Below are 144,179 nucleotides of genomic sequence, written 5' to 3'. Positions count from 1 at the left end.
CCGGCAGTACCAGAAAGAGCACTTCCATGGCAGCTCCACTGGGAAATAGAAGTATCACATCCATTGTCATTGCTGTTAATGCTGGGGTTGGTTAATGATTCTGCTGGGGTTTCTTCAAGCTAATGCACACCCACACACACAGGCAATGCCTAACATTTAAGTGTCCTTTCTTTTCTGGAAGACAGAGTGATTGACGTATGTACTCCTATAGCGGTGGATGTAATTAAATCTTGTCAGCCTCCTCGAAATTTATTAGCTGTTTCCAGCTGGGATACATGTGGAGGGTCAGGGAGACTGCCGCCTGCCTGCCTGCCTGCCTGCCCAGGTTTAGCTACTCTTAACACAGGCAGAATCAATTATTCCTCTCGCACGCCCATACTATTAAGAGAGTGCATAAAAGGAGCATAGAGGAGACAGATGATGACTGAATATCTACTGGCGATCACCCACACAGATTCACTGTCTTAACAGAATAATAAAATCCAGGAATTATCTTGTTTTATTTATTCTGTGTTTAGTATTTGTCTTTTTCTTTCTTGAATTTTTCATTCAGCACAGATGAAAGCTGAGGGACAATGGCCCTCTCTGTCTGCCATTGAGTCCTGGGCCTCGTTCAAACAGAGATATTGTGTGGAATTGTGCCACATTGCAGGGTGGTTTCATGAGCTGAGTTGAGACCATCAAACTCATTTAATTTGTGTTCCGATCCAGAAGCTAGTGAATAGGCCCACAACGTCACCGAAGGCCTCAGTTCTCCTTTGTCAAAAAGCTTACATTTGCAAGGCTTCAAAATAGTTTTGGTATTGAAGTAAGATCCCCATTACTTAGCAGTTTGAGCCATTACAGGCTTTTCTATGAGTCTGATTCATTCAGTACCTAAGCTCATAGAACGGTCTATTTAAGCTAAAACCCAGAATGGCTTAAACTTCCATGTATGTTATTACATTCCCACCAAATGTCCCTTTAATGTGTGCACAATACATAGCTTTCTGTAACAGCATATCAGCTAAATGACCATGGTGTCTGGTAACAGCCCAGGTATAGGTTACCCCCCTAAAGTCATGTTATGTTTTGACTTTTGATTTCACCTTTAATGCAGTAAACGGTAGTCTAGTACAACAGACTTTTGCTAAACTAAACCCCAGTAATCAAAACTGACCTATAACCAGAAGCAAGATATCATAATGGTCCGGACCGCACTGCACCTGTAAAGTCTCCTGAATAAGTGTGGCATCCAACAGCAGAGGCGAATTTCGCTATTTAAAAATAGCTATGGGGAAAAAATGTCAATATTGGACAACAGGATGATCAGACACATCATAAAAAAGGAGGACAGGGTCGTCAAAATGACATTTGAAGCTACTTATCTCTATAGCATCACCCGAGTTTCTTTGCCGAGGTATCTCAGGAGAAATAATGATTGCAATCTCTGCAGTTAAGCCATGTCAACACGAGGGATATGTGTCTCCGGTTTCTGACACATTTTAAATTTAGATAGAGGTGACCTGCTCCTTTGCAACTTTCAGGAGAATCACAAATCCCATCAAAGCCAGTGCCGGCAGCAGCAGCAGCAGAACGCTTATCATTCTGCTCGGGACCTGTGTATGATGTGGGAGACTCAAACTATCAAACCATCAAACATGCCCTTCTGTCTTGTGATTAGAACATGCCACACTAGGGACAAACAGCAGCAGCAGCTTCTGCCCCTTCAGTGTGAGGATCCTCCCAGGAAAGGCTGCAGAACCAGCTGGCGAGCGACAGAGTGCCTGCAAAAGATATAGCTTGGAAATGATCACAGTATGAAGATAAAGCACCGAATTCCACTGTGCAATAGGAAGCACTTTAATTACGTCTGTAAGAAACTAGTGCAATTCGTTCACAAACTACGACTAGAAGTCTTTATCATACTGTCTTCCTGGGAGCTTATTTATACCTTAAAAGGAAAATCAGGTAAAACTATTACCAATACCATCAATTAGTTCAAAATCACTCAATCAAAAATTATAAGAAGCTAAGGGGTTGATTTGATCAACCAAAACCTGCTGGGGTTTTGTAGAGTGCTTTACAGTATCAGAGAATCCAGAGTGATTCTCTAGTGCTGTGAAATGCTAAAAAAAATTGAGCTGTGGTTTATCATGGCAGGGAATAGGTTGATCAAATCAGCTCTTAGTCAAGAAGACATTTCTGATAAATCTTACCTGACACATTCCTAAAACCTTTCCAAACATGACTTAGCTCACATATACAGTTGTAGTGGAGGGGGTTACAAATCTAGGAAGTCAAATTCAAAGCTTCATTGTGACATCACAATCCAAAGCCAGGCTCTGTCAGTGGAGCGCTCACACAGTTGTTTACACTGGAAAGCTGGTTATATGAGGCAGGAGAAAAAAATTGAAAAATAAAAAGATCTGTTTTTGCAAAGTTCACTATCCTTGTAAACCAGAAACCTGTAGGCGCTATGTTCAAACAGAGATAAGCTTTCTTATTTTAAAAGTCTGAAGGTCCTATGGTCTTTACCTTTATATATCTGCACCTGTATTGGTGGTTGTGGTTGTAATAATTCTGAAAAAGTTCAAAACATGTCTAAACAGCAGACTCAGTGGCTCATCAGATTCTGTTAGGTCAGCTGGAGTTGGCTCACTGGCACAGCCTTGGTGTTCTGATCTATTTTTCAAACAGTGTCATGAATGCTCATGCCATGACCGAGTCTCAGCTGACACTAAATGTCAGGCCAGTGTTTTTATTTCAAGTAAAAGAAGGTCACATTTGCTAATTGTGGACAACGGAAGAGATCTGAGTGATTTAAAGTGGCTGGGAGAGTCGGAAGCGCTCTGGGATTTATCAACAGTCTGAATTAATCAGGAGAATTCCCTTTGCACCCTTCGACAAATGTCCTCTTTATTTTCTCTGGAGCGAGAATGACTGACACCAGGCCTGCAAACATCTTCATAATGACTTTCCTTCCCTCGCAGAGATGAAGAGATAAATCAATGAACTATTGGGAGTTTAGAACCCAACCTTTTGCACGAATGTTTAGCCTTTCTGAAGTTCAAGAGGCTCTCTAGTTTTGTCTTGGACAGTGAGAGAAGGGGTACCACAGTTAAACATTATAAAAATGTAGGGAGGCCATATACTGGCCTCCCTAGTGGAACAAGTGTGTGTGTGTGTGTGTGTGGGGGGGGGGCATGGCCCCCCTAGCCCCCATTGTAGCAGTGCCCATCATGCCTGCACTAACATTCAACAAAAAGGGGTGATTAAAAGAAGAACAAAATACACTTTATGATTAAAATAAATAAATACGTAAATGCAGGATTTCTGCCAATGTATGTTTTTTTAGGGAGAAGTTCGTTATCTTCTACCTACATAAATAAAATAAGCCATACCACTACTTCTTATCTTTACAGACAGTTTTATGTTGTGTTTGCAGTGAGACAGTGCACACCTGAGTACAGTAATGTGGAGAGCTTTCACAAATGCCAGAGAAAAGAAATTAATAACATAATGAAAGCAGTACCAGTACAAATGAACATCTTCTTACTTAAGGGATCAAAATCTAAATTTTAGGTGGGGTCCTGATTCAGGATGCCCCATGTCACTGGGAGGGCCTTAAGCCAAGACAGTTTGGGAACCCCTGTATTAGAGCATTTTACAGCTCAGGGGTTCTCCCTGAAAATAAGAGGTTGATGCAACCCAGGGGATTTCCTAGTCCTGTAAGATGTTCTGATCCTCTGTGTCTGGAGCTCTCGTGGTCTTTGTTGCCTCTGATGCCTATGAAACCTGCAGGACCCTGGACCACAATATTTGGCATCCCTGCTCTGTAAAAACCCAAGTGTGGATGATCCTTGACTTAGTTGTTGAGTTCAGAAATCACAGTGCCATCCATAGGTTTGCACCAGTTCAGCTTTTTCCAATCTGGTAAGAAAAGTAAGTAATTACATCTGACTAGCTTAAAGAAAATAGATGGGATCTCTGTGCAAAGTGTTCGGTGTGTGAAGCTAGCGAGGGAGTAGGAGACAGCACTCTATTAACTGAAAGCTGATGAGAGCTGCCATTTGAGACGGGCATTAGATGAATCAATGTAAATCAAGGTGGTTATGTTTAATAGTTTTGACCCGGAGCATGTCAATACAACCTCATAAACACACTTTCTGACATCCGACCCATGAAATGTTGATCATGATAACTTTCACGCCTTTTGGGATGTTGATCAGGATAAAATATATAGGTGTGACATACAAACAGACTGGTTAACAGATAGAGAGACACCTACCTATGTCCCCACAATCTGATAGTCTAAATAACTAAAAAATGTTAAGATATTTGCAAAAATGTAAATGTAATACACAGATGAACAAATGTACTGATAGGCAGACATCTCAAACCATATACCCCATTAACTAATCCTGTCAATAACTTATCATGCAATTACAACATCACGTTTCATCCCAATGTAACACGCAGTTTAAAATCTAAACTGTGTGGCATACAAACGGACAAATGTACAGACAGAGGTCTCTCTGAAGTGGATGATATCCCCAGAATCTATCGCTCAGAAATGTATGTTAAATAATGTTAATACTAAACTTTATAAACTGGATAAGCAGGTTTCCAGATATAAGGACCCATGTAGAGAGTTGCAGATGTGCTGTACGGTCCAGAACTCCTCCCCTATATCCTGTCACCGGGGGTTGTATCCGCTGCAGAACGGATAAATTAAACAACACCGACACGCAATTTAAAAAAAAAAAGTTCAATTATTAATAACTCCATGAAGTGCTCAGTTGTGTGGTTTAGTTCTGGCACTCCTCCATCTCAAAATTGAGTCTCATTATATTGTGTATTGGGTTAAATCAATACTGTTTAATATTGTATTGCAATGTGAGGCAGTGCTCAAAATTTGTTTTTCATAGAAGGTGCTTATTAATAAGAATTGAAACTACAAGCAAATGTAAACACACAGCTAGGAATCGGAACACAATCCATTGTGTTAAAACTGTTGATAAATGTTTATAATCCTCAAGATGTTTACTTTCCGTGCTCAGCTCAAGATCATTCATGGGAAACAAGTTATATAAACATTTCTTTGACATGCGTTACCCTCCTAGTATTAAAGTAGTGATGCGCTTTCATGTAGATGATAAAAGGCACACTTGCTCCCTGTAAACTAGGTAAATCTTGGAATGGAAATAAAACTTAGCAATACGTCCACTCAGCGGCTTCTATACTTCATTAATAAGCACAGATGTCTCCTCTTGTGACTTTTCCATAAAGTCATGTACAGGACCAGTATCTACTTTCTTTTGAAAGTAACAACACACTGAAAGCATTAAGCTACTTTAGAAAACATGAGTTATACCCCCATCTTGTGGCTGAACCTGGAATCTGTAATATTACAATTGCGTTTTATTTTTATTTTTTTAATTAGAGACTGCCTATACATATACAGTAAACCAGGCAAGATCAGAAATTAGAGTAATTAATAAATTAATAACATAATAATGCTTGGAATGGAGGCGAGGTTAATGCAAGGATATCATAACAAAATTACTTTTAATATCTTACAGCAATTATTATTATAGGTTTATTATTGGCTGGTTAAGATGAAGCATTACCAACAGTTTATATAAATAATCAAAGTGCTAACCGGTACAGTGCTCTCTCTCTCTCTCTCTCTCTCTCTCTCTCTCTCTCTCTCTCTCTCTCTCTCTCTCTCTCTCTCTCTCTCTCTCTCTCTCTCTTTCATAGCCAATATTATATGCTGTAGAAATGCATCTCTGTCATTATATAAAACTAACAGAGGATGTAATGTGCTTATATTCACAATGATTGAGGGGCATGGTTGCTGCACATTTATGCATATTATAAGTACTGGTGTACCGTCAAAATCTGCCACCTTGTCAGAAAATGCCATCCTTTTTTATACTATGGAGAAAAGCAGGTAGTAAATTCTGGCAAGCCAGAAAATGTCACCCTTGTATATACTATACGAAAATGCAGGAAATAAATTCTAGATTGTATTGTGAAATATATACCTAATTGCACAATAACCCAAATTTCCCAACGAAAGACACGAGACCAGTTTCTTCCCTGTACTCCACAGAGCCTGCTTACATATTTATTAGACACCTCAATAAGAGCTGTGATCATCCTGGCAATATTTATGTTATGTGAATCAATCAAAGGCTACAGTGACCCACATATAGGACAATCTGGCTCACACATGTCATACCCAGTAAGTCCAGGCTCTGGTGGATGCAAGAGAGGGTGTTATCCCAACTTGGACTTTATGCTTCATGTTTTTAATTCCACATTCAACAGACTTCCTTCTGAATAAGACATATCCCCTGAAATAGCTCTGCCTAATTTATTCTACAGGGATCTGTATAAACCTGCCCAGGCCCTAACAATGCCTGTCACTATGCTGTTATTAAGTATTCGGTAAACTCTGCAAACCGAAATAATCAGACTTAAACAAGGATGAAATATGCAAAATGCATCCAAGATAGAAACGAATGCAGCAATGGAATAATAAAGCATGATTTGCACATACTTGTTCTAATGCTGTGTGGAAGTGCACGGTACCGATAATTTACTTATTTATTGTTTTGAATCAGATTAAAGGTCCGGGCAGATTGCTTTACCCAGAGGCACCGTGCAAATTAGGCAGGTCATCCAGAGTACGACCTGGAACCGCACAACTATTGATCCAGCAAGAAGCCGGGCGTCATCCCAGGACGTTATTTTCCTTATATCAGTTTAAGGTGTAAATCCTTACAGCAAGTCTAGGGATAAGATCTAGAGGGGGCAGGCAGGCTTACTGTGGTGTTGGGCTAGACATTAATGCTATTAGACTAATACAATGACAGATATATTCTGAAAACTGCAAGAAACAGTATACCAGTGTGTGTGTGTGTGTGTGTGTGTGTGTGTGTGTGTGTGTGTGTGTGTGTGTGTGTGTGTGTGTATATATATATATATTATATATATATATATATATATATATATTGTGAGCAGAGAGAGGGTTAAATTCCTCTCTGCCTAAAAAAACATGTGTTAATTGTTTTTGTTAATTATTGTTTAGGGTTATTATCACCTGCACCTGGCTAGCATTGTAAATCAGAGCCAGGTGCAAGGTATTTTAGGAGAGCAGTCAGTCTGCTCAGGGCTGTTATGTGGAGGGCCTGGTTGATGGCCTGTGTACCTTTTTGTGCTCAACTTTTTAAAAAAAAAACTTTTAAACAGCTCAGTTGTCCGGTTGAACACTTTAAATCCTGTGTCTGGGTCAATTTTAAAGGGCTACGAACACACACACACACACACACGTATAATATATATATATATATATATATATATATATATATATATATATATATATATATATATATATATATATATATATATATATATATACATACACACATTAGGATCCACAAGAACACTATGTTTTATTGCAAATTCAAATGAAAATGAGGCCGTGCATTATGGGAGTCAGTGATAAGGAGATATGCTCAGGTACAGATGAGGCGGAGAAACGTGTATTCCTCCACGGTCGCTGTATAATAATACAATTACAATGGTGAGCGATAAATAAGAGTGCAGTTAAGAGACTTCGCCACAAGATGGTGCTGTAACAAAAAGTACAGGGCACATTTTACAAAAGGTACTGCAATGAGTGTTATGGCAAGCCAGGTTATGTTTTAAGATGTCTCAAATTAATTTCGATATATTTTAAAATATATATCTTTATATCATTTACAGAGATACCTAAATTATAATTTGGCTTGCCATATTTGAAGATATCATAATATAACATGAAGATTTCGCAAAATAATGTAAAGATCAATTTAAATGCAATTGAGATACAGGAAGTATCTCTAAATGAACAGAACGTTATTTTTGTCGTCAAATATTAAACTGAATTAGAGATGCCTTGAAACGAACAGAAAGTTATTTCGAGATATCTTAAAGCTAATTAATGATACAGTATCTCCAAATTAAGTTGAGAACATACATTTTAGAGCTCCAAAAATTGATCTAGGTAATGTAGAAGTAGCCAAAGACATATAGAATTCATTCAACTACGTCTATAAACGATTAAGAAATATCTTGAAACATTAAAACAAATATATTGAACTGTGATTTGGTTATAACTCAATGATAATATCGCTTCCCACAGGAGTGCAATACTGTCCAATAGGTGGTGCTCTAACCCTGCTTTTGGCAGACGGACTCAGTTTTCAGCTCCAAAACTAGGAGGAGCCGGAGCAACAGCCTCGGGAAAGCGGAGCAAAGCATGTTACTGCCACAGAAGCTATACACAACTCCCGCCAAACCAGCTTTCCTCCCAGTCAAGGCAAGTTGTATGTTTGTTTGTGGGCAGAGTGGGTTTATGCGTTTTCGGACACCACTGTAAGTTCAAGCTGTTTGATGCTGGCGATTCTTTGCACAAAATGACATGTGATTCCACAGGGGCCGCTGTTACAAACTCGTGGTCATCAAATATATGTTTTATATTTCTGTTGAGCTTTCATGGGGAAAGCGTGTTCATTATTCGCTTTCAGCGTACCTGCCCATAGAGTTTGTCGCGAATGTTAGGGTTTGAATGAAACACGTGACAAAGACTATGAAACCATTCCATAAATGTTACCCGTTGTGCACGTGTGATGGAAAATATATATTATAATTTCAGAAATATCTAGTTATACTGAACAGTTGATAACTAAATAAATACATCATTCCTTTAAGCACAGTTGTGCTCAGAATACAAAACGTTTATTTAAAGATGAGTCTTTATCTAGGCCCCATTCTGAACTGCATATACAGGTATATTAAAAAAGGGGCCTTGACAATACGATAATGAATATAAGTCGGAGTGCCCTCTGGTGGTTCCAACTGGTATTGTACAGCACCCTGAATTATAGTGTCACAGTTTATGTATGACAGTAACACCAGCGAATAAACATTTTTAATACATTGATCTCTTTCGGGCACAGTGCCTATTCGATTGTGAGCTGATTTGTATATGATCAGGGGTAGCCTATTGTTTAGTGACTGTGAGGGTCTGACTTGAATCTGTCTCTTATTAAAACGTTACAGGATGAAGCTCATTGAGATTATCGTCCTGTTTCCAAAGAGTCCTCCTAACAGGTAGTCATTTAAACCCTGTGAGAGTTAGAAGAGCAAACAATTCAGTACCACTGTGCAATAATGCCTGTCTATCCCAAGTACAACTGTGCTCCTTTGTGAAGAAGCAAGGCTCCACGAAAGAGCGTCCCTCACTTTCCCTGCTCTGGCCCAAGAGGTGCCGAACAATTACATCGAATTAGAGGAGAGAAAGAGAGAGAGAGAGCTGTTTTCTAGGGGTGCCTCTGACAGAACAAAGCTCCTGTCTGTCAATATCCCAGCTTCCTTTTCTCTGCAAATCACACTTAATGGGGGCTTCAAGTGCCCACATCACCGCTTGCAAGTTTATGACTGTGACACATCCTTCGGAACAGAGGCCTTCGAATTCACTCTGTCACCATGACAACCGTCTCAGAGGCCTACCCCTGCTGGGTGTTTCAGTGAAGCCTGTCTGGTATTAGTTCTGACACCAGAAACCTCAAACCCCAAGCACAGACACTTAAAGTGTGAAGACACCTTGAAACAGTCATGGCGTGTAATCGCACTACCCGGCCGAGCAAATGAGAATGACCTATTGGGTTGAAATTTCTGCTCCTCCTGCAGCCTCAGGCTCCGGCCTAGCCCTCCCACTGGGAATCCAAATTATATTGCAGTGCTTGTGTGATAGGGAACGAAAGGTTGCGTTTTCCACAAAAGAGGGCAGGTGTACAACCGTGCTAATTTTTAATTAAAGCTGGATTACTTGTTCTGTATTTGCAAGCCCACCTCTACGGACAAAATTAAATCCAAGTTAAATTATAGCTCGCCCAAATAATAATAATAATTTTTGAAGCAGTTAAACAGCGTTTAACTCACCTCCTCCATTATGAAAATTAAAAATGTTTCCCAAATGCTCTCCAATACATGCTATCTGAGAGTATAGCATTTCCATTCAGGTATAGTGTAATGCACGATGTTTTATTAAAATTGTCAACACAGTTTCATCCATTCTGTAAGGCCATGCATGCTATAAAGACAGTGTCCGCTGCCAGCGATGTTCATTTTGGTACTAGGCAGCTGAGGGACGTGGAGCAGAGGTGGGTGGTAAAAATAGTATTATCGCTGCTGCAATTATTGTACAACAGACGGTTACAGGGGGATATTCGGATACAGTTATTAGGGTTTTACTGTAATGTCATTTCTTGCAGTTGTTAGCGAAGGTAAATGACTATCTGAACAACTAAACCACCTGACCCCACGTGTTATTATGGGCTGCCATTCTCTAGGTGAGATGATAGCCCCACTTCTTCTCTCTGGTTTACCCCAGTCGTTTAAAAGCTTGGAATCACCTCCATCCTCCTGTCTTGAAGTTTCTTTCTCCTCCTCCTCCTCCCCTCCTGTTCCTTTGCAGCTGCATCTCCATGAGAGGTCTCACCTCATAGGAGGGCAGCTGTTAGCCTGAAAGTTGAGACTCTGAGTCGCACCTATACTGTGAAGAGAAAGGCCCAGGTGTGATTCTATTAACTATTACAGGTAGTTAAAGCAGGATGGTTGGAAAAATTGGGTTCTCATAATACTACAAATCCATCCACATATTAAGGTGTGTACAGAATGGAATGGATTTAACAAATCTGTGTACTTTTAGAGATTCTTATAGAAAAGTGGTGCCAGTGTACTTCTGTGAACCTTAAATATGAATCTTTGGTACAGTACTATACCATTCTACAGATGGAACCCTTAGACCATTGCATGGAGTACGTTACACATGCAGATGGTATGGTGTATGTGGCAAATACTGCAAGCATATTTTAGCTATGCAAATATATACAAAGAACAATGTCACCCTTTAGAGCTAAGCTAGAAATGTGTACAATGATGTGTTTAAAATTTTAATCATCTCATTTGCATTGCTGTGGGCAAATCTTTTGTTCCTAATACTGCATGTTGAACGCTTACATAAAAAGTATTGTAAACAGTTAACTGCATGTGACAACAAAGAAAAAAGGCACAACAGTTTTTACTGTTATCTCATTTAATGTCGGAGATTTTGAAATATCAAATACACCATGAATTAGTTTAAAATATAGTGAACCCTTACTGTTAAGGACAATCACGAGTAGCTTTAGACACACTGTATTACAATACTTCATTTAGGTGTAGCCATAATACGAGGGCGGTCTTACATATAAATGCAACATGCCACAATTTCAAAGATTTTACTGAGTTGCAGTTCATATAAGGCAATCAATCAATTGAAATAAATTCACTAGTCCCTAATATATGGATTTCACATGACTGGGAATACAGATATGCATCTGTTGGTCACAAATACCTTAAAAAAAAAAAAAAGGTAGGGGCGTGGATCAGAAAGCCAGTCAGTATCTGGTGTCACCACCATTTGCCTCATGCAGCGTGACAGCTCCTTCACGTAGAGTTCATCAGGCTGTTGATTATGGCCTGTGGAATGTTTTCCCACTCCTCTTCAATGGCTGGGCGAAGTTGCTGGATATTGGTGGGAACTGGAACACAATGTTGTAGACGTCGATCCAGAGCATCCCAAACATGCTCAATGGGTGACATGTCTGGTGAGTATGCAGGCCATGGAAGAACTGGGACATTTTCAGCTTCCAGGAATTGTGTACAGATCCTTGCAAAATGGTGTTGTGCATTATCATGCTGAAACATGAGGTGATGGTGGTGGATGAATGGCACGACAATGGGCCTCAGGATCTCATCACGGTATCTCTGTGCATTCAAATTGCCATCGATAAAATGCAATTGTTCGTTGTCCGTAGCTTATGCCTGCCCATACCATAACCCCATCGCCATCATGGGGCACTCTGTTCACAACATTGACATCAGCAAACCGTTCGCCCACAGTCTGCCGTCTGCCCGGTACAGTTGAAACCAGGATTCATCCGTGAAGAGCACACTTCTCCAGCGTGCCAGTGGCCATCGAAGGTGAGCATTTGCCCGTTAGCCCATTAGCCCGGATGTGGAGGTCCTGGGCTGGCGTGGTTACACGTGATCTGCGGTTGTGAAGCCGGTTGGACGTACTACCAAATTCTCTAAAATGACATTGGAGGCGGCTTATGGTAGAGAAATGAACATTCAATCTCTGGCAACAGCTCTGGTGGACATTCCAGCAGTCAGCATGCCAATTGCATGCTCCCTCAAAACTTGAGACATCTGTGGCATTGTGTTGTGTGACAAAACTGCACATTTTAGAGTGGCCTTTTATTGTCTCCAGCACAGGGTGCACCTGTGTAGTGATCATGCTGTTTAATCAGCTTCTTGATATGCCACACCTGTCAGGTGGATGGATTATCTTGGCAAAGGAGAAATGCTCACTAACAGGGATGTAAACAAATTTGTGCACAAATATTGAGAGAAATAAGCTTTTTGTGCGTAAGTAAAAATTCTGGGATCTTTTATTTCAGCTCATAAAACATGGGACCAACACTACGTGTTGCGTTTGTGTTTTTGTTCAGTATAGTAACACTTCCACTAGTTGATTGGACTGACCATGGAAAATCCTGTGTGTGTCTCTTACCAGATGCATTCACCAGGGGGCAGTGAGCTTGTTGCTCATTGTCAATAGTCATGCTCGAAAGGGATGGCAGTTTACAGGCAGGTTTTTTGATTTGATCCTCAGGCAGAATCATTGAATATTTCTTCTGGAATAAAACAAATTGGAAAGCGTGAATGCTTAAGGAGATGGCATGCATTGACAAACGTGATCATTAAGTTGGACAGTGTAATTAAGACTTGCCCGTGTTGACAGAGTGCTGTTCGGAGACCGTGCTTGGTTAATTAATTAATCTGTCTCATTAGCATCATCCCAGAAGAGTAGCTGCAGTACTGTGTCTGCAAAGCAAATCACACAGGCTTCCTTGTAAAGATATGTTGCCTCTTGTGTAGTTAGTTGCTTTCAATTTTATTTCACATTTAAAGATGTGATTGCTAATTTGAATCAACAAATTAGTACAAGTCTTAATTTCTTTGCAAATCAGAGACATCCATAAGTGACTGAACAAATACATAATTATTATGAGTAAATCTGGCTTTTATCTATTTTTTTTCTTTCTAGAACTTCCTCAATCAAATCATATTGCAATATGATCTCTACCAACCCCAACCACTGTTTACCTCGTTTCCAGTGGACAGCTGAGCCGTTCTGGGGCCGAGCCAGCCCAACGTGGTTCAGGAGGAGCCTGGTTGTGTTTCCACTCAACCTGAGCCGTGCAACTGAAGCCACAATGAACATGTGGAGCCGCATGTAGATGACGCTGTATTAAGAGGCTCTATATTTGAGTTGAGAATGGCAGAATACAGTTGAAATGCAACAACGGGCTGATTACGCAGAGCGGAAGAATGCTTCACGGAGAGAGCATTCATTTGGATCTGACAAGCAAGATACTTGCTGAATGGTTCATCTTCCTCGAGTGTACTGACTGAAGGAATGTAAATCATTAACAGCACCCCTGGCCCTGCGATTCAGATGTGTTGGGAGGCCAGAGTTTCATGGTTTGGTTCTGGTTCGGCTCGACAAACAGCCAGTGGAAAAGGGGTAATCTGTCATTAATAATATAGAGTAGGTGGAGCTAGCAGAGCTGACATTCTCACATTACTTGAATGGAATGAGGAAGGTGTCACAAGGAATGTTAATCCATTCATATAAAAATTTCATGCAATTGATGCAGATCCTGATGATTAATCTGTTTGAAACCACTTGTGCACAACTCTGGAAGGGTGCATTATTGTCTTAAAAGCAGCCAAGGTACTGTATCGGTATGATGCTGTCAAGTATTACAGATCTAAGAAGGGAGGGGCTGTTGCAATTTAATCGAATTGTGCTTCTAATCATTTCTGTGTGAACTCTTGGTTGCCACGTATGGATCTTAAGCCAGGGAGGGAGGATCTCTAGGGACATCTCATCCAGTTAAACTAACTGTAGAAAGCAGTAAAAGGAGACAAACAGCAGTGTGTCAGGCTCCCATTAGCAACACAAACATGTGGGCTGAAAGCAGACACAATTGATTGGCGTTATAATTGGTGACAGCGTCTGTGATGTTTGCTGAACACACATGCACTAAGGACTATGCTGTGGAGTATCATGTCAATAAATCGATGTCGATTAGGAGGCAGGGAAGAAAAGCAGTATCTTCTCAGCTCGACAGCGTGCAAGCTATATAGCACTGCTCCACCACCCCCCCCCCCCCCCCCCCCAGTGCATACCCAATACTGAACATAGCAACAGCAAGGTGGAGTGGGGCTTTAAAATCCAGTTTCCTCACTTTTATTAGCTTACCACTGTACTTTCAAATGCGTTTACTGAAGACTCACCTCTACAGTGTGGACCCAACATTTATTTGGTCTAAGAAACAGAGCAATTAAATTCATTTACAAAAACGACACTATTCATATATTTCAGAGCAGTTCCATTGCTCAGATGCAACGTGGAGACGTGACGGGCATGAGGCACTGGACACATCTGTCTTTTGGTCCTTCGATGATGGACAAATGGAGCACCTTTTCTTGGTAATATCACCTGCAGAGTTTGAGAGGCGCTTTGGCGTTGGCCATTGTGCGCTCCATAAAGGGATGAAATAGGGCTTTGAGGAATTCAGATCATGTTACATGAAACTGCTAGAGGGTACAGTGAGCGGCTGGGCGTATCAGAAGAGCAATGGGCATTTTAAAAGGGATCTGAGTCCATAGGACCCCTGGATAGTAGTTACAGGGTAAAAGACTGGCCACAGATTCATAATGAATTCGGGTTTTCAACTAATATTTGAATGTATAGTCCAACCCTTTTAATTTCACATCAAAGGGACTGAAGAAAAACGACGACAGTAACCAAAGTTGACCATCAGGAGTTCACCAATAACTGAGTCAACTAAATGTAAAAATACAGAACAAAGTGTTGCTGCAATACTGTACATATGCCTTTTTTGAGGTCCAAGACAGCACTATAAAGTGTACTTCAGTGTACAGTCTATTATACTGTACGTGCACAACATATTTTTAATAAATAATATAAGAAAGCCGTGAACATAGAGATTGCAGTGTCCAGTATGCTATACTTTGCTACCATGCTTTATATTTAAAACATTGAAATACTGACGCATCTTACTTAAAATACATATCTTAGGCTTCTATTTCCAAAAGTAGGGCAGAACTCAGTTGTATGACTGTTAACTGTGAGTGATCTTGAGCACAGTGTGATAATAACAGGCATTCTCAGGCGCTTGTCCTCACTGATGCTAATTTTTTTTTTGTTCGAGACACTGGGTGACATTAACAGGAGTGCTATGAAGCAGTTTTAACTAACACAACAAAAAAGTTTATCATTTTGAAAATGGCCTAACAATTTTAGAGGCTTTTTGTGGGGTCAGTCATCCTATCCTAAAATATTTTAACATTTGGTACAAAAGATGATACCTCCAGCCGGGCAGCCCCACACCCTCAACCGCCACAGACAGGATCTGAGACCTCGAGTCCTCAGGTTCCCACTGAGCTAACGTGCACTTCCATTAGAATCTTAAGAGAGGTCTGAATTGAGAGAGGGAGGGGGCCCGGCCTTTCTGAGCACCTCATGTTGAACTTGTGACCTCTCCCTTAAGTAAGATACGAACAGCACGCTAGGGTCACGACTCCTTCACACATCTGCTTGTCTCGGGCACGGGGGTCTTATTGGGGTGTCTTGAGTGGAAAACTGAGTGTCATGAGCACTCAAAGAATCAAAGCTAGCAGGAAGCTACATGGAACAATAACTGAACCACTGTTCTAACAAGGAGTGGGTCAACTCTCTCTGACTGACAGATAGACTTCTAGCCTTTCATATCCGACAGGAGAGCTTTCTGTGTTGTTCAAAAACTCTTGATCAAGCTCTTAGCGTGCGGAGAACCAGTACAAGAGGTGGATTATCAAAGGGCAGACAAAATGGTAGTAGACAGGCTGCAGTCCTGTTCATTCTTCAGTATCTCATAATAGTTTTTTTTAATTACATTTTTAATTTTAGTTTTCGTTTCTCTATTAATGTTGGATTCAGTTTTAGTTACACAATGGTTTGTATTTCAGTTTCATTAATAGCAGTTCCATAGATTTCACTTGGTCGTCACCTGTCCTTGTTTCTGTTGTGTTTTTTGCTAAGAGTTTTGCTCAGGCTGTAATGAAGTAATAAGCTCTCAAACATGTCATTTGGTGACTTCCATTTTACTCAGAATGAGAAAAGGCGATACCATATCTTATTCTCTTTCGTGCTAGCATCCAAAAACACATGTGATGGTTTTATCGTTTCTTTTCAGATTAGTTACATATTATATTTAAAGAGTAAATAGCAGGGTTTCTGAAAAAATATAGTGTCCCATGTCCCCACGTGTTGCTACAACTGTTTAAATAACATACCTGTCATTTTTTTTTCATTGTTTACACCCATTGATTTATTGGTTAGAAATGTTAGCTAAATGTTATAAATAAATAAATTGAAGTCACTGATTTAATTGTTAGAAACCCAGAATTCACGTGTCAACTAAATGTTGACTCACAAAGTTTAAAAAAAAAAAAAAAAAGATTTGTAGAATGATTTTAAATGTTGAATTTCCGATACACATTTTCAACATTTATATATTATATCTGAAAGTACAGTTTTCAAAACTTGTATTTAGCAAAAGCTGGACCTTTTGTGGCTAAACCCTGAAAACAACACCTTTTATATATATAAGGGTAAGTTCTAACACATGTTATATATATATATATATATATATATATATATATATATATATATATATATATATATATATATACTGTTACAGTTAAAACATATCCACTATTGCATCTTCCATGCACGATTTAGCAGCCATATTACCTTCTTTATAAAACCTTTGACTGTTTCACCCTGGTATATTTGCTCTAGCCTTTATGGCTACTTTATTCTAACAAATGTTACTTGTTACTTGATTTGATTTCAAAACAATTACTCTAGGGAAACAATACTGAAATAAAAATCCATTCAGTTCATTACTTTGTATATTACCAACTTGCTTTGGTACAAAAATCTAAGGAAAACAAAGTTTACCAGATAGATAGATAGATAGATAGATAGATAGATAGATAGATAGATAGATAGATAGATAGATATGACTTAGAATGTACAAACAAAGTTGACAGATCTCATTTTTTTAATTGAGGACAGTCAAGCTAGGCTGTCCATTTTTAGAAAATAAACTGATAACAATATTACAAATAATTAAATTGTTACATCATTCACAGGGCTACAATCAATGTACATTTATACAGAGTACAGGACATCCCGTTTCAGTCACAGTGGGCTGGGCCGGCAGTGCTGTGTGGGAATTGGGTGTGGGGATGGGGGCTGTAGAGTCCAATTGTTGAGATTCAGGAAGCAAGTTTACCAGCAGACCAGCAGTCCAGAATAATCCATGATATTTGAAAAGTGTAGGTGGACACAATGGAAATGTAGAATTAAATAAGAAATGTGTTCCAATGCTATGTAGAGGTTTAAAACGTGCCCAATATTAACCGAAAATAAAGAGCCTCGAGAGCCACACCCTAAAATGTCTTTCAAGAACACCATACAGTATATACTCTATACATTTTACATGATATATGTAAAGTCCTCTTTTGGAAGTCCTGACCAGGTTCATTTGCAATTTCATGGAGTTCTAAATGTCAGACTGGAGTACAGTAGAACCCCAGAGTTATGAACACCATAGTTATGAACTGACCGGTCTACCGAACACACCCCACTTTCAACCAGAAGTACGCAATCACTGAACTGTGAGGCAGCAAAATTACTGAACCAACAAATGTCCCCAAAAAGGTGAGGCAGAGCTCAAAGCAAGTACAGGCAATTTTACTAGGAACACTTTGGTTTAAAACAGCACAAGTTTTTTTTTTTTTTTTTTCCACGCTGAAGGAGGCAAGCTGCACCAATGCATTTTGTTTTAAAACAAGCATAATGTTAACACAGGTTTTCATTGACTTTAATCTGTGGTTTTGCTACCGTTATGATTTCAACAGTAACTCAAATGTAGCCTTTTTTTCATTTATAGTACTGCTTTGAAGACTATAGAACCATAACAGTATGAGTATTGTGTTCCTGTGCTGTATCCTTGTATTATTTTTCAGATTGAGAGTGTAGATAGCAGGTTGTCCACATTTTAATAAAACGACTGAAAATTCAGTTTACTGACATTTCAGACTTACGAACAGCCTCCCTTCCCAAGGTGTTGGTAACTCTGAGGTTCTATTGTACTTTCTTTACTTTGTACCCAAGCAGGTGGATGTTGGGAAGATGGACAGCTTCAAATTCTTTTTTAATAGCCTCTGTTGAGTGTTTGCCAATGCGCAGTATTGAGCAACAGCAGCAGCAGCAATGAGGCTCAAGCACAGTCACAGCTATGGCATGTCCCTCATTGTACTTGTACTGTTCTTGTCCGCAGGTATTAAAAGTCCTCCAGTGCTGGCTGTGTTCAGCTGAAACGTGTCCCTCCGCTTACTGGAGTTCTAATTGCAATGGGGCTTTCCACGGCTGCCAAATTAAAAGTGTGGAGAAGAGGGTTGCATCTTCAGAATATTTTAAAAGGTAGTTGAACTTGAACTACACAATTACAGGAGCACTGGAGGAGTTAGTGAAGTTAAATAAAGGGTATAAAACTTGAACTTTAACAAGCAAATGTGCGGTACTGGCTATACCGAGAGACCCTAGACTGCACAGTACTACACCAGTCAGCATTTGAATTAAAGCCGCTGGCTTGTTCAAAGAAGTTGCCTCAATTATATGGCTCAAAGGCAGACACTTATGTAAACTTGGGTTCAATTTTGTGTCTGTGTACATACTGCTGGAATAATGCAATGCAAAAGTGATGCTGTATTTTTAATATGCTCTCTGTAGTTCGCAAGGATCTAAAATACATCTTTGTAAGCCTTTAGTGCATACGATATCCAGGTAAACCAGAAATTATGTGTTTGTTTTGTTATTTCTATATACTCTGTTACTCCTAAAAATAAGGTAAAACTATAAGAGACTAATACTGCCTTCATCAGTTTAATTTAAAACTTTTAATGGTTTCTTTACACTAACAAATATGTACATCATAAACCCTGTTACAGTTATTTGAAGGAAATACTCAACAAAACTCACAACACATATGAAGGCATTCACTGAAATGTTTATCCACTTGAATTATTGTTTAAACTTGATTCTTCATAGACAGTAGCTGCAAAATTTGGATTTTTGCATATTTTCTTAACCATGGAAAAATCTACATTTTTTTTTATAATACCGAAATCACAAACACAGTTACAATTTGATGTATTTACAGAAATTAAAATAATACAAATCTGTTTATTCTTACCATGTATATAACCAGCTTGGCTGGGTACAAAATTAAATAACAAAGCAACTGAAGTATAAAATGACACCCCTTCTTGGGGTTGAGAATTTGAACTCGGGTTTTCTAGTTTCCTACCAGATACCCAGTTGGTAAGTAAAACTTTTGCACAGGTTTGCAGTAATTGTATTCATTTAAGAGTTTAAAAAACACTTTTTAAAGGTAATTTAAATTGTTCTATTCTTAACCAACTTGTGAACCAGGATTACAATCTGTTGAACCATCATGACTGGTTGAAAACCAGCAAACTAGCCAAATTACCAGCAACCCTGATCAGGATAAACCAGTAGCAGTCATGGTCAACAAGGAAGCAAACCCCGTTCCCAACTGCACCATGAAACCATCCTGTCAAACTCAATCTTAACTGATTCCAGTATCACACTGGGGCTGCCTGCTGCCAGTTCCCTCTGCATTACATAACCGAACGTACACAAAGGTCAAAAATCGCTTTTATGTTTGTGTTTAATTCTTTTTGTTTTATTTATTTTTTTAAAGATTTCCATTCAATTGAAGGATTAAAAGCATCCTTAGCAGTGAACTTTTTCCTGATGGAAATTAACGGGGCAGATTTCAAATCACTTTCAACTCCCAGTGGCAGAGGGAAAGGTGGCATAATAGATTTCATGAGTTTAATATTTATTTCATGAGTAGAAAAATGACCGGCTTTTCTCTGGGTCTTTATTAGGCTGCGGTCTTGAGGCCAGCTCAGGTAGGTGAGATGGTGCTCAGTTTGATGAACAGCATTATACCTTATAGAGGCATTCTGTTGGAGTTGACTGAGGGGAATCATGAGGTTAAAACTGAGTAAGGGATGGACTTTTTGGGGTTACAAGATCCTTTGATTTTCACTAAAAAGATTTAAGAATTTAATGATTTTGTTTTTACAGCACAAAAAATAACTAGGCTGCAAACCCTAAGTGCAAACTAGACTCATTCTCCCTTAGACCTAGAGAGCTGGACGGACAGGCGGACAGACAGGAATGGGGAAGGACATGGTTGGTGGTGAAGATCTAGAAGATCCTTGTGCCGTGCATGGCTGTTTGATGGCTTTTAAGCTGCCTATAAATAAACTGACAAGAGACCTTGATTTTAGAATGGGAAGCATAAGGGATAGATTTCCCAAAATCTAGGCTGGGCCTTGGAAGTGCAGACAGATCCCTACCATTGGAAGCACAAGTAGATTCCTTAAGACTTGATTTTGCTTCTGAAGCCCTATGCCAGCTCATTCACTCTTGCTTGTAACTACTGATGACCATGGGTCATGCTTTGTGATCTCCTTTAAACTGGTTATCATCCTTCCTCTTTCATACAGATGATAGCTTCCCAACTCTAGGAAGTGCAAGGAAATGGGACTTCCAGATATGCCATACAAATTTAGTTAAAACCATAAACTGGCTTGAGGCTGCAGCTGCTCCAGTTCCATCACGGGGGGGGGGGGGGGGGGGGGGGGGGGGGGGGGGGGGGGGGGGGGGGCGTTATTGAGCAATTGAGTTTGAGAAAACCTTTATTCAGAAGATCAAACTATGAAGTAAACTAGTTATAACAACAGACCACCCCCAATTAAAGTCAAAACTACCATATTGGACCACATTATCACATAATTTATAATATAAAACACAAATTTTTCCATGTTATGCATCTATTTAGTTACAGTAACATTTGCAACAATGTTGTTCCCAGTCGGTTTGTGCCACCATGAAGCCAAGTGTCAGAATGTGTCTCCATTTCACAAATTATCAGTAATGTGTTCCTCTTACCTACGCCCACTGGAAAGCGTCTGCTTACGAACAGCCCATAGGAAAAATACACATGAACATACATAAGAATTTGTAAGAACATATGCATGTATCCTTCCATCTGTTTAATAAATTATATTCAACATTAATGATTGAATTTCTTTTTTAACTGCATCTCATTTTGGAATCTTGAATTCCTTCAAATCCAACAACAGAATGACACCCCTGAGCAGATTCAGAGCTTGATCTAGGAATGTAAATGTCAGAATTCAGCTCTTATCGTTTAACTTACTTTCTTTTCACACTTGTTATATAAACATAATTATCATACAAAATGATCATACATAAGTATTCCTAGAGTGTTTCTTTATTTTCCACATGAAAGAAATTGTATTATTTCCTCAATAAACCTATTTGAACGTAACATGCATGGATAGTATGACTCTTATGAAATGATAAGAATTCATTTCAGCCCAACACTGAGGGTCTGAGTTTATGAATTGACAGACACTATGATTATATATGTTCCTACATAATGTCTTAAAGTTTTCATGTTTTTTCTTTTTTTCTATGGGACTGCATTCCAGTGCTGGAGATGACAAAAATCTCAAACCTCCCCCTGCATAGCTCTCTACATTGAAGCACCCCGACTATCTTAAATTAATACACCCCGCTACCCTCCTGTAAGGAAAGGTGCATAAAACTTCTGTGCTCCCTAGAACTTATTCTTATAATAATAATAATAATTACAGCATATAAAATGATTCTACCATCAATTCTGCAAAGTCTGCCCAACCTGAAAAAAAAATTCTCTAGTCCAGTCAAAATTACATTACTGTCATTATAGGTGGTATTAAAAATCCTAAGTACTTCAATATAAAAACATCTCTTTTTCAAAAAAAAACCAAAAAACAGGTTAACGTTACCTCAAAAACAAATAATAATCAGAAAAAAAACACATGAACACAGTGTTCTGTAAAGTGTCTTGAAGCTCCCAGTGAAATCACTTCTAACTCATGCTCACAACCTCTGGCTTCTTGGCTGAAGGGGCGGCCATTTTGTGTAGGTCACATTAGGCCAAGCACCAGAACAGCAAGGTACAAAATAAGGGAATCATTTCGATATAGATTGAAGACCAAAAATGTGCACTCGGGGTCCTTCTATGTAAACAATATAGCAAAAGTACACCCAAAACATTTTTTTATATAAGTTTTTGTGGAGAAAAAAAGGTCTGATGGAAGTATTACTGAATCTGTATGAAAAAAATAATAATGAAGAGCAATCTACTCCTGCTTGCCCCCCTCCCCCAAAGAATAAGCAAACAAAACACTTTTATCTCTTTCAAATTAGTTCATCCATTTTAGAATCTGACAAAACTGGGGTCTGACAATGTTGCCGGGACCAAGCGATGGCACCACAGCATGCTGAGTGCATTTGATATGTACAGAAGGATGACATCATCGGAGGTGCCTAGGGAAGTTCCATTTGGCAGGCTGGGATGTACTTAAGAAAAAAAAAAAAAAAAAAAAAAAACACAGTTCCAATTGAAAAAGATTAAATGATGCAAATACAAACAAAAAAAAAAAAAAAAAAACATCACAGTATCCACACAGGCAGAGAGACTATTTTAATACGAGGAAAATAAAAAAAGTCCTTGTTTCTTTTTTTTTTTCTTTTTTTTAAAAGTATCTCAACACTTTTTTTGTGTTTCGGCTGGCAGTTTCTTCCAACAAGAAATGCGAGAGATCCATTAGATGGATTGAAGCCTATACAGAGCGTTTTCCATTGATACCAGGAATACTCGAACAGTTCCAAAAAAACAGTTCCAAACTGGCTGTGCAGCGGGCTCAGTCTCTCTCAGTTGCCATTTTCCGAAGTAGGAAATGCTGTCTTCATCCTTTCGGAGCGTTGCTTTTAAGACTAAACAATGTTTGGGGAAACAGGATGTGGGGGCATCTCAACTTTCCCGTTTTCATCTTCAAAGCCCTTTTAAAGGGAAGCATTTTCTTGTGTTATATATATATATATATATATATATATATATATATATATATATTATATTATATATATATACAAAGAGTAATCATAATAATAAAAATTACAATAAAAAAGTTTAAATTCCAAAACAAAACAACAACAACAAAAAAAAAAACTGCGGAAGTTCATAGTAAAAGACTCAGCTTTTGTCTTCCTGGAGCTCTGTGCTGGTATTCAAGGAAAATTGGGCTCTGGTGTGTTTCAGATGAGAGGGATGGGGGGGGTAGGGGAAGGAGAGAGAAAGAGAGAGACAGGTCTCCTAGGAAGTCCGAGCTCGGGGTTCGGTTCTCCTTTCCAGCGTCAAACCTCAACCGACTGGATTTGGTTAATCTGAGCTCGCATCATCTGCACGCTGTTTAAGATCTTCTTCTGATGGCCCGCGAGCGTCACTCCCACTCGCATAATATCGCTGTGGAAAAACACAGATGAGCGACCTCTGAAGTTCAGTGTACTCCAAAAAGTCCTTAGGTATAACTTAGGTATTTATAGAGGATATACCTTGAACGTACATAGAGTATTGGCCACAGGCTAACGACTATATTTCAAAAAGTCTAGTCATAGTGATGGATTTTAAGTTTAAGTAATTATGAAATGGAAACTATAAAGTTGTAAAATGTTTTTGTTTTGTTTAAATACCTTCAAACACTCAAACATTAAATTCATTTAAGTAGACAAATGGTTCAGCTAATGCCTACACTAGATACAGGTATTAAAAAGACTGGCTCTTACTCCATGGTCATCTGTGACACCATGTCGAAGCTGGTGAACTCAGCGCTGGCAAAGTTCTGTTTGTACTGGCCCATCTTGATGGCGTCCAGCCACTCATCCACGGTGTTGAAGCTGGAGAAGTCTGGGACGCTGCGGTCCAGCAGAGGGAGATGGACCCTGCACAGCAAACAACACAGATGTCAGCCCAGCGAGGCTCAGAACAATAACCATGCACATCCCTATGTGCCAAAGTGAACCAACCTCAGGGTTGCCAGCTGGCTCCAGAATTTACAGCCACTTTAAACCAGGTCAGGTTTTTTAACTCGCCACTAAACCACAAATGAATTGATGTTAAATGAAAATAAAGTGGATGGAAATTGCATACAAACTTTAAATTTGACGTACTTTTAAAATAAACTAAAAAGACTCGTACAGGCTGTTCTAGACCTTGGTTTTTATAAAGTCCACTTTTAGAAATGTCAGTGATGGTGGTACTATACTAAGATCAGCATTCGTAAACCCCATCATCTGCTAATGAGGCAAGATTTTGGGTAGATTTTTTCTTGTTTGATATTCACCCTATTTCTAACATTTACTTGCAGAGCATAATAGTAAAATATACCTTATTTTGGTGCCGTATAGCAAAGTACTTCCTACCTATTCAGTTCCTATATTGAATTAGTAATCTACTGTATTCTCTATAATTCTCTGTACTGAATTTTCTCAGGTCAGGATCGAGTTCTCCGTACTGCACTGTACTGAATGTGCTGGCTCTCGATACACAACAGAATTGGCTGGCTCTCAGACCCCCAGTAAAATAAATAGTTATCTATACAGTAGTGTATAGAATAAGCTGGCTATCAGATCCCCAGTATAAAGTTCACTGTACTGTACTCAATTTTCTGGCTCGCAGTTCTCCAATACAGCACTTGGTTTCCTTTACAGTAGTGTATTGAACTGATCCACGCTCTTACCCTGAAGAGAGAGGGGTCATGGCCTTCAGGCTGTTGGGGTTGCGGATCATCTTGTCCAGTGTGTTGACGATCTGGCCGAACTTGGGCCGGTTGTTTCGATCCTTCTGCCAGCAGTCCAGCATGAGCTGGTGCAGGGCGCTGGGGCAGTCCATGGGCGGGGGCAGCCTGTAGTCCTGCTCGATTGCATTGATCACCTGCAGGGCAGACAGAGAGGCAGCGTTACTGCAGAGCACGCTCTACACGCATGGTTACGAAATAACTGGTCATGACTTTTTCAATATTGATATGCTGAACTGAATTTAACATTGAGACTATTACAAACAAAGATTGGTAATTCACCCATAACTCTTTCAGCACTGAGTACTAAAGCAGAACATCAAAGTTACACTTAGGAACTGTGTAACAACACACCACTATAAACCAGAAACAGGGCTCCTGGCTGCTGTAAAAGTCAGGCTGTGAATTTTACCAGTTAAAGCTTTAAAGGTGTAGAGCTTTTACCATATATTGTATAAACACTCAATAAGAATATACACTTCTAAAAAAAAAACACCTTGATAATAAGATACAATTAGGATCTGCTATGGTGTCATGCATGGCTCTCTGATCCCAGATAAAGAGAACTCTTATGCTGACAGGTTATTCAATATTTATAGTGCCCCTTGCCTGATTTAAATGATTATTTTAATTGGATGGGAGGTACATGTTCGACAGGGTAATGCAAAGGTTAACTTTTAATTGAGAGTCCAGAGACTTTGAATACTTGGAGATGAGGCGTTTGAGAGCAGACCCCTTCTTCCATACCCCCATAGAGATTGAGTCATAGTTAGCATGGCAAGACCCCTGGCTGCATATTCTTAACCTTTCCACTGTGCAGGTACCTTTATGAATAAAAAAAGGGGTTTTAAGACTCATTATAGGTGGATTCCAATGGTAAGGAAACTCAAATAAACTGGTTCTGATTTTTAAAATTCCAGTGCTTACATGTTCTTTGGACCTTGAAGGAGACTTAGTCAAGGCTTACAGAAAATGTGTTGCTTGTTAATTTAAATTCAATTCCAGATTTTGTATTCACTGACAATTCACACAAGTATACACACAGCGACACACACAAACAAGCACAAAGAGCCATGCCTCCAGGCAGAAATACATACATCCTGATTGGTCATATCCCAGTACGGCCTCTCTCCATAGGACATCACTTCCCACATGACAATGCCGTAGCTCCAGACGTCACTGGCTGAGGTGAACTTCCTGTACTGTATGGCTTCAGGGGCGGTCCATCGGATGGGGATCTTACCGCCCTACACGCAAGAGAGAAAGAGTGTTTCATATATTCAGTTAAACTGCCTTCTGCTTTATAGCACAGAGCAGATGGGGCAAAGAGGGTTGAAAGGTTACAATGTCACATGATTTTTTTGGGTTGGGAAATCAAGGTGCATACGATAGGCTTAATCAGCAGGTGAGGATTGATCTAAAAGCAACAGAAAAAGTATTTACAAGTCATATTCCACATCATGTAGGACTCGTATTAAAGATATGCTTATGATATTATTGATCAATCAACTGATTGTTGATTGTAAATATTTTTTTTATACATATTTCAATGTAAGGTTTAGGGGTTAGGCTCTTACCAAAGCGCTAGTGTAGGTGGGGTCAGAGGTATCATCTTCCAGGAAACGTGACAGTCCGAAGTCGGACACCTTGCACACCAGATTGCTGTTGACCAGGATGTTGCGGGCAGCCAGGTCACGGTGCACGTAGTTCATGTCCGAGAGGTACTTCATCCCAGCCGCGATGCCGCGCAGCATTCCCACCAGCTGAATCACTGTGAATTGACCATCATTTTGCTGCAACACATCAAGAACAATCCTGGTGAGACTTAAGTCTGGATCGCACTGGAGTAAGCATTAATGCTGCAGTGTCGAACAATCATTTTTAATTGTACAGTACAATAAAACCTCTTGGAGACAACTTATTAGGCAGTAATGCCTTCATCTGTGTTACAGCACACTTAATCAGTACATTACACAGGGGAAGCTGAAACGCTGGTATTATCAACACTAATCAGCTATATGGTATATTTGGTATTAATCAGCTAATTTCTGTTCATTCAGCTCCAAAGAAAAATTGTTGAGCTGTCCAAATATTTTCTTGACCAACTGTTCCTTTGAGAGTGTGGATATGCTGTGTGTTCACATTAGTCAAGAAAATGGCAAAAGAAACTACAACAAAACTAATCCATAGCAGTCCATTTTCCAATCTTAAAGACAATTATTGAACAATAACAGGCATGTGAAATGTCACGGTACCAGGAACCCATGCTTTCTTACTCTTCTCTCCATCGTCCCCTCCCTGTTTTCTTGCTCACTCTTGTCTATTTGGTCAGGCTTATACCAATCTTTCTTTCACTGCATGTCTTCTTTCCTCAGCTTATGAGCACAGCAGGTTCTTGAATGGTTTTTGTTTTTGAAAATGAAACAACTTGCATGGAAAATTGCAATTGCTGGGAGCTTAGCTGCCTCCTGTCGTTTCTGTGGAAGACGGACCTCCTAAGGATTTTAGCCAATCTATATAGTGGCACAGTAGTTAAAAGTCAGGGGTTTGTGACAAACAGAGAGGTATAAACTGCCATAACAATCTGAAGACCTGCAATCTGCATCCCATTCATAATAGAAACAGCATATCTAACTTCATGAGTTGTTGTTCATTAAGTCTCCAGCAAGTGGCACTGGTGTATATACCGTTTATGTGCATACTTTCAGTACTTTAATTTGGTTTAGAAAAACAAGTTTGAAATTACAGCCCAATGTGAGTTCAAAATAAAATTAAAACAAGGTTACAGTAGGCCACTACAATCACTTTGTAGGTATTTTTAAAAGGATTAGACATAATCAACAAGACTTTAATGCAAATCTGAAATATAAGACAATAAGCTGACATACTAAGGTAATATTAGGTTGTCCAAAATTTGTGCTAATCAGGGTCTGTGAAACCAGCTCTGGGTGTGTGTGTGTGTGTGTGTGTGTGTGTGTGTGTGTGTGTGTGTGTGTGTGTGTGTGTGTGTGTGTGTGTGTGTGTGTGTGTGTGGTGTGTGTGTGTGTGTGTGTGTGTGTGTGTGGTGTGTGTGTGTGTGTGGGGGGGGGGGGGTTATTGAGCAAGTGTCTCTCTCTTACCCTCAGAAATGAGTCCAGGGAGCCATTCTCCATGAACTCTGTGATAATCATGACTGGACTGCTCTTGGTGACCACCCCCTCCAGGTGGATGACGTTGGGATGATCAAACTGGCCCATGATGCTGGCCTCGCTCAGGAAGTCCCGCCTCTGTTTCTCTGTGTAGCCCGACTTGAGGGTCTTGATGGCTGCGAAGATCTCCCGCTTCCCTGGCAGCTTGAGGTGGCCACTGCATACCTCTCCAAACTCACCTGGAGGGGGATACAGACAGGTAAGTGCCTTAAAGGAGCTGCAAAATCCCTTTCTTTTTCTCCTATTAGCACCAGACCTTGAACATCTTTTGGTTCTTTCTTGTTTTTATAATAATTCGGTATATGCAGATGTTTCTATGCTGTGGGGTATTTGTTTATTTGGCAGGTGCCTTTATCCAAGGTGACAAAGTAGTAATCTTTATAAATCCTATTTATTTATTTAATGTTTTTATTTATCTGGTTTAGCACTATGCAAAAACAAATGCATAAAACACATGACTTGGAAAAAGGCATCAAGTATGTAAGTAGACATGGAAACAGCGTAGCGGCCTCAGTTACCTGCTCCGATGACCTGCTCGATCTTCACGCTGGAGATGTCGATTTCCTTGGCAAACTCCCTCACCGCTTCGTTGGGATCCTCATATGTAAACGGATCAATATAGATCTTCATTCCTGGAGTCACTTGGAAAGAAAGGAAAACATAAAGGGGTGTATTAAATTATTCTAAAACTGCGCTGGATCTAAATCCTGCCATTGTTTAATTTATTAAAATGCGACTTTCCCATACAACCTTCTGGTGGTTAGAGCAGTGTGGCCTAGTGGATAGAGCTGAGGGACGAGGAAGAGGGCTGGCATAGTGGATAGAGCTGAGGGACTAGGAAGAGGGCTGGCATAGTGGATAGAGCTGAGGGACTAGGAAGAGGGCTGGCATAGTGGATAGAGCTGAGGGACGAGGAAGAGGGCTGGCATAGTGGATAGAGCTGAGGGACTAGGAAGAGGGCTGGCATAGTGGATAGAGCTGAGGGACTAGGAAGTGGGCTGGCATAGTGGATAGAGCTGAGGGACTAGGAAGTGGGCTGGCATAGTGGATAGAGCTGAGGGACTAGGAAGAGGGCTGGCATAGTGGATAGAGCTGAGGGACTAGGAAGAGGGCTGGCATAGTGGATAGAGCTGAGGGACTAGGAAGTGGGCTGGCATAGTGGATAGAGCTGAGGGACTAGGAAGAGGGCTGGCATAGTGGATAGAGCTGAGGGACTAGGAAGTGGGCTGGCATAGTGGATAGAGCTGAGGGACTAGGAAGAGGGCTGGCATAGTGGATAGAGCTGAGGGACTAGGAAGAGGGCTGGCATAGTGGATAGAGCTGAGGGACGAGGAAGTGGGCTGGCATAGTGGATAGAGCTGAGGGACTAGGAAGTGGGCTGGCATAGTGGATAGAGCTGAGGGACTAGGAAGTGGGCTGGCATAGTGGATAGAGCTGAGGGACTAGGAAGAGGGCTGGCATAGTGGATAGAGCTGAGGGACTAGGAAGAGGGCTGGCATAGTGGATAGAGCTGAGGGACTAGGAAGAGGGCTGGCATAGTGGTTAGAGCTGAGGGACTAGGAAGAGGGCTGGCATAGTGGATAGAGCTGAGGGACTAGGAAGAGGGCTGGCATAGTGGTTAGAGCTGAGGGACTAGGAAGAGGGCTGGCATAGTGGATAGAGCTGAGAGACTGAAATGCATTGCGACCTAGTGGGGTTTAAGAGTATCATAGTAATTGAAGTAAGACAGATTGAATTGACACTCAGCTAGCCAGGCATCTCTAAAGCTTACTCCTCAGTTCCAGAGCACTAACTCGTTTGACTACAGGCTCACTCAGAATGTCTACCAGATAAGAGTGTGGGAGGCAACTGAGATTATATCAGTAGCTGTTAATGGCCACCGTCCAGCTGGGTTCACCTTCGCTGCCCTCCCGCAGAGTTTCATAAACACAGCATTTGTAGCAACCTGTTACTATTGATTAAACCATGTCAAAACTGTCTAAATTGATAAGCCGAGGGAACAAAAATAAGTCTCTGTAGAAATGTGTCAAAGCATTCAATTTCTCTAGGCGAGAAGGAAGAAACGTGCTGTCTTCATGCTAAGTGAATAGGAAAAGAGGGGCTCTTGGCCTTCAGCTGCAGTATATTACTGCCAGGTTCAGCTTTAGACTTAAAGACAGATCGCCAGGCGGACAGACAGCCAGAGAAAGATGGAGACAGACAGGCAGACGTACAGACAGACAGATCTCTGCCCCTCTGCCAAAGACAGGCAGAGAGGCAGGTAGACAAACAAAGGCTGATAGACAGTCATGTAGGCAGGCAGAATGAGATAGACAGGCAGACAGGGAAGCAGGCAGGCACATAGAGCTAGACAGGTAGGTAGACAGGCAAACAGAGACATCAGGCATGCAGGCAAATGGACAGAAAGGCACACAGGCAAACAGAGACAGACATGTAGGCACAGAGGTAAACAGAGACAGACAGACAGGCAGGTAGGCAGACAGAGACAGACAGACATGCAGGCAAACAGACAGAATAACAAGCAGGCAGACAGATAGTAGAGACAGGCAGGCAGGTAGGCAGGCAGACACAGCCAGACAGACATGCAGGCAAACAGACAGAATGACAAGCAGGCAGACATGCAAAGGCAAGCAGGCAGACAGAGGAATTTACGGTACTCACTGTGGCCGCTGGTGTAGTGCTGGAGCTTGTCAGTGTACTCCGAGTCTGTTCTCTCAAAGCCCCTCCTCCTGGGCACAAACACAAAGAGCTATAAAACTCCTCCAGATTGCTAAACAAGCAAACCCTGACAGAGGAACACATTCCCACACACACTATCACAGTATATTACTACCAACGTGCTGCCATCTTAACAGGTTGGCACATGGAGACTGATTGCTACTCAGAAATGTGGCTTAACTGGCTGTGGAGGCCTAGGATACTAACACCAGGCCTGGGACCACAGTGTGCTCTCCCACCAATTATACTGAGCTAAAAACCAGGCAGGCTGGTCAAAAAAATTAAGGTAAAGGCTGTACTAAGGCCAAAAAACTTCCTTTACATCAGAACTAGTTATATTCTGTGTGAATGAAAGAATATAAAAAGATTTTTCTAAATATTTTCAATCAAATTGAATGTGATTTGTGTTTGCCTGAGCAAACCAATTATGGCTGACCCTCACGGTATTTGTCTAACCTATCGTCACTAAACGGTATGTATTAACAAGAACAGCCAGAGTTTTCACAGCTGGCTTGACGCAGAGGGCTTGCTGTGGAGGGTGTTACAGAATGACTCACCGGTTGCAGACAATGACGATGACCACCACTGCGATGAGAAAGACAACGCCGGCTGCCGCAGAGCCGATGATGAGAGGAAGCTTCTCCTGCAGGCTGGTCTTATACTCCTCTGAAAATAAGCAGATAGCGCCACGTTATACCCAGGTCCATTGCAGCACCTCTCAACTCAATCAAAGTATGATTTCTGTGATTATTATTTATGTTTACCGGAGCATTTATACTTAAAACTGCAGAAAGATTGTGCTTCACTGATTAGTATTAAATTACACGAGTTGAAAACTTCAAGTTCAGGAGCAGTACAGAGTGCTCTGGGCACTAGCGTAGGTCTGTTCATGTAAGTGCTAAGGAGGGCAGTGGTAGCAGCCTGTGATTATCAGGTCATTGATAATCAGGAGCAGGCAGGGATCTCTCAGGGCTGATGGAAGGTTCTGCCTGCCTTTTCAAGCCCAAAGACGCAGAGCATATGGGCCGCGCGTGAGCTTGCTCATTTTTGGCAGGCAGAAGGAAAAGATTTTTCTCCTTGCCTGGGCAGCAGGCAGTGGAATAGCAATACAGAGCAAGCAGCTATTGCCCTGGAGGACAAGGTTAGTGCTCACCATTTGAAGGATATATTTAATGCCTTTGAAGGCCACAGCTCCGGAGAGTACAGGTCAGATTTGTAAATGAGCCTTGGCCGACTTGGGTGTTTGATAGCTGAGCAACACAATAGAAACAGATGCTGGATTTATGTAAGAAACTCAGTTACAGAGTGGGAGTACCCTCTGATCAGAGACCAAGTGGTATATTTAGAACATTTTAAATCAGTTCATCCTTGATATAAATTTTTCTACTTATCTCTTAGCTTGTTATAATCACTGAATAATCAATGATCAGGCAAGTTGTGAACCTGAGCTGTATAGTGATCAGTTGTTTCGATCGTATTCTACTAATTGAATCCATCTCTAGCTGCCCCGGTCTCTCCTCACCTTCAGTCATGGTCTGAAAGTACATCTTCCCGCTGTAGCGCCCGAAACCTGCCACTGTGCGCGCTCGGACCTGGAACACATAGATAGTGCCAGGCTTGAGCCCTCGGATGACCACAGTGTTGGTCTGACTCTTGATTGCCGACGAGTTGTACTCACTCTGCTCCTGTAGGACACAGAGAGGACCGTTACTGATAGGTGAAGAGACAGCCCAGAAAGAGAAGAACAAACTAAATATAAGCATACATAAATTCACCAGCAATTGAAGGTGCACAGTAAGCTATTATATTCCCTCACCACAGCAATTTCCCACTACAGCTGAGCAGCACTGCAGGGCAATGGGCTTACCTTCTCATAGTACTGAAGCTCGTAATCCAGGATGACTCCATTTGGCTGGTCGGGCTGAGACCATGAGAGCGTGATGCTGTCCACTGAGCGACTGACCTGGTGCATGATGGACACTGCTGAGGGGGCTGGGGAGAGAAGGGGGTATAGAGACAGAAAGAGTTAAGGAAGGGGAAGGGGGAGATGATAACATATACATGAAACGGGGTGAAGAAAATATACAGTCATAGTAAATAAAAGGAGTAGGGAGGAGGGTAGACAAAGAGGGGGAAGGATGGAAGGCAGGTAGGAGGAGAGAGAGAGAAAGAGGAAAGTAGACAAGCTAATTTGTAATTTATGTTCAAAACAGCAATGTTGCGGTAATTGGTTAATTAATCTTTCTGTACACTTGTACATTGCAAACATCAAAAATGTTGGTTGCGCTTAAACCACCATAGTGTGACGACTATGAGAAGCCAACAGTTCTGGGCTATGGAGCAATGGTAGCACCTGGGTAGCTACTGTAGGATAGAACGCTGTTTCATATTTTGACCTACCAACACTATCCATAAAGCCTGCTGGAAATCTATTGATACCATGGTCCATAGGAGTACCAGACAGAAAGTGTGCTGCTATATCAGGAACACTAGAATAAGTGTTCCAGATCCATTGTGCTGTCATTGCTGGGTCAAGGTAATACACAAGTATTACATTGCCATTCTATAAACATTTTGAGAGTATAATTCCTGCTAGTTAGAGGAATATAATACAATGACCAGGCAAATGTGACTAGTTTGAAAACAAGAAACTAATTAGCAGTCAGTGTGACACCTCACTTTTCTTGGTTATTTTTGAGGGCATTAAAGACATACTGCATAAGTCTATTTTTAATGACTACAGCAATTTAAAGAATTTAATTTAAATTCTGTTTGTTTTTAATAAAACACAGATTTATATTCATTAAACTGTTCTAGACTGGTGTTGGCATCTTCAACAAATGAACAGTTTCATGAATATTTTATTACCATTCACAGACAGACTGCATTTGCCACTGAGACTATACAGTATTGAGGAGAACAAAAACACAGGGAAAGTGACATGGAAGACAGCTAACACTGAATTGAGAGGCAGTGACTGTTCTGGTCTCATTTATTCTTCAGCATGCACAATGTATGTGGGGTTAAACTATAAGGAATGCTTTTTTACACATGATTTATTTTTATTAAACCCTTATTAACCATAGTACAGTTAAACCTGTTTGCACTGCTACTGGAACCACATGGTCAACTGCTACTATCAGCAAGAAAATTCCATAAAAGCGTCTTTCATCAATACCAGTGAGGTGCACTTTGAATATGCAGTCTTAAAGAGCAATGTGTCTGAAATAGCAATTATCTTTACTAATGTCTTCTTGTGAGAATTCATTTTGTATAATTTAAATTTATCACACCCTTGTGACTTTTTTCAAGTACCCCCCATGTCTTCTCTCTCAGTTCAGTAGGTACATCAGATTCCACCATCTCCACCTCTCTTAGAAGACTTCTGAATTTTAAAGTAATTGTTGCTAACAAAACAGTCCCGTAACATTTCTCAACAAATTAATTTATTTTATATGTCTCAAATCTGCAGTTTTGAAAGAAGCCAATGCTGATGCAAACATGTATTTTCAGACTGTCTTGTACTTCCTGGGACACTCCTGGGTCAAGCTGACATGCTTTCAGCCAGGAACATGCTTTTACCCAGAAGAGGTGAAGTGACCTAGGAAACACAAGTACAGTACAAACAGATAATCCAAGAATAAGGCAAGGCATAGAAACAGTGAGCTTCCTTTAACCTAAAATCAGATTTGAAAATTCAAATTCAAATACATGTGTAGTAGAAATTTCTTTTAAACTGCACATTTGAGACATATGTAGCCGTGCAAAGTGACTGAGATTTATGGAATTATTTTGTTATCTACAATTACTTTAACCACGCAGTGATGACTGAAAAAAAAAGGATAAGCAAAGCGATTAAGAAGAAGAACATCTTAGTTAACTGAGATATTTCAGAGCTTACAAGCTTGCTCTTCAAACTGCCACCTTGTTCAGTTTCTTTGGTGTCTGTTTAGTTCAGGATTCACTGCACTACCCTTTTGGTGTAAAACTCACACGATAATTTGTTAAGATTCCCCTCAGAGTATTTTTCCATGTCTCTAACGCCAGTTGTCATGCCTGTAGAAATTCCAGAAATACTATTAATGATGTCACGACTTACAGACAGTTAGACCGGGGTGTGCTACTGTCTAAAGTTCCAATTCATTTCAGAGCTGCAAGTCAAGGGTTTAATAAAAATAGATCTGTCCGCTATACAGTATAATTATACACCACCCTCCAGATTTTTTACAAAAGAGATTTCCTCTCTTCTAAAGACTTCCCACTAGTGCCAGGGCACCCAAAATGTATCCGTCTACCAATTGTTTTTTTCTGCAATGGTGGCTGGTGTACGACACCATTAACAAAAAAGAGAAGGAAAGGGAGCAAGGAAAATAATCCTGATTGTTTTGATATTTTCATTTACATATCCTAATCAGCATATTGTTTTTGTAGGAAAGGGCCCCCAGTGGCTGGGATGTGTGGTTCGAATCTTGCACATGATGAATCCTGGGTTCCTAAAGGGTGCACTGTATGGCCTTTGCGCTCCCACTGGGTTAGGGTAGAAAAAGTAATGGTGGTTCTCTTCATTGCGCTCTAGGATTCCAGGGTTCAGTAGCTTGGTAACATCCGCTTAGGTTAGGCGGGTAACCACAGGTGATTTGCTTGACAGCAGCAACAGAGTTCATTCATTGATCTTTAGTGGGTTGGAACTATGAAGCGACTTTCAAATTGGGCATTTCAAATTTGGTTGACAAACAGGGTCAAATATTAGAAAAAAACCCAAACAAATCAAATAATTTGCAAGAGCTCAGAGTTGCAGATATTTTATGTTACTGCAATTATCTTGCAATTAAAGCATTTGCTATTGTTGCAGGAGGATGTTTTTTTTTTGGGGGGGGGATACACTTTCCTGTGGAAATAAGTTAGAAAATATCAAAACAATCTGTGAAAAAAACAATAATATATTGATATGTACAGCACAAGAGACAGGAACAGTATGCAATGCAACACTTACCCTTAACAAAAACAAATGGTTTTCAAACCAACAGACCGCCATAGAAAAAAATGAGTTAATTATAAAAATTGTGTTCTCCCATAACTTCACTCAATCATAAATTCTGAGGGTAATCAATAAGTCAAGTAGACAAATGTTGCATCTAATATGTTGTTATGCATAACACCAATGAAGACATTACTCAAAACTTGAAAGGGAAGATGTAGCGATTAAGGTATATCAGCTCAGGATAAAATATCTACATTTATAGTTAGACCCTAACCCCTATGCATGCTTTTAACTGACCTCTTTCAGTCCGCATTTCATTGGAGTGTTCCTTGCGCTCTGATTGGATGATGGAGGCGAGAGGGGGAGGGATGGGTCACAGGAAGGACAAGCGGAGGGATTTGGTTGGTGACGGCGAGAAAACAAGGCAACAAAACAAAAACAAAGAAAGAGAATGAACAGCAGCCACTAGGAATCAACATGAAAAAGCACAGGGGCACAAACATGACATGCCACAGGTCTGTGAACCAACATACAGAGACTCACTTTAACCATCAACAGTTTGGCGCCATTTTTGTTGAAGTAAAATAAAACTAAAAAATGTTACAAAACTAGTTGGTTCATTTACAGCGTTACTGTTAACAGTTTGACATGAAGATTCAGAATTTGAATTTAGTGCTCACAAGGCGCAATGACATTGCTGTCAGGCCAGATCTCAATCAGGCCCGAACAGCCCCAGACTGCTGAGTCCTGAGCCTCCCTCAAGCAAAGATGAAAGCCAAATTGTGGTGGTATTGTGATGTGGAATAAACCCTAGACACCTCTTAAGGTGCTCCTTATTTTGTTAACAGTTCTGTAACATTACTGGTGTATTTTCTTTATCCAATAAATTGGTTATACATGTCAAAGAAGTGCTAGGTTATCAATAAGCTATGGTTCCTACTTCAACAGTAACCGGAAACTATGGCATTCATTATTGGAACTAGTTTCTTATGATAGAAGAAGAATACTGTGGGAAGCTGTGCTAAGAGGTTATGCGGCACAAGGAGGGAATATGTTTCTATGACAACACAAAGTAAAAAGGATTCATGTGGAGAATGTGCTGCGCAGCAGGGTGGCAGGTAAAGGGTTTGAGTAGCTCAGTGGTTAGTACTGGGCTGCAGCGTGGAAGGAAGTGGGTTTGAGCAGCTGAAGGAAAGCAGGTACTTCAACCTTAAATACAGCAAATATGCAGACAATCTGCTGTATATAAGTTTCCAGCAGGAGAAATATTATGAGTAAAGGTTGGGGGTATGGGGCATCAGGAACATTTCACGAGCAACAAAACATAGAAACAAAACAGATCGAACAATCTGAGCTAGCACATTTATATCTCCATCCAAGCTCCTCTAGCCTGCTGTCGAGCTCAGCCCAGGAGTCTATTGATTTTTCCTGAGGATCTCTCGGGCACAATAGGCAACTTCATTAAACGAGCTTATCAAGAGAGACACAACAGGTCTTTAAGAGCTGGAAGTGAAGAGAGCTCTGAGTGCTAGGCACAAGCCTTGATCTGTGGGCTCGGCTTACCCACAGAGCCCAGGGAGAGGAAGGTGAGACGGGGAAAAAAAAAGAGGGGTAAGGAAGAGAGGGTAGGGAGAGGACATGGTGAGGAAGGAAAGGATGAGAGGGAAACATGGAGAGGGGGTGAGCGAAAGGGGTAGGGTAAAGGAAAATGGGTGAGAGGAAGAGAGGGTGAAGGGTGAGAGGGAAAGGGGGTAAGATACAGAGGTGGAAGGAGGGAGAGGAGGGGGGAGAAGGCAGTGAGTGGAAAGGAAGAGAAGGGGTGTTGGGGTTTTCAGGTTGATATCACATTATCCATGGTGGTATGTATGGTTAATGAGTAAAATTCACTATTGAAAGCAACAATTATCAAAGAAGTAATACAAAGTGAGAGGTAAATGTCCTTTCTGTCTAGACAACTTTGTTAACTGTGCAAAACAGAATAGTTAGCTGCTCTTTGCTGTTTACAGTCAAAGAATAAAAAAACAACAGTTCTAGTCACTTCCTAATCACAGATAATGTACAGACCAAAGTCGTCAATGTTGTTATTCAATCATTTTGAAGCGGAAAGCTAAAAATACTCAAATAAACTTTTCAAAATTCAACTTTTTCAATGTGAAAGACTTCTAGTCAAAATATTTGCTATTGAAATGTACAAAGTTTCTTTTTGGTATTTCTAAGTGTACCACTAGTGGGTGTTTTTATAGTTATGAGTGTTAACTGAAAGCACTGCTGAGCTGAGCAGTTACAGCATTGCACTTCAAACTGACCACAGTTCCAGATCCTCTGCTATTCTCAACACACCCTGTAGTACATAGTTCCCCAGTTATGTTGCAGGATTCCTCCACATTGTGATTGGATACTGAAACTTGCCCTGCTTTTCTTGTTTGGGAAGCTACTGACCACTTTGTACAGCTGACGAGTCATATAAAAGAGTCTGGGACAATCCCCCTAAGCACCAAGCGACAAGATCTTCCATAAATCCTTTAAATCTGAACTGAAATGGAACGAAAACCAATGGGAGATTGTTTGCTTGGGTAAGATAACAGGAAAGAAGCTTGTCCTATCAGGAAGGCAGACTTTCATAAGGGCAGATACTGAGTCTTTATTTGGCTTTACTCTCTGTAATTATTAGAGCTCTATAATCTGCTTTTCAGTTCAGCAGAATCAACACTTTTCAACAAGTGGGAAGATAAAGATGGGGGGGGGGGATTTTCAAACATTGGATTTTAATTTTTAGGCTGGAATCATAAAAACTATATGTGACAGAAAATGCATAGCTGTGCAATACCTTCATTGATGTGCTTTAAGAATACAAAACAACCAATGCAATAAGAATCAATTTCTTACAGATCAGCTCAATTAAGACCCTTATTGGTTTGCTGTCGTGCTTTTCTAGGATTTATTTTCACTATCAGGTGAAGCCCATTTGTCTTCCCACAAGACTATGGGCACTGAGGCAAGTGCAATTATACATAGAGTAGAATACAATTATGTAAAGGTAGAAAACAGAAAGAACAATTTGCATTGATTTTTCACACCGCTGTTATATGCTTCAGTAGTTTTATGCTAGTAAACAGTTGTACTCCTGTCTGAAAATTGTCCTTCCAAAGAAAACCCAATATATTCGATGGAGTTTGATTTCCTCAACCTATTCACTTCCTGTGTTACAGTTAACAGAGACCCAGCTTTCATATGTGCAGCACAGAATGCTAACTTTGTGGGCCCTATTTTGAAGCACATTTTCTAACAGTAGAAAACTACAGTTCAAAATACACAACAGCTCAGTTGTAGGAAGGGGCAGTTTAATGGTTTGGTACTAGTTATTGTTTAATCTTGTCTTTGGGGTGAAGTGATTCCAGGTTAATGTGGTAGCCTATCTTTTAATATGGCTCCACACGCTTCACTTGCTGTCTAATGGCAGCAGTGCCATTTGTGTGTCACAGCAGACAGAAAACTCAGCGCAGCACCAACAACCCTCCATTATTTATAAGAACTTTTTCCGAAGGGTGTGACGAGGAGAAAGAGAGACGCACCTACCAAATTTACAGCAGTACCAAAAATTATTCAGACAATCACAGTAGATTTTTGGGTCCCGATTTCCCACAAAGGTTTATGACATAGATCGCTGACTCTTCCCAAACAAGAAAAGCAACGCACTGGGCTTCTAATCGTCCTAGACATAGCTCTGGTGGGCACTTCTATCAAAAACCTCTGTGCAGACTGCGTTACACTTACTGTGGAGAACAGGGTTCGATACCAGTCAGTGGGTGCAACAAAACGTTATGTGGTGGCCTTACTACTGAAGGTACTGAGGGTCCCATTCTGAAGCAACTCCGTATTTAATGCCTCTCCAGAGATGGTGCTTAATTATATATAAATCACCTTCCCCACAGCTCTGTCATAAAGCCGACCTGCTCTTAGCACCGCTAATGGTTTGAAACCCTCCCACCATCTGGAATGGCGCACTGTACATAGTCGAAACATTTGACTCATTTTACCAAGATATAATTTATTTTAGATCTCTGTAAACTGTTGTAATTTGCTGCTTTAGTCACAAATATTTTTTAAAGTCAAACGTGCTAATGAGTTGTATCACGTGTGTTTTATTTACAGAGGTTTCATAACTTTGTGACTGCTCACGGTAGTGCTAAAATAAATAAAATAGCTAACATTAATGAAAATGAATATAGGAATATTTTAATACAGTTTACTCATGGCTTAGAGAAACTTCAAATCATTTTAAATGAAAATAATGCTGCCATACCTAAGCAGTGTTCATTTGAATAACCTGTCTCTATAACAATTTGCATACTGTTCTGAATTAAGGGATATTCTGAATTAAGGGATATTCCAAGATGCATGAGGTTCTCGTGTGCATAGGCAATGCCAGATCTGTATTAGTGTCTGTGGCGTCTGCACAGAGGATGGGATACAGGGGAGGCTCTGTAGAGAGGATGGACAATCAGAATCCGGCACAGACTGTGCAGTTGGATATTTGCATATTATCATTCACCTAACACATGCTTTGAATTAAAACGGCAAGTGAGGGGTGCTAGATTTAATTTCAATACAGATTTACAAATACTGAGTGTTAACATGTAAATCTCTGAATAACCCTTTCCAATGTCTGGAGTAGTATATGTGTTATATTAAAGCCCATATTAAAACTTAAGTTTTTTTTTTTTTTTTTTTTACTGTAAATGTAATCCAGGAAATAAAATCTAGAATTAAAAAAAAAAAAAAAAAAACTTTATCCAAAAGAACACAGGACTACACTTCCCAGAAGGACATGGGCTGAAAAGCCCTAATTTAATTGTTTTATTGTTTAATAATCACCTGCACCTGGCTATTGTAAATTAGAGCCAGGCACATGGTATTTAAAGAAAGCAGTCAGCCAGCTCAGGACTGCTGCTGTGTGGAAGGCCCAGTTGATGGTGTTTCAACCGTAAAATACAAAAGGTACTGTGTGAAACCTTTTTGTTGTGTTTGTGTTCAACTTTTAAAAAATAAAACTGTGTTTTTGTTTCAGCCGGTAAACAGCTTAGCTGTCGGGCTTCGTTAGAGTAGGTTCCTGACAGAATGTTTAATCAGTGCTCCAAAGGAGCTAGGTGTTTGTTTTTTTTAATTTATTTTGTATAATTTAAAGTGCGTGTCAACGCTTAAAATTCAAATTTTGTGTGTTGGGTCATGATTTGGAAGGGAAAAGAACCCGAGCGGGCCTCTGTGGCGAGTCTCGGGGTCACACTAGAATGATAAGTGTTTCCATAAAAAGTATAGGATTACAAATATGCATTACACACTGACAGAGGAAATGTCTGAGTACAAGTACACAATGAATACACCTCCCTGCCCTCCAACGCTCACTGAGACACTGCTGTAACATCGTGCTGTAGCAATTTATTAGAAAATTAAACCATAAATTACCCTACTCACCTGATATGGAAGCATATGAGATAATTCCATTCCTAAGAACTGGAATTCACTAGCAATGAGTAATTAATAACACTCACACACACAATCATGCAGAAACACTCCTGCAGTAACATCTCACTAGCCTGCTTGGACCTACACACAGATATTACCTATTAACTATTCTACGATCCCTAAAACATATCCAATACATTTCTTCTTGTCTGTTTAATACATTTTTACAGATTATGGACTGCAGAGGATATATCAGCCAAACCGAGTGTCAGTTTAGTCTGCGGTAAGTCACATCACAAAGAAACCATATAAAAAAGGGTATTAAAAGTATTTTTATTACAAATCAATGAAATAAGAAAACATCTGATTAAACAAAGACAATTCCCCTTTAACAAAGCATGTTTAAACACATGCGCTTTCCCTAGCCGACTGGGAGCAAGCATGCTTTGACTCACCTCTCCACCTTCCTGCAGGCGTGCAGTGTAATTAATCATCAAATCTAGCTCTCACACAAGCAGAGTAAATTAGGCTTTAGAGGATGCCTGGAAGCCTTATTAATAGAGCCTAAACGGCTGTTTAGTTGGAATATCATGGGACCAGAAAAGCTTTTGTTTAAAGGGGCACTATTACCCCTTTATAAGGTTAATATGGGCTACCCTCAGTCTACATGCAGCTTTTAAAAAATGTATTCAAGGGTTTACTCATAACTCAGGACACTTTATAAAAAAATTACAGTGTTGACAAACTTTAAAATACATGGTGCAGCGTCAGGGGATCCCCTAGGACAAGACTCAACTACATAATTAATTTAAAAAATAATTTGATTTACAGTCATTCCAAGAATTCTTATTGCAATTATATATATATATATATATATATATATATATATATATATATATAACATCCAAAGTAGCACTATAGCATTGAAAATGTTCAACACAAAAACATGCTTGAGTTATAAGCTCTTGCAGTGTACTAAAAAATAGCATCTAATTCTCGGCACTACTTCTAGTAATTCTTCCAGGGATTTACTTCCTGTGAGCCGCCATATTTTCCCTCAGGCATTATTTGCTCATGAATATTAAAAAATGGAAATTAATTGTGAATTTTACTTTCACCTAAAAATTGTGAATCTGATATATCTATCTACCTATCTGTCTATAATTATTTTTGATAATTCGCGTTCAGTTCTACTTGTCTGTCATTTAATAAGGACCAATCAGAATGGTTCAAACACCCTGGCCTAATGCAGAAAAAATAGCAGTAATTTGCAGCCATTTATAAAACAACTGCCTGGTTATTTTACTCGCCATTAATGGGTTTAGATGTGATTTTCTGCCACGGATTGTTACCAAGAGATTGTATCTAAACAACTGTTGGAGGTATGCAAATGAGTTGTGTTCTCTACTTAAGATACAATGGCATACACTGTCTGTTTACACCATCACGTTGGAGGCAGATGTCCAAAATATCGAGATGTCAGGTTTTTTTTTTTTTTTTTTTTTTTAAAGAATACATTGCACACCCAGGTCCTGGACGTGAGTGAGAGGTTAGGGGCAGTGTACACTTTTTGATTTTAAAAAATTCTGATATTTTTATATAGCTTATATATACACATGCCTTCCTGAAAAAAAACTCTGACCACCAGAAAGGTAATTTTTATCACAGTTCAGATATTTTATTTTTGGCTGAGAAAAAGAAAAGAATCCTCCAATGTTAGCACACGTTTCCTTTCCAGCACACAAGAACGTAGAAGGCACTGGAGCGTCAGCAAGTAAACCCACGTACTTGTTGCAGGACTTATATAACATATAATTTACTGAAAAATATGTAGAGTGCAGTACTAGCTTTCTGCGCACAGACAGTGATCCATATAGGCACAAAAAATAGTGTGTGTGGTTTTGTTTTTAATTCTTGTTCTCCCTAAAGATGAGTAATTGTGCTCCTGCTAAACTGATTCCTGCTCACATCGTCAGAGTAATTCAGAGGGTCAAGTCGCAGCTCAAATCTGTTGGGTCTTTCTGGGAGGATTATCTTACAATATATCTTGATGTACAGCCCACACAAGCACACAGAAGCCTGACTTTTTCCCCACTTACACAATGAATAGGCTACAAACCTGATTTGTGTTTTCCAACCGGTAATTAGCCTATTCTGTTCAGACGTGTTAACAATGCAATTTAATGTATGCTTTACAAATAACAAAATACTGAAATTACATAATTATTGGATTATTAAACAAAAGCATAAATTTTTTTATCATTGCTATAAGCTTAAATACATATTCCTGAGCACAGAAATTATGCTAAGAAATTATACCTTTAAGACGTATCTCATTCTCCGTCTGGTCTATGGCACATGTTAATTATGATGCTGGTAAGGGTGAAATAATGGCACAATACAGATTAATGAATCAGGTGAATAATATGTTAATGGGAAAATTGGTCTCTAAGGGCATGTCATTCTAACGTGGCGATGAGAGATGTTTTTTTACGGTAAATGGAGTTTATGCATCACCCGATGAAATGCTGTCATGCTAAATACTATTACTGGCACGATAAAGGAGACGGTAAGTTTTATACATATGGGCCCATGAGTGATCAGCAGACCACTAAAGTTGAACGTACTTGCTCTCTAATAAATACATCTTATTCATCACCAGAAGTGAATACAATCACATGCAGAAGATTTTCACTGATCTGACCCACAGTAGTCTGAACTGACATATCATTTGAACCATGCTATCATAATGTGATTATGTGTACGATCATGCTATCATGCTATCATAATGTGATTATGTGTGCGATCATGCTATCATAATGTGATTATGTGTGTGATCATGCTATCATGCTATCATAATGTGATTATGTGTGTGATCATGCTATCATGCTATCGTCGCAGCTGTAGATACAAATGTTTGTAAAATCTACTTTATTTCAATTTTATCAGTCAAATACGAAATTCTTTATGGGTTGTTTCACCTTTAGTTCAACTACCATTGGGTGTAATCAACTATTGCCAAATTCTTATTTCTTCCATGTGTATCATATCCTCTACACGCCCACATTTTAAGAACGTGGCAGTTAATTTCTGGTAATATACCCAATGGTAGTTCCATTACAGCTGAAACAACTTCTGTAAGCAAAATTCCATCTTATAGACCCTTGTCCATTTACCAGTTTGAACTGTAAAAGCCCACTCTGGGATCTGTTTAATTCCATTATAGCATATCTTAAAACAGACATGGTTTTATTGCCAAAAATGGGAATAAATAGTGGGATAGGGCTGTACAAATAAATATGCAAAAGGACTGCTCACTTGAGAGCCTCTAGTGTGAGAGTCTTTTTTGCAGGAACAGAAGGAAAACAGCTGGCTGATAAATAAAGACACAATAAAAACAACAACAATGCAACAGTTTGGATTTGTTTTGTGGTATTTTTTCTGTTCTAATAGCACATTCCAATAAAGAATATAATGCAAATACATTTCTGAAAAAGAGTACCAACTAATTCAGTGTAACAGTGTGTTTATATAACCTTCCGCTTTCACACAAAACACAATGGAGCCTCCATCCCCTTTCCTTCTCCGCAGACCTTATTTACAGCCCTGTGTTTGGGGTCAAGCCCAGAGATGAAGGCAGGTGTGAGGGGAATACTGCCCTTTGAGCCCCCACTCTGGCAGTTTTGTGCCAGAGGCTGTGATTCTGTAATCCAAACTGACAGGCAAATAGCTGAGGCAAAGCAGGGCCTTACATTTTCCCAGTCTTAGGCTGTTTGGTGCTGTTCCGGGGCTGACTGAGGGAACTGGGGCCTCAGTCTGGCTTAATAGGCCCAAATAAACAAAGTGGGAGCTATTTTAGGAACAAAGGGGGGGGGGGAATTGGGGGTAAGAGGGATCAAGAAAGCAGGAAACTGTCAACGACCTGCTTGTGAGACAGCGCCCTTCAGCCCTGACCTGTACCCCCTGCCTGCCATTCAGTCCTGTGCATCTTGCAAGAAGAGGCTGCCAATTGTACGAAACACATTTCACTTGTGACCTGAGCTGAAATGCATAACCATCTCCCTGTGCAATACATCTTAAACACAGAGGTTTGGTATGTACTGTATCTAGTATTTGAACTTCGTTAATCCCGATACTATATAAATACATTCAGAAAAACAGAAGCAGTTCTAAATCCTCAATTACCTGTCAAGTATTTTTTTGTTTTTTTACGCCCCCCCCCCCCCCCCCCCCCCCCCCCCCGGTATTCCCAGAGAATCCGATTTTCACAGCTGCCAGGGATAATGAGGAGAGCCAGGGACTACCGGGGAAGAGGGGGAGAGTGGAAGAAAAGAATGAAAGACTGTCCACACTGTAATCGGGCACCAATTAAGCATTAACCCCCCCCCCCCCCCCCCCCACCCCCCCTCCTGCGGTTCTTGTGAATGGACTCATCAGAAAGGGCTTTATGAGCCTTCAGTGCGTGCAGGGGCTGTTCAAAACTCGGGTGCACAAATGCAGGGGAAACAGATGCGTGAAAGAAAGACCATGCTGAAAGGACAAGGAGGTCTGCTGGTGCTGCCTCCCACAATAGAGGACAACATGCTCCTGATCCCCCTGCACACTGGCAGAGTGTTTGGATGGAGGGGGCAAGCTCTCCCGTGCTTTATTCGTCTAGTTCATCACCAACACGGGTACAAATGAAGTGAATCAAAATGCTTATCAAAATGATCTGCACATCTCTTCTTTTGCATGACCCCTACTCTGGAACCCTGCTCTCCGTTCTGTATTGTAAACCACAGCTATAAATTACATTTTAGAGTAGAAAGCTTGGATCCGTTGTGTTATAATTATGTCATGGTAAAGTTCAAATTTACATTTTAAAATTCTACAACATTGTCCCCTTTTTCTAACATTTCTGTTAGTACTAAATATTACAATGGACTTTAACATAACTGATTTTCTGAATGAAAACGTCAACCTAGAATCAGAAAAGAAGTACTGGATCTAGTGAAAAAGCTACACAACTCTATTGGGAGGGCCTGTATTAGTGACAAGGCCCATATTAGGCTTTTACCATAGATTAAATATCTATATTTTGAAAATTCACACAAAAAGGTTGCAACTGAAAACACAGTTGACAGTGAACCTTCGCTTTTAAAAAGACCCTAATGTATTTATTTACGGACACTTTGAAGACTGAGCACCCTTGTCCTTCGCTCCTGCCTAAGACCTGCCCTTTTGGTGACTCACCGGCCTGGTTGGTGGTGATGTTGACTGCGGAGAACTGCGGTGAGTAGGGGCTCTGGTCAGACACCCCGTTGACTGCCTGGATCTCAAAGGTGTACTGGGTATGGGACAGCAGGTCGCTGATGTAGACCCGAGGCTCTGTGAGGCCCAGTTGCCGAGGTACGAACTGCACGTTGTCCCCACAGCGAGTGCAGGATCCCCGGCCCGCCCCGCAGCTCTTACAGATGATGTTGAAGACCACGTCCTCGCGGCCTCCTGCCTCCCGTGGGGGGTTCCACTCCAGCATCAGGGAGGTCTCGTTCACGCTGGAGATGACATTCTGTGGCGCTGAAGGGATTGCTGCGAAATGTGAGGAGGAAACACACACAGGGGCAAATTAGAACTGGACTGGCTCACTACAGTGTTAACCTGTACAAAATATATTGCAAAACACTTTGTACTGTGAAATATATTAGAATATGTTTCAAAATATATCTCCATACATTTTTTTTTTAAATAGATTTGGAATATTTTAGAATATGTGTCTGAATTATATTGAATATTCTTTGAATTATTTCAGTATATTTCTCTAAAGACATTTCTAAATATATTTTCCAAATATACAAATTAAAACTAGACTGGCTCACTACAGTGTTAACCTGTACAAAATATATTGCAAAACACTTTGTATTGTGAAATATATTAGAATATGTTTCAAAATATATCTCTGTACGTTTTGTTTTTTAAATAGATTTGGAATATTTTAGAATATGTGTCTGAATTATATTGAATATTCTTTGAATTATTTCAGTATATTTCTCTAAAGACATTTCTAAATATATTTTCCAAATATATATTCAGTATATGTTTTTGATCTGTTTATTTTCCAAGTGGGTAACAGGGAGCCACAGTTGTGGTGCTGAAAGAGTATCAATTTATCAAACTAGCTGGATGTTGGACTGATTTCAAAAATCTTTTAATCCAGTGGCGGATGGAAGAAAAGCATTCTGCAGCAGTTTGCATCCTTAGAAAAAGTGAGTGTGTTATGCAATGCGGATTGCCTCTTTCCAACATCGCCTCACTCTGCTTGATGACAGGGTGCTTCAAAGATGCATTGATCACAAGTTTAGCGTTCCCAATCCCTCTTTTTCTTCATTGATTTAGCTGATGGCAAATGAAGCACCAATTACTCTTCAAGTAAGCCAGAAATTCGTGTACATGCACCAGCGTTTACAGACATGACGATTCCCTAAGAACCAGCTAGCCTGTTACCATGCTTCACATTACCAAAAAAATCTAACTTGTATGGTCTCCTATTATTATTATTTTAAATACAGTAGAACCCCAGAGTTACGAACACCAAACTTACGAACTGACCGATCTACAGAACCCCCACTTTCAACCGCAAGTATGCAATCACTCACTGAATGCAACGAGATAGGTGCTCCTACATGACCGCAGAGCTGGTCATGGAGAAGGCAAAATTATTGTACCAGCACATGTATTCAGAAAGGTGAGGCAGATTTTGAAGCAGGTATGGGCAGTTTTTTTTTTTTTTTTTTCCACGCTAAAGCTGGCTGAATAACTGAACATTTTGTTTAAAAACAAGCACAACGTTAACCCAGGTTTTCCTGGATGTTTAAATCTGTGTTTTTGCTAGCTACGATTTCAAAGGTAACTTCAATTTAGCTTTTTTCCATTTTATTACTCTGTTTTAAAGACTTCTGAACCATGCCAATATGAGTATTGCACTACTGTGCTGTATCCTTCTACTGTTCTTCAGCTTGAGAGTGTAGATAGCAGGTGTCCACGTTTATTAAAACCATTGAAAACTAATTTTCAGAGTTACGGGTATTTCAGACTTACAAACAACCTCCATTCCCAAGTAACTCTGAGGTTGTACTGTAAATGCATAATTTTTGGTTGTAATCATTGACTATAACCCAAATATAATTCGATAGCAAATGGTAATATACATTCTCCAGCTAAAATTATAGGGAAATTATATTTTGTCAAAACGTTTTTTCTAATTACAGTAGAACCTGTCATATCTGATTTAATTGGTTCTAGGGGTTCATCAGATATGTAAAAATATTGTATCTCGTAGCTGATTTATTAACGTCGGGGCATCATAAATTAATAATGTCAGGTACATCTTTGTGTCTAAAACGCCAAAACACGGTACTTCATGAATACCACAGAAAGAAAATGATAGCAATAATAGTATTTGGGAAATTACAAAATAGTGTTTCTCAGTCTATGCCAAAGTAATCTGCCAGACATAATACAAATTGGCTTTGAAGAAAAAAATCCCTTTCTTTCTTGTTTTCTTTTTTTTTTTTATCATGGTTAAACTGGGCAGCTGCGTAAAGTGAAAAGTGAAATTTAATTCTCAAAACGCATGTTTTGATCTGCAACTGAATCCATTCTGCCCTGCTAAGAGCTGAATTTAAATGACACGTGCCAAAGGTCCACTGGTTGACGGCTTTGTATCTTTGCTCATTTTTCTTCACACCCTCTAGGGACAGGTGAATGATTACACGCTGGTGTACATCTGGAGATTAGACATGATTCTGGGAGCGCTACTGTGATCACAAGGGTGCTTTACATGGACGAAAGAGGCAAGATGACGTGTTGACTGAAAATGATACAAAGCAAATCTACACAACAAGAAAAATGCTTTGGTTAAGACGGCAGTGATATGTCACACCCACAAGGAGTTACTTTAAGTTATGATACATTCCACACGTATTTACATTATGGGAAAAAACAGAGCCATGCGTTCAAGTACATTACATCTTAAGTTAGTCTTGCAAGAATGTACTTAACGGCCAGCACAGAACAAACACAGCCATAGATTATATAAACATTCGCTAAGCTTCTACATTTCAAAACACCTCACTGTAGAGCTTTGTTAGCTGCAGTGGGACAGATAATAACTCGGGTGGTTCGTTGACTGTGCACTTGGAGCAAGGGATACGTACTGGTGCAGGGCATGTCCACGGGGTCCGAGTCTGTGCGGTAGTATCCGTTGCGGCAGACGCAGGTGGTCGCCCCCTCGGAGGTGGTGCGGCTGTTGATGGGGCATTGCAGGCAGGAGTCATCCCCCTGGGTGGGCTTGAAGGACCCAGACGGACAGGCTAAAGAAGAACACAAGCAGAGGAATTACGAATGACCAAAGAACGTCTGACTTAATGGCTTCTACAGTTGTTTTATTTACATGTTTTCTTTTATCAACTTGTGCCAATAGTGTCAATTGAAATGTTTGTGTGAAATGAAACTCAATTTGTTACTGGTACACCAGGAAAACAATGTATGCAATGATATGGTTAAATACAATTTTATGCAACTGAAGTATTTATGGATTATAAAGTTTTTCCACTACAGCCTACCTCATTGGATATCGTTTAAGTGTATTAAGTTCCAAATTCCAAAACCGTTACCAATGCTGCATCATTAAATTGACCCCCATTTGAGTGTAATATTGTAAGTGTATATTCTGTTTTACTGTACAGCAGATACTTGTCATACAGTTAGCTGAGCATGTGCATTGTACACTGAAGTAAACAGGGACAGGCCCCGGTGTCAGAAATGTGAACTCTTTCAATACATTCCTGCTTTAAAGAGGCTGCAAAAAATGAAAGACTTTTCATTAAGAGGCTGTGAAGGACTATGATGTGTTAAAATGAGCACAGTGTTTGTTAAAGGTATGTCTATAATGATTTCTGTTGAGTTTTCAGGTCAGGTAAAATGACATGCAGATGTGTGAAGAGACTGACTGAATACACTTAAGCAGGTTAGACTACATCTTTTTAAATTCTCCAAAAAAATATAAAAATGTTTTTGATGGTAATACAGGGATATCAATTTTTTTCCAGGACACACCGTAATGTTATACAACTAACAAGAAGCAATCGATTTTAGGCTGAGTTCAGTGGTCTCAGTTTAACACCTAATGGATATCAGTCCACATCACAAAACCAACTGTTGGTAGTTTCTGCTTGAGTGAGCCAGAGCATTATTACTGTATTACTTCTTACCCCTTGGCTGGTCCTGTATTTTTCCACTTGAATCCCCTTCATTCTCCCCCCTCACTACCACACCTGAAAACTGACTTTCACAAACTGCATTCCTGAACGGCTTTACCCACAGCCTCACCCCGGCTACACAAACAGAACCTGCTCCTTTCACATCCATACAACTACAATTGCACGCTTGCTGACAGCGCAGTTACAGATGAATATGCAGCTTAGCCCACTGATTGGACACTAATGCTGGATCGGAGCTGGTGGGGGAATCTGTGGGACAAAAATGCGGCCAGCTTGCCAAGACCCTTCGGCTATATATATATGTGTGTGTGTGCGTGTGTGTGTGTGTGTGTGTGTGTATTCTGTAACTACTACCCACCCATATAAACACACACACTGTAAGCCACTGCTGGAAAGGTATGCCAGTGTCCTAATACATAACAGAGACCCAGGTGTCCAGGTTTGAGACCAACCGCTATAGACTCCATTTGCGGAGCAGACAGATGCTTCTGGACTACAGTATTGAGACACTGCTGTGAAAGGGAATTAAAACTACTTCAGTCAAATCTGCATTAAAGACAACCAGCGTAAAAGGGGCACTTGTATTTGAATCCCAGTTCAGGAGCCCTGCCAAGCGTGAGGCATTATGGGCAACCTGGAAAAGGTGTATGTTACACAATGCCCAGGTGAAACTTAGAGAGTGACAAATGTTTCGAAACGTGCCGTCATTGGTATACTGTAGCTTCAGGATTTAAAAACCACCACAGACCACTTTAAGCTTCCTTGAATGACTGATTGTACAACAACAAACAACTCAGAGAAGGTTGATTTCAAGGACGCAAGAGTTGTTTACTACTAATTTTGCAACAGAAATTTCCTTTAACAAAAATGTTATAAAAGTGATATGTTATCACATTCTGGGGTGTGGAGGAAGGGCTGTGAGACTAATTTTGTTTTAATTAAGTTTTCACTTCAAAGGGACAAAAGAATCGCTAAGGGCTAAAGAATCGCTAAGTGCGTTTACCAAACAAACATGCAGCGCATTCATCATTCGAGCCCAGTCTTAAACACAAAGGAAAACAAATGTTTGGAGTCAGGTAAGGATGGGCAAGCAAGTGTGTGTGTCTGTATCAGAGGCCAGGGTCAAAGTTCATGTCAGAGAAGGGGGATTACTTAGTTGTCTAGTATTAATGGTTGCTTATGACCTTGTCTGTCTGGCAGGCCTCCTTATCTGAAACTTCCTGATCCTTTCCAGATGGAAAATATACTGGTTAACCATTCCTGCATTCCTGAATTTAAATACATTTTCTTTGTAAACAATTTTAATCACATTACTGTCACTTATACAAAATTAATTTAAAAACAAATACAAGATTGAAGTGATTAAAACACACACCACCTTAAACAGCACATAAAAATCCATCTTTTTTCACAGTTGCAAATCAAAATAAAATGAATTCCTTTCGAAATAGTCTTTTAGGACTTCAGTTCGTCTGGTCGTTTATTATAGCCATGTGATAGGCAAAAAGCCTGCTTGTGACTGTCAGATATTGCTCTTGGTTGCAAAAAATAAAAAGACTTTTAATTATAATTGCTTGTGCCTGCTTTTAGACAAATTTGTAAGGCACAACTTTTTGTTCACACTTTTATATGGTAGCAATGCAGAACACACAGCATTCCCACCCCCTCAGTTTTTTGAGATGCTACTGTATCTTCTGCTAGCCTGTTGCTAACTGGAGGCACGGCAGCTTTGCTTCATATCTAGATAATCCCCTTAACCCAAAGTGGGCAGCAGACACACCGCAGCAAAACTCTTTCACACCCTCGCACTCTTACACAGACCCCTCCAGGTTACACCAGCGCTGTCTTGTAAAGGATTGGGAACATCTCAAGCTGGCTTACAACACAATACAACAGAGGAAGAGCAGAACAGAAGCCCGGAGGAGGCAGCCTGAGCAGCATCGTGCAGGAGCCAGACTGCGACAAACAAGGAGATCTAGTCAACAGAGCCAAGGGAGAAGGATTTAGGAGGCAGCTGTGGTCAGTGTCAGCGAAGGGTGAAGAATCACTGAAACAGACCTTTGCCTTCTGTACACCTTTACCAAGGAGAGACACTGCTGCCTCCCTTAAAGTTCACCAAACTAGCTCCCATCAATCTAACCTGAAGAGCACTGCCATTTCCCATGTGGGAAATGTTGTTGTGCATGAGCGATATGTCCAGCTATGACCAAAAGTGTTGCATCACCCTATAGAATTAACTCATATTTCTTCATAAAGACAAATGCAACCTGCAGAATAATGTTACATGAACATATTGAATTACATAGCGCTTTGTAGTTTTCCATATACTTAACGGAAAATTTGACATTTCGAAATCTAACATGAAATACTGTACTACTATTATGGCTTCTAGTAGACTTCTGCAATATCAATTTTAGTTTATTTAATTACATGATGTTAAATAAAAGATCAAAATTATGTTAATATCATTTTTTTTTTTTTTTTAATGAATGTCTCAATCCTAAAATTGTAGGTGATGGAAAACTTTTGGCCATAGCTGTAGTCTCCACAGTGGAAGCTTGTTTGTAACAATCTTTCAGCACAAAAATGGGAGCCAAAATGAAAAGCCAGGAAATGTAGTGTATTTATTTTAGGGCTTGTAATTTGTAATACTCATGAAATAGCGCTGGATACAGGCTCAAGCACATAGGTGGTGGAACCGCGGGGGCTGGGGGGGGGGGAGCTGGCCCCCCTCAATGAAAACTTTGGGTGGGTGGAGGTTAGGGCAGGAGGGAATATTCCCCCCCCCCACCCCCCACCAACTTTGACTCTCTTTAAGGAATGTATTTGTCAGATATTTAAAAACTGTTATGTCTTCTAATATGAAACTTGTTTCAGACATTTAGAAATACAAGAAATTAACAAATTTAAAATAAAGTCAATGACAAGCATTTCGACTGGAAGTCTTTTCAGAAAAAGACTTCATGTTTAAATGTTTGCCATTGGCAAGTTTTTTTTTTTTTTTTCTAAAAAACATTTCTGTTCAAAACTTTTGTCATTGGATTTAAAAATGCATCACCGTTGAGTGTTTTGAGTGTTTACCTAAATGAATTTTTTTAGTTTTACGTATTATATATATAATATATATATATATATAATATATATATATTATATATTATAATCATATATATATATCTATATATCACACATACATATTATATATATATATATATATATATATATATATATATATATATATTTATATATTTTTTAAAATACATGTTTTTTCAAAGTGAGAGATATAGAAATATACACATTATTTAATGTCATTTTTATAGATATTATAATATAGAATTACACACATATTCAGACATCAGTTGTTCACTCACATATATGTAATAAATGATATAGCCTACATTAGATAAAGTGTTTCCAACTGAGAATGCCACCCTTTATTTAAATACCTGTATGTATTTAATATTTATTTATAACTTCATCTAAATAATAATAAAAAAAGTTCACCAGCATTTAGATCAATTGATAAGAAGTAAAAAAAATGTTCCCTCCTTTTAATAGTATTTCTGAAAGAAATACTGCAAAAAAAAAAAAAGGTACAACATTTTGACATTTTAATCAAACCAGCTGCACCAAATCTATTCGACCCTGTAAATCACAAGGGTCCAGAATTCAATCCCAGTCCTCCTAAAAAAAAAAGTAATCCAGCTAAAGCCAGGTCTATTGAATGAAATCCCTGACCAGTTTCCCACCCCCCTCCTCTTCCAACATCCCAAAGCAACAAAAACATTCTTTTGTCCACTAGCTCGAGCGACAACAACAGCAAAAGAGGGCCACCCCTGGCAGTCTGCCCATTCAGCACGACTAAATCCAGCCCAATTCTGCTGAATTTAATGAAAGCCAATTTTAAAAGAGTGAGAGAGAATAAGAGGGAAGGGTAAGAGAGAAAGCTGGAAAAAAAAGATACAGAGATGCAAGTTATTGTGAGGGTTGCAAAAAAAAGCTCTGAAAGCTGGAAAATGAGAACAATAGGAGGCATTCCTGTTTGTGTGTGTGTGTGTGTGTGTGTGTGTGTGTGAGTGTGTGTGCATGTGTGAGGTTCTTTTTAACAGTAGTGTCGAATGAATGCTTTGTGGCTAAGGATAGCTTGTTTGTTATTGGCAGTACCAAGAAATACAAAGGATTTCTCCTCTGGTGTATTGTTTTACAAGTAAGGTTACCACAGTAACTCCTTATGATTTACTATAGTACTCATTTTGCAGTTGACCATACTTTACCTTGTTTTAGATTATAAATGACTTGTATTGGTAATATCAGAGTATTATCCTGAAGAAACTATGAACAGACCACATTACCAGAAATGCCAAACAGGGGTGTCATTTGCTATAGGGCAGGGTGGGCAATTGCCTCCCTCAAACTTTTTTTTTTTTTTTTTTTTTTAATTTAGTAGTCGCCAGTTTGTTTTTGTATTTTCTCCCAATTTCGAATATCCAATTATTTTTAGGCTCAGCTCACCGCTACCATCCCCGCACTGACTCGGGAGTGGTGAACATGAACACACGCTGTCCTCTGAAGCGTCTGCCGTCAGCCGACCTCTTCTTTTCACACTGCAGACTCACCATGAAGCCACCTCAGAGCTACACTTTCGGAGGACAATGCAGCTCTGGGCAGCTTACAGGCAAGCCTGCAGGCACCCGGTCAGACTACAGGGGTTGCTGGTGCCCAGTGAGCTGAGGACGACCTAAGCCCCCCCAAGTTGCGCTCAGCCAATTATGTAGAATAAGAGTCAGTAGTTGAGAGATCATAGAGAGATCATTTATGTTCTTGCCCTGCCACTCTACCTCCCAGTCCATCAGCTCTTTACACTTGGTCACACTGCTTCCCAGTTCTTCAGCTCTAGCCACTTGGCCACACTGCATCATAGTCCCTCAATTCTAACCACTAGCCACACTGCATACTACTAAGCCCCTTTTACTTATGCAGAGAGAGTGGGACTTTGGTGTCAGTGCTGTGCCTGTCTTCTCCTTAATCCCAGCATCCCCAAGAGGAATCCGTTCATTTTGGCAAAGCGGAACTAAAACTGGGAAGCATTCTGAAATTAAATTAGAGCCCCGACATTGGCAGCTAATTCAATAAAGGCAGTGTGAAAGCAATTAGAGACAACTGGCATTCCCATTACCCTGGATGCAGGCAGAAATTAGATATTCATTCCCTCGCAGTGTCTTTCCTCCAATGTAATTAGTTACCCACGATATATAATAGCTTCTGTTAGTGAAAAAAGGTCCTGTCTTTTAAAAGGGAGTAAATGTCTTGGGGTCAACAGTTTATTGTTTGCACTTGCACACCATGTCACAAACACTGGGGTCAATGAAATGGGGTCTATCCATTTTGTTCCATTTGATTAAAGAGGCCATTGTAGAACAACTGCATGGGGCATGGGTTAAATATTATACTGTAAATAAGGGTTAGTGCAATGTTAACTGTCAAATCAGCATTGAATGTTGTAGAAAATATGTTTAAAATGAATTAGGTGCTGCTGATGAGCTGACAGTACCCCCTCTAAAGCCACATCCTGGGCTGCTAGATGAAAGACTGTGTCAGGTGAATGCATGATCAGGAGATTAATCTGAGATGCATGTGGCATCTGCAAAATTGGTCGGTTGGTCTGCTGGGACAGGCACAGGATATTGAAACCTTGTGGAGATAAAGACGACGGGCTTCATCCAGCACCGCACTGCTTTTCTGGCAAAAGGCTCAAGTTAATTTATTTTCATTAGGGGCAATAGAAAAGCTTGTGCCAGCCAAGTTAGACTTGCTGCTACAACTGTGGCCAAAAGTTTTGCATCACCTAGAATTTAAGTCTTGAGCCATATTTAAAAAAAACTTTTTAAAATTTGTGTCAGTTTTTCGTTAAGTATGTGGAAAACTAAAAAGTTGTATGCAATTCAACATGTTAACGTAACATTATTCAGCAGGTTTCATTTGACTTTATGAAGCAAAATTAGTTAATTCTATAGGGCGATGAAAAACAGCTGCAGACATGCAGGACTTTTAAAAGACTGCTGGTCCTTTAGCTTTCACTGGGACTTAATTCATCTCTGTACTGACCCTAGTAGTAGACAGTAGACAGCAGGTAGTTTTGACTGTGGTTATTTTTGCTGTTTTTCACACACACGTGTTCTATATAAACACGTGTGTGTGTGTGTGTGTGTGTGTGTGTATATATATATATATATATATTACATACACACACATGTAACTATTTTCATATTGACAGGTTTGGATTTTTCATTTTCTTTAAAATGTAATTTATCACGCTAATAAAATGATTATGACAAAGCTATGAACATTTAACTTCAGAAAGATATCAACCACGTAAAATCTGGTCATTATCCATTTACATTTGCACTGCACTTTGACACTCAAAAATGAACAGCACCCACTCTCTTCATAGGGTCACCCACTGGGGTTTGAGGCCAGCTTGACCATCGTCATTAAATAATTGCTGCTTTACCTCTCTTTCAATCTTTATTCCAGCAAGTCTGAAACGGTTCTTCATTTATTTTATTGCAAACATGTAAGTAGTTTAACAGAGAAGCAACCAGAGCCACAACCTCCAATATAATATTCTTTATTAAGTGTTTTGAGATATTTTAATCTCATGATATTTTCCAATATTCAGTACTGTGCACATTTATGAGAACCCCCCATTGCTTCTGTAAAATTGTCAAAATAGGCAAATTAGTGATTGTCTAATTTAACTGATGACTTTAACAGGCCACACATGCAATTCATGTAAAATAGTAAGAGAAAAGGAACACATAGCCACACATGGTAAAATGCATGAGACTTTTTAGAACGTGTTTAATAGGCCTAATTAAAGCACAAAGTGGTTTAACATTTTCATACACGAGTGGCTATTGTTTTTATATCACGGACCAAACACTGAAATTCTCACACCCAGAGATTTTCATGCAGGTAGTATATAAAGGACATAAATGACAAACCTTGAGGTGTTCTAATAAATTTGCACAAAATGTAATTCCTCACCAAAATGACCCTTTATGCGTTATATTACAAAGGCATTATATCTGTCATTGTTTCTGCGTTGATGCACATGCAGCAGGACTAAACAGAGGGTTTCAGTCTCCAGTCTTGTCATTGCCTCACCTTTTCACAGGCACTTCAGTCACCTCCACACTGTGTGTTAAAATATACTCAGCCCTGAATTCACAGGGTCCCTTTATAGGAGTGAAATACCCATCACAGATCAGACTTCTCTTATTTTTATTACAACTATGCTATCTGTGCAAAAAGACCTTAATAATTCATAAAATTTAGCAGGCACTTCTTTGGACAGCCTGCTGGAGAGTTCAAGGGCCAATCAGGTTGGAAGCTGATCTGTACTCGAGGACCCCCAGGAGAATCCTGCAGCAGATGGCTGGGGGTGACTCCGTTCACCGTGGCAACACAAAAACAAATATTAATCTCTATTTAAAACAAGCCTGTCAACTTGCAATTGCTGCCGCATATTGATAAGCATGGTAATGAGTTTAAAACTGGGATCAGTGACTAAATGGCAGTGAATAGGTTTCACTGAGAACAAAATATGTTTCAAAAGCCACACGTAGCCAGTGATGACAGTCGTTTTGATTGTTCATAAGCAAATACTAGGTCAATGAGCTGGGGGAGCTAACACATTCATCCACTGTAACCTTAGCATTGCCCCCTCCCCTTTTATTTAGATCTTTTTTTTTTTAAAGAAAGTAACAGTGAGTGATATTTTTCCAACTCTACAGATAAAAGAATATAGCTATGGCCAAAAGTTTTTCCTAACCCTATAGAATAAACTAATCTTCCTTCATAAAGTCGAAATGAAACCTGTTGAATAATGTCACGTTAACATACTGAATTACATACCGCCTTGTAGTACTGACAAAAAATGAAAAAATGTGACACTTCCACATCAAATACAGTACTATAGACTTTTGCAATATCATTGTGTGGTTTATTTTATTACATGATATTAAATACAATGTCTAAATTGTGTTCAATCCTAATATTCTAGGTGATGCAAAAGTTTTGGGCCACAGCTGTACAATTGCTTTCTGGTACATCATCACTTCCTGTGTTATGCATCACATGATCTGACTGTAGTGCAACAATTGGAGCGAAACTGAAATACTACAGTTATTTGATACCAGGAAGAGTCTTCAAATCCCATACTCAAAGTTTCAAAAACAAGCAAAAGATCTCCACCACAAAAAGGAGTCCAGTGATAATGTTGCTAATGCTAAGATGAGAAATTGATTTTAAAATCATGGGCATAACCTTTAAGTTATTGCCATAAAATACAAAAATCTTGCATGGATTGCATCCACAACACTCAATGGTAAATGTCGTAATACGAAAAGTATTGACAAAAACCTCTACTCGAAACTTCGGTCATAATGGGGTTGTTTTGTTTTTTTATGGGCTGCAATGTGAATCAGGCAGCAGTGCAGTTAAAAAGAGATACAGTATTATCTGTAGCATATGTATGGAATCACAGTGAGAACATTTTAATATTCTGACATATCAATGGTATCTAAATGGCACGAACACACTATACACCCAGCTAATCCATTTCAGGACGGCCGTCTCATGACCACTGTGCAATATTCTCACTGAAGGCTCATACAGGATTTTCAGTGTTTTTGTCTAGGAGTTGGGCAGATGGCCAGTTATTCATTACATTGCACTCAAACAAAGCGGGCCAGTTGCAATAATGCAATAACATACATGTAATTGCATATTATAGAGCTCATTTCATTCTGTATGCGTAAGGGCGCCCCTTTCCCTCCCTACAGACAGAACACACCTGTCAATCACTCTTCCCCAAGAGACGTGGTTGACAGGAGATCACCAGTGGATTTTATCAATCAAATACAGAGGAGTTGGACATTTTTTATAAGGGGTGTTTTTGTTTTCTTCACACACCACCAACCAAAGTTCACAATAACATTTTGGTGAGTCAAAATCTCTTCTTTTTCATTTTGCTGTCGTAATTCTTTGCTATGAGAACTGTCACAACACTATAAGCCACTGTTCCATGTCTCGGTTCACTTCCTGTGCGGCAGGTATTAGAATTCCACATTAGCGGTAAGGGAACAGGAAGTGTTGGTTATAGTATTGTTATTAGTAATGATAATCTTTATTTTTATATAGCGCCTTTTATAGTGGACCACCATCACAAAGCGCTTTACAAGATATGAGACTAGGGTGTGTGAACTATGCATCAGCTTCACTTACAACTATGTCTCACCCAAAAGACAGAGCACAAGGAGGTTAAGTGACTTGCTCAGGGTCGCACAATGAGTCAGTGGCTGAGCTGGGATTTGAACTGGGTACCTCCTGGTTACAAGGCTGTATCTTTAACCACTGGACCACACAGCCTCCATGTAAAGCTTCGCCTAATTTGAAAATTAAGTTTGGAAAATTAAACCAAGCCTTATGCAGGATAGAGTGGAGAGCTTTACATTTAATTTCATCCAAACAAGAATCCAGACAAGAGCGATGGTGAGCTCAAAACTATGACCTTTTGGGTCAAGCCCCCAAGCTCCCCAGGGTTTAAGGGACAGGTCGACTGGCAGTCGCATCCACAGCAGCTGCTTAGAGTGGCGTTTAATTGATGGATTGATAATTTCAAAAGAAATTAAACTCAAAAGGCAGGGGAGGGATGGGGGTTGCCGGTAGCAAACAACAACATTTTAAACACAGTTGGTGAGCATGTTAGGGTCCCTATCCCGTACTACCCCCCTCCCTCTCCTACGCCCCCCAGGGAAATGCCAAATGAGAGTTGGAATATCACATTCACAAGCTCTGCCACAGATCCGTGCCCTTCTTTGGCGTAAACTTATTAAAGATTAAATCAATTCTAGGATTTAATGGGACTGCTGGGAATGAAAGCTTAACCCCGGCCTTTCCCCACTTTGTAACTCCTGCATGAAAAGTAAAAATCTGTTGCCACCGCATAACAAAAACAGCTACGTTTAAACTGCGGTGAAAACTCAAAATTGATGGCGTTTACAGATTGCTGTTTAGCAGTGCAGCAAAGCCATTTTAGTTAAACAAGAACTTTAAGGTACTTTTCTATGTAAACGCCGTTTTGATCAAAGACTCTTCTGTAGCATATGTATGGAATCACAGTGAGAACATTTTAATATTCTGACATATCAATGGTATCTAAATGGCACGAACACACTATAAACCCAGCTAATCCATTTCAGGACGGCCGTCTCATGACCACTGTGCAATATTCTCAATGGGCTGCTGGAATCCAACCTGTTCAATCAGAAACATTTAACTGGTTCCCGATTCTTCTCACAATGTTCAGCATTTTGATTGGTTCAGCTGTCCTACCTGCTCGCTCCGGCAGTTTCAGAAGGATGGGACAGGTTTATGAATATGCATGACAATGCCCGTATAATTACAACATCCGCTTTACAGACCCCCTCCCACCCCCACCCAGAACAAAGACGTAATGGGCTGTGTTAAACCCTACACCCTGTTCAGTTACATTTTAAGACTTTAATAAAAGAAAATGGTTGGCTATTCATTAAACATGTGGTCATGAGGATAGCAACACTTGTAGTAGGAAGGTGATAGATAAATTAATTCAATATTTTTTACTTTGGTTTCCCTTGGAATGGTGTATGGTGGGGCTGTCTAATGGATTGAGCTCCACAATGTGGTTCTTTTGAAGTATCACATTCAAGGTTTCTAATGGGTTTGGAAAGCCTACAAGGACCATCTGTATTCCTAGGTTATGAATAAGCAGATACTGTCAAAATACATGATGTTTAAACATGCAAGGGTTAATGAGCACAAATCTACTGAAGCAGAGCTGAGTGTAATTGCAGCAGTTTTTTAATAAACTTACTCCTTGGTAAATCGACATGGCTTTTTTTAATTTATTTTTTTTAGCTCAGCATTAAAAATATCTATAAAACCCCCCACCTTACTCCATGCTCCTAACCCAGCTAAAGTCATGCAATACTGCTTGTGTTGGGCTTAATTTGCCCTAATCGATGCAAATTGAATTGTGCAGCCTCTTAAAAACAGGCCCTAGGGGTCAGCGAAATGAAGCACTCTGCTTGTATTAGCAAGGTTTAGGCCAAAAAAAAAGGGCATGGGGGATGACGAGCTAGGCTGTGTTGTCATGGAAACCTAGTGGGGGAGCTGCAGGCTTCCCCCTCTCATGGTCTGGGTTTATTAAGGATGTCAATAACATACATACACAGAGTACTGACACAAATCACAGTACGGAAACAACAATGATTTACAGAAACCGGGGGTGGCAATTGTATTGTGGACGAGTATCTATTCTGAGGTATTTGGTAAGTGAAGGGTCTGGGGAAAAATTATACAATGCCAACCCCTAGTCTTGCTGTAAAGCAGATGTTGTTTCCATAATTTGCATAGTAATTGTATATCCATATCTCCCACCACAGCCTACTGTAAATAAACAGATCAGTATCATAAAAGGTACAGAGGATAGGCATGTAAATACAGTAGTGTGCACATGTATTAGAACACCCCACTGCTTATGTAGTTTTGATTTGTTGTGCAAATTTGTTGTGGAATTGAAAAACTTGGACAATTGTCCAAGGTAAATTGGTGATTGTCTAATTTAATTGATTACTTTTATCCCCGATTACTGACTGAAAATTTTAATTCACACAGAGAGGTTTTCATGCAGGTAGTCATATATAAAGGGTATACATGACAAATCTTGAGGTTTTCTAATCCACTGCACAAGACTGTATCTATAAATGTAAATGTGGTAACTTCCATGCCTCTGCATATTCCTAGAGTCTAACACTCTCACTGATGTGGGCATTTTTCTGTAGGTTTCATCACAGTTGGATTTCTCCAGATACAGGTAATGTAAGTGTGCATAGGAAGAGTCAAAACTGTTGATAAAGGCTGCTTTGTAGAAAACTTTCTTAAGCCCTTAAGTATAGTGTAGTTAACTATGGTAAAAGCATATCTCAGTGAGCAGTATCAAGAAAGAACTGTAAAACGCAGTTAAGCATAGCAACCATGCATGGTGTAAGCGGAAAGCGCTATCAAAATACTGCAAAATCTACCTTGTTAAACTTCTGTGCAATTGCAGTATTTCATAAAGTATGCCTGCAGTAGTTACGTCCAGATTTTAACATTAGAAGGATAGACTTTCTGTAATTGGACACAGATAAATAAGACAAGATGCATTCTTAGTGAGTGATGCTAGCATATGATTACAGGATTTTAAGATTTCCATTACATAAAGTAGGCCTATCTTTGTTATTCTGAAAGATTGGCAAAAAAGATTGTAGGGATGCAGTCATCTGCCATAACACTGTCAACAGGTGTACACTAAACAATACCAGGTCATCTTTCAGTTTCATTCATGAAACTGAATTTATATATGGAAGCTCTCGCCAAATACCCACTTTCAGGCATCTGAGATAAACTGACTTGCAACAGGGAGATGCTGTTTTATATATAACAGTGTGTGTGTGTGTGTATATATATATATATATATATATATATATATATATATATATATATATATATATATATATATATATATATATATATATATATATATATCAGGGATGCCATTTACAGCACACATGAATCAATTACTTTGATGGACAAGACAACCCATTCACGTAAAGAGAAAATGTGGTCTGTTTTAAAGGTCTAAACATTGTCTGATCTTAATTCCGCCACCCTTCAAATTTCTAAACCTGATTGCACAATATTAAATATCAAGTTAGCGAGTGCTGTTATTTAGATCCACCACTGGCTAGATCATTAAAATAGACTAGGATGGGAAAAACATTGCAGGGGTGCAAAGAAGATGGGAGCCAGTTAGGTTGAATCATAGAAAAAAAAAATTAATCCCTTAGAATCATTCTGTATGACCACAATCAAAAATAATTAATAGCTATAGTTTGAATAACAAGTAAGACTGTCCCATGAAAACTAGACCACCACATTTCTAAAAAAAAGTGTCACACAGAGGTCCCTGAGTGGCCCACCTGGTAGAAGCACAGCCATGTGGTGCGCAAGGTGAGTCATACAGCGCAGGTTCACGTCCTAGCTGAGCAAAGTAAGCTGCTCTTCGCTGGAGACTTTGAAGGGAGCTTCGCATTTGGCCCTGGCGCTCCCGTAGTTTAGGGAGGCAAAACTGACAGGGACTGTTTCTCCTTATCGTGCTACAGCAAACCCTGTTAGCCAGGCACCCGTCAGCTAAAAAGGCAGACATCTTCAGCGTTGGCTTTTGTGTTCCAGTGGTCGGCAGCTCACTGACATCCACTCTTGAGTTCCTGGGTGAAAGCTGTCTTGGTTGTGGGATCGGAGGACATTCGAAGAAACTTTGGGTCTCCAGAGCCATGTGGGGAATTGATGCGGTGAGAGGAAGAGTGACTTGGCATTCCAAACTGGGAGAAAATTGAGGATAATCGGACATACTAAATACGCCTTTTTGTAATTTAAGACAACTGCTAAGTACAATCTGCAACTCTGATGTACTGCATCAGTTTACCCAATTCACCAAACCGGAGACCCGCGTGGTCTTGTTTTAGATGTAATTAATCTGATCCGTAACGTATCGCTCCCCGTTTCAGCTCAGGTGAGTGAAGGTGACAAGCTATCAGCAGAAGTTAAACCACAGCGCTTTTTATTTGTTTTACCTGTAATATGAGAGATAGATACATGAAATTATAGACAAAATACAACACCTAAAAAAAATAACACTTGGTTGCTTGACAAGCAAGACCAGATTAAACCTGAACAGCACAGTACTGAGTTAGAATATCCCAATATATTTAGAAATATAGTGCTCAAACTTTTAAGGGATGTTTTTATAAGTGTTATTTTATTAAACATTGTTTAGGTCAAACACACAAGTACGCATTTGTTTTGCCTTGAGTGGTGTAATGTTTTGTTTTTACAGAGTTTGAGGTAAGTTTTGTTTTGTTTTTTTCAACAGGGCAAATGCTAATACCAGGTTTTGGCAATTCTGAGAATGCATTGGCATGTTTTAAGCCCACACTCCTATACCTGGAAATACGAATTCAGATACAGAAAAGGGATATGATGCGAGTCTGAGTGTCAGAAGATTGAGTCAGAGCATTGTTGTGTGTTTGGATAGATTCTACTTCTTAGTTTCAGTTGTTACTTGTATGAGCTATCTTACATACATAGTCAAGTTGACTGTCTGGTTTTCGAAAGGTCTCAAACTTGACGTACAAGGCCTAGTTCAAAGCCTGGCATACTTTTTCTTTCTCTCTCTCTCTCTCTCTCTCTCTCTCTCTCTCTCTCTCTCTCTCTCTCTCTCTCTCTCTCTCTCTCTCTCTCTCTCTCTCTCTCTCTCTCTCTCTCGCAGCTGGCGAGCCTTGCCAAAGAGATCTGGACCTCTGCCCAGTCATGCTGTTGCCACGGCGATGGGCTGAAGAGGTCCCGATGAGATGATCTTGAGTCACTTGCTAGGAATGAGAGTGTCAGTCAACAAGTGGATGAGAGCTCATGAGGAAAACAAACAAACAGACTGGGAGTCCATTCATTACTGCGGGTCGGGAAGCTGCCATTGCACAGCAGTGGGGAATAACACTGGGAGGAAAGTGTGAGAAAGCCAGACAGGGCAAAGCGTTTGCCAGAATAGCCCCACCAATGACATGAAACAAAGTGGAAAAGACTGAAGCTATCATAAAAACTTCACACATGTAGTCGAATGGTCTTCAACCTTCTAAAAGAAAATAAAAAAATAAAAAAAACAGATTTGAATACAATTCTAATACTACTGTATTACCGCGACGAATGTTTGAAATACTATTTTGTCCAGACTTTATTTTCACTTTTTTTATGAGTTTAATGAGTTGTGGCATTATAAACGGGCATCAACTTAATCAAACATGTGGATATACAGCTTCAAACTATATTTTACAACTTCTTTAAATGTCCCCTTGACTTTTGATGTTCACTGTCATTCCAAGCGTTTCTGCAGCAGCTGTTCTAGTTGGTTAACAGCTAGGTTGATATAACTTTGAACATGCCATTATATTCTATACATACTTGACGGAACCATATCATTATGACAGATCATTTTCTCTGCTTGGTATTTGTTTTAATTGTTGTGTATTTGGAATATTAAGAAATATAAGGGAAACCCAAATGAAGAAGATGGTGCATCTCATTAGGGCCGAGAATATTTTAAAATAAATGTTCCCAGATGGAATTGGAATTGCAATGTTAATGTGGTGCTGTTGTCTTACAGACATGCTAAAGTGTTGTAGGGAGATAAACCTAAGAATTGTGTGCTGCCAACTGTTAGCAATGTTCTAATTAGGGTAATTAACTATAAATTAAACTGTGAATTCAACACCCAACACACCAGTGAAGGTGAGGGAATTTCTCATTTAGGTGTCTTTGATAGGTGTTTAATTATCCTTCACAGTCAGTGTGTGTGTGTGTCTGGTGGGGGGGGGGGTGCACATGTGTAGTTGCAAGCAGTTAAAAAGGGAATCTCTAGCATATCCCTTAAGGAAGCAAAAAATAAAACAAAGATGCTGTCATATAATTTATCCTCATTTTGTATCTTACTATTAAAACGTTTTTTACAATGAAATATATGGTAAAGAACCCTATTCACAACTGTTTAAGGAATGTTCTCTTAAAACCCATTTTTGATTAATTTAATCGATCTTAGTGTTATGAAAGCTTTACTAGTGTTTTACAGTGGGGTTATTAGTCTATTCTCATTTTTCAAAGCACCGTTTAACCTAAGAGAACATTTTTAACACTATTCAAGAAACAGTCCTGAAAATAGTCTTAACATTTTGGAATTAGCACGTACAGCTATAACATAAATATTCATGTGGGTTCACTGTCTTCTACATAAGACTGAAAACCCAGTATGATGCCAATCAGAAACCAAGTATAGTTTCACTAAAATATTTTAGAAAAGGAAAATGACCTTATATAATAAATAACATTCAGAAATGGTCTGATTAAAGTCTATAATGTCTTTGCCTGTGCCACCTCTTTTGTAAGCAACACAGAATGGTCTCAAATAAATGTAAAGGGAATTATTACCTTTAGATGAGTTTAGTGAAGTCAATTAACACATGTTTCAGCTAATGCCGTATTCTGTGTCATATGACAATACAAAGTCTACTGTTAGTCTGTCTTGTCAGTTTGTAATTATCAATAAACATCCACATGTAATCTATACAGTATAGGTTACAGTACTGTGAAACTGATGATGCACAAACAATTGAAACGGGGCAGCCTTTTTCAAGATTTAGTACCCCAAAAAATCAAACACAAAAGTTGAACGGTTTCAGAATCTGTCAATACGACTAACGATTTCCCAAGAATGAGTCATTCCAACATCAGTTCTAACAGAAATAGATCAAAGGAACAAGCAAATTCAGCACAGTACTACAAAGCGATAGTTGTATTATTTCTGTTGTGCCGGGGGGGGAACGTAGGTAACCACAGTACAAAGTACATGTAATTGATCCCTTAACAAAAAACTGCACAAAAGCTTCTGTGAGATGATACCCAGGGCTATCTGTGCTCTGACTAGAGATGGTCATGCTTCTGTATAACTGGTTACCTCACAAGAGTGCAATCACTCAACAAGATCAAAATGGGATTCCTTGTGACGTTGATTATGGGAATCTTAAGTTATGTTTAAATGATTTATTCCCTCATAATATGTGTTCTCAGTCATCATTTATTACTGTTTCTGCACTCTGAGCAAGTCTGAGGAAGGTGGACTTTCTGTAGCAAGGCCTGTATAGATATGACCACTAGGTATATATACGGACAACCTTTTTTCCTGCTGTCAAGGAATCGTCTCTTTACACCTGCTGAACCTTTGTTGCCAAGCTACTGAACCTGGGAGGCAAGGTCCAGTCAGAATAGTATCTGTCTGGCCTTGTTCCAAAGGAACAGATGTTATGAACTCAGAATTGGGCAGTTGCTGGTATTTAGGTGGCAGGTGGCTGACGTTCTTTGTAGTAAACAAATGGTTGGCAAGTAGTACATTAACTTTAGTAACAAAACTGAGATGTGTTTGAACTGTGGGACAGCTATATGTCTAATGCAATTGTCATGCAAGGTCATCTCAATGACTATCTGTACGCTGGTTGGCTGAAAAGTCCTTGAACATTGCATATGATTATATAAATGGTAGAATGGTGCCACAGTGGTAAAATGTTTATATTTTGTTCACCCAATGGTATGACGTTAATATGAACAAACAGTACAATCTACTGGTTTGTTGTAGTAACATTGTATAATATCAGAAACAGACAATGTTCTACAGTATCAGGAGCACTGTGTAGTTTCAAATCTATTGCGTTGAAATTGCTGGTAATTCTGTAAATGGTTCGGCTAGGGTTTCACTTGCATTATAATGGCACCCCAATGTTATTTTAGTTCAAGAAAATACATATTACAAATTTGGAGAAATGATGGCATACAATTAGCAGCAGAACTGCCTGAGAGCATTTCATTTTCTTTGGCTTTTGAAAGACTTTCTATGACTGAATGGTAGTTCATTTAGAGCAGAGTTGGTGACCCTGGCATGCTAAAATGTTGCCACACAATGTCAGCTGGCATGGAGATGAAATAAAATAGTTCTGCTTCACAGCCAGCCAACCCCCTTCCTCGCTCACAGCTTCCAAAAGCATTTCCTAACGACTTCAATAGAGACGGCTGGCCTGGGTGGGCCGCTTTGCACTGTACCAGTCACAACACGTCAGCTGCACAAAGGCATTAATATGCTGTTCATCCCGTCTTTATTGCAAACAGTGGTAGGTGGTAAATGGCTTTGGTAGTGGTAGTCTGGTGCCTGCAAAATCTTATTCATTCCGTCTGAGCAGAACTCTGTAAGCTGTCTTTAAGGCTGCCTCCTTCCCTCTCCAACGAGTATAATTAAAAAAAGCAGAGCCATGTACTATAATTCACTGCCACATAGAAGAAGGGGACTAAGATGCTTTAAAATGGAGGCTCTTTTCAATTCAAGCATACAGCTCACGCACAAATGCAAGTGTGAACTGCATTATTTAGAGAATACCACAAGAGCAAACTGAGGCTAAAATGAGACACGAGAACCCCATGTATGGTGTGTTATATTTCTACCTATTTCTATTTTAATGTTTGATATAACCCTTTGCAACTTATGTTTGTTGATGGGTTGGGTTTGGCCTTCTCTATTCAGGTTCAGATGCTGACCTGAAGTCTGGTGCGTCTATAGACTGTGCCAACAAGACAGTGCCAGCTTGTTATTCCTGGCAAATGCTACAGCTCCCAACTGCACACACTGGACATGAGCGCCGGGCATCTGCAAGCCTGTCTTCCAGTCTGAGGACTACCAGTGTGTGGGGTCAGCTGTGCCAAGCAATGGCAGCCAATGCCAAAGCAATCTGGCACCATTGCAGGAGGCTGGACGTGGAGGTATGGAAGAGACACCATGCGGCAAGCATCTGCCTCGCACCGAGGTGCCCTGACCTGTGAGTTATGAGTGTGCTGAACTGGTGCTAGTGCTGGCCGAGTCTGTAGAAATGCCTGTCATGAGTCTGTTTGTCTGGTTTGTGGAATTTGGTTTTAAAATTCCCTGCCTGTTTATTCCTGCTGAAATTTCTGTTGGAATCCATCGGTGTCACCCTTTTCCCTACTTCCACTACACAAGGCCATTGCACAACAGATTATTTTCTGATTTTATCTTGCACACCAAGTCCAGAATTGCCTGACGAGACAAGAGTAATGCATTGATTTTGAAATCAAAATCATTTCTCTTCAATCTGATTTTCCTTGTTCTAAAAACGACAGTGACCAACAATATTCACTGTAAGAGACACCTGACATTCATACAATATAACAATGGAGTTGTTATCCAAGATGCAAAGAGTTTGGAAAAATATTGGATAACGCTGAATATGATACTTTATGACTATATTTGCCAAGCCATTACTGTGGAGTTGGGCATTAAATCATGAAGCAATATGAACCTATCGAAATATATATTGTGTGCAGTATAGATGATAGTAAGTATTATATACATAACATGTATTATATACATATTATTTCAATTATAGTAGACACAACATTTGTCATCTTTCTTCTGCATGCTTGTGTATGTTAACCAATCTGGTGTGTAATGAACTTGAAGCACGTCATTAGGGATAATGGATGATAAATGACGTGCAATGGCCTTAACAGTACTGTAGTTAAATGGGAAGTTCCAAAAACACTAAAATAAATAAAATACTCAAATTTTATTGGTGGTCAAAAACTTCACAAACTCCGCACTGCTAATCAGGCTGTTGAGCCCTGCTGTTTCACGTTGCAGTGGTTTTTCTGTTCGGTTCTATGTTATGACAATGGAACCATTTATCTATATATCCCTGAACCTGGATACCAGTAACCCAATGTAAGAACTATGATAGCTGCTGGAAAGGCTGTGTGCGAGCCGCTTCGAGAGAATGCATCGAGCCTGCTGTGTGGACACTACATGTCGCGTGCCAAGCAGCCAAGTGGAAAGGAAACGTTGGAGGACTTAGACAATAAATAATTTAGGACATCTGTGTAAAATGAATGGGATTGAAGTAGAGCTGGAATACTTCAACAAGAGCCTTAGGCTTGTAGCAGGCTCCACTGTTGGGACAAATGTGCAATACGTGTTCCAAATCCATTTCCATTGCTGGTTATGCTAATGGTTCTGCTAGCATTTTCTTCAGGCTAGGATTATAATGCTAACCAATGGTAATTCCTGTAATGATTTGCTCAAATCTTTACTTTCTCTCTAGATGTTCACTTGGATTGGTAATATCCTGCACAGCAGGCCAGCTAGAGTCTTTAGACTAACCCCTGCCATTTAAGCAGAGAAAGTGTAGTGTAAAATATACCCAAAATAAACTTTGTAAAATTCAATGACAAATATTTAGACAGTAAGTCTTTCTCAATGTCTTCAACGAAGGATGTAAAAAAAACCACACCACATGTATTGATTTTACCAGTTCCTGAGGAAAGGCTTAAGCATCATGAAACATCTCATCACTTCATCTTCGCTGTCTCTCCCCCTGCACACCCCTCTTTCTCACTCAGTCTCTAGTCTCCCCTCTGTCTCACTGCTTCTGGTACAAACAGTATAATCTGATCTCTCACCTCAGTCTCACACCTCCTCTCTGTCTCCACCCAGCCTCCTGGGGACCATCGCTATCCTATGAATGAGTGAGGTATATACAATCCTACACTCCGGTTCAGGGGTGGGGTGGAATGCCCTGTGAATAACTTACAGGTTCCCCAGACCGCCTGGAGATATCAGGCTACTGCAGGCCTCAGAGACCCTTGCTCCTCATGGGCTGTCTGAGTAATGCTCCATCGCGCAGGGGCAGTACAGCAGGACAGCAACTCTGTCACAGTGCATATGAGAGCATGTTTCTCCATGATAGAAGGCTATTGTCTACAAGTATGAATAGGAAACAGAGAAAGAGTATGGCTTACATTTTCACCTATGGGAAAACCTTCCCCGTCAAAGTAAATAGGGCTGTGTGGAAAACTGTGTTTTTGACCTAACATTTATTCAGCAAAGCAGCAGAATTGAACATACATCCTAGGTTTTTTGTGCCCAGTTAGCCAACACGTTCACTCCCCCAAGAAACCGCCAATCAATTATGTCAGAACTCAGACATCTCAAGCTGGCCGCTGTTTGTAAATTGAATGAGTGAGCGAGACACCTGGCTCCCATCAAGGAGATTTTCCTGTAGCATATTCCTGGATGTACAGGGATTTATGGGCAGGGATTACATTTTAATCCTGGCTTCTCAGGGTTAGAAAAGGACATGTATGATGGAATAATTGGTAAGCCTTGTAAATAATGCTCTAAGTAAAAACAACAATAGAGAGAGATAGATCATTATTTAAAAAGCTTACTGTCTGTTCCAATATAAATGTCCTTCAGTAATATGATATTAAAGAGGCATGAAATGAAATATTACGAAACTGATATGTGTTCTCTCTCTTGCAGCGCTAAGAGGGGAAGCTCTCATGATGCCAGCACATTTTCGCCATGTAGCCATTTCCTATTTCCCTCACTTTCTAACAGCACTAAATTCCCATGCACCACAGTTAAACAAACCTCTCACAGTTTACCGTAATGAAATGGTTAAATCTCTCTCTCTCTCTCTCTCTCTCTCTCTCTCTCTCTCTCTCTTTTTTTTTTCTTGCCATTTTTTTGGGGGTTTTTTGTTGAACACACAGGGACAAGTCAGAAGTAATTAAAGACCCTGAACATTGGGGGAAATGCATGTTTATCCCGCCTGAAATAGAGTCAACATCACTGGTATCAATTAATACCTTGAGGAATGTCCTTCTTAAACATTGACACGATCGGGCATCCCTGAAATGAGAGCTGCAATCTTCTCCTGGAATCTGTTGTTAATTCGAGGAGGGCACCCTTCAGGGCTAAAACACTGCTGGGTAAGGGTAAAGGTTTCCAAAGGTTTACATCCATCAAGTACCAGACATGTTGGATCAGATTCATATCCAGCAACTGACTTGGCCAGGGTAACACTGAGATTCCTCCACTCTCTTTCCACTGGGTGACTGGACATGCTCTGGATGATGGTGCACCATCATTCAGAAACATAGTATTCTCCAGAGGTCCTGTAGTCAACACCTGGGTGTATCAGGTTGCTAACCACACACCACCACCTATTTAGCAGGTACAACAGATGAAATGCACAAATAATATATTAGGGGTGGGGCTTTTCTGCCACATTTATGTCCCATTGTCGAGATAATATGTGTTAGGGAAGCCAACTATTACTATATATTTTATACACAAGCCTATGTATATAATATTAGGTATTTAATTCTGTGTTTAATAGATTTATGTCACCAGTGCTGTCTGATTCCCAGGCGTCCACCCCTTACTAACTCAACCTGTTTTGTTTTCAGTCTCTTCCTTGATGAGTAGTCTGAATTAAAAAAAAAAGAAAAAAAAACATTAATTTTTCAAACAAAGCCTTTTTTAAAAAAAGAGAAACTGAATCCATTTGAAGGCAAACTTGGATAATCAGCCTCCTTGTAGCCTCCCCCACCAACCTTGCACGCGCTCTGATATCATTTTCAGAGGTTTCTTAATAAAAAATGAATGACAAACAAGGCGTACATACATCAACTCAGACATGAAGGGAAAGCCCATGTTCCCTAGTGGATCACAGGCAGACGCAGGTTTAATAAATTGCCCTCTTCCTGACGTGACGAAGCTGGCAAGTCTCATCTGCTTTAGACACTTCAAAGAGATCAGCGCACAAGGCTTAGTTCTCATTAACTATTTTACCTTGGCTTTCGCCAGCTTTCATGGGGTTAAGCAAGGTGGGGCTTAATCAGTTCTCGGATGGGAGATTTCCAATGGGAATCAGGCGGTGCAGTGCATTAACTGTTGCTGATGTCACAATAGTAGGGGGGTATCGATGAATCCTGATACTTTCTTTACATGGTATAACGTATCGTAATAGAGGAATGGATCTTTGTTATCGTGATACAAGACCAAAAGCACAACATAGTTTATTGTACAGCTATGACCAAAAGTTTTGCATCACCTAAAATTTTAGGATTAAGACATACTGTATTCCTTCAAATTTACGACACACTTTTTAAAACAATTTTTTGATTCTCAAAAATAGCCGCCGTCTTAAATTCGAGTACAGTATAGTGATGCGTGTATTATAATCGGCAACAAAAGACGTGACTACCCAAATACACAAGCAGCAACGTGACTGACTGACTGCCGAGAAAAGGCCTAAATGTTACTGCCCAATCTCGAATCATCCATGACATTCAGGCAGCCATTTTCAAAGAAGCGTCATTAGCTTCGGGAGGAGCTTTTACAATTTCAGCATTCCAGCTTGGACAGATCGGAAATGCTTATCAGACCCCCATATGCCAAACGATAGCAAAGTTCACAAATTGGGAGAAAAACAGCTGTGAGTAATCATGATTGGAAAAGAGAAGCAGCACATAACTGTAATGCTCTGTGTGATAGTAGATGGCCGCAAACTGCCTCCATATGCGTAATTGAGGTTGTATTTTCGTGAATGCATATTTATTTGAGGTTTTATTTTTTCCTCAAATTGAGGGTGGGAAATGTGGGCTGCCTCTTAAATTTGAGTCTAGCAAAGCCATATTTCATGTTTGTGAAATGTCACACTTTAAAAGTGTTGTCAGTTTTTTGTTAAGTATATGGAAAACTACAAAGCTGTATGTAATTCAACATGTTAACGTAGCATTATTCAGCAGGTTTCGTTCAACTTTTTGAAGCAAAATGTGTTAATTCTATAGGGCGATGCAAAACTTTTGGCCATAGCTGTAGACTGAGAATGGCCCAAGGGAGAAAGTAGAACTGATGGGCTTGTAAGAGCAAAGACCAGTTAGTGAACAGAGCTGCTTTAATGAAAGGAGGTAATGTGCCCACTTATGTGCCTTCCTAAATATGTGTTAGACAATCTACAGCTGGATAGGATAGTGTGGTATTACTGCATGGTGAAATTTTGCAGGGGAGCTACAACATGCTGTGCAATATTTGCAGAGAAGAGACAGGGTCTCCCATCTCCCTCATTAATTAAACACAATGCAAATATTTAAATTTTAGCTGGCACTTCTTCACCAACCGAATGGCGCGCTGCGTCACAAGTGCTTACGGCAAAGCACATCCCTACTGTCTTGGCATTCCTGCACTTGAGATGAGAAGTACAGTGTGAGTTTGTTTTATGCCACTGCTCAATCTGTCACTGGAGAGCTCTCTGTTTCCAGGGGCTACATATTTCTTCATTTGTTTGACTATATGAAGCACAGAACCATTTGCAAGACAATAAGCCGTCACCTTCTGTAGCAATTGAATCACCTGCCATAATGCTGTCAATAGAGGTGCTCAATACTGCAGTACGGGTGCATGTTACGTATGCTTCCTTTGTACAAATATTGGGACTGATGTAGAAATGCATATGTTATGAAAGTATGCAAATAGCATCCCGATATGTATCATGTAATATACAGTATAAAAGCTGCATCTCTTCTGTTGTCTCTATTTCTGTTTCAATGGCCAAAATAGCACATTTGGCAGACTTTGATAATGGGCTGGGCAGACACTCTGCAGCAACTTTTAAGATTGCAAACCATCTATAGACCCAAACAAAGACATCTATATAATAATCAATGATTAAGAAATGTGATGACCATTTTACAATACAATCTGTTCAGTTATTCAAACCATTAGGTCTACTGGAATTGATTTATTACGTAATCTAGGTTCTGGATCTAGAGCAATGAATGGCAGAAGCAGGATTCCTTGTGACAGATGGAATGCTTAATGCAATCTGCAATACTAAGATCAGCTGTTGTACATCAATTCCTTTGCTATCCCTCAAGCATGCCAGTCCATGTATAATAGTGACTCAATAGGCTAGCAAGGGGCTGTTGTTGTTTATGTTTATTTAACCAATTACACACACACACACACACACACATATATATATAGTGAACAGGCTGGCCGTAATTTGGGTTCTTGCCCCTTTAAGAACGTGACCCAGAGAAGAAAACTTTGTTTTTAGCGCTTACGCGCACTTTAATTCAAAACACAAATCAAACAAACAAAAACAAACAAACACCTAGCTCCCTCGGAGCACTCACTAAACATATTCAGGTCCCTGACTAACGCACAGGACAGCTAAGCTGTTTACTTGACATATAACACCAAAGCAAAACACTTTAATACACTTGTTTAGAAAACCAAACGTAGGTTTCAAACAGACCTTGATGCCTTTCAGTCGGGCTCTACACTCCACAGCAGCTTTGAGCAGACTGGCGCTTCCCTTTTATATCATGCTCCTGGCTCTAATTTTTAATAATTGCCAGGTGCAGGTGATAATTAACCATTTAACAATTAAATTAAACAATTAGCTTGGCAGGGAGGCTTTTTAACCCCATCCCTGCCATAAAACAAACATCCTTATGATTTGCAGGCCCTGTGTCCTGCTACATCTGTTACTATATATATATATATATATATATATATATATATATATATATATATATATATATATATATATATATATATATATTACAGTAATAACAGCAGTAAAATAAAAAATACTCTCTCCCAACCACGGCCAAAGTTATGCTCTAGCCCATGATGTTAAAGCACACAGCTATAGCTGAAAGTTTTACATCACCCTATAGAATTAACTAATTTTGCTTCATAAACTTGAAAGAAACGTGAACATATTGAATTACACACCACTTAGTAGTTTTCCATATATTTAACGGAAAACTGACAAAAACTGAAATATGTGACATTTCGGAATCTACTATGACATACTGTATTGTTTTTATGGTTTTTATGGCTTGCAGTTTCTTTGATTACATGATGTTAAATAAAATATATAAATTATGTTCATGTCATTTTTTTAATTATGTCTCAATTCTAAAATTCTAGGTGATGCAAAACTTTTGGCCATAGCTGTACGGTATTATACCTCTAGAGGGCCCGGTTAAGTCCACTCAACCCGTTTGTTATCTGGACAGGTTTTTTACTTCCAGAAGTAAAGGACATGTGGCTGACTGTGCCACATATCCCTCCAAGGAATGCAAGCTTTCTATAAAACACACTGCAGCTGAACCCATTTTGCTTCGGTCACCTGTCACTTGCCTATTTAAAAAAAAAATACTATAACACACAGCTGCAGGCAGAAGAGATAGCTTTCATGATGAATGAAGAAATTATGCAATGAAGAAGGTCAGCCAGACAGCCAGCCTTTCAACCTTACCTTTGCATATCGTCCCGTTCTCCACCGACTCATGCCCAGCTTTGCACATGCAGCGCCCAATCGGCACCATCCACTCCCCGTCCCCGTTGCAGTAGAGCTTGATGGGCACGTCCACTTCCTCGCCATTGGGCACGCAGACTCCCCGCGCCGCCACCAATGAGGTACTCTCAGCCCCTGAGAGGGTCTCCTGGAAGATGGCACCATTGGTGATGATCCGCGGGCACTTGCGGTAAAAAACCCGGACGGCAATCAAGGACATGCAGCTCCCGTAGTCCTGAAAGGCCAGGTAGAATCCGTTCCGGGAGACCGGGCCAAAGCTGCGGACCTCAGTGTTGATCTTCATGACCCGACCGCCCAGGTCTACCTGAGAGAAGCTCTCGTCGGCCGCTATGGTGTCCACCTTGATCCAAGGGTTCTCCATCCAGGCTGGCGAGACCTTGTTGGCTGAGTCCGAGTCTGACTCGTAGTAGTACAGGTTGAAGGTCTCCTTGCAGGAGCCTGGGACATTTGGTATGCTGCTGCAGTCCCGCACCGAGAACTTCATCTCCACGTGGATGCGCTGAGCGCCCCGTCTCTTGATGTACTTGGTGCGCACCCAGTTGTTCTGGTTGGACTCAAAGACGTTGCACACTTGGTAGGTGCGGATTGTGTTCATGTTCTCATCGTAGCCGCTCACCTCTTCCCACTGTTGGAGAAAGAAAAAGAGAAACTGGGTATTAGCAGGGTGATAGCATTACCAAAAGGATAGCTGCTTGTGGTCAGAACTAAATGGTTCTTGAATACTATTGAAGAACCATACGCTCATGCATACTGTAGTAGTATTAGGAATATCACATATTGTACTATGATCTGCATATTGTATGTAATGATAGGTAACGTGATTTTAGGCTATTACAACCCTAGTTCTTAAGCTTTTTTAAACACCTATATTAACATTACACTAAAGTGGCACTGCTTGCCTTTGATGTTCATCCATAACTTCAAACATTCAGACACAGATTCTAATGTAAAACTAAAAGACACTAAGGCAATTAGACAAACTTTTCATATTAGGCCTTTGCTGCAGTACAGTAAAGATGTGCATGGTAAAAAAAGTTTATCAAAGCCAGATAGATACACAGCAAACTGAAAAATTGCTGTGGAAATGTATTTACAAAACAAAAAAAAATAAATAATGGTTAAGCGTTTTATTTTTCCAACCAAAAGTGATCTTGTAACTTTAAATACTCATGACTGGTTTCACAGACCCTGCTTAGCATTAATCCTGGACTTGTAATGTTTCCTGTGAAACCATATTATATTATATTGTATTAGTACTGTTCTAAAAGGAACACTTTGGATGAGTTTGCCATTTAAAATTAAATATTTTGACAGAAACACTTCCCAGTGAATAGTTTGTCAAAACTAACTTTCAACTTTAAAAGACACTGAAAAAGACGTCTTGTTGAGTCATTTGTCATTGAATTTAAGAATTTATTTTTTATTTTCTTTCCGTATTTTGAAATGTAGCACTATTCAGTGTATAACACTGTAGTTAACTATTTGTTTATTTTTAAAGTTTGGATTTAACAAAGCTGTAGACCACCCAGTGTTGGCTTAACAGGGACTTGAAGTTCATGCCATTGTGTCAACCAGTCCCTTTAAAACTCTTGTGGTGAAACCTGCTGACCTGGAACTCACTGGAGTCCTCTAGAGCTGAAAGACAGAGGCTATTGACCACAGGATAAGCGACAACCTTGACCTCTGCGCTACCCTCTACCCCCTCCTCACTAAAGAAAGGCTATACAGCAGACTACATGTGGGTCTCACCTCCACTTCCCTCCTCCTTTGCTTCACTCCTCATTTCACAGCTGACAATCCTTCAAATTAGTCCTCACTTAACAAGGGTTTTGACAGGAAAGCTGGGAAGTCAACCCCTAATTAAAAAACATTACATATATTTGTGTAACAACTTTCCTGGATTAATTAGTACAGCCTTTATTTCCACGGAAAAACAAAGCTCACAAAAGCAATTCGGTCATGCAAAGGCTCATTCATAGAGTTTGGTTTTGTTTTGCACGCCATAACAGCCAATTCTTCTTCTTTTTTTTTTTTTTTTTAAAGTGTAAGCAAATTAACGACATTCCTTTATATGGGATTTTTGGATTCCAGGTTAATTATTTATTTGTTTCGGTCTGATCAAAGGGTTTGTTGAGTGTGAGTACAGGGGTAGTGGTTTGGTTTGACCTCTCGGGGAAAAAAAACGCACTTTGCTACAAACTAAACAAGTTCAGGAGCTTGCTTTTCCAAAAGCTAGAGCTTTTGACAGATTAAATTAAATGCAAAAAAAACCACGAATTAATGAAAGGAAAGAAAAACCCCAAACAGAGTTCTCGAGCCCATGGGCCCCCTTTTGTCACGCAAAGGCTTTCCCAACGTGCTTTCATCTGAGGCAGTGGAGGGAACCAAATGAAGGATAATAAGGGGCCAGCAATCAAGCGCTAAGTGTGAAATTAAAAGAAACGTCTTCATTTTCACAGTTTCTTTTTTTTTCCCGCTCGGTCATGTGTTTTAAATGTACTGGGATTGGGGGGGGGGGTTAAGCCTTCCTTGATGAAGTAGCAGTGAATTCCTGGGAAATAAGGCTTTAACACAGAGATGCGCAATGACCTTGAATTTTCTTTTAATTGGGGAATGTGGGTTTAGATTCGGTGGGGCAGTTGGACTCAGGCTCTTGTGTTTGCAGGATTCATATTCTGTATTAACGAAATATATAAGGTCCTACTGTATGTGTAACAGACAAATACATACAGTGTATATTACATCTAATATTATAGTTCGGGGGGGGGGTTACCTGTTTTACCCCACTCAGATGTGTCCCTGAATAGAAAAGCTTCCTTTGTAAATGATTTTAAAATAAGCAGTGGTACCCCCAAAAGTTAACCATTTACTATTAACACAAGATTCTGTGGGATATTTGTTCCCTCATTTTACCCTTAAAAATGGGTTTTTGGTGACAGCTAAGAACTGGTGCGGACCATTGCAGAAATATAACGTTTTAAATGTTTCTACTAACAAAACTAAGTACTGAATGCAAATTAGACTTTTAATGCCACAATTAACGTTTTACATGAAAGTACACAGTGCTTAATAAAAATCCATATTATTACGGGTCTTTGTGCTGAGTACTGCCTCGGTGGATTAAAGACTCTTAAACTGTTTTTAACAAACGCACAACACAAATTAAAGCAGCACTCAAGTGAGGTGGCCTGCTATGTGTATGAATAGGGAGTTTCTTCTGGGAAGCTTTCATTGTTTTTGGTGGGGGTTGAAGAAATCTGACTAGGCAAGCCAAGGCATTTTTTAATCCACTCCCAAGCCGAGCTAGATAAGAAGTTTGCCAAAAATTTCAGGGCAAGAACACACACCTGCAATTTCAGGGCAAGAACACCCAACCGCTATTCCAGGTGGGTGTTCTATAATACAAGCTACAATGTTAGCCATTTCTGCTAATGCTTTCTTCAGTTAAGAACTATATGTGATGACATTCTTTATATCAAGTAAGAAGGGCCCCTCCCTGCAGTGGTTAAGAGTGAACAACATCATTCTCAGTATTCTCTTAACGGTAGATGATTAGGAATAATATTTAAAAAAAAAAACTGCACTCAAAATGATCGCAAACATCTGAAAACAGTTAAGAAAACAAAATTTGAAGCTATTTGATCTTTAGGCTGCGGACTGGATAGGAACATACAATAATTATTCAAATCAGGCCATGGAAGCTCAGAGAGCAAGTCAGGATGAGAGCTTGTGAATTACACACAATTCCTTTGAAGTCTTTGAATTAGTGCTGCAATGATTCCACTATTAATTAGCTTCAGCCTTTTGGTTCATTTGGTGTCGCCATCAGTGATTAGAAACAGAGTGTTTAGATTTTTTGTTTAATTAAAACAGAATGGTCGTATCTAAAATCATTGTATGCTATAGAATGCATGTGACTTACAGAATCTTCCATCTTTGAATCCAGGAGCTGTTTAGACTAGTGGTCATTATTAAAGTGAGAGCTGAGAATGGAGTGTTTAAACTGGAGCGCCTTATTACTACAGACTGCTCAGCCAATCAGAGTGCAAATATTTCCTTCTACATTCCATGACACATCACGGAGAAACCCATACATCAACCCTGCTCCTTTCATTTTTTACCATGCTGTATTCTTCTCCATATCAGCATGGTAGACATCACCTGCTTTAAAAAAAATCATACCTGAGGCACCTTTTACAATTCAAAGGCCATTCAAAACTGTGACATCACAATCGACCAAGTACCTCAGCCACTTAACGGTATTCTCTTCAGCAACCTTTTCAATGCAACTGACAATGAACTAAACAGAGGTTGTGATTAGAAAACATGTTAAATAATAAAGCAATATATACTAGGATGCTGAGCATCTGTGTACGGGTTACATCGATACTTGTGGTTTCACCTCGGTCCGTTCATTTCTACTAGTGCCGACATTCCACTACACAGACATTTGTTATCCTACAGCACTGTATTAAGGTGCAGGGTAATGATGGTGCTGGAGAGCTGAGAATGGAGTCATCATTATTACGGGGGATGGTGTCTCCGAACAAATAAATAATTTCCTCAGCAAGCCATTGCTAAAAGCGCCCTGGAGAGCTTTCCCCAATCTATAGCACACTGGGACATCCGTCTGAGTTACTAAAGCAAGGGCTCATTCCTAGGGGGTACATGGTGTGATGGACAACAAGTTTCAGCAGCTCACCACTGTGCTGGCAGCCAAATATTCATTCAGATACAGCCCTGGCAGGCAAAGCCGCAGAGTTAATTCCTGCAGCTGACTCACACAAGAGTCTGAACAATTCAATTCATAATTCATCGACAGAGTGTTAATCTGTTTTCTGTATCTATTATGCAGCCATTTTGTTCACAAATAACCTTTTGCTGCACCAAAATATGTTTAATTTATCATTTTGTTGTATTACACAGCGACGCCCTGCTACCAGACCATAGGATTACATTTTAATTACGGTTCTACTATCCTTCCAAGTACCAAATAACAGTAATTATGGTAGCTGTGTACAATTATTTAATGCTAACACTGCAGAAACATAATTTCCCTCCATCACAGTGTTTGTTTGATTTGGTGCTTCTTAAAAGCATAGAGGGACGGTCACTGAGCCTAATACAGTAAGCATTTAAACCATTTGTGTAAACAGTCGCCTACCACTTTAAAATGTGGTTTTAAATTCAGAAATTTAAAAATGCTATAAAATGACCAATTATAATCAATGTAGATATACAGAAGGTCTGCACTGAAAATAAACATTTCAGAGTATAATTAATTAAAAACGAAATATTTGAGGAATTTAAAGTGTAAATAAACCCACAGTAAAACGGACTTATTTTTTAGTCGAATTGGACTTTACTCAAGAAAAAAAAAAAAGACAGAACAATGCACAAGCAGAGTTGCAGGAACATATTCGATTTATTGATCTATTTATTGAATATTATTGGCCTGTGTAACGTATATTAATTCAATTTCTCCCTGGATTTTGCCCACCTCTAGATAAGGATAACATACCATACTGTATTTACAGTAAACATACTGTAGGATCTAATCCAGTGTCAATCTGAACCCTTTCAGGTGCATCTCAGTGAGAAGTGATAAAACACTACACCACTCAAGCAAGTCATGAGCAGTCTGCCACGTCCTCCTTTGGGGATCCCTCCTCTTCACAGCCCTGACAGTGCCTCCTCAGTGCTGTAATACCAGCTGACTCACCTGGAACAGGCTCCACAGGGAGCACAGGAGATAATTAAGCTCCTCCAAGATGGTCTAAAGATGGGATCTCCTAAGGGCAGGAAGCAAAGTCTAGCCAGCCTGTGACAATGCACACTAAGGGATTCAAGTTGGGGGACGGGGGACAGTTTGATGATCACATCTCCATGCAGTCTGGCATAGAATGCACTTGTAGGCTGCTTGGAGGAGCGATGCAGGTAACTGAAGCTCTCTAATATAATCTGTTGGTTCTTTTCATGCAAGCAGTGTTGGAGGAGATAATTGCAACAGAAGACTAGAGATGCAACAATTAATCTATCAATTCAGTTGTTTATTGCCATGCCTTTTATTTTACATGAATTGATCGCCGTGATGCCCTATTTGGAGCCTCCTGTCGCTGCTGTAGCTACCCAGTACCACATGCTTTGCTTGTGTGTTGCTAGGCAAAAGCTGTGCTGTATTTGTATTGTGCTAAAAAAGAATAAAAAAATGCTTTTTGCTTGCGTATGCATTTTTGAGAATATGAATATGGGAGAATACAGGCTGTAACTATTATTGGGCCTTAAAACATACATTCCTTGAGGAATATAAACATGAAGCACAGACAGAACATTTCAAGTGTCTATGTTCAAATCTGATGGATGCGTGGATTCATGTCTGGAAGCTGTTTCACAGTGTTTAGTTCATATAACAATGGTAGGCATTGATAAAAAAAAATATATATCCTGATTTAAAAGCCTGCGTTTTGTGCACTGCATGATGTGCTGCTGCACACAAATCCATGCTCATCCATTACCCCTCACCTGAGTGGATGCGGCTGCACTAGATTTTGCATTCCAATTTTCTGAAGTTTATTAACATTATCACTGGTCTCCTTTTATTGTGTGGAGAATCTTTTAGCGCTTCATTTGGGTCCTGTTAATTAAGGGAGATTCATGTTGAGAAAGACTTATATTCTAAAGTTTGGTCTATGATCCCGTAACATTTCTTTTAGTAAACGCTATAAATAAACAGACTGCATCCTGGTGCTACAGGTCATGTGATCTGACTGCAGCTAGACTTACAGTTTGAATTATACAACACATTTAGTCGCTTATGCCATTTCTTATAGTTTGTAAAGATTTCATTTTGAAAGTACTTGTTCCTAGTAAAAGCAATTAAGAAATGATTACCTGAAATCAATTCAGCCCTGCATGACGTCCAATATACTCATGCAAAAGCTGGATCACGATCGGTTCTCAAAATATCGGTTAAAATGTATAGCTTCAGAAGTATGACAAGTTTGATGACATTCAGTTAACTGGTTTCTAATATAACATGTATTTGCCCAACCAGTCCAAACCCAAATATCATGAATACATTTGGTTACCATTACGATTATGGAAAGTTTTACTAATAACATGTTCCTTCAAAGTTTGCAGGAAGCAGGATGTTTTTTTCTTCTTTTTTTTATTATAGAAATAGCGCAGCACATGTGCGTACGTATAATTGCAATAAGACCCTCTCTAGGGTTTATTGCTATTAAACAGGAGTTTTTACTTACCCCCGATGTAGGAGTTACCATCCAACCCAGCTCTGCTGTTGCTGTGGTGGAATCCATTAACGTCTCTGTAGATAGGAAGAGAGAGTTAAGGGTTAATGAATCAGATAATGTTGATTCAGCTTAGCATGATCATATTGGTTCCATAGGTTTTGATCACAGTGTGTGTTGCTTTAAAACGCTAATCTACTCTGCATGGTTCAGTACACACTCTGCTGCCAAAGAAGCTAGCAGGCAGATCATTTTACTGTGCTCAACAGAAAAAAACATAAACCGCACTACATTAGCATATTATAAGCTAGAAAACACTTTTTAAATATTCATTACAGACTGCTAGGAACTAAATTTCGTTGCACGGAAGGGTCTACATTTTCAAGCAGTTTTGTCAATGTCCAGTTGTGGTTGATGGTATGTCATGCATTTGAACTGTTTCTTCATTGACTCCTGCTGCTCACAGTGGAGGTAATCACATCTTGGGGAGAAAGTTTCTGCCCACTAGATCAAGCGGTTTATAAAAATTGCTAACTAAAGTGGCATCCCCTTAGAGGTACTGCGTTCTGAAAAATTACAGTTGCATTATGTTATGCCTTTTAGTATTTACTATTTTATGCTGATAATAAATTGCATTACTTTTTTAATTGGTCATGTTTTATCCTGTGATGGGATGGCTGGATTGGACTGATAATGATTCAGCGGGGGTGACGAGATTGTGATGATGGTTGATGAGGAAGGTAGGGGCGTCTGAAATTGGGCCAAACTTGATGGTGTCACATATGAATATCTTCTTCTAAAGTAACTATTATTAAAGCCTGTGTATATGGCATGACATGTATAAAGGTCATGACCTTGAGATCGTTTGTTCCTTTGCCCAGTGTCAGCACTCAACATTTTGTGTTTTAGTGTGTTTCCGATGCCAAAAGGAATTAAAAAGGGAGATTATTTTACCTGAAGGCTAAGCAAACCCGTAAAAACATAAAAACGAGAGTCACGAGAGTTTGGCTAAAACAAATCCTACAAGAAGGTGATCTTGCTTTTGGCAGCTCATCTGCCAAAACATTACTTAAAGAAGAGACTCCAAGTAACTGAATTCTTTCACTGACTAATTCACTGACTAAGTTATTCAGTATCTCAATGGGATTCTTTGTAGCTCGCATTTGTCCTGAAGGAAAACTTTGAAACAGTTTTTTAAATCTGTATATATATATATATATATATATATATATATATATATATATATATATATATAGTGCACTGTTAAAATCCTTTCCTCATTGTATGAGTCACCCACTTTTAAAAATTCATATTTTTAAAACGAAGAATTCTAGAACGTTGTTGTTGGGGAACATGCTAAACTCATTTGAGTAAAAATGAGTCAGAGGTTTAATGTTGTTAAGTTAAAACAGCTTCATACCATTGACACTCACCATCTCAGTTCAGAATCATTTAAGATCACCGAAAAAAAATCCTGCCATCAGAATCTGAGCTAAACTGAGCTAAAATGCAGATACATTTCTGGAAGGCTTATTATTAGGAACAGACCTGAAGTCATTTTGTCTATTTCTGAATCAGACACTGACACACTATTCCCATGATAGGAAGGTTTTTTTTAAAGACTTAGGCTTCTTTAATTCGCTCACCCCATATGTATCAGCTTAGACCTTCTGGTTGACAAACAAACAACACACTGTGTTTTGGCTGCCTGTTATGCTCCATGACTGTGAAATGCTGCTGGAGACAACACGAATCCAAATCAGGATATCTCAGAAAAGGATTTTCGTTTTGATCAGGCATTTGGCTGAGATGCTAGGTTTGTGAGCTGTATATATAAATTATATTTCAACCCTAGGCTTACAGAACACTGTTAAAGATAAACATATTTTCAAAACATTTAAAGCTGTTCGGTTTACAAAGCTAGGACCAAAACAACTGAGTAATATCAATCTCTTAAAGGGGAACTTGGTTACCGACACAAACGATCTTAACTAACATATTCTTCCTGTTTTGATTTACACAGATGTACTTGGAGGGTAGACGAGACACAAAGAGCTTTATTGAGGCCACAGGGGTTCTTTCAACTTTATAAAAAGTCACAGGATATGATGAAAAAGAAAATGATGCAAAATGAATCTACACAACAGGAAGATTACTTTAGTAAATGCTTTGAAAATACAGTATAACCCATTGGTTTGTTGTTCCTGTTGAAATCTGTCATATCTTCTAAATTTATTTCACAAGATTCACGTAAGGAAGGGTGTGTGGATTTTGTGAAACACAATCTGCCAGCGGACCCCTCAAGTTGACCTTTTTACACTGCAGCTCTTCTGTAATTGATTTCTGAGACTGCGGAGTGCTTTCATGGTGCAGATGGAAGCATGGCACCCCTGCTGAAGGCTGTGTCTGAGTAACTAGATTAATACAAGACTAGCAAGGCAGCTGCTGAAACTCAAACTTTCCCTCGTTCTCACTTTGCACCCTTGTGTTAATAAGAACCAGGTACCTGGTATAGGCAGTGCACTCCTGGAGTGTGAACTTTTCATTCAAAGATAAATCACCCGTGTCTGATGCTCTTCTCCCACTGAGAAAACTATTACATTCTTTTCCTATGCAAAAAAGTTTTTTTCAACTTTTTTTTTTTTTCCAACCATCAAAACTGGAGAAAAAGGTGTGAAAAATTCTGGGAAAGTACATCACTGCTTTCCACAATTTCAATGAACCATGTTGTCTCATAGAAGAAGGCATTATGGTACAATACCACGACTTGAGTAGCTCAGTGGTTACAGGAAGTCCTGAACTGCAGTGTGGAATGCAGGAGGATTGAGTAGCTCAGCAGTTAGAGGAATTGTTGGGCTATAGTGTGGAAGGCAGTGGGTTTGAGTAGCTTAGTGGTTAGAGAAAGTGCTGGGCTGCAGTGTGGAAAGCAGCAGGATTAACTCACTGGTTAAAGATAGTGCTGGGCTGCAGTATGGAAAGAAGCACGTTGGAGTAGCTCAGTAGTTAGAGAAAGTGCTACATTTGGAAGGTAGTGCATTTGAGTAGCTCAGTGGTTAGAGAAAGTGCTGGGCTGCAGTGTGGAAGGTAGTGGATTTGAGTAGCTCAGTGGTTAGAGAAAGTGCTGGGCTGCAGTGTGGAAGGTAGTGGATTTGAGTAGCTCAGTGGTTAGAGAAAGTGCTGGGCTGCAATGTGGAAGGTAGTGGATTTGAGTAGCTCAGTGGTTAGAGAAAGTGCTGGGCTGCAATGTGGAAGATAGTGGATTTGAGTAGCTCAGTTGCTAGAGAAAATGCTGGGCTGCAGTGTGGAAAGAAGTGGGTTTGAACACTGGATAGAGGCTCAATTATTTCATTAAGAACAGTCCATTCCTTCAAATTGGTTCACAGATTTTGTAAAAGATTATCTCTGTCACTGCGTTTTAAATGAAAGTTAAACGCAGCAGTTGTTCAAAGGCCATAAAAAAAAAACTATCTTAGGAAACGCTGAAAGTCTGAATTAATGGAATTGGCCTAACAGACTTCTCAATCTACATTGAGTTGATTTGTATGAAACTGGTTAGCCTGTAGACAAAATAAGGACTGCCTTCTTAAATTGTTACTTCTCATAAACATGCCAAAATATTATTTAGGACTCAACCAAGCATGAAATTGATATGGGATTGCTAACTGTGTGTGTGAGTTTGTGTAGTCACAGCAGTGATCATGTGTGTTGACAGAAGAACTCTTAAAAAGTATTGCACATGTCAGTTAAATGAGAGTGAAGAGATGCAGGATTCAGTCCCAGGAGCTCCAGCAAAGCAGTCTCCTCCTTACCCCAATGCTCTTTCCCTGGATGCCAAATCCTAGCAATGGCAACGCAGTGGATTTGAAACTAACAGCACACAGTGGTCCTGATACAGCAGCTCAGAGCTGTCTAACCTATTTGCCTGAAAGAGCCATACCGATGACCTGGAGTTCTTAAAGAGCGATGCAAACAAAACAAAAAATAACAAATGAAAAAGGGATTGTTTAACCCAACTACACACATGTTTAAGCACCACACCAACATTTTGACGACCAAAAAACACTTACTGTTCAGGATTCACCTCTACAGGTTTGTAGAGGTTTGTCTACATTGTAGACCTCAATAAGCTATATATGACTCCAGAGGCATCGACAGTAGCATGTTGACAGGTGCTGATGGTACTGTAATGCAATACTAGTGTTTGTAGTGTGCTCAAACCATTGAGATACAATTGGTTTGTCAAAATGTGAAAATGATACCTCTTGCGTACAGCAGAATATATGTTGAGATGTCATTTTTGCATTGGTTTCCTTTGCATCATATCTTCGTCATTTTGCCACCATATACATTTCAAGCTTTGTTTCAATATTAAAATATCAGTTCCCACTCTATGAGAAAGACTACAGGCTTGTGACACCCGAGAGATGGACTGAAAATGTAACTCTGGCGACCAGACTTTCTTGAGTCGGATGACAAGAGACTAGAAATCGGCTGAAGTGATGGTTGGAAGACTGCAGTATAAATTAGCCTTAACAGGGGGGTTGTGAATCTGATAACTGGATTGCAGTCAAAAGCCTGCTTTTGAGAAACAAAGGGAGATTCTGTGTGTGAAAACCCCAGAGCACCCTACAGCATAAGGAATTGAGCTACATTGTTCCTGAAAAGAAATGGCTAGCATTTCAGTGAAAGTGCAAGGTAGGTTAAAGCAATAAGTGTCTGTGCTCAGATTTCAAGCCCTGGCAAACGGTTCTGCTCAAATGTCAAGCGTGACTAGCTCTTTGCGTGAGTATGCAACAGTGGGAGGGGGATGGGTTACCTCAGGAGAAAATCGTTCATTAGAACAGATACGGTAGCATGCTTTTAGCTGTTTGCTTCATTATGTGTGCATGAATTACTCTAAATACGCTCACACACGCACACACACACATGATTGTACAGTTTGAATCCCAGTTCAATTCCGAATGTCAGTTTCATTATTTTATTTTTAAACTTTCCTAAATACTTTGAATACATTTTGAGTATGAAGTAAATAACACTGTACACGTACAATTGTGTAACCACCAAGGAAAATCTGTATTTGAAATTCAAAACATTTAACACTGGACTTTTCTAAACTATTAATATCAATTCTCATTACATTCTCACTACACTGTCTGCCTCTCTCAATCTAAGCATCTGCGCGCCTGATTGATGGAGAAACTTTGTGAGCCTGAAAATCTGTACTTGGCACCAACATGCAAGGATTTCCCAAGCTCTCTGATAAAACAAGCTGGCTCTTTCAACAGGGGCGGCAGTAGCAGCTTCCCAGCTTATGTGTGTCAAGTTGGGCTGCTGGCAAACTTAAGACTGCTTCTTTTCTCAACGCTACCTTGTGCAAACTGAGAGTGATGTGAATTTAACAGAGAGAGACCTCCGTACTGGGGTATTAGAGTCAGCACATTCAATACAGATGGGAACTCAGGCAAATTTAACAGAACTTAGCACAAGGATGAGTAAGGCAGCAAATTCAATCTCGAAAACGCAGTTCCAGGATCAGTGTAGTCATTCCAACACAGATGACACAAATAGGCTACTACAGTATAAACACTGGCATTCTCCCAGGCAATTTAATACAGGAGACTGGTACGGCAATGTATTAATCAGTATTAGAACAAACTATACACAGATCAGTATACATTATACAGTATGCAGATCAATCCCACAGATTCTGTGTTCAGCCTATTCATGGTAACTCATGGTATTGCAATGGCTGGTTGTGATGTATGGTAAGACCATATTTTGAAATACCATGGTCTTATAATAATATATGATAAGAACTGAACATGGTTTGGCAGGGATGCTATATTCTAAGCATAGTCTGGGTAATGTTAAGCCTGTGTAAAACATGGCATCATCATCATCAAAGAAAACTAAAATATATGACAGCAGAGCAGTGGATAGGTCTCAGAAACTCTCACTCTAGCTATCAATAATAGGTAGGTCATGTGATTGTAATAATTACTGTGCCATATTTAATGTTATTGGCTTAATGTCTTGACATATGTGCTTCTGAATTTGGCTTCAAATTGGGTCACAGTGAAAAAAAGTTTGAATGCCCACATCTCATACACACTAGCCAGCTTGGTATATGGAGCTGCAGTAGTAAATTATTAAACTTGGAATTTGAAAATAGAAGTTTAGTGAGATGGCCCACAGACAAAACTATAATAAAGTAAAGTAGAATATGCAGAGGGACGGATTTAGTGCATTGAGATCCTAACAGCACTGGAGACTGAAACTCTCTGTCTGTTTGTCTCTACAGGGCAGCCAAAGACTAGCTATACTGCAAGCACAGAAAAAGTGAATGTTATAGGCTGGTTAAAATATCCATGAAAATACATTTAAATAAATAAGTATAACTACATGTTGTACAACCACTGTACAATTGGGTAATGATATTACTATATATATATATATATATATATATATATATATATATATATATATATATATATATATATATATATATATATATATAGAGAGAGAGAGAGAGAGAGAGAGAGAGAGAGAGAAGTAGAAATATATATATATATATATATATATATATATATATATATATATATATATATATATATATATAATTGCTACTTTCAAAAACGAGAGCCTGAATAAACCTGTTGTATTTTTATTAGTTGTAATTATTCGTTTCATTCCGTTTGTCAGAGCTCTCCAAACCTTTAATTTAAACTCACTCCATTCTCCTTGATGGAGTCTCTATTCCTCCTCTCCACCTCTTTATTTTCTTGGCTGCTTATGGGCTTATATATCCTGACTGAAAAGTGTAATTATTTATTCAAACAAGCCCCACAGGGCACCTCGGGGAGGTAATTACAACCTTTCCCCACCCGTGGTTTTTCTCCCAACACTTGGCCCCCTGACAGCCCGTTCTTAAGAAGAATGCAGATGTCTAACTGCATAGCTCCCTGCATTGCCATTGCTGTCCTGCCCATAACCAGTTACACAACCATTTATCATGGAAATGTAAGCAGGCGTTAGGCTCCAGTGCTAAATCTACATTTTCCCTGAAAAGCAAACAGCTGTTTATGCTACAGATCTAAAATGTTACATGTTAATTTATGGACTTTTGGAAAATATTACTGGTAGATGTCAGTTACCCTAAATAAACTCTTAGCGGGTCTTTGCATTACCAGCAAAGGAAACACAATGGACTTGGAGTAAGTGTTGTGCTGTTACACTGGATTACCGGTGTTTTTCCATCGGTATATGTCAAACTGCTGTACCATTCTAACACCAGTTCAGGCCACTGTACCATTATACATCTGATATCTCATATTACAGCGGCACTAAAAACAATTCAGATGAGAGACATATTTATATTATTATTGCACAAAATAAATTAATAAAAAATGACAGATTTCAGCATCATAAAAAAGTAGATCAGCATGACCTACACCGATGGTACTGTAAAAACGTAATGTGTGCATTGCTTGATTGTTTCAACGCACCCCACTTGTATACATGCTTATCTACTGTCGATATGTGTAAAACTCTAGTGTTAAATACAGACTTTATTCTGTACGTGTGGGTTTTACAAAGCATATTTATTTTTCAGGTGCCACAATAACAGCTCTGAAAAGCTTTGAAATCAGAGCTCCCCACAGCAACAGGAACGTTTAATCTGTTAAACAAAAAAATGGTTAATTACGCATGGGATAAACAGAAAACACAATGGGTCTCGAGGGGAACTCAACACATAATCCATTTGGGAGTAAATACATAAAAAAACCCGGGTTTCGTCCTTCAGTGTTCATGCTTTCCTTCACTTGTTGGTTATTTTAGCTTTGCTCATTTAGACTCACTCAGTTTATGCTGTATATTGCCATCACCCAGGAATATTCATCCGCAGCGTGGGATAATCAGCATTCGCAACAACAGCTTCAAAAAGTCTTTCTATATGATGAATTTCATTATTACAAATTCGCCTAATGGACCATCGAAGCGTTTCTTCAGTGGAAATCAAGTTGTTTGACTCTAAATAACCCTAGTTGTAACACACACCAAACTGGCATGCCAGTCCCTTCTTTCTGAAGGAAACTTTATGAACACCCAAACAAGCCTCCCAGTTTATTGCTTTCTAGTCTCTGGTTTCCATTCATTGGTGGACTGTTTAATATCCTGCAATTTTAAAACACACATATAATGATCAGAGCCCCCTCTCATTAACCTGCCAAAACCAAAAAGTCTAATCATTATATATCCTTTAGAGCTATTAAAACAAAGTATAAATCCTGCTCTGAAATGTTTTTTTTTTTTGTTTTTTTTTTTAATCCTAGCACTTATTTTGTACTTGTCTTGGATTTCCAATCTCCAAGTGTGCCATCTTTCTTCAATTACTCCCCCCCCCCCCCCCCCCACCCACAATCGCTGTGAGAAACCATATTGGAGAATCCTCACTTAATCCATCTGATAAGATTGCAGAATATTTCAAATTTGGTTAGAAACTATTGAATGTTAACCACAGGAAGCTTTAGCGGAGGGAGGCTGTTGAGATGAGAGTGTAAGAGCCTCTCTTTCTCTGCTCCAGCAACATAGTGCAGAGGGAGATTGTGAAGAGAGTGTAAACACGTAAGTGATCATTACAGTTAAGGTAACAGTTCACAGCCTTAGCAAGAACTGCCTGTCAGAATTCACACCCTTTCTTCTACACCGCTGTAACACCATTGATTTCACACTAATTTGCACAGGTAGTTATGTAATAAACTATGTAAATACACATATAATTGTATAATTAATGCTACTTAAAAAAAATAAGCGTTTCTGTAAATTTGCTAATGGCAGCAAGAAAGCTTGGTTGTGTTTAATTATCTATAATTTACTTTCAACACAGTTTGTTGTAAAATGTTCACAGCCCCATTATACACATTACTGACACTTATAATAATACAGTACCCCTTATAGGCAATGTTGTGATCTGCTCAAAGTTAGAAAAATATCATTGCCATTAAAATATCTGGGCAGTAGCCCTATCTTTTTTTTAGCTTGCTTGGAACACAAGCCATGTTGTTTATTCATGGGGCAGTACTTACTGATCCCAGGTATACCATATCCTGTCCTTAGGATGAGACGTAAAACCGAGGTCCTATTGGAAGTGACTCTGCAGCAGTTGTTGATAGTTCAACCCCTAGTCTTTGTAAGTTGCTTTGGATAAAAGTGTCTGCTAAATGACTATATTAATAATAATAATAATAATAATAATAATAATAATAATAATAATAATAATAATAATAATATAAAGGCAGCACTTACACACATGGTTTGACAAACCGCAATTAGTACTAATCAAGGAAGTCGATGACTTGTGTAAATCAAGGTCTATGAAACCAGTCGATACACACAGTGAAGAAGACAAAAGGGGTTTGCTAGTCCTTTCATCTGTGATTATTACAATATCCAAAGCTTTTCTTACTTGATGAAGTGTCTTATAAATGTTACCTATGATGATGAGGCCCACAGCCTTAAGCCAGGTACAATGTTTTCTTTGATCATGCAGTTCTTTTTTTGGTTTTTAGTTACTGGATGAGTACAACTCCAAGTAAGCCGACATTGTAAAATTGTTAAAATACAATTTAGAGCTTTAACATGTTTTACAAAAAAAAAAAAAAAAATCAATGATTTATAATGGAACTGGAACGTCTGTTTTGGATGTCAGATCAGCACAGATGGCTTTTGGGACCAGCTGCCTTCTCCCTTCCTACCTCGGCAATCTTCCCTTCGCCCCGCAGGGGTACAAAAATAGGATACACAATATTTCAGAATTTCTTCAGACCTCCTGCCGTAATTGAATCCTTGTGACTTCTTTCTGTAGCCCCTCAGCTACTCCATGCTCCCAAAAAAATTAAATTATAAATTAATTTTTCAGTAGCATCGAGGGACTTTAGATGAGTTAAGCGACTCCATCACTCGCCCGTCACACTGGGGATGAAAATCAAATTAGCAAGAAAGAATTTCAGGGCTAATTCTGAGCGAAGTCGTGTATCCTTGCACGCCAACTTATCTGAACAAAAGATCTCTCTTATGGGGGGGAGTCTGACACAAAAGGACCCATTTATTCTGATTACACCTAGGTTGCATTTTGATCTTGTCAATGCAACACTGGTACTACAATGGCAATGAGAATTGGTCGAGCAAGGTGTACAATTAAAGCTTAGGTCGAATGGTAACACAGTGGTACAATTTTCATATTCTGATACATTGGTATGAACACCTAACATACACAGGTAGTGCCATTGTACCACATCAGTGCCAGACAGTGTGCTCCATCTCGTTTCCATTGCTGACAATGCTGCATTCTGCTAATGCTTCTGTTAGGGTTTCTTCTGGGTAACAGGCATCTCCCAATCGTGTTTTCTAAGAGACCATAAATTACTGTCTAATGTTTTAGACTTGTAACATAAACAGTGGGGTGGGGGAGTGGAGCATCACACTAAAATTAGTCAGAATGTTACAAACCATGAAAAATGATTGTGCAACCCAGCTTTGGGCAGAGCTATATACGCAGTGTGCAGTTTCTTCTGGTATGTTCATTTTGCAGTCTGCTCACAGTTCTGCTAAGGGATACCATTATAATGCTTGTTATTAACCTTGGAGAGTAGTTTAAAGAGTGCTTAACACAAGCTTGATTATTGAGACCTTTTCAGGAGGTACAGGAATAAAAAACAGGACAAGTGGATTCTTCACACCGATGGATAAGGTGAGGCAGCGGCTAACTGACTTGCCCTTCAGGCGTGAGTCTAATTCTGGCTCCGGTGGACCATAGTCCACATATCCGAACCACCACACAATTGCCAGCCTCTGCTTGAGAGAGACCCAGGACTGAGGGGCGCGCTCTCACAAACTTTCTTCAGTTCCTGCTGGGCAAAGATAAACCATGTGTTCATGCATTATACGAGGTGTCGCTGCTAGAGAAAGGCCTGCCTTCAAGCACACTAAGCAGACTCCCCTGTCAGAGACCCTGTAAACACAAGCACTTCAGTCAAGAAACAAGCTCTTGCACACATTTCCTGAACAGGTGGGGTATGGAGGGGATGGGAGAACTGGATTCCTTTATTCTCATTTAGGTTTACTTAAGCCTGCCAAGGAAGCTATGTTACACTCCCTGTGGATTCACTTATACCTTAAGCAAATGAGCAGAGACAAGGCCTGGTTTTTATCCTATGGTCTTTTCTCCCCCTTCACCAGAAATAACTTGATGTATGTCCACAACTTTCATGCGTAGAAATGTGAGGCAAAACTATTGGAAACTCAAAATGACAAGCTTTTCAGTACCATACGCATTACTGTAGCATTGAGCATGAAACTCAGCACTTTAAACTCCCATAAGAACAACAGCTTATCTTTCTGCTGATATTTGAAGAACCACCATATGTTGGATATATAGATCTATAAGCCAAAAAGTTTTGCATCGCCTAGAATTTTAGGATTGAGATCTAATTTAAAAATAAAAACTATATGAACATAATTTAGATATTTTATTTAACATCATGTAATACAAAAAGAATAAACTACATATTGCAAAAGTCTACTGGAAGCCATAATAGTAGTACAGTATTTCACGTTAGATTTCGAAATGTGACATTTTTCAGTTTGTCAGTTTTTCATTAAGTATATGGAAAACTGCAAAGCGGTATGTAATTCAATATGTTAACGTACCATTATTCAGCAGGTATCATTCGATTTTATGAAGCAAAATTAGTTAACTCTATAAGGTGATGCAAAACATTTGACCATAGCCATATAATTCACTGCACAAGCCTTGGTTCTTCATTGAGGACATCTCCCGGTCTTTGACAATTTTCTATAACCCAAAATTTTGACATCAATTATTTAGCAATTTTCTGAACCACTGTAAAAGAACGTGAACCCCTCTTTTACCACTTTACTCTGTTTGCTAGATTGCTGCAGACAATAAATAAGGAACATGGTCTTTATGCAATCCATCTGGGGCTGACAGAGCTGGAGCATATCACTGAAGTGTATACAAGGCCTTTGACTCTATCAGTGATTGAGCACAGCAAATTGGAGACAGGTGCCGCCACTAACAATGAAAGCAACCCACCTTGGGTACACAGCACGATGAGGGGAGTGGTTTACTAATTCCAGAGCACACAGTATACACTGGCAGTGTTCAGGTAGGAAGGAGAGAAAGCTCCCAGGCATTCAGAGACATCAGAGGCTGCTGACAGCTGGGTTTAGGAGCTGTTGCCCACAGGAGCTTGTTAGCTGAAGTGTAAGAGTCATAAAAACAGACCCACTTTCACTTATATGTCACCAAGAAGAAATATTAGTTACAAGAAAAATGCATACCTTCTCAGACTCAAACCAAGTATCAGGGCCACTCTAGCGTCCATTTTCTTTGACACACAAGCTTGTTTTAAGAAATAAGTTGTTAATAAGAAGGCTGTCTGTCCTTGTGCTTTTCAGACGGACAGACAGGCTGACAGTGTCCAGTCTCTTACCCTTCACAGTCACTAAATTCATCCCTCAGCCTGCTTACTTTCCCTGAATATTTCACAGCCTCTTAAATAAGACTATTACAGCGCTGCAGCAGCCCAATGGTCAGTTAATTGGCATTAATTTTGTAAAGGAAAAAAAAAAACGCTGACATCCAACAACACTAAAATATAGCCTGCAGCGTTACTGAGTACTCAAAACACACCTTTCAAATGCTGAACATAATCTGAACATAAAAGATGAAAAAGCTCTGTGCCCTGTTTTGAAGTGAATGCAAAAGCACATTTTCTGAAAGGAATAACACAATTGCAATATGAAACAGTCAATAGCGCAAGACGCTGAAAAAGACTTTTATTCAAAATGTTTGTCATTAAATTGATCTTTTAGTATTTCCAAATATTTAACACGCAAGCAACTTTGTTGCAGGAAGGAGCAATTCAATCATGGTTAGGAGTTTTGTCTTGGTAGTTTTATACGGTTCAAATTACTTAATTTCGCAGAGAAAATTTGCCCTAAGGCCCTTACATGTTTTACATCTTAGAATAAAAATAGAACAATTCCTCTGATCTTGCAGAATAGACTGTGGTCCTTGCTTTCATAGACCATTAAACAGCAGACAGTTGGCAATGCCATGGCTCCCAGGGAACATTGATATGGGTAAATGTCATGACACCATTCCCTGGGAGAGTCCCAATGTAATTAGATCTAATATTTATAATAGTAGTAGTGAAAGATGGAATATTGGGGAATGCGTGTAAACAGCACGATTCATATTAAGGGGGGGGGGGGGGGGGATATAAAACCAGCCTGGCCTGAAGGCATGTCTGTGGTATCTTTCTATCTAAAAAAGAAAAATGTTCACTGTCGTTTTGTATACTATAAATAAAGAAATTTTAAAAAACAATGTGCTCCTGTGTCCTTATAAAAGTTGACCACAGTAGTTTAGTATTTTATTTTTGCAGTTATTACCAGTTTACCCTGCTTTGCCATGTTTATTAATAGGCTTAACCATACCTTGGAATTCTTTACAGTGCTCATCTATGCTATACCATGATTTCAGTGTGCTTTATTACACGTTGCTATGCTTTTACTCTGGTAAACTTTTAGAAGGAAAGACCTGCAGCTTGACATTCGAACCCTGTTTACTGGACTCCTTCTACAGTCCAAGCAGCAATGCATTTACTACAGACTCTTGGGACCCACTTGACTCTCAGAAATGTGACCCTTTTAAAAGCATTTTTAAAAACTCCCCTGTTGCTTTCAGATCCCGTCTGATATTTTAAGATTATTTCAAATAATCTAATCATTTGGTTGGAAATGCTATTTATTTTGAAAAGTGGTAGCATGCCATTTAATGCCAGTAAATGCCTGTAGATTACATTGCAAAAAAAAAAAAAAATCTAATCACGCAAAGCGTTTTGTGGAACTCCATTTTCCAGTAAGTGTGTCACTTGCTACAGTGTGCCCTATCATCACTCTATTCCCCTTACTCAGTGAATCTGATAACGGTCGCACTTTTACTAATCTCTACTGTGAGGCTGAAGCTAGGCAGACAATTACTATGTATTTTATTGCAAAATGAACTCTGTGGTATTAAATTACAGTATAATTCCATTTGCAATGCAGCTAGCCTCAACTTGAGTGTTCAAGTCCAAGCGTAAAAATAAATAAATACATTGCCTGTTCTATACCTGTGGACAGACAGAAAGCAGGATTGAGTCAGCAGTGCTGTCAGCAGTCCTCTAATTTCACAGGCTTAAACCTGTTCCTGTGCCTGGCCCAGCAGACAAACAGACAGGCAGGCAGGCAGGCAGGCAAGACTGGAGCTTAGCTGTCCCCAGTGCTATAATTCTTTCCTTTGCAAGCCTGGATTTCCTAATGGATTTTTCAATTTGTTAGAATGACTCTGTGTGTGTGTGTGTGTGTGTGTGTGTGTGTGTGTGTGTGTGTGTGTGTGTGTGTGTGTGTGTGTGTGTGTGTGTGTGTGTGTGTGTGTGTGTGTGTGTGTGTGTGTGTGTGTGTGTGTGTGTGTGTGTGTGTGTGTGTGTGTGTGTGTCCATCCGTCCGTCCCCGTCCGTCCTCTGGTTATAGTAATGTCCTCTTGAGAATTCAGTATTGAGAATACCTGTACTGGTAGCATAACAGTCACTGGGAGTTGAAAGCAAGCAGAAATAAGTCTCATTCACTTCTGTTGACAGCAGATCTAATTCAACCTGGTTTCAATTGGGTAAGGATTGAGGCTTTCTGGTAGATAAACTCTCAAATTCCCTCCTCCTGGTGGAGGTGAATGAGTGCCCAATGCAAAGGACGTGCTTGACCAGGCACCAGCTGAACGTGGTGTCTACTTGACTCCTGTTTCAAAGATTGCATTTTTGAACATCTGCATCTAATGGTCATACATATTTAAGATGGCAGTTACAGCTGCTTTAAAGATGTTGTCACTATAACAGACATCAACAAATTGTATTTCAATATAAAACTTAACGTATAATACACCACGAGACTCGTGAGAAATATGTTCCTGTTTTATTATTCAAGCTCAGGATTTATATGTTAATATCACTTCCACGGTCGTCTGAATCTACAGTAATAAGACCTTTTTGTAATAAATTATATTTAGCAGTAATCTTGTCATTTTTTATAGAATTTTATCCTAGAAGAGAAGGGCTTCTTTTATTAAACGTAATGTTCATATTAGACTGATAGTGTTTCATATTAGACTACCATCCTGTGCCAAGGGGAGGTACACTAAAACAAATGAACAATAACCCCCGTAATGCAAGATGCAAAATCCATTGCTTGCAGATATTTTATACTATGGTTTGTTATGTTGTTTTCCTCACAGTCAAACTAACTAGCTGGATACAAGGCCCTACACTGTTTAGAATTAAATTATAAATCCCATACGAAAAATCAGCCAATCACGGCTAAAGGGCTGACAGAATTCCAGTATGTCTTACAGCTGTCAGCCCATGCATTGAACATACAGCACAAAAACAAACAAAAAAAAACCTTTTATTTTTAGTAATAGTTCCTGTGTTTTTATTTAAAATGTACATTATTCTTCTGCTACTGGTGCTGTACCGTGATGTTGTGCCTGTTGCCTGGTTACCTTGTTAAATGTTTGGAGCACTGTTTAAATTAGATCTTAAATCTGTTTTATCTACGCATTGGCATATTCTGTCAGTACATTCATCACACATGACATTAAACTAGAACACAGCAACCATGCCACTGTAAACTATAGTTTTACAGTAAAAAAAAAAAAAAAAAAAAAGTTTTTTATTACAATATTAAATGGAAATGAAAACTAAGATATTTTCTGGTGTTTTATTTCTTAAAACTAAATTTTGACAAAATACAAGCCTACCCAATTACATCTGTGGAAAATTGATTCAATAAAAAAAAAAAAAAAAAAGATTAAACATGGTTTTATTGTCTTTTAATAACCTGAAAATCTAATACCGATCTCATTGACTGAAAGAGGGTGAAAGAAGCCACTGTCTCTTTAAGGCCTCTAATTTGCCAGCATTCAGATCCTATTAATATCAGGGTCGATTAATGAGGGACTCGGGGGGGAGCTGGTCCCAGGTGTCAGAGCGGCCGCTGTATAGGAATAAAGAGGGCGAGGCAGTGAACTATACCAAACACCAGTAGGGAGGGGGAGATTTGGGCTTCAGATCCACAAGTGGCTTCAGAGACACCACACATGAAGCCAAGTGCTGCAACAGCTTGCTTTATTCCAAATTAAGAACTGTCTGTCTCAAAATACAGTGGACCCTCGTTGGTTTATTCACTGTTAGGCCATGTTGACAGTAAACTGTACATGTACAAAGCTTGGACAGTGGAATAATGAGGTAGCACTGTACAAGTTTATCCAGAACTTCAAACTCTGCAGTGAGAACTGAATGCTGTGTGAAAGGTTAAGCAGACATGTATTTTTGACTCTCACCTCTGTGTTATGGGTTCAGCAGTTCTGTTGTGTTTCACTTCATCCACTGGGAAGGCTCCTATGCCTTCTCTTGCTATATTAATATTTTCCTACATTTTCTCTTCCTATACTACTAGTTTCCATCATTCCCTCTAGTATTCTCTAGTATGGCAATGCTGGTTTGCTGTTACCCTGCTCAGGTTTCTAAAGATGGGAAGGTCGGATTTTTCATTTGCATATTGACCATCCCCACTTACATCCTTCAGAACATTGACACTAGATACAGAATATCCAGGCTTTTCCAAATGAATGGTCCCTCTACATCCCAACCCTTTGGGGAAACAGGCGTCGTGCATTTGTATAGCGAGACGCCTGTTGCAATGAAGGCGATGTTAATAGGACTTAATGGGAAACTTTAGCTGCAGAAATTTGCCTTACAGTACATCAACAGTATACAGGGCAGCCATACAATACAAAAGTGGAGGGAATAGCAGGTTTATAGCAGTGTTGTTCGAGCAGAGTGAGGAAGAGAGGATTCTGGCAACCTTATAAATACTGAAGAGACTGCAGTCTGAGAGAGGAGGACTGCCCCAGCCTTCAGATATAGTGTTTGAGCACACCTCAGTGGGGGTGCCTTGGACAGAGACTTAATATCATAAACAGTGGTCTCACAAAGGAACTAAGAATAATGGCAACCATTGAGAAGCTGTACAAAGACAGCATTGGAACAGAGGTAGCAGAAAGCTTCAAGCAATGGGAGAAACGGGTCTGTTTAGTGCACACTTTGGAGGTAATCTTCCAGGCAGATCACTGTCTGGATTCTTGGGAAGTCACTCCATGGTCTTTTACCATTGGTCTTCATGACTATGATCTCTGGTCACATTAGCGTAACCTAGGAGAACATGACATCAGCAACCGCCTTTCATCCCAATTGGGTAAGCTGTTCTATAACATCACAAATATATATCCCCAGATAATTAGAAAACCAGCAAATTAAAAATCAACAAGAACATTAATAAAGACTATTCTTTAAACTATGCTTCATTTTAGAATTATTGAATATTACTGAGTGTTAAATGCTATAGAATTACTGAATATTACTGAGTGTTAAATGCTATAACTATTACAAGATATTGCACAGAAATGCGTCGTTTCCTGTAAACTACTGTAAAGATGCCATTAAGGCATGAAGTCTCCCACTCATTGAATGCTATTAAAATCACACTGCAGACTGTCTTAACCAGGACTATCCTATCAGACTATGAGGTTGTGATTATTTCTGATACAGTATATATCTTGCCTGGGGGGCATTGATTGCCTGTAAGATAACTAGCTGGCCATTTGAAATTAAAGGAACGATGTGGATGTTTCTATAGAGGACTGTTTAAAGATGGCAGTAATTTGGACAGTTGCTTTGGAAGTTGTGCTTGTGCCAAGCGAGGATGTAAGGTATTAGCAGAGGTATTTTCTAATTTTGGGGGAATTCAAAACACACTTTGGTTTTTGACAAGTGGAAGCAAACATGTTGAGACATTTCATCTCACCTCTTAGCAGCTGTTGCTAAGAGCCTTCCCCTCTGCCTCTCTTCTCTTCTGCCTCTTAATTGCCTTGGGCTTCCAGACCGCAAGGATACCATTTCCCTTACAGTATATGTCATTACCACCATTTTGAAAAGTACCTTTCTTCTTGAGTGTATTTTTAATGACAAAACCACAATCACAAAATTTGGTTTTAATTCATTACTCCAGTATGTACAAATTGCTTGCTTACATAATCAGTTGAAGGAGTGATAATCAAGGCTTTAAAATGCATCAAAAACCTTTCGGATCCTTTATTTATTTATTTTGGTTTTATTCCTATAATTCAGTTTATACAAAGATAAAAATATATAGATACATTAAAACAAGGTAGCTTCAATAAGGGAGTTGAGGGCCCCCTTATTAAAGTTTCTCATGGTTATTTTGCACTTTTCCCAAGCTTTTTCCATAGTTATACTCTGCATTTACTATAATTTTGCCACATTTTAATAGGCTTCACCATAGCTCTCAGGGCTGTACAATGCTTACCTATGCGTTATTACACTTTGATATGCATGTACTATGGTGAACTTGTATAAAGTTGAAACTAGAAACAAACTGGACAGCCAGCTGGATCTGTTTAATGGCAACCTTCTTATGCTCAACACCTGCCTTGTGATTGCCTACGCTAATGAAGGCTACATCTTGGTAATCGTTGGCCTGAATTTGATCAAGATTGGCACGGGCATTGGTTAGAATACATTCTTAATGCAGATCACATGGTATGAGAAAAGTTCATGGTTAGTTACATTTATAATAGGCTATGTATACCTTCCGTGGGAGTCGTACGTATATTTTCTAGTTTTTATAACAAAAGGATTGTGCTTTTTTTGTATAGAAGCATGAATCCTGCTTTCAGATAAAAAGCTTTATTCAACGGTGACAGAAGAAAAATGCAAAAATGTATGAAAATTAGTTTAATGTGTTTATGTCATTTGACATTATCATGAGACTGAATTTATTTCAAGGGAGAGCAGGCATCTCTACTAACCTTTTGTACTGGGCTTACAGACAGAGCTCTGTTGACTTGATTCACAGACCCTGATTAGCACCTATCTTGGAGTACATAATGTTAACGTAGATAAGGTAGTCTAAGATTAGTGCTAATCTATGTTACAAAACTAGTAATCCAGGTGTTAGCCTGAGTGGGTATAGTAAGTGCACAACATAGTCCAATGTATTTCGTACTGAATAATTACTTCCAGTCTTATCCATATACAATAGGGCCAAATTTAAAAAGCACTTCCTCCATTCTTTAATTAATTCCTATTTTTTTGAAAGAAGAAAAATCAATGTTGTAAAATCAGAAACAAACACCTTGAGGGTGCTTCAGAGAACTTGGATATCTTAGTTGTTTGGTTCTGATTTTGTAAATTTAGGCTATCGGGTGTCAAAAACTAGGAGATCATTAAAATGTGTTGAAGGGCTTCTCGTGGTGGTTTTTCTGTTTGGTTGCACAGATCTCCAATGTGTATAAGTTTAAATGTTTAAAAGCGTTTATTACTGAAGTCTAAACGTTGAGAATGTGAAATGAAAATTGCCCCTAGTAAAAAGAGATTCAATCACCAGTGAAATTAGATTTGTGGTCTGAACTTGGCTCAGACAGGCTTGGTCATGACAGCCAGGTAGTACGCAGGTCAGTATTGAGGTGCCAACACTTCCCATGCTGCGTCTACTGGGATGAAGCAGAGTGCACAGAGGGCTAATTGCAGGAAGATAAACGGACACCAAAGATGAAGTCAATATATCATGGCTGTGTGGGACACCGTCTGTAAGCCTGAAATATGATACAAACAGAATAACTAAAAGAATGCATTATTTTCACACCAAGAAAGAAGAATTAAAAAATACACGATATAGCACCCTTAGCTTGTGATGTGTTTTTGTGGAGCGTCATTCACGATTCTCTTCCAACTTGAAGAAATGTTTGCGGCCCTCCTTTCCCCCAAATACTAGTCTTTTTCTGGGACAAAATAGTTTAAATCTGAAATGTTTAGAGATTCTAAAGGCATTTCTTTTTGAAACCCCCTTCTATTTAAACTCTCAGCTGCCCCTTTGTCCATTTAATACCTCCATTGCTTTCAGAGTCCGGCCCATGAGCTTTCACACTCCGCTACCCCCCCCACCCTCACACCTCATTATGAAGCCAGTTTCCACTCCAGTTCCCAGGATTAGGCAAATTAGTTCCAAAGCAGAGGCCCACCCTTTCAAACAGAGTTTCATCAAGACACAAATAGACTATGAGATGCATAATGACCATACTGTTGTTATCCAAAGAGAATTATGGACAGACGTAAAACTTTTGTTTAAAATAACTGAGAAATAGCTGCTAATACCTGTCAGAATGGGTCGCGTCAACCAGATGTCCCTCATATTTTCAAGGGCTCTGTACACGGTTAAAAGCAGCTGTAATATAGACTTCAGTAATGCTACTGTCATAACAATTTACTTAAGGTTTTTTTTTTTCTTTGCTGCCGACATTCCGATGTATGAAGGATTAGGGGTAGAGAAACGCTGCGGCTGGTAAGGCGCATACTTCCGCAGTAATCCCCATCTCTTTTCCCTGTCCTGTTTGTTTTAAAAGAAAAAGAACTAGCCATGGTTTTCTGCACATCTTTTGGTTCTTTGCTTCTACTTATAATAAGAAAACGCTGTGGATAAAAAAGTTGGCGTGTGCTTTCTGGTACAATGCATACCAATTACCAATACCTGACAGTGTGCTACTGTAGCGTGACCACTGTGCAATATTTTGTTCCAAATCCATTGTGTTGCTGTTGCTGGCAATGCTGTGGTCTGCTAATGGTTCTGCTTAGTAAAACACTGGAATTCTTTTTTATAAGACTAGATATTGTACATGCTTTCAATATAGCCCCCCTGTATAGTATCTATATGGTTGTGTTCTGGCAGTCCTATTAAGAACAGGTCAGTTCCTTGCTTCTTGGAATCTGTGCTTCCTTTCCATGGATCCAGGGTAAAAAAGGGGAGCGGAGAGTTCTTGGATGACCGGATTTTGGAGAAGAGACAACCTTGTTTTTTAATTGCTTCTGCTTCGATAGGTAAATTTAAAACCTATTTTGGGTCACACCAGCAGTGCTAATGGCTTCAAAACTGTGTAGCCTTTTAGCACTTAACAGCTTCGTTCACAGAGCGAGGAAGAAGGAAATCAAGCAGTAACAAAAATGATAGAGAGAAGGGGGTGGACAGAGTATGGGTTGTGGGTGTCCAAGATATAACCTTAAACAGCCAATCCTAAAATGGTACAGAGCTAATTGAAAAGCAAATTGGGAGATTTGTGATCGAAGAAAAAAAAATATATCTGCATGTTATTTTAGAAATGACTGTAAGACATTGAGGAAGACTAGTCAAAACATTTGTCATCGAATTTATTTCTTTTGGTATTTCTAAATTTATAGAAACCAGCCCTAAATCTGCAGGACAGAGATCACTGCCATATTTTTACGATATTGCATGCTGCATGCTGCATGTGGGCATCCCCCAAGACAGCGTCCACAGCTATGGCCAAAAGTTTTGCATCACCTAGAATTTTAGGATTGAGACATCATTTAAAACAAAACAATATGAACATAATTTTGATATTTTGCTTAGCATCATGTAATCACAGAAACTACAAACCGATAATGCAAAAATCTACCGGAAGCCATAATAGTAGTACAGTATTTCCTATTAGATAAAATTCAAATTTTTGCCAGTTTTTCGTTATGTATATGGAAAACTACAAGTATGTAAGTCAATAGGTTAATGTAACATTATTCAGCAGGTTTCAATTGACTTTATGAAGCAAAATGAGTTAATTCTATAGGGTGATGAAAAACTTTTAGCCATAGCTGTAGGCTGGTAGGCAATGCCAAGTGAAGCATGGCACTGTGTTAGCAGTGGAATCCCTTGCATGGCACTTAACAGTTTAAATAATGTGCATATTTTTAGCCTTGCGCTGCCTAGGGATATGGAGAACAGCACCTGAGATTGATGAGGCTACAAAGGCATTCTAAAGATAATGGCATTTAAAATAAACTGAGGTATAGTAAAGAGAAAATTCCAATTAAAAAAGGTTCATTCTCAATAAAAGGGGGTCTTTTAAATGTGAATAAAGCAAATATACATACCTTAGTTAGCTCTGAAAGGTTTCTATTGTCTTTCTACCTGCTTTCTCTTGCTGGTTATGGAAATGGTTATGTTGCCCTATTTCCTGAGCTCTGTACATGACAAGTGATAATAACCAAGAAATGAGTCGGAAAACCACATCACGCTCCCTGCTTCAAACACACTGTATACACTTGCCTGTCTGTAGAGAAAAAGGTCCTGTCACAGACCATACACACCACTCCCTTTCATCAAGGCATCTCTGAATAATGAACTAGAATCACCTAGTGTGGTGCAAAATACACAGACACCATCATAGCATCTGCGCTGTGCCTTGCAAATGGTGGCAGGCACGATCTGCTTTGGTTTATCATTTTTCCTTGGAAATAGATATGATCCAGACTTTACAAAATTGAATCCAAATTGTATCTTTGGTTCTACTTTGCAGAAAGTGAAAACAGAGGATGTACATAGTTCACGGCCTCCTACTGTTTCACCAGTTGCAATAGGGATCAAGTTTGTACCTGTCTCTGTAACGATACAAACTGTATCTACATTGGAGCATTGGTTCTGCTCCTTACTCCACCACTGAGCAACACAGGCACAGCCCTGCCAACATTGTGCAACAACAGTTTGTTAAAACTGATCAGATTGCAATGCTCAGGGCATAACAAATGAGATTGCATTAAAGTGTTGATATAACAAATAGGCCAGTTTTGCTCAGCAAAAGTAGGTATTACATTGACTGCAGTAGAGTTCATGAATGAAACAAATGTTTTCAATATGCAGTCTGTTACACTGTAATACAAATATAAGAAAGCTGTATGCACAAACACTCTGTCTGGTGCTACCGCATTTTACATTCAGATCATTTCTATACTGCACAGCAACTTACTTATATGTCCAAAGTCACATTAAGGGGGACAGATTAAATGAGTTTAATCTGTGTGCAGTGTGATAATAACCAGTGTGATATTATCAGGAGCTTGCCCCATTGACATGCATTATGTTCCATTCAGGATATTTCTATAAGCAGAGGGTGACTAACAGAAGTGATAAATAGCCTTTAAAAGGAAAAAAAAAAGTGTTAATTACCCTTAGTAGTAAAAAGCGGGAGACAGGAGAAAAGCAGGAGACAGGAGACAATTACAGGAGGGAATCTGAGGTATAAAATCATATTTTTATCCATGGCTCAAGACAGAGGGGCCAGTTAATCAACGTCTTCACACAAAACCATGAGAAACCTGATCCACAGTTTTAAATATGGTGGGCCAGATGCTTACTTTAAAGGAGAACCAAAACAACTGGACTAAACTAGTAAAAAGCCATTCGCAAGACAATTTCAGGAGCCACAAAAAGGTGTTTTAGAACATTAACAGTTTGATTTTTAATTCAGGAAAAATTGCACCATCAAAACATATATATATAAACATTAACAATTTCAGTGCAATATTGACATTTAAAATAGCACTTTGTAATATTAAACAGGAACAATGTGATAGAATGAAACCCTCTAGGTGACTTATTTTTAAACAATGATGTTGTTTTCGCAGAGTTTTATTAATAATTAATCATTGCTTATGAATATCTTTAATTAAACATGTATGCATACAAATAACAGAAGCATTCAACACGAATGTTCTGTACAAACATTTGACTATTCAAATGGAAATATTTTAAATGAATTCTGAGGATATATTTACTAAGTTGGTGTTTGTCTTGATAATATTAGTATTAATACTTTTAGTGCCAGATATTAATGTAAAGGTTGAAAGTGTGCAATTCTAGTTGCTCAAACTGTGCAATATGGTGTAACAAGATACACCACACACAAATCATATTAACTTATTATACATCCTGAAGCGTACACTTTAACACTTAAAGACAAAGTATTGTTTAACTTTAACTGTGCTGTGTGTCCAGTGCACAGGATGACATCTCTACACACGATAAAATGTACTGGAATTTTACAAATGTTTAACAGTGATTTCTTATACAGTACACGATTTCAAATTCATACTACATAAATAATTTGTAAAAAGTAGTGACAATCTAAAACATACAGGATCATGCATTATTTTTTATACTATGAGAAACTGCAACAGGATAAAAAAAACTGTGTTTGTGCAGGGAGGGAGGATGGGCAGAGGCCAACTCATTCCACATCATTGCTGCTCACAGACTACAAGTTTTCTGCTGCTTTTACAAGATGACCAATCATTTCAGAAAGGTATCTTCACTTCTGCCCTTATCATAAAGCCTACGAAGACGAATCTCTTTAAAAAAAAAACCAGCATGTTAATAGATGTACAAATAAAACGTGTCTCTCCTAATGTCGGTTTAATGTAAATCCTTAAGACAGACCCTGCCCCCCATCTGTCTCTAATGTAGAATGAGAACATTCTTTTTCTGAGCAAAAGTAGGGCAATGAAATAACACGGCTGGAACGGATAATCCTCACAGGCAGGGCTGTGCTCTCAATGCCACCAGAGAAATTATTCATATCTCTGCATTTTATTTTTTCATTAAGGAAAACTTTTTTTTCCTTGTCATTAATACAGTATCAACATGTAGAGATAGAAAGAGTCTAGCCGTAGACGTACATAGCCATAGGACAAATACAGATGCTGTATGGACCAACAGTACGGTCTACAGTAACAATGGAGCACACATGCAGTACACGCACTATATTACATTTCCTATATTAATAGGCATTTGTGAAGACAATTTCAAGTCATTAGTTAACTAAAAAAAAAAACGACTGGCCAAAAAATAAATAATACATGCCCAAACATTATTAAATATGCACCAACCAGGAATTATGTTTTAGTGACAAATTCTGGATCAAACAGATTTAGCCCATCCTTATGTTTAAGTAAGGATAAGAGGATTTATATAAATAAAAGGCTGTATGGTTTGAGTATGTAGGGCACACAGGTTCCTAATGTCTCAAAATAAGAGAAAGTGAACGGAAGATGCAAATGCATACTGTACACTCCAGCCAGGTGTTGCAACTGTAGCACTTTAGGTCATGAGAAGCAAGCAAAGCAAAATTTTACCTAAATCAAATTCAATTTTAATTATGGCACCAATATCCGTAGAGCAGATTAAGGGAGTACCAAATTGCAAAACAAACTAACTGTGAAAAGATTGATTCTTTAGACAAAGCAAGTCGCTTTAAGAGCACAGCATAAAGTAATTTATCTCGGTTTTGTTATTTGGTATTTAGATGCGCTATAGAGGGCAGTGCACATCATTTTTTTTCAGATTGCAGTTTGAAAATGTATTTTTTAGTGTATCAATAGAACCAGGAGCAAGCTGCGGCTCAGCGAGGGTTAAACTGACGTGAAGGTGACAGTGGCCCGTTGCTATAGCGACCTCCCGCAAAGCTGATCTGGCTGTAATTAAGCGGAAAACTTGTATGATGTTCAGTGGAAAGATGGGAGTGACAAGGCCTGGGCTTGAACAGTCTGTCTGTGTGAGCCAGAGGAGTGGTGCGGAGAGAGGGAGAGAACCCCTGGGTCTATGGCTGACAGGAGCGTGCACTGTCTGTCTGTCACATTGGGCCAGTGTCAGGGGCCACCAGGGGGAGCTCAATTAAACCGTGGCCCTTTCAGCCTTAAAACCAATATGGTCTTGTGTGCCAACTATGTATTCTTGAATCCACAGTACTACCTACAGAAAACAACACTGCAGAAGTCATTCCCCCAACGCTATGAGACAAGTTCAGTTTTGCCTGTCCTTCTGAAATCCAAGCAAAACATGTCCTTGTGCATATTTCACTGTAACAGCTTACATCAAAGCATTTGCAACACATCACCTCATGCTGAATAATACATGGTCAGCTGATGAATTCAAGGGATACTTTCATGACACCAAACATGTTCCCTTGCATGGCGATATTTGGGTAGCAGTTATGTATGAACACTGTAAATCTCCAGCACAACTGTTAATACTAACAAGAGGTTTGCCATGTGTAGAAAAATGCAGAATGGCACAAACTGCTATTGGATAGCGCAGTTATTCCTGATGGTGCTTATGTTGCTGTAGAAGGAAGGCGTCACATTTATTGTGTTGCATAGACTACAGTGTGTACTACTCAAGTGCTTATATCTTTTATATTACAGTGCATGCAATATTTATTTAACTCCACTGAAGTGCTTGATAAATAAGTGCTGTGCTTACAGAACAGCGCTAACTTTGGCACACTATACTGGGTCAGGCAATATACTGGGTTATTTCAGGCAAACAAGCTCACATTTACATTTTTATACTGATCAGGTCAAGGGGTCAAACGTTATACAGAGGTCAAAAAGTTAACAAAAAAATACATTTCAAAGAAAACACAAGGAAGTTACATCTTAACAAAGTTTTTGACCTTTGACCTTGGGGTGAACCCCCCCCTCCAAAAAAAAAAAAAAAATCTCCAAAAATTACCAAGAAAAGGTCAAGGTCTCGATTTCGTCCATGAAATTTTGAGGAAGGTAATATTTTTGGTCCCCCCCCCCCCCCCCCCCCCCCCCCCCCAATTTCAAAGAAACCTGAATAATCTTCAGAACAAACATTTAATTTAAATCAGACGACACGACTAAATGAATAACACATCACCAGTGGGGGAAAAAAGTCTGCACCTTTTATGCCAGGCAAACAATTACTTTTATGTGACATAGAGATGCTACTAGCACTGCTACCATAGTAATGAAGTAATATGAGAACTTCCCATTGATGTACAGTATAATACATGCCGGGAATTCATTCAATCCAAACTCCTCCCCCAAGTGAAGGAAAACGTCCCCACCTGAGGACAATTCATTATTTCAGTGATGGTTGTGCTGCCAAATACAAAAACCGGTTCAGTTTCATAAACTGGACTTCAACTTGGATGCAGAATGGAATTTTTTTGCTACTTCACATGGCAAAGGCCCTTGTGATGGTATTGGGGGAACAGTCAAGCGAAAGACTGTAAAAACAAGCTTGCAGCGTCCCACTGATGGCCAGATTGTAACTCCTGAAGGCATGTATTCATTCTGCAAGACTGCCTTCGACAGCTTAACCTTCATCTTTGTATCCGCAAAAGACATCATGGCCAATGCTAAATACTTCAAACATAAAGGGCACTAAACGCCTGCATAGATTCATCCCCGTTTCCTAGACTCAGCTTCAAGTCTCCTCCCTCTCCATACGTGAATCAGAAACTGTAAGCATGTCCTGGGTGGCTCTGATAAATCCCAAGCTGAGGAAGAAGATGCAGCTTTATATCAGAGGCAAAGTTTTGTTTCTGTCATCTCTGCAGATACATATTGGATGGGTATGATTGAAAATGTCTCTGAGAAATTTAGGGGACTTGTATATCCAATTTATGAACCTGGTGGGAAATCACAGCTGTACTGCTGGACAGAGAAGGATGACAAATGCTGAGTATCACATGGCAACATTCATCGCAGTGTTATATGCCCTAGTCTCACTTCATCTTCCTCAAGAGGCTACAAGTTTCAGAATCAAGATCTCAAAAAGACTGAGAAAGTGTGAAGACAGAGAAGGGGTCATTGACTGGTGCTGATAAAGCTGAGACATTGACCTTTTCTTGGTCATTTTTTGAGATTTATATTTTTGGGGATCACCCCAAGGTCAAAGGTCAAAGGTCCTTTTGTTTTCTTTCAAATGTGTTTTTGTTAGATTAGCCGTGTAGTTGTCAATAAAATGGCACCTCCCACAAGTCTGTAGCACAAACATTAAGGTGGGGGGTACCCATCAACCACATTATGACCTCTCTATAACTTTTGACCCCTTTAACTTTAAACCAGAGATGTTAAGGTGTAACCTGTTGGGTGATTTGTCACTAAATGACCCCACTGCCGGCCCCTGGCTTGAGCTGAATGCTTGAGAGAGAGAGAGAGAGAGAGAGAGAGAGAGAGAGAGAGAGAGACTGGAGAATGGAGCAGGTAGCCAGGCAGACACCAGGCAGTGCTGCAGGGCTCACAGCAAGCTTAGAATGTGCAGCCTAGTTAAACCACTAATGAATTGACGAGTTGATCATACTTCTCTGTGCAGTAGCTCCCTTTTGACATCCATGCCTGTGATACAGACACACATTACATACATTTTACAAGTAACATAAGGCAGAGTATATATTGAAGTATACATACTATACAGTGATACTACCCATGGACAGTATTCAATAGGCTTTTCAGATTTGTAAAGGAGTACATTTAATGCACAAAACAAAACTTTTCAACTAAAAATCACAGTCACAAAGTATTACAGTTTAGGGACCAAATCAAAGAAAGTATAATGAAATGTTTAAACTGTTCAGCAATTAAAGGAATTTCATATCTGTTGAAAGGCTATGTGTACCTAAACATTCCTGTATTATAGAGACTACATTCTTTGATACTAAATATATATGCAAACAACACTGTATGTACATGCATACATGCACAGTGCACACACACACTGTGTATTTAAGCAAGTATTTAAACATTTGCACGCAGAAACACACTAAATAACACAGTGTAACAGTTTTTTTTTTTTTTTTTTTTTTTTGGTTCCTGGGTAGTAAGTGTTATTTCCTAATTGCTTATGCCTCAAAAGTATAGAAAATGGCTATTATTCCCCACAAACTTTGCTTTTGCGACCAGGACAGTGATATTTTGAAATTTACCAATTTTCCAGAACATTCCAGATAGATTCAGTGCTGAATAAACTTGGAGTAACTTCTAGAACTTTCTAGAACTTTCCAGTAATATAAATAGTAGTATAAATACAGGGGCCTTAAGCCCACCAGTTCAGTTTAGTTCCAGCTGCCTAAGTGGATACATACCTGCATTTTTCTGAGATGGCATCAAGAGGCTGCAATGGTGGCATTCCTGATGGGTCTCCAAGGCGGTTTTACCAAGTTTCCCTGCTATCTTTGCCTTTGGGACAGCAGGGACACCAAGGCGCACTACCACAGGCGGGACTGGCCACAGCGGACCGAGTTCTCTGTGGGGAGGAACAACGTCAAGTGGGAGCCACTGGTGGACCCCCAGAAGGTGCTGATGCCACCACTGCACATCAAATTGGGCCTTATGAAACAATTTGTTAGAGCTCTAGATAAGGAGTCGGCAGCCTTCAAGTACCTTCAAGACTTCTTCCCTAAGCTGTCTGAGGTAAAGGTCAAAGCCGGGGTCTTCGTCGGACCACAGATAAAGAAGATCCTGGAGTGCAATGAATTCCCCAAGAAGCTCACTAGTAAGGAGAAAGCGGCTTGGAACAGCTTTGTCGCAGTGGTTCGGGGCTTCCTGGGCAATCACAAGGCCGAAAACTATGTGGAGCTGGTTGAGACTCTGGTGAAGAACTACTGCACAATGGGCTGTAGGATGTCCCTCAAAGTCCATATCCTTGATGCTCATCTTGATAAATTCAAGGAGAAAATGGGAGCGTACTCAGAGGAGCAAGGCGAGCGCTTCCACTAGGATACACTGGACTTTGAACGCCGCTACCAAGGACAGTATAACGAGAACATGATGGGAGACTACATTTGGGGGCTGATTCGTGAAAGTGATTTACAGTATAATCGTAAATCTCGAAAAACTACTCACTTCTAAGTCTTTTGTAGTCATTTTTGTATTACTTTAGTATAAATACATGTTAATTTGGATTCATATGTTGTTTTTTTCTGACTTTATGTGAACGAAAAGGCTGTTTTCTAATTGGAAATAGGTAACTTTCAAAATATCACTGTCCTTGTCACAAAAGCAAAGTTTGTGGGGAATAATAGCCATTTTCTATACTTTTGAGGCATAAGCAATTAGGAAATAACACTTACTACCCAGGAACAAAAATTGTGTTACATAGTGTAATCATACATCCTTAAGTTCTGTACATTAACCAAATAAATCAGCATCTGTTTTTTGCAGATCCAGAAGATTGCAACTCCACTAACTGCAAACCATAGCGCTCAACTGGGCATGCCAATTACCGTCCAAAAACGCCCGTCTTGAGGGAGCGCTTCGTTAAAGCAGAGGGGGGTTACTGTTAATGGACTCGAGTCAACAATATTTAGAGATAAAGATAACATTTAGGAGGCCCCAGAGCCAGTGTAATTTCTAAGTCTTTGGAGTTTTTCTTGTCATCCTTTGTGTGTTGTTTATTTTAGATTAAGGGCTGTCTTAATGGCAGATTTAATTGTTCATATTTACCTTTACTGTTTAACTACAGTAGTAGACTGATTTAATTATTAAAAAAGGCTCAAACACGCCCCTCAAGGAATCATAGCCAAGGCTATGAAAACATATTTCTTTCTTGTCGTTCGCAATAGCTGCTTTAAACACTGGGCATTTTTCTTGTGCTAAAGGATCACTTGGTTCATAAGGAGGAGTTGATCCTTGTGTCAACAGCTAAGTTCAATTAATTTTGTGTTTGTGGAAAGCCCTTGAAAAAAACCTTTCAAAATAATACTAATATTATTTATCTATGCCACAGAAAGAACAGAATAGAAACATTCAGATCATCTTGATAACTTCACAGTACCTGAAATAATTTACAACAGCTTTTGTAATATAAAAGTGAATACAAGTGCAATGTTGTTTGAGGTGCCGAACAGCAGAATGTATGCATAGAAGAGTAAAGGTAAGATCGTGGAAAAGTGAATGCAAAGGTTAAAAATATATATTTTTTATATATCTAGAAATATATGTTTTTAATTGGTCCAGTTGAGCTGGGATGACCCAATCAGATAGCCAACAAGCACAGGACATACTAGAAATCCTGAAGAGAGAATCGTGCCTTGCCTTCTTTGAGCAGTAAATCCGATTAAAAAAAAAGAATAAAGCCAATAAAAAATAGTGAACAGACTTTCGAGTGTCTTGGGCTCCTCCCAAAAGACTGCTCTGAGCAGGCTGGATTTCTCCAGAAGGTAAGGTCAGATCTGAAACCGCAAGGTGTCTCATTCTTTCTTCCATACTGCTCTTTGAACACGGCTGTCTCTCTGAAGAACTGGATCAATGAATATGAAAAACACCCCCGCAGGACTACTCTGTGATAAAGGTATTATCCGGAGCATTTGTCTGCTTAGTTTATTAAGAATTGAATTAAACTTCTGGATAATAGCAAAGCTTAAATGTACAGTAATATAACCCTATGTAAGTGTATCTTCTTACAATACAATATATAGAGAGGAATATATGTCAGGCAGTGTATCATGATGTTGTAATTCTATTGAGGGGACATGAGAGAGAAATCTAATAGACCGATTTGCATATTATTATTATTATTTAAAATGTGTCTTTAAACAACTTCAGTCTTCGGTGTGTTGTTTAACATTATGAGCTGTGATAAACATTAAAAGACGATATTGTTTAAAGATGAGGCTCACATTAAAAAATGAACACAAAGCAGGAAAACAAATCCTGTGGGCTTACATAGGATCCAATACATACAGAAAAAAAAACCAAGGTGATAATAGACAAGTAAATTAATACAAAAGTGTCATATGGTAGTTCTATTAAAGGTGAAACGACTTGTATAGTAAATACTGCAATAGTAAATATTTCATTTTTGGCCCTAACATGTAAGCACAATTCCTATCTTATAGACATTTTGACGGCAGCCGTGGTAACCTATTTATAGTGGGTCTATCAGTTAACATGCAGCTTCTGTTATTTGGCATGGAACATGGACAGATATGAAAAGCTGCTGCATGTACATGCATATACTTTAACAAGATGTGCACCACTGTTCAATACTCTTTATTAGAATACATTCTACTGGGATCTAACCCACTAAAACCAAAAGGTCTAATCTGCACTGGAGCCCTGGGGAGTCTAGGACTTCCAGTCAATAACACAGGATTTGCCTGGAAATAATGAATACAGACTAATGTTTCTAGGTAATGAGGAGACACACAGCAGCCTCTGAAATACCAGACCATGGGGACTACCCTGTCTGATTGCACATAAGAATATGATTTCAGGTTTGGACAGCCGCAGAGTGTGTATATATTTTAACAAATTATATATATGCTGGAGTGCATCACCAATTGTGTGGAAGAGTCTTAGCAGAGTCGGAGCACTAAGCCAGGCTTCTTCTTTGGAAGCCAAGGTACGTCTTCAATTGATCTAAACAGTACAGGCGACAAATACAGCTCCCGTTTAAAAGGGAGAACTTGCAGTTTTGCATTTTGCGCCCCCTCTATGCATAGAATATTGATACAAATAAAGAAATAAGAAATGATTGTGATTGACATTGTTCTAGTTTTTTATATGTTTCCACTGTGGGCATTGTAAGCGTCCTTTTTACAATGTTTTTTGTTGTATTGTATTGTATGTTGCTCAAAGACTAATTTGGTGTAACCACTAAAATGCCCCCTATTTGATTTCCTACTGATTTACTTACTTACATCAATAACGGTGTTGCAAGGGGGCAGGCTAATGGGAACACTCGGGTGTACCAGTTGTACTTAGGGAGAAGAGCTATACTGAGGGCACAGGAGTGCTTTAAAGTTTTTACAAAGGGACCAGGATGTTGTGACTGAAACCGAAAACGATATAAGCAACAAGAAGAGATTGGTTAAAACAACTGTGATGTTTCACATCTGCACAAAGCTGTTTTTTTATTGTTTGTTTCTAATCTAGTTTGGCAAGCGCATGAGTAAAAACCCTTGCTCAAGTTGATCCATAAGGCTTTTCAGGTTACATCTGTTGGCAAAAGATCACTTACAAAAAAGTCTGGCAAGGCTGGCACATAATTGGGAGTTCACACTTCTGGAGCCAGTATCAAATTCTTTCACATAGTATTTTGGTTTGCTATTAGTTTAGAGATTAGCCTCTACTCCATTGTAATATGCTTATACAGTGATATATGACAAACACAGAAAACAGAAAGCTCTGTCTATAAATGCGCAGACTTCAAATTGGAGTCAATAGGGTCAAGCTCCTTATTATATGACTTTTGACACCAATTTTCGCCTGACTCAGTATCAGCATAATATTAGTCTACATAGAAGTAAGATGCTGTAAACTATTAAAATGTTCTGGCATAAAGAAACACACACTAGCATACATGCACATTAGTAGAACACTGATGAGTTATGAATGGACACTATTTGGAGTCAATGCACTACCAGGCTAGCACTGTATTTCGTGTTCCACAGGTCTATTTTTTTTCAATATTCTGTGTTTGGTTATTGGTGAAGTCCTGATTCCATTATCGTCCAATCAATATTAAAATGTATCGACTGTTACTGCAATTCATTAGAATACATTCCTTGGAATTTCAGTACGGTCAAATTGCTTAAGCCCAGCAAGGCTGCTGGGAAGACGACAGTGGAGAAGGGTTTGCATGTTAAAACAGAAATCCCACAGCTGCGAGCCAATGGTTGCTATTTTATTCTCTGCTCAGCAATGTTATAGGAGCTGGATAAGGTATCCGAACTCCACACAAAACACAGTGTGTGTAATAAAGCGTTGTTCACCATTACTCATCTTAACCACAAAAAAATGCAAAACTACAACCTCAAAAATACCTTTACCTCATAATTGTGCAGTAAGCGCACAGTAAATTAAAGGTTACAGGAGTTTATCTGAGGATAGCCAAATACAGTGAGTCTACAGGAGGTTAGGAGTGTATGATAAAAGCTTGGTAAGATTAATGCAGAATCAAAGCAGTTATCATGTTCACCATGAAGAGTATGACAGCACATAACTGCCCCCAGTTTTTGAACAAGGAACCTAAACAGTATCATAAAGGAAATCCCCATTCATCTTTAACCATTCATCTAGTCTGGATACTGTCCAGAAATGTGTAAATTCAAATAAAAATGACATAACGTCCTGGTTTCAAATCTCAACTGAGCCCCAAGATTTCCAAGAGAACAGGGAGTTTGGTTTCTTGGTTATCTACATGTATGTACGGTAGGTATGTTTAATGTGGGTATTTGTGTGTATTAGTGTGAGGGCTTGTAAATACAACCGAGCAGTTTGAAAAGATTAAGATCAGTGGTTTTCAACCTGGTCTTGAAGCATATCCAAAAGGTTTTTTGTTTCTACCAGGAATTGAATATTTGTTTTAAACATCCATTGTGTTCCAGTGCACACAGTATAGCACACCAACAGTATGTACAGGGATTGCCTTAGTGTCTATGCTCATCAGCAGACTGGAATACAAATTAACAAATACATTTGGTTGAAGCAAAAACATTAGCAGGGAAGTACACTCCACTCACTTAGACCACTGCAGTAGATCTAATAGTGTGTCACTAAGTTCTTCAATGGACTGGGAAAAAAGTAAAAAGCCATTTCCTACAACTGGCAGCTCTCTGTGGTCTCTGACCAAAGCAGCAGCTGCCCTGGAACTGCCAAGACTCCCTGCATGGTGTGCCAGCTTGCTGCCAGTGGGCAGTGGGGGTAGCTGCTGACCTGTAGGCTGACTAGCACCGCTGATTTCCCTCACACCCTCCCAGGAGGAACGGATGGAAAGAGGGAGTTAATTGCCGGCTCCACAAGCGCTCACACCTCTCTTAATCCCCAGTCCCTCGATCTGCTTGCTTTTCATTTCCATGGTAATTTTCACATCGGCAGCAAGAGATAAGGCGGCGCTCAGGGATAGTAAAGCGAGAAGCTTTCTCATCTGATTCTGCAGGCGGTGGGTTAGTCAGCTACATCTCTTTATACGCTCGGATACCCTGTGGCAATGTCAGTTCCTGGGCATCTTGTTCTGGCGCAATGACGGCCAACAGTAATGCACAGGGAGATTACGTTAAATGGAGAAAGATAGTGTAAGCATAATTAAGAAAAGCATTAGCGATGCAGTCTTTAACTGTTTTTTTTTTCTTCTCTCATTGGGGGGGGGTTGCGGTGGTGTAGAACATCCATGTTGCCAGCTGCTGTGGAATCTGGCTTGAGGATTTTGCTTTCTAGAAAGAAAACTGTTGAATTTAGTACTGCAATGTGTTGAGCTGACTTCAGTGGGGAAAAATGCTGAAGCGTTAACATATTTGAAATATATAGAACAAATAATAAAATCCATCATGACAAGCCCTCCAAAACATTGCTATTTATTTATTTATTTATTTATTTATTCAATACAAGAACATTTTTGTGTAAAAGGCAAAGGGTTCATGACAATTGATTTAAAACAGAGTAACTTAATACCATCATTCAAATCAATAAAGCTCCTGTACCCTGAAGGTGTATGTGTCGTCACTGAAGGAAATTATTAAGAAGTTCGCTTGCACTGTTAGGAACTGCTATGATAGTTGTCACAAAGAAGTAATTTTGGAAGGACTTCAGTGATTCTGGTATTAAGATCTGACAGTTTGTAGATCAACTGAAATACTACTGCATGTGTTTAACATGTGTGGGTACAGTTCATCTTATCTGACAATTGAGAAATACTGAAAATGTGAATAAAGGGCCTTATAGAGTAGTGCATGTTTACTGTCAACATGCTCTATCCATGAATTAATCCAGTCTTTCAAGTGAATCGCAAAATAACATGGCAGCATCGTGTAAGAGTAAATATGTACAGCATTCATAATGGAAAAGATTGAATATATGTTTAATATGAAATACTAGGGTTACACAGATTACACACTACTGTGTAAACACAAAGAATAACATGAATATTCAACATGCATATCACTGACAAGGGTTAAACATTTATCATTTACTGTATTTACAGTATAATTGTAAATCTCGAAAAACTACTCACTTCTAAATCTTTTGTAGTCATCTTTGTATTACTTTAGTATAAATACATGTTAATTTGGATTCATATGTTGTTTTTTTCTGACTTTATGTGAACGAAAAGACATACATTTGCCCATTTTCCCATTGGAAATAGTGATATTTTGAAATATCACTGTCCTGGTCACAAAAGCAAAGTTTGTGGGGAATAATAGCCATGTTCTATACTTTTGAGGCATAAGCAATTAGGAAATAGCACTTACTACCCAGGAACAAAATAAAAAAAAAAATTGTTACACAGTGTTATCTAAGCAGAAAAGAGAAATGAAAAGCATAGAGAACACATGTTATAAATCAAACAGGTAGGAAATTAAATATTAGAAAATGTAGACAATATAAACTGTTGGGTTTTAAGCACTGCAGGTCACATGACTGCATTTCTTTGTCTCTCTCTGCAGAAGCATCTTGTAAGAATCTCAAACACTGAGCCATTAAAAGCAAGATGGCTCCACGGCTCTGTCAGTCGCATGAATGATTATGATTATTATTAGAATTATTAAAACCCCAAACATTCTTTACAAAGAAATATAAAACGCTCACTAGGGTTTCTAGTACGAATGTTAGACTGAAGCCCTTGTTCACCCTTCAAGTGCTAAGCAGCTGAGTCGGTTTTATCAACATTAATAAATCTCAATCATGGACACCTGTATCTCTCACCCACTCATTTTCACCCATGGTCACTGGGGCCCCATATGAAAATAAGCTCTGGTGATCCTTATCAGTTATTTCATTAGTGGCCAGCTGTTTACCTTGCATTGCCTTTATTGCTTCTGGCACTGATGGTGCCCACCTTGATGCCACTGTACAGATGTCAAGTTTGCACTGGCACCAAACAAGAAATCAGATTTGCAATCTAAATCCCCCTAAACAAAGACATATATTCTGTTTGTGTGCCCAGCCACCAATCCTAAATCTGAGAAATCCTCACCCTTAAGAAGTCGAATTCAGCAAGGTCAATTAGCCTATTGCCCCCATGGCATTCTCGGGGGAAGGGGGGGGGCGGTTGCTAAGAAATCTTAGCAAACCACAGTCCTACCAGAAACCCAATGGATTTGTATATCGCACACTGGTCCTGATACGGCAGCTGTCTGGTATTGCACTGGGATCCCATCAGTGTGTATTGCTTCAGATCACTGAATATATGAAATATAAAAATCTTACCATCAGGTACCTTCCTTCCAATGACAGTCTCATTGTAGAAGCCTCTTAGAAGCACTTTCCTGCAGTGTTTTCCATAGAGGATCTTTTCAGAAGCGCATGCTTATCCAGTACTGGGTGACTTCAAGGGTGATGCCAATAAGCTGAATAGGGCCATTCATTTGGGTAACAGTGTGTATTGTGTGTTCATACCATTGCAATACAAGCTTCATAACGTTGCTTCTGACCCTTCTGGGGATGGTATAGCATTGTCATTGTTGTGTCACTACTAGTGCTGCAATAATAATTCAAATAATTTGATTAATCAAAAATGTTGCAGTCATTTATGAAAATTTTAACAATATATTATTCACTTCTCCAACTTAAAAGCACCATCACAGAAAGAAACAGCACAGTTTAACTTAATAATAACAATTTATTTGTTCATAAAATGCAGTTTGTTATTTTTATTTTTTTTCGCTAGGTGCCTTATAATTTTTATCGTATGAACTGTCCTGTGTGGCTTCTGTGTGGAAGCTTATTATACAGCTCCCCTGACAATTACGTTTCGATTCAAAGATAAGTCCAATTAATTCTAACAGCAGCAACTCTGAAGTCGGATTGACAAATGATTCCGTAACATAAAAAACATGTTTTGTATTTGTTTCCATACTGATAAAAACACAAGGATCATGACTTGACACACACTGTAAAAAAGGGCTATGTAAATTTGCTTACTTTATTTATTGTACACTGAAAGTGCTGAAAGACATCCTATTTGATAAATGTATTATAATAACCAGCTCTTTTTAGAGCGCAATGACAATTGCACTCTTCAGAGGAACACAGCTGTCATCCTTGAGACCTCACAGAGAGCAATTCAGAGCTTGGCAGACAGGGGGTAGCTGTGCACTGAGAGGCAGTGAGATCCCTGACCAGGAAATTAAACTCTACCGGCAATGTGGCCAATTGCATTACATTGCTGCTAGGCTGCCCGTCGGCACGGCAACCAGCAGCCTAGATTGGAGCCTGCGAGGACGTAGCTCCCCGCGTTGATGGCATTGGCTTATACTGCTACGCCATGGGACCATTTTGTTCAATTTTTAATAGCATATATACACAATTTAACATAAGCTAAACTCAGAAATATCCTTCCCATGTGTAACATAATCATTTCATGCAGTTCTAGCCTCTACTGTGTTGCCACTGAAGATCTTGGTAAAGGCAATTTCCCCTCAGCCCCTCTAGTTTTTAATTTCTTGCCCTCCCACCTTTGCCTTTTTCCAGCCCTCTTTTTACCTCTTAATTTCAGGTGATCAAAGGGACTGCCTGTGGCTCAGGTATTTCTGTGCCCAAATCCCAGGTGTAGCTCAAGTTTTGTACTGAAGATCTCAGTCATTGGTTATATAGCCTGCAGCATATCTCAGTTCTCCAGTCTCCACGTTTGTCAAACACTTGTAATAAAATAGCTTAACTCCTAAATCCTTAGCATTTCTTGACATACATGTGCAATAGCAACAATTACATGTCTATCTGCAAAGCCTTCACCATCAACCTTCCAAGCTAAGGTTGTTCACGTTAATAACTGCTTGCTCTAATAACAGAGATTTTAAAGGAAACCTTGACCATTATCACACAGACAAATCCTGAGACAAGGGCATCTGATCGTAACAAGAAAGTGTGCAGATTACTTGATTAAAGATCCAGTACAACAATCTTCATAGTGCTCTTGAAAAGTAAGAGACAGTCGGCCTGCTATGTCTAATCCGGACGTTACAATCCAACTTGCTGTAGTTACAACATTACTTTTCTTATAATAGTTCAGAATATTACCCAAGTATAACGACAACTATGGACAAAGGTTTTGCATCACCCTGTAGAATTAACAAATTTTGCTTCATAAAGTCGAATGAAATCTGTTGAATAATGTTACGTTAACATATTGAATTACATACGGCTATGTGGTTTTCCATAGACTTAACAAAACTGCCAACATTTTTTAAATGTGACATCTCAGAATCTATCATGAAACACTGTACTGCTATTATGGCTTCCAGTAGACTTTTGCAATATCATTTTGTAGTTTATTTGACTACATGATGTCAAATAAAAGCATTCATATATATATATATATATATATATATATATATATATATATATATATATATATATATATATTAATATATGTGAGCAAAATGTGAAAGGAGAACATAAACTAACTGGAGGATAAACAAATAAATTAAATAATGTAATGTGTTTGAGATTAAAACTAAAGACTAACTGATAAACTGCTAAGTGATAACTGTTATATGAGAGAGACTAAAAAGTAATTAAATCTGGTTTAAAATAAATATGTCTTGTATGTAGCGACCACACCTAGGGGGGCATTAGGACCCAGTAGAGGTTACTGGCGTCAGGGCCAAGTCCAGGTTAAATCAATTGACTAATTAGGGGATTCATTAGTTATGTTTAAAAGGGTGTGAGTGTGTGAGTATGTGTGTGTGTTTTGTGTGGGTGATGGTAGGAGTTTGGTTGGAGAGTTGGAGAGCAAGAGATTGGATTGGATTGGATTGGATTGGATTGGATTGTTATTGTGAGTGTTGCGAGAACTGTGAAACAAACTGTTGGAAAAGGTATTGGATTACGACTTGAATTGCGATTTGGTTTTGGTGATGAGGTAACAGGCTTAGCCTGCCTTGTTATTAGTTAGGGGAAAATTTGTTAAGATAGGACCCGAGATTGGGTTAGGTTTTGTTTTGTTTATTTTCTTTTTGTAAATAATAAACACACGCTATGGTGTTTCATGTGTGACCAGAGGGCAATCTGTCACATATATATATATAAAATTATGTCCCGCCTTAAAATCATAGGTGATGCAAAACTTTTGGTCATACCTGTCAGTGGGGCATTTGTGCTGGGTGAAAAATAACATTGTTTGAGTGAGCTTTCTCTCGGTTCACCTAGGACTATAAAACAGGTTGCCCTTCATCTATAATGGGCTGAAACACAACACAGGTATTAAAAAACTGAAAACGGCATTCTCCGGCAAAGCTTTCGCTTGCTCCCAGAGGATCTCCAGCAGTCACAACAAGCCGTCCAGCAGCAGAAGAAAAGTGCCTGAAAAAACACATCATCTGCACTGTTAATACGAGTGGCTGCTGTACTATTGCTGTTTTCTCATACATGTGCGTGTGTGTGTGTGTCTTGTAGCAAAGTTTCTGTCTGATTTTAAGATCCCTGAAGCAGCAATTTCCTAAGCGGCTGAAATACTGTTGTGTTTTTGATATTTCAAATTAGATAATTAAGCAATTTATCATGCATGTACTGGGCTCATATAGTGCTTATATATTATGCCTGACTGTGCTAACTAACAATGCTTTACCTCACTCTGTTATTCTTTTTACCATGGTGCATAAACCTTTATAAGGGTGAAAATGACCAAAGCAGCATTTTTTTTTTTTTTTTTTTAAACGTATTTGAAAAATCTGAACAAAAGCAAACAAAAAAACAAACGATTGTTGTAATATTGATTTTAAAGCTAACGTTATAACCCCTTATTAAGTAATGGCTATCACAAAGAAATTATCCTAGAAGGACAATAATCATACTCTGATTCTCTCTCTCTCTCTCTCTCTCTCTCGGGTGTGTGCTGGTTTTATATTTGGACTAAAAATACACTGCACATTTCATAGTAATGAAGCACTACATTAAACCAACGTCTAGATTGTGTGTTTGTGTGTCTCTTGGTAAGGACAGGCTACATTTATTAAATGAGTACTGACAGGACTGGAAAATCAGTCAGGCCTCACAGTTACATAAAAGCTCAGTAACAAACCAACAGTCTAAATGTCACTTTTCAGGTATTGGGAGTCTTGCATCACGTGTGTGGTACAGATCTCCAATCTGTACCCGTCTATACCTCACTGTAAGTAACTCTCCCACAGTTTGCACCCAACCACCAAAGTGTTTAGCAAATCTGTGTTAAAGAAATGCTAAGTATTTAAAAAATCACGTAAAATTGGATGGCCTGCAAGCACTCCAACATCAGAAAAGACAAACATTGATACTGTTAAAGCTGTTAAGAATCAAGCTTCCTCCATCCTTGAAACCTGTTTGTTACACATCAGGTCAGTCTTTAAGCTAACAGACATCTGCCACCACTTTTCCAGAGTACACACTTGTACAGTTTTCTGGTCTTCTTGGCTTTGGTTTAAAACATGTATTTAAACATGTTCAGCATACCATACATGTTCAGTTTACCACAGTAGAGTCTGAGCATCAACTCATAGAAAATCCACCTGCATCCAAAGGTTTCTTTAAAAAAAACCTTTAAAATACAATGAAACCTGAACCATTCACAGAGGACTGGGTGGCTGCTTACTATAAGGTGCCTGAAATAAAACTACTAAAACTAAAATACTTTCTGAGTGTATAACTGTCTGGTAAAAGCAGGCTATAGCTTAGACAGTAAATCCAGGTTTTACTACAGCCTTCCGGTAGCCTCCGCTATACCCCATCATTGTTTTAGATGTGTGCCCCCTTGTGGGATGCTTAGAAGATTAATTGGAAATTTAAAAAAAAAGCTTAATCCAATACAAATAGCAAATGGAGGAACAAGGATACTGCATTGTACCTGGTGAGATACATTGATTTTGTTATCTAAATTTAAACCAAACAAACACTGAAGTGTGTGTCAGCGTGAAGTAGCAAGGAAATAAAAAAAACATTTACTCAAAGGGAAAATAAACCATGCAGCCAGCATCTGTCTTATCCTGCAACACTGCCTTACTTTCGCTGGGACTTTTATTACAGATCCAGGCTCAATATAAACCTCTACTGACACGCTGAGCTTTGGAATTTGAGGCACATGTCCAGCCCCTCTGACCCAATCACAACGCAAGGAGATTCCAGTCACGCAGACAAATGGCTCTAGAGAATGCGCTTGCCGAAGCTTTCGTACAGTTTCACCTTTCTCTATATGACAGAGCATATGGCTCTGAATAAGGGAACTGTAACACCAGCAGTGGGGGGTCTCCAGGTTGTCTCCAAGCAACGTTTATCAAAACAAAAAGTTTTTATTTTATTTACTTTTTTTGAATCCCTTTTATTCTGTAAAACTTTTAGCCGGGTAATATTTTCATGCCAACACCAAGTGCTAAACCTCAGGGGTCAGTCAATCCCACTGACAGTTCTCAATTATAACAGATTGGCAGGAATTCACAGAGGGTTAATAATTCACCTAATGTGTCAAACAAAAGCAATGCGCTAAAAAAATTGTTTTTGTCAACAAGAAAGATGATTGAGAATATCTCTGTCGACTTGATGTGTTGATGATGAATTTAGTCATGATCTTTACCCTGAGGCTACCGCACCCACCCCCCACCCCCAAATCGATAGTTGTTGAGGAAACATGCAAACGTGTGACAACAAAAGTGTTAGATGGATTTTGTCTTTTATTAAAATTGAAAACATGAATTCATTTCAAAATAAAACATAGGTGAGCAAATTACATCTATAGCTAGATTTCAAGCTAGACATGCCCTTTGTTTATCTATAATCACATTTGTACCACAGCCGCCATAAGACAGCTTGCGTTTTATTTTTAAATTAAATTGGTTAGCAATTTTAACAGCTTGCTGTTGTGTCTGTAGCAGTTTTCTGATCTAATATCAATTGTGGTTCAGTAAAAAATTGAATTTAGAAAATCACAACCTTTTATGCATGTTTATTTTAAATGGTACAGCAATGTGGCAAGTAGTGTTCATTCATGTTTTTCTTTTTTACCCAGCAAAGGGTAAAAAGAACAAAAATGAAAAGCACAGCGTGTGACCAATATCCCTTACAAAATTAAAAGAGTTGATAAAAAGTAGCAAATTGCAAAAAAAAAAAAAAAAACTTTAATTGATTTCCACATTGCCAACAGGCCTCATGTCTGCGGGGAAATACTTTTAAACAGGGATCAAATGGCAACACAGACATCCAATTACATTTTGACCTCTGGCCTCTTTCAAGCAACAGGAGCAGCAGTTGCAATTACATGGTCATTTTGTGATTTAGACCAATAATATTTATATGCTATCAAAAGCAACTGGTTTGCTAGCTTCAAATTCCAAAGCAATGAAATAGTGCCACGCCAGGATAGTGGAGCGTTACTGCTTTGGACGGCTCCCAGCTACTCCCTTGGCAGCGCTCGATCCCCCTGCCTCCCTGGCTGAACAGTTCCATCACACCAAGATAAATACAAGGTTTAAACTGTAACGCTACACCATGCGAAACAGAAAGCAGATTGAAATTTCAAATGTAACAGGTCATGACATAGAACCCGAATTCTAAATGTAACCTTTTTTTTTAAAAACTAAAATCAGAACTCCTAAAATATACACTGAATTGGGTATTTTGTTGTCAATGTGGTACCAGACCATGGCAGCTATCATCCAATCAAAGCAGCCCAGTCAGGGTCATCAGCGCTGGTCATTTCAATATGAAGTGAGAGGATTATCACTTTGCTGGTGGATTGAAAATAGACAGAGTTCCGCTTTCAAATCGGCAGCCACTGAGAGGGATAGCATGCTCAATAAATGCACTGTTTTGCACGTGGAAACTGTCCCTAGGCAAAACATGAAATTACAGCCACAAACAAAAGACTTAAACGGAGTTTCTATTCTGGCATTCAATGCCTAGAAATACTAAAGAAATGTAATAAACGGAAGACATAAAAAAAAATGTTTGTCATTGATTTTTCTTATTTTTATATTTTTACATTTTTAAGTTTTTATCTTTCTATTATTGACTCTTTCATTGCTGCGTCTATGAAATAAAATACTGCAAACCATGTTTGTTACCACGTCAATATGAAACTGTTATTGAGAAATATTTGAGGTGTTCCAGTAAGTTTATTATAAACTACCATAAAAATATGTCCTTTGTTTATATTTATAACCACCTGTAATTTAAACAAACATAATTCAGGAGCACTGATTATGTCTGGGCCCATTTCTTTTTATTTTTGCTAGTTTTGTTTCAGAGACACGTTTTATTCGTACTTCCTGTATAGACGATGTCCCAGCGTAAATGAAGTATGTAGTATTAAAAATGCGCTACAATCTTTTTTCTGTTACTTGAAAACCACTTTCACTTGAAAAGGATTAAAAAAAAAAAGACTACAGATGTGTATGGTATACATTATAGTGACTCATATTTATAAAATCCGCCCCATAAGAATTGCATCTGATTGAAAACAGCTTGACCTACATACATTTACAATGACAGTGTACTACAATACAGAACACTGCCATCATAAGAAAAATAGATCTTCTTCTAATGTGAGCTTTGAGTATAAATGGATCTTTATTACATTATTTACAGCTGCAATTTTTATCACGTGCATGTTCACACCGTATACACATTTATATATAGAGAGAGCCTGTACTAAATATCACATTCAGGATTTTTTCATAGACAATCTCCTTATTGTTTAGTTTTTACAGATTTTTTAAAATAATATCCAGTTTGTTATAAAGCTATAGCTTGTTATTTTAAGCGATATCTCTTTAAAAAAATATGATGCACACCAAATAAATCCATACTATTCCATGCATTAGATCCATGCATCAATAATACATTTTTTTAATGCATACGCTGGTGTCTGTTTAACTTGCTGTAGTATTGATACAGTTTAACATTTTCAGCTTCACCCACAGTTGATAGCATTCACAGTTGTATTTCCAGACGCCATCAATACTACCCAAATAAAGGGAAACTAATTATTTAATGATAGATTTCCAGGAAATGTCATATAAAGTAAGAATAATGGCCTTGGTATACAGCCACATGCTTTGCAGTGACATTTAAAAGTTATCTTTTTTCTACAAATGAATGGTTGAACAGTTTGTGGTTTTAGTAAGTTAATATATCCAAACGGACCATCTTCACTGGACTGAAACTGTTTACTAAGCCATCTCTTGATCGAACAGCAGTATCTTGTGTGGATGTTTGTAGTTTTTTGTTTGAAAATCTTAAGCCTTTTGATTTGCAGAGGGCAGACGGCCCTGTCTGAATACCACCATTCATCTCATATTGTTAAACAACTTCTTTGTGGCACTCAAACTAATTTGACCACAGCTAAACCGATACTGCAGATAGTTCTTATTGAAGGAAACAAAAAACGTTTTTTACATTTTATAAATGAAAACCGCACATAACTTAATCAGCTTTACCCGCACAGTGACTCATATAGTTGATAGCATTCACAGTGGTAATGTATTTAAATGAAAAACATGTTATCGATTGTCATACTCTGGATCCAGACACACCAAGTATTATACATGCTATAGAACATGTTGGTCTGAATTGTAGCAGTCTTACCTGTAAAAGAAAGGAAATCCCACTGCATTTCCATAGAATCCCCTCCCCTAATTATAAATCTCACTCATCACAATAATCTGAGGCATATTCTTCATAAAGACTGCCTAGCAAAAAAAATAAAAATAATTCCTAATACTGCAGGAAATGTCTGCTTTCAAAAAGTATACATATTTGTATTGCTTACAATTTAAAACATTAACATGTATTAGTGTACATATATTCTTTCCAATTATAACACATTTATAAAACTAGAAATAAGCTAAATTGAAAAATTTTTTAACTACTCCTTCTAGCAACTATAAGCTCCTTCCTGTTGCAATTTTTGAATTCCTCTAAAAATCTTCCTTTGCACTTGCTTCACAATAGGAACTCCAAATAATAGACACCATTGTCCCTTTGAAAAGTCATAAATAAATAGATTGCGACCCTCTATACAAAATGGTCTGGAATTTGGAAGTTCTGTCTTAGAAAAAGCTGTAATGCAAACATTTCCGTAAAACGACAGCAAAGCGCGGAGAGCAACATATTTATTCAGGATATGCCATTTTCATTTTATGCCATTTTCTGAACACACTCGTTACCTGAGTCCCTGCTCTGAATGAGAAGTGCAGGATTCGGGCCCAGCCACCCTTGCTCTTCTCTGACAAAAGGCTGTGATCTTTTGAATGTTTGCAGAGCAGATGGGACCTCCATTTTCTCATCTCCTTCATTGTGCCGTTTCATAAGCCGCACACCAGAAAAGGCATTTTGTTGGTGGATTATGTTCAAAACGGTCCAAGCCTGGATATGTGCTTCCGACCTTGTGTCCCAGAGGTCAGTGCCTACCTATGAAACTCATAGTGGAGAATCTAGGAACTGACTATATATATATATAAAATCTAACATCATGTAATCAAAGAAATTACATAATAATATCGCAAGTCTACCAGAAGCCATAATAGTAGTACAGAATTTAATGTTACATTTCAAAATGTCATATTTTTCTTAGACCACCGTGGATCTCAGAGTATGCGCATTCACAGATCAATGCATAATTAATAAATAAAGCTATCTGACAATCAGACCATTGCTGCATCCTTAAAATCGTTTCAGAAGGACTTTTTTGCATACTGGTAAATATATTTAAAATTTCTCTGCGAGTAAATATATATTTATGTTTTTAATCTGTCGCTTCAGAATAATATATATATAAAAAAAGTAAAATAAATGGCGTAATCAAGAATTAAAGTGGATGCCACGGAGCACTGGAAATGTACAAGATGACGTCAGTTCTGTCAGTCCCCCCCCCCCCCCCCTTGTTAAGTTGTTTTTTTAGGTTACAGCGCCACTGGCCTTTTTTTCAACTCTGCATTTTCACGCAGTGAGCTGCTATCCGTTACATTCCATGAGCAGTCTGCCCAATCAGAAAAGAGAATATTAAAATATGCAGTTCATCGCCTCAGTGACCTAAATGAATCTGTTTTATCTATATTTGTGATTTTGACATACAGTATCGGTACTTTTCTGCCAGTAAATAATAATAATAATAATAATAATAATAATAATAATAATAATAATAATAATAATAATAATTATGATGATACAAGTGCTGCAGTGATGGAGGTTTGACTATAGGCCATACAAAAAGCTGGTATTCTGTTTTATTACCAAATCAGGTTAACAGAGCAAAAGGCGAGACAGCATTGAGAATCAAATAAACCCTACAAGATGCAAGCTGCTGCCCAAAGCTGTGAGGCTTTACCAAACCAAACTGCATGGTTAAAAGCATTGGTTATTGTTTTAATTCATGCCCTTTTTTGAGTTTGCAAAGATGGGCTGGATCATGACCGGACGCAGACAGAAGACAAAATTAAATCAATTGTTTTTAAAAACAGACCCCCCCCCCCAACAAAAAATACTTAAAGAAATAGAAATTCAATAAATAATTCAAACAAGCAAACAAACAAAAAGAACAGAGGGTGTCCTCCTCCTGGCGGATCTAAACTACAGAAAAATGTAAAGCTGTCCTAAATCTACACCCACAATTCTCTAGCTATCCAGCAATAAGGGGATAGGAGCTTGAAACGGTAAACTGGAAAGTGGGAGAGATAGAAAATGAGGAGGTTCAATACATGCTGCCCTTTTCAGGCAATGTAGTACAAATTATACAAACAGCACACAATTAAAAATAGACCTGAGGATTAATGGCTAAGATTTCTCCAATAGCACAAGTTGGCCTCTTCTCTAACCCTCCTAATATACATTTTTTTTAGCTGGATGTAACTCAAAAAGCAGAGACCATGGCAGTCCCTTATGATCATTATGAAGAAAAAAAAAAAGATTTCTTGTTTGATCACAACACTCTTCTGCAAGGACATGAATTCCAAATATAGAAAGCACACACAGAGACTGCACTCGCCGGACAATTTCCCCACGCCCTGAATCTCCAGCAGACGGACGGACATCACCAATGAGAAACCAATCTGCACAGAAGCAGAAACCATAAAAAAAAGGAAAAATGTGACACCTCATCGCAGAACAGAAGCGATGCCCATAATCACTCTCCTTTTTTTCTTTTTTAAAAACCTGGTGGTGTGCCACCGACTTTCAGATGAGCGATCAACCAATGTATTCCTCCAACCTAGACGTCATTAAAAACCGTGGGTTGAATGGGGCAAGCAGAAGGTGAGCTATGCAGCAGAGAAAAGAGCCCCACTCACAAGGGGGTCTTCGGTGTGACCTGCTCACCTTTGCAGGGGACGCTGGCCTAAATGTTTCATGAAGTGATTTTCTAAAAGCAGGTGGACTTCTATTCCCCTGTATGCTGACACAAAACGAACAAACCAATAACAGATTGTGTTGCGGCGTTCTTCATAACAGATCGGTTAGCATTCTTTCTGAATGCTTGAATCTAGTTTGCAAAGTGAGATTGACATCAGTAACGGCTATCATTATATATACTTTGAACCAAATGACTTTGTTAAAGAATACTGCCCTTGATCTATCTTGAGCAGCCAACTTAACATTCCCATTTTATCTGGAAATTATGAAATATGGCTCATGTTGTGCTGTATAATACTTTCATGTGTCATGGCTAAGTGAAACAGGCAGAGATGCATAAATAAAGTGGAACACTGCAGTCCTTGTGTAAGTCTGTTTTTTAGTTTAACAGATATATTACAGATATATTATATTGCAGTCAGCAAAATATTTCAAATCAGCCAAGGCTAACATTTTACTGTAGACATTAAATCATTGATTGTGCGGGCGGACGCCAAAAAGATGTATTGTTTAAAATTGTATTACTTTTATTATGACTGGCTATAAAACAGGATTACATCGATCAATGTATGTATCTTTAACCACACGTTATATGTTATTTATGTATGTATGTAGAGTTGAAACAAACAAACTTTTCTTCTAAATTCAGACCAATAGTGGAATATTTTTTATTAATTGCCTAAAAATACATAATATGTAAACTGCTTACAATGTCTCAGGAGTAAAGCCTGTAAACTTGGGTGTATCCCACCCAGTTATCTTGAAATAAAAAGGAGAACCATTTTCTGCATGGTAAAAGGTGTTTAATGACTAAATCGCAGATAACACATTACAAATAAAGCTGTCGCTTTTGTCTACAGTTTATTTCTGGTGAATACGAACAAGGTCATGCTTGCCTCTCATCTTTGTAAAACAACATTTTTAAAAAAGAATCAAAGGCCGTGTTGAATTTACATTTTAGAAAAACTATGATGACGTATTTGTATTCCAACTAAAATATAATAGACCACAGAGACCAAAACTCTTTCACAGATACTGGCTCCACTTTCCCCTCACCCAGGGTCAACACTGAATGACCAGGTCTGAAAATCTGGCACCTCAAGGGTCTGATCTGAGGCTGGTTGGTAGGCCAAATACACTAGCCAGGCCTGGTATGTTTTTACTTTTTAGGGCCACAGGTCAGTAGGCAGAGAGCGAAATAAAAAACAGCAAGGAGCGAGCAATTCCGTTATTTATAAGGGACTCCTGTGTGTTTAATAAAGTATTAATCCATATTTTTAAGTTATCAGTATTGTGTTTATACAGCATTAGCCTATCTATCTCATTATTTAAATGTTCTTTTAGTTGCATCCACACATATGGTATCCACCTAGTGCATGCTTTATATGCATTTTATAACATACACATGCATGTGCTTATTTATCTTTGCATACAAATGCATGTATTTTAAAGAGCTGTACAGGCAAACTATCATACGCATTACAACATAATAATAACCTTATATAGTATAATATAGGTATTGTGAGTGCAAATTATATATATATATATATATATATATATATATATATATATATATATATATATATATATATATATACACACACACAAATGAATGTAAATGTCAATAAAATGTAATTTGACATTTCTCTGTCAACTCATTTAGTCGGCACAAATGTCAAAATCATAATACTGAATTCCTAGGTTTTTAATACGGTGGAGCATTCTGTATGTAAACTGCCGTAGATAAAGTACAATGACGGATGTGTACGTTTATTGTCGAGAGGTAGTAGATACAATAATACTAGATTCAATAACACGGTGCTACAAAAGATGGGCCGTGCCGTACACTACACAGACAGCTGACCAAAAATAAATCAATAATCAAAATGCAACATTAAAAATTAAACAATATGAAAATAATTCTCCTAGATTAGAAAGCGTGAGAGTTCACGACCAAATTAAAAAAAAGGTGTATTTTTTGTTATATATGAGTAAATGGTTAAACACACATCGCCATCCGTCGTGTTTAGAGCATGCATAATTGCAAAGCATGTCTGATGAGTTCAAATATTGGCAAGAAAATGCCTGAACACAAAAGCCCATTCAAACCCATTACTTAATTTTAACACAAATATGTGTAGTGACAGATTTTTTTTCAATTCATTTTTACAAATAATTGTTCAATTCTTCCTTTTTTATTATTGTTAATATTATAATGTCTGTTTCACTTTCATTCATTTGATCCCTATCAAATATGTGAAAGCCTATGGTATTGAAAATGAAATATATAGAGAGTGGTTTGTGACAAATTGTTAAATGAAAAAGAAAAAATGCGCAGAAATATAAATGATATAGGGTACTTTCTTTTTATGCAAGTTGCAGGTGATGCACGTTGCAGGTATGAAAACTAGTGCTAGGGTGCGCATCACACGCAAACTGGCCATACCTTACGTTTTGCAATTAAAAAAGACACGCACAATTTTTGCACAATAAAACACGATACACACAATACCGCCCCCAAAACGCTCATAGAAATCGTTACTGTGTATCCTTCGCAACACATTGAAATGTCTGAAGACCGCAACATGTTTTGTCCGTGTGCAGTAATTACAGACAGGCGTATATTCCGCACCATATATATTACATAAAATCGATTGCAACGGCTGGTGTAGCCGGTCTTACCTTCTACAGCCCAAACCGTGGGTACGATCCATAAAATCCACAAGATATCCATTATTGCGTGGGGTGTTCTCAGTGGGGAAAATATAAAAGCCCGGGCATTCAATGCAAATATGTCCAGAAAGCCATTGAAAGCATAGACGAGGAGTCAAACAAGCAATCCTTGACTACAGCAGAATGAGCCTGATTCCATGAAAAGAGAACAAAAATCTAAAGCAAGTTTGGGAGATACCAACAGGGGCCAGACTCGGGGGACAACGCATTTCAGAGCAAACCTTTTTTTGCACCCAGAGATTAAATATGTTTATAATGTTACATAATTGACTTCTGAGACTACTTTATATGCAACATGATACCATGTTTGTTTTATTTTTGTGCTATTTTTAAAGACCCCTGAATTTGCGCACCCCTCGAAAATATTATCCACGCTTCCGAGTTGTCAATCATGCAGATAAAGCATGATTTTTTTATTATTTTATTTTTTTTAAGATTCATCTTTCGGAGTTTCTTTTTTAATAAGTAATGATACAGCTTCTGAATATTGTGCAAAGTAACTTTGACGTTCTATAAAACACACTTTTGTTGATTAGTTTGTATCATTGTATATTTTTTGTTTTATAAGTTATAAAACAAGTATAAGTTTAAGTTTTTTAAACTTAATGGTTAACCAACTAATTCTTCTTCTTCTTCTTCTTCTTCTTCTTCTTCTTCTTCTTCTTCTTCTTCTTCTTCTTCTTCTTCTTCTTCCTGTATTTTTACGAATGTAATCATTTTTCAGGTTACAACTATTTTGAATATACGTATCTAAAGTAAACTTTAAAAATGAAGAAACTGAAAACTATATGTGAAACTTGATAAACCAAGGTGAATTAAAATGCGTGTTACCGTTTCCTTTGTCAACGGGGTCCACTCTGTACATACACAATGACAAGAAACAATGTTACAAAATGCAAAGCTAAATACTTTTTGTTAAATAGTTGAAAAACAGAAAGAGTCTAAGTTATTGTTATTTCATAAATTGGGCTGTGATGTTTCTTTTTTTTTTGTTTGTTTCATACATGCATTCCTTTTGTAGATACACATTTTAAAAGTGTTTATCTTAAGAAATGCCTGTCTAGCTGCACATTTCCAGAATCGCATGGCAGACGGTTAAATTTAGCGCTGCAAAAAGACTGTGGCTATGGCCGAAAGTTTTGCATCACCTTATAGAATTAACTCATTTTACTTGGTAAAGTCGAATGAAACCTGTTGAATAATGTTACGTTATATTGAATTACACATTACTTTGTAGTTTTCCGTATAATTAAGAAAAACTGACCAAAATAGAAAAATGTTACATTTCGAAATCTAATATGAAATACTGTAGTCTTCCGGCGGACTTTTGCAATGTCATTTTGTAGTTTCTTTGATTACATGATGTTAAATAAAATATCTAAATTATATTCACAGAGTTGTGTTTACTTATGTCTCAATCCTTAAAATCTTAAGTGATGCAAAACATTTGGCCATAACTGTATAGGTTTGTACCTCTTTTAACTGGCAGTGATATAGTCTATAATTGCCATATATTTTCTTTACCTTGGGGCAATTGTGTGTAATTGACAAGCATGTACTATAAAAATGTGTTTATGTTTTATGGTGTGGTTTCTGGTTGTTTAATGTGGTATGCACACATTTTACAGTGTTCTTGGTCTGCTTTATAAATCACTGAAACACCAGAGAGAAATACAATGGAAATACCCGGCATTTTAACTTAAATGGATTGCACATATTTTTTTTTTCTTTTATTTTTAAAACATTTTCTTTTTTTTTTTCTTCTTTTTTTTTTACTACCAGGGATTGCACATATTCCGAATAAAACATTTAGACAAATTGCATATTCGCAATTTAAACCGAAGATGAAAAGCACATGTGTACATACGGCATGCATATATTATAACATTCTTACATTAGCTGCTGGAATATTTTTTTTATTTTTTATTTTAAGTTAGTCTTTTTCATTCAGTGTGTGCTGTTGTGCAATTATAGGGACTACACATATCAAGCCATATACCAAAACATGGCTTAAATGTGTATACAGTATATATTTCTTATTAAAATCTTATCTACAGGCTACCGCTGACCTTTAAGATCAGCAAATCAAAAATAAAGTAACGGTCTTTGTTCTCGTCCGTACATGTTGCCACCTGTAGATCTATACACTGTTGTACTTTAATCAACCTTTGCTGTAAAATTTGACATACCTGAACACGCCAGATGGCGATTAGAAAATGTTACTACTCATGCATTGCGTTTTATTGTTGAAGTCGTTTTAGATTCATGTGAAATTGCCTGGAGATGCTTACCGTAAATCGCATGCTATGCTGTGTTGACATTTAATTATATATGCAGTGCTCAGTTTTGTTATAACCTGTTGCAGGAATATTAAAGGATTTATTACCAGTCGGGTCATCAGGGCATCCGGGAAACAATCAACACCAGAGATTTCTCATTAAAATGTAAAAACAAAAGTTAAAAAGTTACCTCATCTTACTGGGCTTATGTGCAAATCATTATTCAAGAACTGCTTTTCCTCAGTCATACATTACAGTCTCTCATAATTACCCCAGTGGGACTTCTTCATTTCGGAAGGTTGAAGACTGATATACTGTTAAATGGTTTAGGAATGAAATCGTCTTTGAGAGAGTATTATTAAAGTCTCAATGCCACTGCAAGACCATTCTTTGAAAATGTAATGTTTGTTTTATTGGAAAAAATAATACATTTCACACTACTGGAAACCCCAAGACATGTTGATGATCCAGCTTTTGAGTTCTAGTATAAATTCAGATGACTGAGCTAACAAACGTCATTTTTTGGAATGGTACTGCAGTGTTTATATTGGTTACCATTAAGAACCAAACCAGCAACGGTATACAACTACAACAAAAACTACTACAGAAAGGAAACTTTTCATTAGTACAGTTTTGCACCATTTAAATTATTGTATTGGTTTCTGAATGCATCTTTGCTTCAAATAAGACCCCAAATGTGTGCCCAAATTTACAGACAACATACAGTCGTATAGAATGTACATGGACTTTTATTTTGTGGTTCTATATTCAATTGTGTTAAAAGCAATAACAATAGCATAGCTAATTTTTATCACCAAAAGGCCAATGCTGAAGATGATCAATAAAATAAATAAATCAGTGAAATTTACACCTGGCAGAGCAAATCTAAAAATAATATGACATATGTATTAAAAGACTATTGCTAAAGGAATCTGTACATTTAATAATCAGAAGAATTTTTTCAGGCACGCCTTAGGGGATGTATTACTTACGGACCATAAAAATACTTAACACAAAGGACAAAAGCACTGAAGTAAATTTTTTCATATCCTATAAAGCTCTCTGCTAATTAGATAGAAACTAAAGTTTAAAAATGAATGAAATACATCTAACTGCATTGGACAGCAGAATGCATTTCAGCAATTAATTTACTAATTGAATATTGGACAGAAAACGATCAACAATAATCAATGTGTATAATATTAAAATGGAACACACAAAAAAACAGTTTTAGACACATTAGACATGTAGCAAAATATGTGCATTGATTAAAATCTGTATTAATGAAAAGCAATCATGTAAATGAAAACATGCATGTGCTAGTAATAAAAAAATACAGGCAAGAGGATTCAACTGTGAATTGAGGCTTTCAAAAGGCACCAATGATTTTTATTATTTTCTCCTAATTTAGAATATCCAATTATATTTAGGCTCAGCTCACCACAACCACTCCTGAACTGACCTGGGAGAGCAAAGACAAACAATGCTGTCCTCTGAAGCGTCTTTTTCTTTTCACACTGCAGACTCACCATGCAGCCACCTCAGAGATGCAGCATTGGAGGACAACACAGCTCTGGGCAGCTTACAGGCAAGCCTGTAGGTGCCCAGCTAGTCTACAGGGGTCGCTGGTGTGTGGTGAGCCGAGGACATCCTGGCCAACCTAAGCCCTCCCCACCCCGAGTGGTGTTCGGCCAATTGTGTGCTGCCCCCTGGGAGCTTCCATCCATGGTCAGCGGTGGAATAACCTGGACTTGAACCGGTGGCTATAGGGCGCATACTGCACTCCATGCAGAGCACCTTTACCAGATGTGCCACTCGGGAGCCCTTCTCAGTGTTTAATAGGAATAGGTGTGCAGATACAGCTTGAGAGAGAAGGCTTGCTTTATCACATAATTAATACAAGACAGTACAGGGATATCGATACAAAAACCCCCAGCTCCTTCAATTGTCCAGTATGGACACAAGGAATTCTACGACTGTCTATGCCATGGCAAAACATCGCATTCCTGTTTTTCAAAGACAGTTTTGTTTATTCTTAAGAAAAGGAGGCCATTGCTCCAGTACCACGAAGACCAGGCTAGTAATCCCAGCTCAGCCTGTGCCTGGCTTTGTGACCTGGGGGAGAGCCACTTGACCTCTCTGTGCCTATGCCCAACCTCCTGAACTATAAATTTGTCTAAAAGCATGATTATTTCCACTTAATAATATGTCAAACCCAGGTAATAAGTGGAATTGAAAATCATAAGCAGCTTTATCTGGGTACACGCTGTAAAAGAAATGAGTTTGAAGTTAAGCATTTGGATGGCTAAATACTTTTTTGTTTTCTATAAAAAAAATAATTTACAATAATATTTTCACTAATATTTGTTCTGCTTGCTTATATTCACAGATAGGTGCAACTATATCTGCACAGAATTGTACAAATACAGACTTGTGGGCTTTTATTCACAAGCAGTTGCTTTCGATCAGACATTTTAGATGAAAATTTGAATTTTAAAATATTTATGCATGAAACAGACATTGATGCATTGGACCCAATGAAAGCATATGTAAGCATTGTAAAGCCCAGAGAGGTACAGTATGGTAAAACATAATAAAAAAAAAAAAGGCAAACTGTGGTAAACAAAAATCCAGTGAAAATTCACCAAGAGTTGCCACTTCTTTTAAAACAGCATTTAGGTTACAATGATTAATTGCTAGTGGATCTACATTGCTCTTTGAAGTTAAAACCTCCACACAAACCCAGTTTAGTAAGAAATGTCCTTTCCAACTAACATAGTTTCGGGTGGAACAGATTTCTACTAAGGGCAGCAAAGAGTTCCAGACAGAGAGAAAAAAATCCCTTTCAGCTTTCAGTTTGAGCTTTTCTGCTAAAGAAAGTGAAAATCACAAACTGCTATGCTGCTACCCAGGACCACTGGTCAATTATTCATCCATCTTTCAACACAGATTAAAATATAATCCATGAAGCTAGTACTTCTGACGGTGAATATCCCCTCATAGAATCATCTTCAATGACAAGGAAGTGCCACTACAATGCTTTATATAACTGTTGTGTATTAACGGGCAATTGTACTGCGGCTGCAATGGTATGAACCATAGGCTTTGGTACCACAGTGGTGGTGTTTTCTATGTTAAGTACATTAGTACTGTAGTCCATTGCTGAACAATATATCATTACCAGACAGTGTAACTGGAGGCGATTCTGTGTTTAGGTTTTCTTCAGGGCATTACACTAGTTTTGGAATGATGTTTACTTTTCTCTATGTGCTTTTGTGCTAGAATTTGAATTAATTTGTTACATTAATAACAATGATTTAATTAAGAAATACCTAAATTGGCCTAGGATCTATTACATTAACTTACTGATAAATGAATAATTTACTATTGGATCTTTCCAGCTGAAGCGGACCAGCAGAGGTTACTCAGTGTTTATATATGAATTGTGAAAATGGTGCCAGATCATGCAAAAGAAAAGCTATGGAATTCACTCCACCCATATGAAGAGAAAGTGTCTGAAGGTGGTAAAAAAAAAAAAAAAACAATATTGATAATCTTTGGCATACTTAGCCTCATCTGGGGGACGACCTAAACAAATAAAGTTGGTATCATTAATTTTTCCGATATATATATATATATATATATATATATATATATATATATATATATATATATATATATATATATAGACTCATATGGAGAGCACAGCTCCCCAGAATGTACTCCACACTTGAGCTGGAAAGACCCTATTCCGACCTCAAAACGTGGAACTCTTAGATATAATTTTTGTTGGAAATCGTGTAACTACTACAGTACCACTAGGAACAGTAAGTGTCACGCGATGGCCTTCTGGCTGAACATTCTTTGTATAAATTAGTCCTGCATGAGTAGGACTTGTTAGTGATTAGCTAACCCTACACATAATTTTAGGATTATCCATTCTTTAAAGGATGGAAACTGACTGAAGGTAGATAATAAATAATTGCACGTTATAAGACCCTGTAGTATATTAGCAACCAGATCATTGGTTCCATCCTAACCTATAATTCGGTAAAAGCCGCCTTCAAATTATGTCGATTCTTTAGTATTATGTTATAGAAAACAACCTCCTAATTAAGCATTCAGAGTAATTATGCAAGCCGTGATAGTTCTAGCAGTTGGTCTGCTATTGAAGCCTTTATGATGAACCCTGTTAAGTAGAAGAATGTACTTTCTAAAGAATTAAAACAAAAAGCTTCAAGGCACAATAGGGTTATACAAATGACAGAACAAATTCCAATAAAGATTTAAAGTATATTGTTAAAGTTAACCGTAAATAAGCAAACACTGTCAATTATAGTATTTTGTGAAGAGTGGTGAGCAGCGCTGACCTGAAGTAGGTGCAATTTCTAAATAGGGACCTCACTTCTAAGGAGTATTTCGCTATAGGCAGCTAAGAAATTGCTGGGCAACGTAAGCACCCTAAATGAACAATTTAATTAAGCTTTCATTAGGCACAACTACAGTGATACTAGTCTATTAGGTACAATAGTTCTTTGTTTTCACAGCAATAACACTTGAATCTGTAGGGCAGGGAGTGATTTTTAATTAACCATTGATTTATTACAATTTATACATGGGCATTGACTGGCTGATGATAAATATTTAATAGCTTGGGAGTTAAGCAGGCCTGGCGGTACTCCATTTGTAATGCAGCAGGTTAAGTTGCTCCTGAACAGTGAACACAAACACCATTTTCATTGTTCACCTGGGACCACTGGGGCAAGGCGTAACGCTGGCATATAGCCACGCTATTATTATTGAGTGCAAAATCCGTGTACTGTATTTGAAAACTCCCTAGCACTTGGTTTTGCAATTTAATGAAAACCTTCAATTAAATTAAATTAAATAAACTACGTAGCCAATTTCAGGGCTTATTAATACTTTTTATTTTATATGTAGCCTAATCAAATATTTAGAGTATGATACCTCCCGTAAATAGTGAAAACCGTAGAAAAGATGATTATCGGCCATTTTATATATAAATACGATGAGGTGATTTCTCAGGAACATTTTGTTTAGGTTCTAAAGAGAAACCAACATCGATTCTGTAGGTTAGAAATCTATGTTGCTATAGAAGGCTGCGTTTTATATGTTCAGTATTAGAAGATTGCTCTGCAAAGGTTTTGGCGAGCAGTGAATCAGAAAGAAGATATGTCCGTTGACTCAGAAAATCATAGCACAATGTAAGAAGTTAAATATAGGCTACATTTACATAGCTAACAAGGAGGAGGTTCGTGCTAGCATGTGCTCAGTTTCATAAACAGTAGTCTAGTCAACACTGTTACAAACTGTCTTTGCGCGTATATGTTTTAGCTGTTGGAACAAAAGTGGTATAGCATAACCCTTATATACTTGAGATTTACTTCAGAAAGATATTTGAAATATAATTGACAGTATCTGATCTGATCTATATTTACCTTCCATAATATAGTTGCATCTCTTAAAGAATGTTTGATTTTTTCCCCAATGAATTACACTATTTCTTTTTTAAAGGAATTTCATTTTTAAATCGCAAATAGCATGTGATATAAATGTAAAATATTTTTTTAACACACCTTTAACAAGATGAGGACGCTGAAGTTGCTCATTTCTTGTTCCTGCTTTCATTTTCTGTCATTACCAGCTACACAGTTTTTCCAGAAAATAATAAACGAATATTTGTTTACAATTAACACAGATGTTTTCATTTTTATAACCACCAACGTAATTTATAAATAAATAAATGAGCACAGTTTAATCATCACAATCGAAAATAATAAAGAACTGATCAATATGCTTCTGGCTATAAATATTTCAGGAGGCGTGTGAACAGCGTTAATGTCTGGGCAGGGGTTCCATTCAAGTTATTAAATTGTAAGGGCATGTTTTCTTTCTTGGAATTGCTAACAAAGCAACAACTCGCGTTGTGAAAATTACTTAATTCCGACTGGTCTGTGGAGTGAAATTCCCTGTCAAGCAAGGTTCTTGCACTTCCGAATTATACATTGCCAACTGCACGTATATATCAGACCCTCTATATAACTGGTTCTCTGAGTGGAACTGGAACTATTTTTAAATGGGGATGCTGAAAGCCATTGAACAAAGGTGTAACCCCTTTATATATAAGTTATGCAAAGCCAAGGGGGTGCTACCACACCCCCAGCACCCCTCGTTCCAATTTACTTGTTATTGCATTGTTTTAAAGGCATTATTTGCTCTTTTTTTGTTATCAACAGGTTTACAATATAGTTATAATATTAGTTTAAACGATAGTTTTTATTATCTAATCAGATATACTCATTCGCCTGGATAAATACATACATAAATGTTTTATTTTAATTTATTTTATTTAATTTCAATTGAAGCTTCCCTTCAAACAGAAGTCCCAGTGCTGCCACAAACTTTATGAACATTCCGAATAATTAAGCATGCTTTCAAACTATAGTGCCCGCGACTGGTGTTTGTACTGCAGAATAAAAAATAAAAAAAATATTGCGTTGTTAAGCTAATAAGAACGTACCACATTGTGTTTTATTATCATTATTTTTCTAATTAGAAAACAAAGCTTTTTATATGATTTTCTGTCTAAAACACAATAATATATTAAAATAAATGTACAGTTTCAAGATAAAAATTATTTACTTTGTATAAATCCATTCGTGAATAACAGATACAAATAAATAACAAATCTAGGCTACGTAATAGAATAGAACATTTCACTTTTTTTTCCTATAAAATGTAAATCAGATGATAACTAGTTCAAATAAAATATTAACCAGTATATTATATATTTATATTATTTACATTATGGGTTATATATGTATATTTATGTGACCAGCGTTTATTTATGGGTGTGATGTAAACAGCGTCTGGGCTTGCCACTAATCATAATTTAATACACGAATGTTAATTATTATTTTTGGTTAGAAAGTACTACACAGTTAGTGTCGGAGTTTTGAATTAATTGTAATGCTGCATCAAAACCAATCTGAAACATTCCGGTTTGCCTGTCAACGATATTTAAATTGTGTTTGAATATTTAGTACCCATACAGCAATGCCCAAAGTTTTGCATCACCAAGAATTTTAGGATTGACACAATTAAACATAATTTAGATATTTTAACATCATGCAATCAAAGAAACTACAAAATTATATCGCTAAAGTCTTCCGAAAGCCTTACTAGCAGGTTAGTACTTCTGGTTAGATTTTAAAATGTCGCATTTTAA

General features: G+C 38.7%; 1 protein-coding gene and 1 non-coding gene across 5 annotated transcripts; both read right to left on the bottom strand.

The window, feature by feature from the left end:
- Window positions 1-6,624: 6,624 nt before the first annotated feature.
- On the bottom strand, window positions 6,625-6,765 carry LOC121329418. Its single transcript, XR_005951778.1, has one exon. It is a non-coding gene; the product is annotated as a U12 minor spliceosomal RNA (small nuclear RNA).
- A 16,644-nt stretch (window positions 6,766-23,409) lies between these two features.
- On the bottom strand, window positions 23,410-134,791 carry LOC121329132 (ephrin type-B receptor 2). 4 transcript variants are annotated; one of them, XM_041274510.1, is made up of 17 exons: window positions 134,601-134,791; window positions 83,827-83,891; window positions 76,505-77,189; window positions 49,575-49,730; window positions 46,615-46,950; window positions 36,217-36,255; window positions 32,806-32,930; window positions 32,461-32,623; window positions 31,496-31,604; window positions 30,882-30,949; window positions 28,739-28,861; window positions 28,152-28,399; window positions 26,610-26,825; window positions 26,130-26,279; window positions 24,976-25,169; window positions 24,023-24,178; window positions 23,410-23,702 (listed from the first exon to the last, which is right to left on the bottom strand). In XM_041274510.1, exons 1-17 carry the CDS (start codon window positions 134,650-134,652, stop codon window positions 23,594-23,596), a joined length of 2,994 nt encoding a protein of 997 aa, XP_041130444.1. In that variant the 5' UTR covers window positions 134,653-134,791; the 3' UTR covers window positions 23,410-23,593. The 4 variants fall into 4 exon arrangements, with proteins under 4 accessions (XP_041130444.1, XP_041130445.1, XP_041130446.1 ...); XM_041274511.1 differs by having other exon boundaries at window positions 30,882-30,946; XM_041274512.1 differs by lacking the exon at window positions 36,217-36,255.
- Window positions 134,792-144,179: the final 9,388 nt, after the last annotated feature.

Source organism: Polyodon spathula, chromosome 16, assembly GCF_017654505.1.
Source record: "Polyodon spathula isolate WHYD16114869_AA chromosome 16, ASM1765450v1, whole genome shotgun sequence".
In the NCBI taxonomy this organism is placed as follows: domain Eukaryota; kingdom Metazoa; phylum Chordata; class Actinopteri; order Acipenseriformes; family Polyodontidae; genus Polyodon; species Polyodon spathula.
The sequence above is the reverse complement of the archived record's forward strand: the minus strand, read 5'-3'. Positions and strand labels throughout refer to the sequence as shown.

Excerpts from the sequence above, each read along its gene's own strand:
- LOC121329132 (XM_041274510.1), bottom strand. The coding sequence starts at position 134,652 with ATGGATATCTTGTGGATTTTATGGATCGTACCCACGGTTTGGGCTGTA. Across the intron at positions 25,170-26,129 it reads GGGATATGACCAATCAGGAT|GTGATCAATGCAATCGAGCA; the intron begins GTATGTATTTCT and ends TCTGCCCTGCAG. Across the intron at positions 24,179-24,975 it reads ATGACCCCTCTCTCTTCAGG|GGTCCATCTCCCTCTGCTGG; the intron begins GTAAGAGCGTGG and ends TTTGCTGTGCAG.